The sequence below is a fragment of the Peromyscus californicus genome, unplaced genomic scaffold (assembly GCF_007827085.1).
Source record: "Peromyscus californicus insignis strain IS unplaced genomic scaffold, ASM782708v3 Scaffold_4__1_contigs__length_199733344, whole genome shotgun sequence".
Taxonomy (NCBI): Eukaryota; Metazoa; Chordata; class Mammalia; order Rodentia; family Cricetidae; genus Peromyscus; species Peromyscus californicus.
In genome coordinates, this window is record NW_026294562.1 from 155,035,312 (window position 1) to 155,171,737 (window position 136,426).

Here is a 136,426-nt window from a genome sequence, read left to right on the forward strand (position 1 = left end):
TCTGTACTAGTATTAAAGGAATGCACCACCATGCTGGGTATTTTTCACGGTGAAGCCTACACCTGTGTTGTTAGGTGTGGGTAACTTGTCTTTCCTTCTGAGAAAATGTCTCTTAACCCCAGTGCCTAATCCTATACTAAAATACATGAAGCCCCAACTTAGCTTCAAGAGAACTTTAAAAATAAAGTGAAGCAAGCCGAGTGTGGTGGTGTGCACTTGTAATCACAACACTTGGGAGGTGGAGGCAGTGGAATAAGGACTTCAAGGTCATCCTCAGCTACATACAATATTCCAGGCCAACCTGGGCTACAGGAGATCCAATATTAAACAAAATAATAAATAAAATTGAACTTTATAGTATATAAATTATAACCTAACAGCTGTTAGTTTTTAAGTCTGTAATGGAGCAAATCCAATTATAATAGGGTAATTGTCAAGACTACCTTGACCGATCTTGTTATTTTTACAGCAGAGGAGAAAAAACAAGCCCCAATTTCTTTCCCCTTAACTATCTCTCAGGATCAAACCCTAGCAGGAAAGCCTTGGAGGCAGAAATGGCAAGTTATTGCAGAAACCTTTCTCTAGTACAATTTCCAGGGCTGGTGTCTTAGCTTTCTACTGTTGTGATGAACACCATGACCAACTTGGGGAGGGACAGCTTTATTTGGCTCACACTTCCACATCATAGTCCACCATCCAGTCAATGACCACAGGAACTCAAAGCAGAAACCTGGAGGCGAGAACTGTAGCAAAGGCTTTGGGAAACCTGCTCACTGGCCTCTTCTCTATGACTTGCTCAGCCTGGTTCCTTATATAATCCAGGACCACCTGCCCAGCGATGTCACCACCCACAGTGAACTGGACCCTCCCACATCAATTACTAAGAAAAGTAATTAGTGGGCAGTGATGGTGGTACACACCTTTAATCCTAGTACCGGGAATCTGCCTGCCTCTGTGGTTTGAATAAGCATGGCCTCTGTAAACTCCTATTTGAATGCTCAGCGAGTGGCATTAGGAGTGGACTTCTAGGAAGTAGCTTGTCCCAGGTGGGGGGTGGGCTATGGGGTTTCAAATGCCAAAGCAGGGCCCAGTGGCTCTCTTCCTACTTACTGCTGCTGATCCTGCATGCTGCCATGCTCCCTGCTATGAAGATAATGGACTAAACCTTTGAACTGTTAAGCCAGCCCCAATTACATGCTTTCCTTTAGAAGAGTTGTTGTGGTCATGGTCTCTTCACAGCAATAAACACCTTAAGACACTCACTGAGCCCAGAGTTAGTAATTCACATTTCTGAGTAGGCTAACTCTACCTCCCCAGTGCTGAGATTGAAGGGGTGTTTTAAGACCTGGGGACCCAATGCTTTACCAACTGAGTGTCTCCCCAGCCCAACTGTATCCTGTTTGTTTTCTAGACATGGTCTCACTATGTAGCTCCAGCTGTCCTGGAACTATGCAAACCAGGCTGGCTGAAATGCAGATCCACCTGCCTCTGCTGGGATCAAAGGCAAGTAAGTGCCACCTTGACTGGCTGCCCAACTGTATCTTAAGAAATGAGCTGGAGCGGGATTGTGGTGGTGAACACCTTTAAACCCAGCACTTGGGAGGCAGAGCCAGGCGGATCTCTCTGAGTTTGAGGCCAGCCTAGGCTACAGAGTGAGTTCCAGGAAAGGTGCAAAGCTACACAAAGAAATCCTGTCTCGAAAAAAACAAAAAAAAAAAAAAAAAAATGAGCGGAGCAATCACTGTTCAAGGTTTATTTGGTGTTTTCATTGGCATGACACTTGGGTAGTTGGTTGCATCATCCATATGCACATCTTACTTTTTACGTAGTATTTCAATGTACACCACAGACACATAATACACAAAATATCCTTTAGAACAATTATGCACAAATATGCACGATGGATTTACCCACTGGAGCCACGTTATGACTAACTGGGAACTCACTGGCCTGGGCATTTGGTGAGGGTGCACAGCAGACAGCAGGCTCCCGAGATAACCAAAGCCTGCACACAATTGGCAGTGTGTCTCAGAGACAGTGGGACTGCCACACCAACCAGGTTTCCACTACACAAGTACACTTAGCATCAGGGTAGAGCTGTGGGAACTGCCACCTTAACACAACACCAAACACAGCTCAGATGAGGAGACGGTGTGTGGTCTCCATAGAAACCCTGCTGCAGCCTGGACAGTGAAGCTCTAGGACATCTGAGGACTTTAGAACTGCAGCTCTTTCTGGATGCCCCAGAGCGTATCTGCACTCTTCTTCAAGCGGGCCTCCTCTTCAGAAGTCAGAGTCACCTTCACAACATCTGAGATTCCGTTTTGTCCCAGGACACAAGGGACACTGAGGAAGACATCATCCTTGATTCCATAGAGACCCTGGACACAAAATGATCACATTTCAATTACACACCCTCAGGTTTCCCAGGGTTTAGATCTCATACAGTTATGAAGCCTTTTCCAAACAGCAAGTGTGCTGGTCTGTTCTAGTCCAGAGATGCCCAGGTATGAAATAGTAGTGGACAGTGTAATAGAAAGTCACTAAGACAGCAACAGCTAGGCTTGGCACATGCCTGTTATGCCAGCACGTGGGAGCTAGAGGAAGGAGAGTGTTCAAGGTTATCCTCAGCTACATAACAAGTTCAACATCAGCCAGCTGACCGTTGCCTCAAAAAAGCAAAGCAAACCCAAAACAAAAACCCCAAACTCTCACCAATGTACATAATACACTACACTTCTCAATACCTGTAAGACTGGTAACTGAGCAAGGTCTCCTACATGGCTCAGCATAAATCTTAGTCAGATATCTACAGTGCTAATGGGACATTAACTCCACAGGACAACTATTTCTTTCCAAAAGAAAAGCATGAATGGAGAAATTTATATCAGCTCAACCAGTAACTGGGGGCTTCCATGATTCTGCTCAAGACTTTGCAAAGTGCCGGGCAGTGGTGGCGCACGCCTTTAATCCCAGCACTCGGGAGGCAGAGGCAGGCGGATCTCTGTGAGTTCGAGGCCAGTCTGGGCTACCAAGTGAGTCCCAGGAAAGGCGCAAAGCTACAGAGAAACCCTGCCTCGAAAAACCAAAAAAAAAAAAAAAAAAAAAAAAAGACTTTGCAAAGCCAAGAAATAAATCTCTAAGAAGTAACTCTCTGCAGATCCATTACCTTAATCATGGTAGAAATGGGATGCACCCGCCTAAGATTCTTCATCATGCTCTCAGCCAGGTCGGCCACGGAGAGACCAATGGCCCAGGATGTATATCCTTTGAGTTTAATCACCTCATAGGCGCTGTGGAACAGGAAGGATGGCAAAGGGTGATGAAGGACGTGGAAAAACAAGGAAAATAAAGGTTTTATTCGACACTTTTACAATAAATACCACCAAGACATGTTATATAGTTAAGCAAGCCCTTTGCCAGTAAGGGCAAAAGTAAGGTAAAAAGACTGATCCCCAAGGGACTGAGAATCTTGTACACTGATCTCTGAAATGAAATGGGAGGGGCTGGTGAGATGGTGAAGACTAGGATTGATGTGGCAGAAAAACAGAGGTGAACGTGGGCCAGACTGGACATGTATTCTGTGGCAGAATGTGTTCCTACTATGAATGAGCCTCTAGGTTCTGTTCCCAACACCTCAAAGAAAATCTGTGGTGACATGAATGAGATGTCCTCCATTAAGCATAGGGCATTCAAACGTAAGGTACCCAATTGACAGCTGTTTGGTGAAGAATAGGCGCTAGGCTCTATCTGGAGGACACGTCATTGGGGGTGGGCTTTGGGATTTCAAAAACAAGCACCTTTTAGCTCTCTGCTTCCTATCTGAGGTTGAGATGAGCTCTCAGCTACTGCTGAAGCAGCCTGCCACCTTCTATCCATACCTCTGCTCCACCACCATGGACTAACCCTTGGGAACCCTAAGCCCAAAACAGACTTTCTCCTGGACTTTGGTTTGGTTGTGTGCTCTATCCCAGCAACAGAAAGTCACTAATACAAAATCTATGAAGCTTACACACAGCACAGTTGAATCAAGGTCATCTCAAGTGAAACAGGCTGACAAGCAAAGGTCACTTACAGCACTTGTACTATTTTCTTAAGAATCTAGAATTTGTTTAAGAATCAAAGTTGAGTGGTGGTGGCACATGCCTTTAATTCAGGCGCTTGGGAGGCAGAGGCACGCAAAGACATCTGAGTCTGAGGCCAGCATCGTGTACATGGTTTCAGGACAGCCAGGGCTACACAGAAACTATCTCAAAAAACAGAAACAAAATGAGCTGGGCCATGGTGGCACAGGCCAGGTACAGACAGGCAGATCTGAGTTTGAAGCCAGGCTGGTCTACAAAGCAGGTTCCAGGACAGCCAGGGCCACACAGTGAAACCCCATCTAGAAAAAGACAAACTAAAAGAATGTAGACCATACTTATACCTGTATTATCCAAATAAAGATTATCCATGCTTCTATTAGTATACGTAAAATAAAAACTTGTTACAAATGTCTCATTTCTGGGGGCTGCAGGGGTAGCTTAGTGGTTAAGAAGACTGGCAGCACTTTAGAGGACATAGGTCTGATCCACAACACTAACAAGTTGTCTGTAACTCCAGTTCCAAGGAATTCTGTGCCCTCTTCTGGACTACTTGGATACATGCAGGCAAAACGCATACAGATAAAAATGAATACATGTTATAAAAACATTTTAAAAGATCCTTCCGGGTGGTCCTTGCTGGCACACGTCTTTAATCCCAGCACTTGGGAGGCAGAGCCAGGTGGATCTGTGTGTTCAAGGCCAGCCTGGTCTATAGAGCAAGATCCAGGATAGGCACCAAAGCTACAGAGAAACCTTGTCTCAAAAAACCAAAAAAATAAGAAAAGATCTTTTTGTGTGTGGCAGATCTGTTTCCAGCTATAAAAGAACTGCCAAACCATTTTCCAATGAGATGGAACACCTTACATTCCCACCAATGTGTTAGCATATTACAAATGAGAGACTCCAAGAAACCAGTGTCAGCACCTCTTGCCTGTATTTGGTGCTGCTTTTATGTTAGCGTTTTGTTTGTAATATTATGATTAACAAAGCTTAAGAAAAATTGTAAATTTTTCTTTACTCACTCAAATGAAAATGCTGCTAAAATCTTAACCTCATAGATAAAAATGCACTTTTAGCCTCCCATGCACCAATCCCGATGCCTCACCTGTCAACCACCTGTTTGTGAACCTCCTTCCACTGCTCCTTGTCTGCATCGCTGCCCAGTTCTGGGTTCAGATTCTTCAGCGAGACACCAGCAACATTCACACCACTCCACACAGGCACTGGAAGAAAACAGTTACACCACTGTTTCCACACAACAGCACAGAACAGTTAACTGTGCCCCACCTTTCCACCCTCATCTGCAGAGTCAAGATTACCAAAGCCTGGACTTCAGAGTACATAAAACCAAGAACTGTACATCCTAAACTACTTACTTTCCTGTACTACTGAACCATGTAGAGTATGTACTTACTATCATTAAGACATCATTCACACTTCCAGGGGATTTCTCTGGAACAAGCATCTCTGAGAACCGAATAAACATAACCATCTCAAGTGCAACCTAACAATGTTTCTCTACACCTGATGTGGCTGATCTTGTCAGGGGCAGGCAATTCAAGTCAAGTCAACTGCTGAATGAAGTAAATGACTGAAGCTGTCCTAAGAAGCGTGGTTAACATGTCCAGGGGCTGAGTGAATAACTTAGTAGACTGTATGCTTAGCACATGTGAGGATCCTGGGTTCAATCGTTAGCACCAAGATGAATGAACAAATGAATGGATGAATAGGCAGGGCATGGTGGCTCAAGGCAGAAATTCCCACAGCAAAAAGACAAAGGCTGGACTTTTATGAGTCCCAAGGCAGCTTGGGCTCCAGTCTCAAAATAGTATTATCCCACACCCAACCTTATTTACTTCTATGGAAATAAAAATACAATTTCATGATTTTACCTGTCATAAATGTGATACCACATGGTTAAAATCTTTCATTAGCATATACTCAAACCACACCCAACCCTAATTCATGGATACTTGAGTTAAAGACTTTAAAAAAAAAAAGGATTTATTATTTATTATGTCTACAGTCTTATGCTTTCTGTCTGCACGTTTGCCTACACGCCAGAAGAGGGCATCAGATCTCATTATAGAGAGTTGGGAGCTGCCACGTTGCTGGGAATTGAACTCAGGTCCTCTGAAAGAGCAGCCTTAAAACCTGAGCCATCTCTCCAGCCCAAGTTAAAGACTCTTATTCAGTAAAGAAATGCTTAGAGACATCTTATACTATCTTTCTGTTTTAAAAAAGAGAAAATAAGCTGATATTAATGATTTACCACTGGAGTCTCCATGCTCCCCTAGGACCCATCCATGACAGCTTAGCGGGTGAATGCCCAGTCTTTCTCCCATCAGGTAACGAAACCGAGCTGAATCCAGATTGCAACCACTCCCAATAACTCGGTTTTTGGGGAAGCCACTTATCTTCCAGGCCACATAGGTCAAGATATCAACTGAAAAAAAAAAATTAAATAGCAGGTAACAAAAATTCAATGTATTATTAAAAAAACAGTACACCAATTAAAATAGAATTACTTATAGATTTACTTCTCTAAGATCATGAATAAGAAACTCTAAACTTTACAATTATATTCAGAGGCATTTAATGTTTTTAAATGAACTATTTTATAAAAACACAAATCAACAGAAAATTAATGAACACGTGTACACACAGTGTAACACATCATCAGGATAAGTACAGGGTGTCTGCTTATGCATTTTATAAGCCTCACCTGGGTTTGAAACAATAAGCAGCTTGCAGTTTGGACTGTACTTCACAACATTGGGAATGATGAACTTGAAGATGTTCACATTTCGCTGGACCAGGTTGAGTCGGCTCTCTCCCTCTTGTTGACGGGCCCCCGCTGTGATAATGACCAGCTGGGAGTTTGCAGTCACACTATAGTCTAGAGAAAAGATCAGGGATGAAGGTCCCTTCAGGGAACTCTTACCTACCCAGCTACAACTGGTTCTGTAAACCTTTGTACATGGCAGATGGAGACGGTCTGATTGATGTTCAGACCTTCCCTTGGGACGCACTGTTTCATAACTGGTCTCTTAAACTGGAGGAGTAATATTGACGCCTTTCTCATAGTCAGATTTTATCATAACAGGAAGGAATCCAGTTTATTTGGTCATGTCTGTTTCTACCCACCATAGTATATCCTCTTTCTCCCCTCCCCCACTTGAGACATGCACCATGTACCTCCATCTGGCCTGGCCCTAAATACATGCACCACCACACCTGGCGTTTTCTCTCACTTTTTACTGAGAGCCCAGCAATCTTCTCTCCCCCTTTCCTCTCTGATCTCATTCTCTCCTGTAGGCCCTGTGGCACAGAGCAGCTGACCCAGAGAGAAGCCCATCAGGTAAAATGTCAAAAGACTTTCAACCGTGGGTTCCTGGCTGGTGCCAGCTAAACGTCAAAAGGCCAAGTCAAGAACAGACCTCTAAGGTGAAGTTCTCAAGTCTGTGTTAGTACACGATACGAGCAGGGCGGGCACAACATTTAAACACGTGCAGCAAAACTGGGGATGGCGCTCGGCAGCCAGAGCTCTTGCCTGGCCTGTACAAGGCCCTGGGCTCCATCCTAGCAACACACACTTGAAACAGTGTAGATTCAGAACTTTTCCATATATGTACAAATTAGGTTTCCACTTAAAATCCTTTACTAGCAATTGAAGCCTTAATAGGTATTGAGAACCAGTGCAAAAGAACCCGTAAGGCCCTCCTGTTTTGAATGAAAGACTGGATTGAAGAGATGCGATTTTAGACCTGAGGAAGACTTAAAGTCTAATGTGGACTAAGGGAAGTTGGCCCCAACCAACCTTTGCCAGAGACAATTTTTGGTGTTCTGAGGAAAAGGCTGCCGTGCTGGAGATCCATCATCTCTCCTTTCAGCTTGTCTTCCATGACGTCAACAAGGGCAAGCTCATCGGCCAAGTCCTAGAAAATGAAAGTTTGAGTTAAATGGGAAACTTATTTTGAGGGTTTTCAGGACATGCAATCTTCTGAATTCCAGGCATAGGAGAGTCCTGCTATTTCAGTCTCTGTCAGGATGCATTCAAAGCAGAGGCAGGCCATTCAAACCCACTGCTTCCCAGATGGCCCCATGCAGAGCATAGTCTCTCTCCTGCTCCTGACTGGAGGAGCTTCTCTGCAGGGCTGTTAGTCACTGTTGGCCAGTACCAAGGCTTGAGACTAGGACCAGGCACAAAGCTCAGTGAGAGACTGTTGCCTAGCATCAGTAGAGGAGGGGTGACTCAGAATTAATGAAGCCACAGGCAAAGCCATGCACATCAATGCATGCCTTTAAAGACATGAGTGTGGCTCAATCTATGATTGTTCCACAGGAGGAAACTCTGCCCTTAAATATTTTCAATATTTGAGAGACAAACATGGTCGACAGAATGAGTTTCACGACAGCTAGGGCTACAAAGAGAAACCTGTCTCAATGCCCCCCCCAAATATAAATATCCATTTTAAGTTGTCAACTTTTTTATGTAAACCAGGTTTTAGTTAATGCTATAATAGTCTTCAAAGCCAGGTGTGATGTTACACACCTATAATCCCACACCCAGGAAGATTGCTTCAAGTTTGAGGCTAGGCTGAGCTACATGAGAACCAAGAACATTTACCCCGTCTCAAAAAGTGTTTTCTAATCCAACTACAAGTCGTCTGACTAAACTTTAGCTTTAATTGAGATGGCTCACAGGGTGAAAGCAGTTCCTACACAAGCCTGATGAGTTGCCTTTGACCCCCAGAACCCATAAGGTGGGAGGGAAGCCTTACCCTCCGACCTCCATACATGTTAACACGTGGGCGCTGATACACATTTTTCCCCCCAAAGGAAAACTGGTATAAATCAGGGAACAATCAGGTTTGGATATAAGTTCAAGATACCCCATTCATTAGGATTTTAATTTTTAGCATATGTACATATAAATTTCAATAAAAATATTTAACTTTAGAGCTGGGTAACTAGCTCAATGGTTACCTAGCATGTGGGAGACCCTAGGTTCATTCAACTCCTTGCATTGAAAGGTATAATTAAAGGACTCTTCTTGCTAACACACTGCAGCATTTCAAATAGGCTTCAGCCTTATAACCTTTGATACTGTTACTTTGGATAATCCTTTTTGTGCACCACTATGTTGCAAAATGTTTCATAGACGACTCTCTTGAATGAATGCCTGAACCTTAACAGTTTTTACATACCATGTGACAATGTATATGCGTCACCACCCCCACCCCCCGTGCATGGGCTTGTGATATCAAGGAGCCCCACTTACCTTCATTAGGATACTGATGGCACAAGCCATGCCAACAGCACCAACCCCAACAACCGTAATCTTGTTCTGGGGGGCTTGTTCTTCCTTAAGTAGATTCACAATCAGCTGGTCCTTGAGGGTTGCCATCTTGGTGGACTTTGAACCTCTTGGGACCTAAGGTGAGAATATTTCGTGTCACTGAGACCTCTCCAGGTATAATCACCAAGTCCCGGGCTTACTTTACATCCTTTGGCCTACTTTCAATTAAGTAACAAAACGTGACTAAAAGGGGCAGAAGTGGAAAACAAGAGTGGCTATAATGCCAGGTCTGGTCTGGCTCTTAAAGGTCAAGAAGGTCCTCACCTTGAAATGGAAAAATACTACTGAGGTCTCCGTGTAAGTGCATCCTCCTGAAGACTTACTCATTTTGACTGACCACAAAAGGCGATGCCTCTCTTCCGACACGATCAGAATTGCCCTCCCACTCTTTTCTTATCACCCAGAATCCTACAGTAAGTCGGTGCCAAGTTGCCCCAAGCAGTACCAAAAAACAAGAGCAGAGGGCGCCAATAACGGCCACAAGGTCTGACCCTAAGTAAGGTAAAGCAACGTGCTGAGGCCTGCGCACGCGCAGGCTTGCGGCCGCCGGTCCCCCCTCCCCCCGGAAGCCACAAGTTTTATGAGCAGTCCGGATGCCTGAGACCGACAGGCCTGGCATGCTGGTGCGCGTGCGCAATTTCAGAGCAGGGCAGAAAGATAGGTCTACTGGCTGCTGTCCATGGATGGGACTTCCAAGCAGGCAGTTCGGGGTCAGACTTCGGACCTTACTAGAGCCCAAAGCACATGCAAGCACCGTGAGGAGGGCCTGGTAGCCACCTGGCTTGGCGCCAGGGTCAGATTTCAAATGCCAATACCGGGAACCAGGGCCTTTAAACCACCCACCCGCCAGGGCGGGGCCTCGTTTGCCAGGATGAAGCTGTTACGGGGAAATTTCTTCAGTTCCGAAATGGGAATACTGTCACGAAGGGTCTAAGGCCCGGAGCCCCCAGAACCACGAGGTACACATTTCCCCCAGCAAGCACTACGATTATTTTTGAAATCGTTCCAAAAAAGCAAATGGACCCGTTAAGATCTCCGGGCAGGCAGCCCAGGGACACCAAGCCGGAATCCGGTCTCCTTACAACCGCTGCTATTTCTAGACCGCTTTGGAAGGTTTTTGCAGGGTGGGGGCAAGGAGGAGGGCTCTTCCTGCAGAGAATCGGCCTCAGCCAAACCTCAGTTCCGGGCTTCATTCGGGCAGGGTGCGTCTACTTCCACCTGCGACGCTATGGGTTGTCGCACCTCCCTCAGCTACAGGTTTCCTCCTTCCGTCTGGGGTGCAAAGGGCTGCGACCCTTCCCGCTTAATCTCCGCACACAACGCGCTTAGCGCGATCCCTAGACACACCAGGAGCCCCTTAACAAATTGCACTTGAGCCAAAAGCGCACTATAATCTGCAGGAAGCAACCAGTCCACCAAGCCCACGAAAGGGAAAATGCAAACCGCAAGGCTTCTCCCAAGTACCCTCCCCGGACGTGCTGAAGCTTTTTCGTCCCTCATGGGCTCGAGTAACCGGACCTCAAGTTTCGCATGGCTCTTTAGCACCCGTTCGGTCGCTCCCACCCTTTAGGCCAGCCACCCCCTAGACCTTCCTCAGCCACTTGGCTCTCCCCAGGCTGGGGGGGGGGTCATCTGCTCCGTTCCCCAGAACGCAGTAGCCCACGCGTGCCGACCACCGCCCAAGCCTGTAGACCCTGCACCTCCACCCCGCGTAGGGACCCCCGTGGGAGCAGCGTAGAGCTCGACCGTACCGCTAGTGCACGATGGACAGCAGCGTGGTCTGGGCTTGGCGACAGAGGCTCCAGCACTCTGAGCTGCGCGCGGGCGGGGCCTTAAATGGAAGCTCCGGGCTGACGTCAGGGTGGGAGCCCAGCGGACGTGCGGGAACCCACGTGTGCGCTGGGCCTGGGACTGGCGTCCAGCCGGGCGGGGCCCTGCTGAGACTCTGGAGGCGCGCGCAGCTCAGTGGCCACACGTGTCCCGCGACACCTCCAGGAACTGCCAAACCTGTGTGATCTGCAAGCTCAGAACCAGGAGCCCGAAATGCATCGATCCTCCGCTTCCTTTTCCGTAAAACTTGTGGAACTCAGGGAAACCCTGGTCACTTTCTCCATGGCTGTTCCCAGCCCTTTCTGGCATGCAGCAGGTCCTCAGTCAACACTGAGGGAAAGCACGCGCCAGCACCGCGATGGGCCTTTCTCCTGTAGCTACACTTCCAAGTCCCAAACCAAGAGGGGTCCCAGCTTCTGAGGTCCTGCGAGTGACTCCGGTCAGTTTAAGTCCATGTCTGCACCCTACCACCCCATCTCACAGGCATTTGTGTTTTAGCCTTACCAAAAAGTGCCAGTGCCCTGGTTTGTTTTCACATTCCTCTTTGTCTTTAAACTTATTTTCTGTAGGTCTTTACTTATTACCAGTTCCTGTTCCTCGCCCAGCTTCCCCTTCATCGTGTGTGGATCGTCAGGTACTCCACCACTGTGACAGGATGTAAAATATAAATTGCAATTTCTTTAATTTCCTTAGTGATAGGAAGGACCTAGCGAATTGTGGTTTTCAGCCCTGTTCACCAACCTCCCAGGAAGGGAGGTGTTCACTGAAGATTAAGGTCTATTAAAGTCTTGACCAAGATTTGAAGGGCTTCTGATCGCAGGGTGCTGGAGCTGCAGCGGGCACTAACTCCCAGAGAGTATGAGGCTCACAAGCCCCTACTTGCCCTCTGCATGTCTTTATCTGCATCTGTATCCACTGTGATATCTTTTATAATAAAGAGAGTAGGCGAGGAGTGTGGCCAGGGCCTGGACACTTGTCTTGCATGCACAAAGGCCCGGGTTTGATCCTCAGCAGACCGCAATGGAAATAAAAAATTAAACAACTGGGCCTGGAGAGATGACTCTGCCATTAAGACCACAAAAGCTTGCAACTACTGCAGATCTAGGGGATCCAACATCCTTTCCTGGCCTTCATGGAGTCTCCCCTCCCTTATATACAAATAATTAAAATTAACTTTTTTTAAAGTCAGAACAAGAGAAATGAAGTTCAGTTTTTAAAATACACAGTAAAGGTGTGCTATGAGTTTTAAGAACCATCCAAGCCAGTGGTCAGGCCGGGTTGGGGGTGGTGGTGTTGGGAACACTCCAGTTTAAAGTGACTGGGTAGAAGAAGAACAAGCCACAATCTAGTAACTACTTGTGATTATGGTCCCAGGTTGGGACCTCTTATGAGATTGAGCTGTTAACCTGTGGAGCACAATGCTCTAGGCAGAATGTAAGCTGAATTATAGGATGCCCAGCTCAGGTTCATCTGCTAGAAAATTGCTTTATGTGGAAAATACATGTGCATAAAACACACGTGCAAACATATGTGTCTGTCCCCAGTAGTAATCTGGGGAGGGATATTGTTTTTTTCCCTTACAGTCACCCGTACACCACAGAATGGAGCTTCTGTCTTCACACCTTCCCCATACACACTTCGACCTGTACACCCTTCAGCGACCCCATTGCAGTTAAGGGGGTCCTTAGGGTTCTGCTCCCCTTCTGGGACGCAGATGGGCCTACTTCCTCTCAGCACTGTTCATCAGTGTCTCAGGGCCAGCCTCCAGAAAGACCCATAGTTGTGGGGTTCTTGGCTGCAAAGGGAACATTGACCCCGGTTCCAGAAAATCAGGCGTCTGTTTAGCTTATTAACAATGTTCCAGATACTGTTGGATGCCCAGAGACCACAAATACAGTGGAGGGGTGGGGGCACAGGTTGTCCCAGGGTAACTAGGGACAGGGCATCTTTCAACAGTGCCTCACAAGTCTCTAGGCCTATGGGACAATGTCCTTATTCAGTCAAGGATGGGACCTGCCAGCTTGTTAAATATGTCCCAGTCGGAAGGAGGGGACTGACAGAAAGCCAAGAGTGACCCTCAGGAAAGGCCTGTGAAGGTACCTCAGGCACGTTCCGTTCCTCTACATCAGACACCTAGCAATAGCCACTCCACGCACAGCCTCCCTCCTCCAGGTACATCATCCACTTTCTGACTCTAGGATGAACAAGACAGATGGCGCTTGCAGAGGCTAACGGTAGGCGTCTCCTATGTTTGTCTTCACTCTGACTCTTTGGAGTAGACAAGATCATTCCCATTTTCCAGATGAGAAAACCAGGACTCAGAGAGAGTACTGGCTTTTCCAAGACTGTGCAGTTTCTAAATGATTTCAGCCAGGACTTTAACTTGGCATTCACTGGCTCAAAGCCTGTCTTTCTCTCTACAAGGTCCTGTGCTCATAAGACCCTGCACAGGGCAAGAAACTACCCACAGGGCTCAAGCCAGTCTTAGGTGCAGGGGCCACATAGGTGTCCATGGGTGTCTCTGCCTATCCTGCTTCAGCTATGATGCTGTCCTTTTCTGCTCTCACCCTGGGCTGATATTATCATGGTTCTGATTTTCAGATCTGGACAGAACCTTATGCCACCAGCTTTCCCGAGTCTCCAGCTTGGAGGTGGCAGATGGTAGAATTTCTCAACCTCCACAGTCACGTGACCAAGTCCTCACAATGAATCCATGCACTCTGCTGTTGCTTCTGCTTGCCTGGAGAAATGTGACTGATGTGGTCTATAGAGTAGATATTCTGTGCCACACACTGTGTGGAACCCATAAAATGGCTCAGGAAACCTGTCACAGAGCAGGGCACATTTCTGAGCCCTGCCAACTGTTCTTTGGGTACAGTCTCTCTCTCTCTCTCTCTCTCTCTCTCTCTCTCTCTCTCTCTCTCTCTCTCTCTCTCTCTCTCTCATGGTTTTTCAAGACAGGGTTTCTTTGCACCTTTCCTGGAACTCACTTTGTAGACCAGGCTGGCCTCGAACTCACAGAGATCCGCCTGCCTCTGCCTCCCGAGTGCTGGGATTAAAGGCGTGCACCACCAACGCCCGATTCTCTCTTTTTTTAAAAAACAGATTTATTTATTTATTATATATACAGTGTTCTACCTGCACGCCAGAAGAGGGCACCAGATCTCAGTACAGATGGTTGTGAGCCACCATGTGGGTGCTAGGAATTGAGCTCAGGACCTCTGGAAGAGCAGACAGTGCTCTTAACCACTGAGCCATCTCTCCAGCCCATGGGTATAGTCTCTTTAAAGGGAAAATCTACAAAGAAATCTTTTGACTCGAGTACAGTCTGGGCTCAAAGAATGGTTGGTACCTGGCATGTGCTATAAGGTTTTTCCTAAAATAAGCCTAGCCAAAGGATGGTGCCCACCCAAAACAGTACTGTGTCACCCTTCCATTGGTGTTCCAAGGGTGTCACTCATTCATTTGGACTCCAGTGAGCCCTTGAGAGCATTCAGTGGCTCCCCATAGCCTCTAGGATACAAGTCAAATTCTTGGGCTACACATCAGGTCCTCCATAGTGCAGTACCTATAGCCCTCTCTGACCTCATCTCCTATTTTCCTTCGTGCTTCCTGTAGACCAGTCTCAGGCCACTCCCCACACCCCTCAAGTGTATCATGCACTGTCCCATTCCCCTCAAATGTATATCATGCACGGTCCCGTTTCCAGGCTTCCATCCAGGCGTTTCCATCTGCCTGAATACCCTCTCCCTTAACACCAAACCTGACTTCCTGAGCCCACATAGTCAGAGACTAAGTGCTGTTCCTTGAATTTTGCATTAAATTGACCCTTGTGTTTCGGGATCTCTCTCTCACTACACTCTGTGAACTAGTGAAAAAGAGCTTTCCCATTCATCTCCATAGCCCTGGCACAGACATTTTCTGTTCAACAGATTTTATTTTGTGTTAAAGGTCTGCTATGTATGAGCAAGAGAGTCAGCCGTGGCACATATTCACGGTTCCAGCTACTCATGAGGAATAGAAGCTGGGAAGAGAGTTTAGGCTCAAGAGTTCGAGACCAACCTGTACAACATAGCAAACTCTGCCTTCAAAGACTGAGGTGGAGGGAACTGACAACATCCTTCTCAATAGTTAAAATCCAAGACAGAAGCCAGTCTTGGTGGCTTACATACCTGTGATCCCAGCACTTGGGAAGTAGAGGCAGGAGGATCAGAAGTTCAAGGCTAGCCTTGGCTCCATAGTGAGTTCAAGGCTGGCCTGTGCTGTAGGAGACTTGGTCTGTAAAATGCTATGGGCCACAGGAATTTATTGTAAGAACTCAGCTGGTTATGGCAAAGCCACTCCCCGAAGGGATCAAGGAATTCCTTCAGAGGAAGCCAAATTCCAAGGAGCTTTTGGTGTTATTTGACTTGTTATATATCCGCTGTCGTCTGTTATGAAAATCATGTGTGCTTTCATAGTTTTCCCAATTGATTTTTCCCTAAGAATTGCTAACAGTGTGGACTGATTGCTCTTTGGACATATACCTTCATGGTATTTGGAGAACAGACTCAGGAAAGACTTCCTCCCCCGCCCCCAGCCCATCTGTTTCTCCCCTTTCAGCACTGGAATTTCCCTTAGCCACTTTCAAGGACTAACAGAAATAACAGTCCAGACCACCACATGCAAGTCTCCTGATTTAAGGTAAATTCCACAAGGAGACACTGCCTAGGTCGGGTGGACCTTAAGTAATAGCTTGGCACAACTTAGCTCGGACCCTTCTTTTCTTACAGCCTTACTAACTTTATAGACCTCTAACTCCTTACCTAACCACTTCTAGGAATATTTTGATAACCTTGTGGGCTGACAGCTATGCACAGCCAGAACCCCAGTTCAAGCCTCCCTGTAATTATCGTCATTGGCAGCATCTGGCCAGGTCCATCCCCAGATGCAGGAAAGAACCTTATCAGAGATGCCTCTGTACTCTCTAAAAACAGACTTAAGTGTCCAGACTACCCTTTCGAGAAAGCCTGGCGCATGTGCCAATTAAGCTCAACTTCCTCCTTTCCCAAATTCCAGATCTCCCTTTAATTATCACCAGAGGCATCTACCTGTACACAGGTTGCCTAGAGACCAAGCACACTTTCCCCAACCCTGCAGAAAAACAGCAGATAGCTTGGACAGATAAGAGCCACAGGGGAAAAGGCAGTTTTATTTTCTCCCATTGACCTAGCAACTTAAAGATTCTTAACATTGTTTACCAATCACGTTTAAGATTATAGTTGAGCACATAAGATCCCTCTTCTTAGATATTACCTGAATTTAGTCTTTAGTTAATTCATTTCCCCATTAGTCACTTCCCTTTTGGGTTGCAAATGACAATTAACATTTACTGTCCCTCTATGTGATTCTTATTACCCCACCGTTTGACCCTGGAAGCCTGGCTTTGCACTGCCAAGGGATTACTGCTTGTTAGTGTATATATACCGGGACTCCCAGGGTACGGGGGACGAAGAAGAAGATTTGGAAGAATAAATGTGCTGAGATTCTATTTCCCGTCCTTGCCGTTCTTAGTTCTCTCCCCTGAGCCCCTGGGATGTATAATATTAAGGCTGGTCCTTCTAATATTATCCAAGAATAAAACAAGCAAACAAAGCAAAAATAAAGTAGTATCACACTGCCACAAAGAAGTTAAGAATGCTCTGCATTCAGAGGAGAAAGCACCAGCTAAAGTCATCTGACCAAAGAAACCAGAGAAGGCTTTCTGGAAGAGGCAGCATCAGAGCTTGGGTGAGAAATTGATTTCAACGGGTGGATTAGGCATTGAGAAAGCAGAGGAAAAGGGATGAAGCAAGGCAGAGACCACAAGATGAAAGGCGTGTCGGGACATCTATGGCCTTCAATGTCAGGCTAAGACTTTAGGTGTGTTTCTTCTACTCAGGTTTTGGTGGTCAGAAGTCACTGAAGTCACTGTGGGAAAGACATGGTGAAAGGAAGATGATTGAAAGGCTGTGGGAAAGAGGGTGCCTTGTTTGATGACCATACACAGCGTACATGGATAGGACACCTGAGGAGCACTAAGGTCTGTAGCCATATCTATCCAGGACAAATGTTTGTTTCCCCCACACAACCCTCCACACCCCACAGCCCCTTTGAACACTCACTGCCAGTCTGCCTGTTTTCACCTTGTCCATGACCACAAGGCCGATGGCTTTCCTGAGATGCAGGGCCCAAAATGCAGAGGACCTCATCTGCCTTTGTCCTTGACCTGCTGGGGAGTGCTGTGTACGTGCCAAAGTAGAGGTTCCTCTCCCTCTCTTTCTCTCTCTCTCTCTAGTGAGACAGTGGCACCTGCCTTGAGAAACTGCTTTGTGTCACACACCCCCTCCCCCAGTCCCCAGCCCATCCACCCCTCAGATGATGGGTGTGAAGTCTGAAGACTCCACCCCAGCTTCTCAGGTTTTCCTGGTGCCACCTCCTGGGGTCTGGACGACATCTCCTAGGATTTTAAAGCCTTCTCCTCCCCCTTTCCCCTCCCCTCTTCTAGGGCAGTGCTAAATGGTGCCTCTGTTTCCTATTGGGACTTGGACTTTTCACTATTCTCTGAGGTTCCCTCAGAGACTCCATCTCAGGAACTCCATGCCCCTCCAACCAGGTCTTACTCTGGGGAGAAGGGACAGCTGTGTTCTTTGCTCCCCACTCCTCCTGTCACAGGAACACAAGTGACTTTCAAGCTGAGGTCAGTGCCACCGAGGGAGTCAGTCCCAGTTTCCACCAGTCCCCAGTGTGGGCTCTCAAAAGATGGCAGGGAGGGTCGTGAACGCTACTGTGATGGTCTTTCTGATATTTTGGGTGACATGACTTAACTAAGATGAGTGCCGTGTGAAGCTTGAAGAGGAGACCCTGGCAGGGTGGGGGTGGGTGTTGAGAGATCTGTGTTCTTGAGCAGACATGGTGGTGAGTAGCCATAATCCCAGCACTTGGGAGATGGAGACAAGAGGATCAGGAGTTCAAAAGCAATCTGAGCTTTGCAGTGAATTTGAGGCCAGCTGGGCTGTCGGGATGGGGGTGGGGAGAGATTTCTGATAAGAACCTATCATCCTTTGAACTCTGTACAGATTGTTTTAACCTTCTCCTACAAAATGTGGAATTATATTCTGAGTCTTGGCTCAAAGAAACAAGGGTCAACTATTGAGAAATACTGGGTGGATCCAATCCAATTAAAAGTATGAATACAGTCCTAGAGGCCTAGTTGTCATTTCCTGGGGCCGAAAGGGGAAGGGACAAGGACTGAGCTGTGAGGCTGCTTTTCCTTTAAACTGTTTACACAACACTTATGTGGTCACAGCTCAGAAAGCAGGTTCTAGCTGGACATGAAGTTAGGCGAGGCTCAGTCCTGTTCCCTTGAGCATGCTCAGAGGTCTCCTGCCCTAGAAGGCAGTCTAACCTTTTTTTTTTTAGGGGTCTCTTGTTCTGCTTTTGAGGCCTAAAGGGAAGAAGCCCCTGGTGCCTACAGTAGAGACAGTAGAGCCCCCTGGCTGTGATGGGGCAGACAGGCTGTGGAGAAGGCCCTGCTTGTAGCCACATTTGGTTCCCTGTGTCCTTTATTTGTGTGATGGTTTTCCCATGCATTCTTATTTATTTAGGTTTTGTACTGAGACAGGGTCTCATTTATCCCAGGCTGGCCTTGAACTGATATGTAACCATGAATGACCTTGAACTTCTGATTCTTCTGCCTCCACATGGTGAGTGCTAGGACTGCTGGTGTGCATCACCAGACCTAGTTTATGTAGTACTAGCTATGAATCACTGGTCTTTGTGTATGTCTGGAGGCACTCTATCAACTGCCTCACACCCATAGGTGCCCCCATCTACTGTCAAAGCATTTTGACCCTACTCCAGAGACCTTCCAAAACCAGAATAGGAATTTGAACATTTTATTGCTAATATTACAAAGCACAAAGTATGTAATGGCTTCAGATCACACAACTGGGAAACACCACATGCATTTCAAACTTCTATACTAGCTTTCCTGGCCAACGTCACTGCCTGGACTCTCCTGCCTAGCAGCCTGGAAGGGTAGTAGGGAAACAGTCACCCTTTGCTCTCCAGATATCCAAAGGCAAAGGTGACCGGTCCTGCCCAGCAGAATCACCCAGGGCGGTGGCAGGAAGGTCTAGGCAGCTCACCAGGCCACAAGGGTCCTTTGAGGTCATCTAGTCAGCCTCCCTTTCCTGGCACCTCCTTAATCTTGCATGACCCACGTGTGTGCAGGGCCAAGCCCTGCCTTTGGTGAAAATGCTTGCAGCATAAGGCTAAGTCCAAGCACACCTAAAGGTCCCTCATCCCCCAGCTGCAGTCATGAGACAGAGGTCTTCATAGCCTGGACACGACTGTCCATATAGAATCAGAGGAACATGTGGCTCTGCTTCACTTGGCCCCCAGAGAGGACATTATCAATTCAGGGGGCCCAGAGAAGGGAAGTGAGGTGACTCAGAGGCCAGACTCTCAGACCCAGGCTTGGGCTTTCTCTTGTGACTCTGCAAGCCCAGGCTTCTCCCTAGCCTTGGGGTGTGGTTCTGCTGCCAGTCTCTGGCTTCTGGCTTTTTCCACTGTTTCAGGTCTCTTGAAGCAGCCCTTGCTTGGTGGTGGGGGTGGCAACTGGGCACTGAGGATTTGCTCTGCAGGAGGCCACACCCCAGCTGTTAGGCTGCAGGCCTAGAGCTTACCTCCCCAGTCCCTTAGCCCCAAGCTGAGCTGGCTCTCAAGCTCCCCTACCCCCTTTCTTAAAGAGGCTGCTTGTTTACTGCAGAGGGGCCCAAGCTGTGCCAGCATCTCCATGGCAACCAGTGCTCACAGCTTCTTGCTATCCTGCCTGGATCAAGTGCTTGCACATTCGGAGGTCTTCCTTATAGACCCCAAGATTGGCTGTGGCCCCAGGCCCCAGGCCCACACACCCTACCAACACATGGACCTGTGTTTAAGGAGGCTGCTCAACTGGATTGCCCTGAAGACCTCAGAGTTGTTTGAGGAAGGTTTGAAATGGGGAAGGTTAGGAACTGCCTTTGTTTTGGAGTTGGCCCAATTGATTTCTCTTGGTAGGCTATGGTAGGCTCCAGGGTTTAAACTTTTTCAGGGCAGTGGGTGAAAGTTAAAATTCCACTTTGTTAGTTGTCTTTAGACTTTGCTCCCTGGACGTGGAAATGGGGATGGTCTGCAATTCTTGGGCCACACTCTGGAATTTTCCCATTTCCACTCCATCAAAAGGGCCCTGGGCTGTAGAGTGTACCAGATTCTCAGCAGGCCTGCTTATCAGTGTGAAATTAAAGACTCCAGAGCGAGAAAGTGGTCAACAGGGGAGGAAGGAGGGGGAGGGAAGAGATAGAGAGAGAGGGAGGGAGGGAGGGACGGAGGGACGGAGGGAAGAAGGGAGAGAGAGTTAAGCCAAGCCAATTTGCACCCTGGTTGTCAAGCCAGCTCCTCGAAGGGGTGGGGGTGAGAGGGGAGAACAAAGCTGAATAGGAGCTAGAGAAGCCCAGGTTCCTCTTGGCCTTCGTGCCTGTCTCCTTGGCTTCCAGCCTTGGAGGAGGCAGAAGCCAGGTCTGAACCTTTTCCGTCCAGTCCCTGTGGAGCCAGCCAGTCACAGCTCCCTGTTCCAGGGAACGCCATCTTACCCTCTTCAACTTTCCCCCCATTCCCTCAAGGGGTGTTGTGTCTTTGTTTGACTTGCTCTTCGGGTGTCTTTGATGCGGAAATCGGGATCAGAGACTATGGAGAACAGCAGGGAGGGTATTTGGGTCTCTATGGGCTGTTAATTGACATAATAAAGGGGTGTGGGAATCATCTCAGAGGAGCTGGAGTCTCAGCGGAATGGGGCTTCTCCACTCTTGGTAGTGAAAACCACGGATTTGAGCTGTTTTGAATTTTTTAATTTTATTCACACATTTTTTTGAGACAGAGTGTTGCTATGTCCTTGAACTCCTGATCCTCCTGCCTCCACCTCCCAATGTAAGAACACAGTGTTAGAATCTAGCCATTGCTTTACCTTGGTCCTTCTGGTCTAAGTTATTGACAGGCACCTACTAGGACACTGCAGCTGGGATTTCTCACCTGGAAAGTGGGTTGACATCAAAGGGTATTGATGCTAAGATGTAGGCTCACACCGATCCTGCTTCCGGCCCCCTCCCTGCCTGGGTATCACAAAGCCTGATTACAGGCACAAGCTGTGAACCTCCTTGTTCTCAGAAAGGGTTAGAGGAGGCTCCTGCATCTGCCTCAGGATCTTTGATTCTCTTCAGAGACCCTGCCATGATGTCTATCACTGATGCTGGGACCTGAACACTCCTCAGAGCCCCCATGATGCTGTTGGCCCTCTGTCTGTCTATCCGTAGCATTAGTTAATCTTGTAATAAATTCCTTAGTCCCCAGGAGTCTGTTGGAGGATCCTCGTGCTAGGATTACAGGCATGCATCACCAAACACAGCTTGAAATTATTTTTGATTGTTCTTATTCTGTTGTTGATACAAAAACCACAGCTGTCATCTTAAAGGCAATCAATAAGAGAGAGTTTATTCTGGAGCCATCTTGAGTGGCCATGGCCTGGGAACACAGATTAAGGCAATCCCAAATTCCATGTTTCAACTTGGATGTAGTTTCATGAAGTATTTCATGTCTTACAGAAACTGAACAATTAAAATCATAAATCAAAGCAAGTTGAAAATTCATCGGTGGGTTCATCAGAGAGGCAGGTACAGAGAAATGGGGGCAGTTTTTCTCTAGGCTTGAGATGCTTTCTGAGCTTTTTAGTTTGTGGAAGCTATTTATTGGTCACAGATGTTAGGTTCTGACACAGAGAAATGGCTGTTGCAGAGGGCTAGAACTAGCTCAAGATAAGGCATCTAACCTCTGGACCAGCAATGGTCCAACCTCTCCAAGTACTGCAGTTCTATCTGTCAGTTTCTGCAGACACAGCTTCCTTCCGGGAGTTCATATCAACAGAGGAGAACAAAACTCAGGGGCCCATCCTTTGTAAGAATTGCAATAACAGGGCCAGCAAGATGGCTTAGTGGGTATAGCACTTTGCTCCAACACCTGAGGACCTGAGTTCGGTCCCTAGATCAGATCCCACAAGGTGGCAGGAGCAAGAGCTGCCAAGAGCACAGGCTGCTCTTCTAGAGGACCCAGGTTCGATTCCCAGCACCCACATGATGATGGCCCACAACTGTCTTAATTCGACTTCCAAGAGATCAAACGCCCTCTTTTTCTGATTGATAAGTAAAAATCCCCTAGTAGTGGGTAACTGTGCCAACACAATAAATCAGATCAGGCCAAATCAATACGAATTAAAGTTCAGGTTTTAATCTGAGCAAAGCATTCCATCCAGTGTGGTCCCAGAGGAAGAGGAGAAACCACTAAGTGGAAACCACCCGGACCGGCTATGGTCTGGACCTTGAATACCATGTAGGTGGTCTTGAGAAGCTCCAGGGGAGGAGCTGCCACTTGGTGCACTGAGGGCTGGGTTTGGAATGGGGCCGGGAGCTGGAGATCCCTAACACTGATCACTGTGGGCACTGCACACACATGGGGTACAGATATATATGCGGACAAAACACCCATACACATAGGAAAGCAAACATCTAAAAAAAAAAAACCAAACAAACAAAACTTGCCCTCTGACCTCTACACACTTGTGCCTGTGCTTGCACAACCATGAGCATGGACACACAATAGATTAAAAAAAAAATTAAGAAAAGACTTTTGCTGGGCATGGTGGCACACACCTTTAATCTCAGCACTTGGGAGGCAGAGGCAGGCAGATCTCTATGAGTTCTAGGCCAGCCTGGTCTACAAAGCAGTTCCAGGACAGCCAGGGCTCCGCAGAGAAATCCTGTCTCAAACAGAGAGAGGGAGAGAGAGAGAAAGAGAGAGAGAGAGAGAGAGAAAGAGAGAGAGAGAGAGAGTAATGCCTCATGATTACTGAACATTTCATATGCAATAACCTCTTTAAATGCACCATCTAATTTATTTCTTGCAGTTATTCTGTTGAGTAGGGAATGTTACCCTGTTTTACAGGATTAGAATTTTAGGTAAAGTGACAAAGTCAGATATGCTGGAGGCATGAAATCCATGTGATCTTGACATGTGTCCTCTGTGGAGACCAGGCCTCTAAGAAGAGCAGGCACAAGGAAGTAGATGTAGCTCAGACGGTAGAGTACCCACTTAGCAGGCACATAAACTGGGGCGGTGCACACCTCTAATTCCAGCCCTGGGGAGGTGGAGGCAGGAGGAGGTAGAGGAGGTCATTCTTAGCTACATAGTTTGAGGCCAGCCTAGGTTATGAGACTCTGTCTCAAAACAAAAAAAACAATGACAAGAAAAAAAGCCAAACCAAAACCCCAGGAAAGATAAACAAAACCCAGAGCAGAGATAATGCCTCCTAACAGCTCCCCAGAGAACTGCCAGGCCTCACTGAAGAGCCTCTCAGAAACCTAACGAAGCAGAAACATCAATGAGGCTGACTAGAGGTACAGCTGCATGGAGGCCTCTCACTGAGCTGGGCAGCAGGAATGTGCTGGCCCAAGTGACCATCAGGAACAGTTCCTGCCAGACATGCTGCTTCATCAAGCTCAAGGGGCAAGGTGCAGGATGCAGAGCCCAGGGTGGGGGAGATGCAGGGCAGGAGGGGGATGCAGGGCGGGGGGGGGGGGGGGGGGGGGGGGGGGATGCAGGGGGGGGGTGGAGGGAGAGGAGGTAGGTCCAGGGGGGAGATGGGAGGGGACATGCAGGACCCAGGGGGGAATGCAGGACCTGGAGGGGGGTTGATACAGCACAGGGGATGCAGGACCTAGGGGGGGATGTAGGGCCCAGGGGAGGAGGCAGAGCCCAGAACCTGGGGTGGGGTGGGGTGAATAAAGGGGTGGCCGGGGGATGCAGGGCCTAGGATGACACCGCTTGATGAGGCAATGAGGTTCTCTCTCTGTCTCTGACTCTCTCTCATTTATGCTTAGATTTTTTTAAAAAAAGATTTATTTATTTATTACAATATACAGTGTTCTGCCTGCGTATGTGCCTGCAGGCCAGAAGAAGTCACCAGATCTCATTACAGATGGTTGTGAGCCACCATGTGGTTGCTGGGAATTAACTCAGGACCTTTGGAAGAACAGCCAGTGCTCCTAACCTCTGAGCCATCTCTCCAGCCTCCATGCCTAGATTTCTAAGACTATGGACATGGCTCCTCTTCACCACACCAGGGAGAGAAACTCATCACTTTTCCAGGGGTCAAGGAGGTACAGGCAGTAGGGCCCCCAAATGCCCTGCACTGTCCCCACAGAGGCAGCCTTTAAAGGAGGAGCAGACAGATTTTCATCCACACTTTCTTGTGCTTCTAGCTAGGCAAGTCATTTAACACGGTAAATCTTTTATGTCTGTGAAACAAAAATAACAGCCCTACTTCATAGTTACATTATTATTGCTATTATTATTTGATTTATGTTTGTTTTGTTTTTTGAGACAAGATCTCACCATGTAGCTCTGGCTGGCCTAGAACTTGCAGTGTAAACCAGGCTTACTTTGACATCACAGAGATCCCAAGTGCTGGTGTGCACCCCCAAGTCTGACCTGTTACATTTAAGGGAAGCACAGACCTGGTGCAGGGTGTCCTGTAGGAAACGGGTTGGAGCGGAGTCTGAGGTCACTTTTCTAGGGTTTATCTACCTTGAACTACCAATGATGCTCTGAAGTTAAGTTATTCATTATTTACTTAAGAGGCAGAATCTTACTCTGTAGCCCAGGCTGGCTTAGAATTTACTACTATGTAGCTCAGGCTAGCCCCCAACTCCTGGCAATTTGCCACCTCCGCAAAGCTCAGCGTTCTTGATCCTGCACCAAGATCTGCTCTGACTGCTTGTTCAGGTGAGGACTGCCCCAGGGCCTGCCCTCCACATCTTTTTCTTCCCTTGAGGAGGAACAGATTTTAATTATAGCAGTACTAGAGTCCTATAGCATAGGTATGGGCTGGCGGAGGGAGGGGCTTCCTGTTTCCGGATTTTTTTTTTTATGGCACCCCTAATCTATGATGTAAATGTATGGGTGTTTATGGCTATTGCCACACACTGGCTGGTCTCTGCCCCTCACAAGGATTGAGAAAGGCATTTCTGCAGAAGAGGCTGTGGCTTCCCTCATGCTTGCTATCACCTCTGACTAGAATGATACAGTCATATACTGTCCCCACAGCAGGGAGAGGGAGGCACATGTCTCTGGCTCACTCCATACTCTGGCCTGAAGAAGCTCTTGGTTGGATTCCTGGCTCTGCCATCCCCTGGGAGAATTTGGCAAGTTACTTGATTTTGTAGGGTCAGTATTGAATAAGAATGGCATTTTCTAAGTTGTGAGGCTCAATGTAAAGCTCTATACACCTAGTAGGTGGTCAATTAATGTTAGTCCCTGTAGCTAGAGTTTTCCTGCCTGGCCCACAGTCAGGACAAATCTCTCTCACCTGCCAGTCCCACAGCCGCTCAAACCCGACCAAGTAAACACAGAGACTTATATTGGTTACAAACTGTATGGCCGTGGCAGGCTAATTTGCTAACTGTTCTTACAGCTTAAATTAATCCATTTCCATTAATCTATACCTTGCCACATGGCTCGTGGCTTACCGGCATCTTCACATGCTGTTTCTCATTGTGGCGGCTGGCAGTGTCTCTCTGACTCAGCCTTCCACTTCCCAGCTTTATTCTCCTCCTTGTCCCGCCTATACTTCCTGCCTAGCCAATGGCCAATCAGTGTTTTATTTATTGACCAATCAGCAACACATTTGTCATACAGAACATCCCACAGCAAGTCCCCTTGTCAAATCCTTTTTAGCTACATGGAATGTTGAATTAAACACACTTCTTCTGTGGCTCTCAGGAGTCTATGCTCTGAGAGCTAGGAGACCTTTGACACCATTGCCTAGCAACCTGTAGCTGCCTAGTCAGGGTGGCTTGACTTGGGTGTGTCGGCTGCTATCTGTGAGGCTGAGAAGGAAGCTTCCAGGTAATTGTCAATTACCAGCTCCTCCCACATCCTCAGCCTGTGGGTGCAGAGGGTGCAGAGTGCGTGGCTGCTGGGGAGGCTGACCTTGCAGTCTTTACAGATTTCCAGTGAAGGGACCAGGGAAACGCCAGTCCTGAGGCTGGAGATGTGCTTCTGACCACGTGGTCTGTTGCTACTGAAGAGCACCTACACACTTGTCCAACACTTTTCTTTAAAGTCGCTATTTTACTTGTGGTCCTCCTTAGCAAAATACACGTCGTATGATATGCTAGTTACTTTTCCCCCTCCTGAGACAGGGTTTTTCTGTATAACAGCTCCTGACTGTCCTGGAACTCACTTTGTAGACCAGGCTGGCCTTCAACTCACAGAGATCCATCTGCCTCCCAAGTGCTGGGATTAAAGGCGTGTGCCACCACACCCTGCTGCCTATTACTTTTTTTTTTTTTTTTTAAACTAGAGTTGAAAGCCGGTGTGATGGCTCATGTCTTTAATCCCAGCACAGTCAGGCTGCAGAGGCAGTTGGATCTGTGAGGCCAGCCTGGTCTACAGAGGAGTTCCAGGACAACCAGGGCTGTTACACAGAGAAACCCTGTCTCAAAAAAAAAAAAAAAAAAATTAAAGTAAAAACAAAACCTAGAGTTGAAATATGTAACTATGTTGTGCATATAAGAGATTGAGCCAGAGCTTGTGCATGCTAAGCACACCCTCCCACGCTAGTCAAGATACGCTTTTACATTTAAAAAAGCACATTCAGGATCAGCAAGATGGCTCAGTGGGTGAAGGAGCTTGCCACCAAGCCTGAGACCCTGACTGAATTTGATCTCTGGACCCTGCATGGTAGGAGGACAGATCAGCTCTCATAAGCTGCCCTCTGACTTCCACGTGTGTGCTATTACACATGCATGTTCCTTCCAAAATAAATAAAAAAGAATAATTTTTTTTTTCTTTTTTTTTTGGTTTTTCGAGACAGGGTTTCTCTGTGTAGCTTTGCGCCTTTCCTGGAACTCACTTGGTAGCCCAGGCTGGCCTCGAACTCACAGAGATCCGCCTGGCTCTGCCTCCCGAGTGCTGGGATTAAAGGCGTGCGCCACCACCGCCCGGCAATAAAAAAGAATAATTTTTAAAATGACTTTTTTTTTTGTTTTTTTCAAGACAGAGTTTCTCTGTGTAGCTTTGGAGCCTGTCCTGGAACTCACTCCGGAGACCAGGCTGGCCTCGAACTAACTCATAGAGGCCAGCTTCTGCCATCCCAGCCTCTGCCTATCCCAGCCTCTGCTGGGATAAAAGGCACTTGCCACCACCACCCGACTTAAAATGATTTAATTATTTTTATTTTACATGCATTGGTGTTTTGCCTGCACATATGTCTGTGTGAGGGTGTTGCATCTCCTGAAACTGGAGTTATAGACAGTTGTGAGTTGGCATGTGGGTGCTGGGAATTGAACCTGGGACTTTTCGAAGAGCAGTCAGTGCTCTTAACCACGGAGTCATCTCTCCAGCCCTAATTAAAAATAAATAAATAAATAAATAATAAAAGCACATTCATTTGCGTTTACTATTCTTTTTGTTGTTTTGTTTTTTCAAGACAGGGTTTCTCTCTGTAGCTTCGCCTGTCCTTGTTATGATATATCACGTGGGAGACCCCAGCTGGCCCGGCCAAGGTATCCCACACATGCAGGGAAATATGGCGGGAAGATTCAGCGGAGGGCAGCGGCACATGGAACAGTCATTCACACCCAGGTGCTGCATCCATGTGGAGAGATTTTATTATAATAGAGAGATGAAGATAGGAAAGAGGGAGACAGGAAGGAAGAGAAGGGAGGGAAAGCGGAGGTGTGCTCACCTCGTGGGAATGGAGAGAGGTCGCAGAAGAGAGAGAAGGGGAGGGGTTTTTATGTCAGGATGCAGGGCGGCCCCAAGGGGCGGGTTTCCAAGGGGTGGGTCAGAATACTAACAGTTCTGGAACTCACTCTGTAGACTAGGCTGGCCTCAAACTCAGAAATTCACCTGCTGGGATTAAAGGCGTGTGCTACCATGGCCCAGCTGCATTTATTATTCTTAATACTGAATTGTGCCTAACAAACTTTAGAAAACACTGGGCTAGTAAGGAGGTTAGAAGCATGCAGAGTTAGAGGGTTTGTTGTTTTTAATAGGTCCCAGGTGTCCCAGGCTAGCCTTGAACTTGCTATGTAGCTGAGGATGTCTTTGAACTCCTGACCCTCCTGCTTTTGCCTCCAGAGTGCTGTGATTACAGCTGTGCACCAGGGTGCCTGGTTTGTGTGGTGGTGGAGAGTGAACCCAGAGCTTCCTGCCTGCTAGGGAAGCACTCTACCACCTGAGCCTCTAAGAGCTTGGATGTCAAACAAACAAACAAAAAAGCTTGGGTATCATTAACTTAGGGCAACTAACTTCTGGAGATTTCGTAGTCACAGCCCTCTTCCCTAGGTGACTCCTTAGGAGCTAGCCTCTCCAACTTTCAGTTCTTTTTCACCGTTCCTTAATAAATCTGTCTTTCCTCTGGGAAAAAAGCTCATTCCAACCAGCTAGGACCAGCTAGGGACTGAGAAAGGGCCCTGACCAGCTGTGGTCCTAGCAGCTTCCCCTGCTTTTTCCAGCACTCTGGGGTGTGGGCGACTGACTGGAAGCAGGCACACAGAGACTCATCCCATGCCCTGGGAGTTGGGAGAGTGAGAGGTGTCCTCCCGGACAGAGCACAGCAGACTCTGCCCTTACCTCTTCTTGGCACCTTCTCCTGATAACACCTTCCAGTTGTCTTATGGGCCTGGGCTTGGGTTAAGGGGTTTCCATAGTTCCTCCACGTGCTGGCCACACCTCTGTGCAACAGTTCCCTTAGAGATCCCCATAAATCACCCACTTTAAAGGTGCCAGGATCCCTTTATTATTTTACATAATAAGCATGTTAGTAAACTGTTATTTGAAAAGGTCTGAAGTAACTTCTGAGGGACACGAAGGGAAAGGGAGTGAGGCTTAAGAACAGGACCAGTTTAGCTGCCATCATTGTCAGGAGATTAAAAAAAAAAAAAAAAAAATGAATGAAGCAGGCAAGGCAGCCTGACAGACTCAAGTGGCTGACTGTGAAGAGATAAGGGTGGGGGCAAGAGGTCAGCAGACACGACACTTGCACATGTGCCTTTGGCCCCTTTGACCTTTTAAATTATGCACATGTATAGCTTTGCTAAGAAAGTTAGCTCTCCACCAGAGTTACATCACAGCACGCAGAGCTCATAAGCATTGGCCGGCAGCCTGGAGATAGTAAGTAGTAACTAATGAACAACAGGATCCTTATGGACCTCTCATGGGGGCCATGCACTAATCTAATGACTCATGTTTGTCAGATGACTTAGTCTTCACTATAAATCTGAGTCATGCTATCATGCCCATTTTCCAAACGAAGAAATGAAAGCACCATCAAATTCAGGAATTGCTCTACCTGTGGGCGCCAGCATTGGGATTCAAACCCAGGCACTTCAACTCTACAGTTTGAGCACTGAATGTTAAACTATTCTTTTTATGTTAGACTTTTATTAATCTAATCTATTCATGGGAAAATGGAAAGCAGATTGCTTGTTTTGCAAGATGTTCCTTCTTGCCTATGTTACTGTTTTCAATGTGAAACCCCCATATTCAGATCTTAGGATATGTGAGCTGAAGCCTGTAGTGATGGTCTTGAAAATAAGCCCTGTGGACCCACTGAATGGTGTCCAGGTGGGTTTCCAGTTAACATCACAGTCTTTCCCCATCACTGCTGAGGAGTGAACTAAGGCCCCTAGTCATGCAGGCAAGTACTCTACCCAAACTATATCCCCAGGGCCAGCTGCCTCTGATGGCTCATCTCCAATGAGGCACCTTGAGTGAGCAGTGAGTTCACAGTGCTAAAGCCCTGTCCAGTAGAGACCAGCAGACTGTTTCTGGAGTTAAAACACGCACAGGCGCGGGCAGGCTGGGTAAACTGCTCAAGGTCACAAAGCCAGTGAGCTACAGTGGTTGGGATTGAATCCAAACAAGCTGAGTCCAGAGTTTGTGCCCTGTTGGATAGCTCTGTAACGCTGTGTCTCTCCTGCAGCCAAGGCATCGGTTACCCCCAGAGGCCTGCTGAACAGGCTTCTCTGCTCCCTACTCTGGGTTCAGATGCAGAATAGTAAGGATCTGTTGGTACAAGCAGAAGTTCAAGGATTTGTTTCAGTCTGAGAGTCAATAAGAACAGGTGCCAGAAATGGGATGTCAATGGGTAGGACAAACTTCACAAGAGTCTGGCCTGGAGAAGCATGGCTGCTAACAGATTCCTCCACGGAGTTGAGCCCCTTTGCCAAGAATTATCTAAGGGCTGTGTGCATAGGTGTCTGTGTCTGAAAATCTCAGGTTTCAGGTTAGACAACAGAATTCAAGTGCAGAGAACTGTCTATAAGGAAATATGGAGTGTTAGGGCCAGTGTGAGCCCTAGGTTGGAGTAAGATCTTTTCTACCTCACCTACTTCACAATTACTCACATCTTAAAAAATTAGTTATGCCTTTTTTTTTTTTTAGACAAGAGTCTCATGTAACCTAGGCTGCCCCAGACTTACTATGTAAGAGTGTCCTAAGAGTTTCTTTTGCTGAGAGAAAACATCATGAACAAAAGCAACTTTGCGAGGAAAGGGTTTATTTTGTCTTATGTTTCTGGATAATAGTCTATCAATGAGGGAGTCAGGCAGGAACTCAAGTAGAGAAGGAGTCTGGAAGTAGGAACTGAAGCAGAGGCCATAGAGGAGCGCTGCTTACTGGCTTGCTCAGTCTGCTTTCTTAGAGTAACTAGGACCATTCACAGTGAGTTGAGCCCTCCACCATCAATAAAGAAAATTCAACACATGTTGCTCACAGGCCAATATAGTAGGGGCATTTTCTCACTTGAGGTTCCCTTTTCCAAAGTGAATCTGGCTTGTGTCAAGTTGACATAAAAACACACAGAGGATGGCAACGAACTCCTGACCCTCCTGATCCTCTTGATAGGATTGCAGGCATGTACTACCACACCTACTGCTTTTAAAGATTTTTTTTTTTTTTTTTTTTTTGAGACAGGGTTTCTCTATGTAGCCCTGGCTATCCTGGAACTCACTCAGTAGACCACGTTGGGAGATCTGCCTGCCTGTCTGCCTCCTCAGTGCTGAGTATTTCATAGCTGTTCCTTACTCAGTTACTAGAGAGGAATACATTTTAGATTATGAAGGCCTTTGACATCTACTGACAAGCTGAACTGATAGCTGACAAGAAGGCAAATCCGTAGAAATTAAATATTTCTAGACTATCACCAGCATGTAGGTGAGCCTTGTTCGACTTGCTTCTGATTACTGTAATTGGTGTACTAGAAGTGAAGTTTGCAAGTCTGCCATTGATTTCTGTGACAACCGGGTAGTAATAACACAGAATTTATCTGTGCTTTCAACTTCACCCACCCCCAAGGAGTAGTGGCCAAGTGGCCAGAGAGGTAATTCACACTGTGCTGCATGAGAGGTGGGAGGATCCCCTAGTTTTAAAGACAAGGTATTGCCACATAGCCCTGGATAGCCCAGAACTCATGACAGAGATTAGGCTGGCCTGAAACTTGCAGTGGTCCTTCTTTCTGCCTCTGCCTCCCTAGTGCTAGAATTACAGGTGTGCCATCTTGCCTGGCAAGGGACTGGATCTTAACCTACAGTCTGTTGTGTGTATTAGGTGAAAGACTGTACTAAAAGTTCTGTGACTATGAAGTTTGAGAACCACTAGATGGCAAGGTTCCCAGTCTCTTCTGTGACTTTAATACACATCCAAACAGGGAGGTGGATTATACACAAGGCTAATCACTCCTTAATCAGGTTAAGGCAATGTCCCAGCTCTGGGCAGTTTAAGGGCTGAAAATAACTAAGACTGCCCTGGCCTCTAGAACTCCAACAGCTGAGTCTTGAACAAGCTAAACTGGGAAAGGGCAGAGGTAACCCTGAGGAATCCCAGGCAAGCCTGACACTGGAGACAGAGATCTAAGTTTAAAACAGGCAGCTTTCCATCTTGCTCTGGTGTATGCAGCACAGGAAGGTACCTCCCGGGTAACCAGCAACCCATTACTTTTTGAGCTTCCAATATTGTCTTGTTTCAGACCAAAGGAACTATCACAAGGTCACATAGTATGACTTCAAAGCAAACTAGCCCTACTAACCTTAGTTAACTCTATCAGCTTCTTTGCAGAAGGCAAGACATGTTTTCCAAACTATTGCAACTTGCAGCTCATGGGCTCTACTACCAGGTGACCCTGGAATGTACTTTGCAGAAAATGGAACCAGAGGCAAGGATACAGCAGGACAGTTAAATTAAAAGCCAGGGCACGACAGCCTGGGCTTGGGAATTACTGCTCTATCATAGACACTTCATTCCTAAGTGACTGGAGGAGGCTTTGCAGTTCAGGGTAAATCCCAACCATCACTTAAAGTCAGTTACTTAGTTTTAGTTAAAAGTATTCTTATATTATGTGTATTTATATTTTCCTCTCTTTTTATATATTTCTTACACATGTATATGTGTATGTATGTTTCTATATTATGAGTGTATTGCCTATGAGTGTGCTTGCTGGTGCCTAAGAGATCCCTTGAAATTGGAGTAATGAATAGTTTGAGCTGCCATGTGGCTTCTGGGAATTGAACTTGAGTCCTCTGCCAGAGCAGCAGCGTTCTTAACCACTGAGCCATCTCTCTAGCCCTCTAAACTCCAAATCACTTCTGATCTGTAGAATAATCTTTAGTATCCTTTGCTTCACTAGTTGCTTTGAAAAGAAGTGAGATAGGGCAGTTAACTGCTCTGAACCGGGCCAGCCCTGTCACTAGCTGCCATTACTGTCCAGAATTTTTGGGGGGTGTGATACCAGGCTTTGCAGTGGTTAAGGGTCATTTTTTTTTTTTTTTTTTTTTTGAGACAGGGTTTCTCTGTGTAGTGCTCGCTGTCCTGGAACTCGCTCTGAAGATTAGGCTGGTCATTTTTTTTTTCTTAAATTGCAACTAAAAAAATTTTTTTATTAGTGTGTGTTGCCCGCATGTATACGTGCACTACATGCAGTACTCAAAGAGATCAGAAGAGGGAGCTGGATCCCCAGGAACTGGAGTTACCAATGAACTGCCATGTGGGTGCTGGGAACTGAACCTAGGTCCTTTCTACAAGAGCAACAAATGCCCTTAACTGTTGAACCATCCCTCCAGTTCCTAAAGTTCACATTAAAAAAATTTTATGATTATTGAGATAGGGTCTATGTAGCCCTGGTTGTCCTGGAACTCACTATATAGACCAGGATGACCTCAAACTCACAGAGATCTGTCTCCCCAGTGTTGGGATTAAAGACATGTGCAACCACATCTGGCTAAACAATTATTATTTTTAGTCATGTGTATGCACATGAGTGCAGGTGCCCACAGAGGTCAAAGGTATCGGATACCCCTGGAGCTAGACTGATAGGTGCTGTGAGTTGCCTGATACCAGTGCTGGGAATTGAACTCAGGTCCTCTGGAAGAGCATTATGTGCTCCAACTGCTGGAGCTTATCTCCAGTTTACTTTAAAAGGATCCCAAAGTCAAACTATTTCATGTATAAGATAGACACAAGGGCTGGAGAGATGGCTCAGCGGTTAAGAGCACTGGCTGTTCTTCCAGTGGTACTGAGTTCCATTTCCAGCAACCACATGGTGGCTCACAACCATCTATAATGAGATCTGGTGCCCTCTTCTGGCCTGCAGAGATACATGCAGACAGAATACTGTATACATAAAAAAAAAAAAAAAAAAAAAGAAAGAAAAAAAAAGGTGGGAACTACCATGATAAACACAAAATAGAACTACTTCCCTTGAACTCCTGAGACATGGTTACAAATGTGTATTTTTTTGAAGACAGGGTTGAGTAGCCAGCCCCTGGACTTGCAATGTAGCTAAGGAAGACCTTGAACTTCTGATTCTCTTGCCTCCACTCTCTCAGGTGCTCACATTACAGGGCACACCACCATGCCTGGGATGGTACTTGGGGTTGAATCTAGGGTCTCTGGTATGTCAGCAGGGTGCTATACAACTAAGCTACACGCCCAGCTCCTGAACTCCACCTTTGTCATCTTTCCAGTTCCAATCACTCCAAAGCGTGATAGATTCTGGCTTCCCTGTCTGTCAGGCCTTTTATCTAAAGCACGACCAACCCACACAAACAACTTCATATTCAAACCTCTTCTTCCTGCTCTGCCATGCCTAACACATGGGGCCTGGATTTCTTTTTTTTTTTCTTTTCATTTTCTTTTTTTTTTTTTTTTTTTTTTTTGGTTTTTCGAGACAGGGTTTCTCTGTGTAGCTTTGCGCCTTTCCTGGAACTCACTTGGTAGTCCAGGCTGGCCTCGAACTCACAGAGATCCGCCTGGCTCTGCCTCCCGAGTGCTGGGATTAAAGGCGTGCGCCACCACCGCCCGGCTCTTTTCATTTTCTTAAAATTTATTTATTTATTTCTCTATTATCAGCTTGATACAGTATAAATTCTTATCCTAATAGTGAAATGTTTCATTGAGGCTTGCCCAGTAACTGAGTAAACCCAAAACTTATTATAAGTCACAATCATCCTAGGGTCCCCCCTGCTATGTATCCTCCCTGGTTCTGTGGGTTGCAGTCTGATTGTTCTTTGCTTTATATCTAGAATCTACTTATGAGTGAGTACATACCATGTTTGTCCTTCTGGGTTTGGGTTACCTCACTCAGGATGATATTTTCTAGTTCCATCCATTTGCCTGCAATTTTCATGATATCATTGTTTTTTACTGTGACTCTGCAGTAATTACCAACTCGTCAAGCAGCAGCAGTCAAGACACCAAGAAGAGCAGGTATGAGAAACTTCCTTTATTTCTTCTAAACAGGTGAAAATAAGCAATTCTTATATTTCTCACTTGTAAGATTTTTAAACTCTTAAAAATGCAATTTCTTCTTTTCAAAGCACATGCCATCTTTAAAAAATTTTCAGCAATATACATTTGCACCCAAGAAACACATGCAGCATCATTGTCGCCTGACAACACCCTGCACTAGCTCACTGACTCCTGCAGGTGTGCCTTTTACTTGGGGACTCCAGAGCACAGGCTTCAGTGCAACACTTATTTCCGTAGGAAACGCAGGACCAATGGTGCCCTCTGGACTGTTTCCTCATGGCTGCACAACAGCCTCCCTTATTCAAAGTACTCTCTTTAACGTGCTGATGTAAGGGACAACTAGAATTCAGTAACATTTGAGGATCCTGGTGGGGGATGAGGAGGGATACTTAGGGTTACCCTGTGCCATAAACTTAGGGAAAAAATTTACCCAGAAAACAAAAATGAAAAAACTCTCAGATTTTATCAATGCACCCTTTAAGTATTTTTTTAAATTATTTTTTCTTTTAATTTTGAAAGCAGCTTAACGTGAACCAAAAGCAGTTCCTGAGTAACTGCAGTAAACAGTCTTTAAAATACATATACATGTACACATACACATATATTTGCAACTTAGCTCATTTTGGTTCTGCCTTAGTTTACCTCCCCAGAGTTAAATGAATCTCGTCCCTGCCTTCTTTCGGTTCTTATGTGCAAGTACAATAGCATCAGCTCTGGGAGTTGGCATGCAGCAGATGTTTCCCCGGTGTGAGCATCTGCTTGTCCTCAGCCAGGTTTCCAGAGTCACTGCAGGTCAGTTTTTTTCAACCCACAAAACCTGTGAGCACCATGAATGAAATGCTTCACGTCTTCTTCATCAGACGCCGTGATTGCCATGAGTGGAGCTTGTTGTAGGCTGTCTGCAGCATCTCTTCTATGTGACTTACCAGCTGAAAGTCAGAGGGAGACACTGAAGTGAGCAGTCAGAGACGCTGATGCTTCACATCCAAACCTGGCACACACTTTCCAGTATATCTCTCAGTCAACAAGGTACTGCACAAGCCCTCAGCAAAGGTGCAACCACATACTGTGTATGCAGAAGACAGGTGATGGGGTGCAGTGCAGGGTCTGGACAGTCACCTGCTCTGTCTGGGTCACGATACTGCCTGGCCATTAACCATCACCAGGATGTGGAAGCTCTCACTGCACTCTAGGCTTGCTTCTTTTGTTCAATGAGAGCCAAACCAAGTTGGTCTCTAGATTAACAGACTGGTCAGCTAAAGAAAGAAGGCCAGGATGACAGTAGCAACACTTTTTCTCTTGAGACATGGTCTCACTGTGGGAAGCTCAGGCTGGCCTGTCTAAGTGCGGGATCACAGGCAGGCACCATCATACCGACTCAACACTCATCTTTATACCCCTTTAAAGAACTCTGTCTCCACGGGTCTAACAAGTCAAGTCAAAGATCACACTAACTCTTGAAGTTAGAAAGCCTTGTAATGTGTTTCTGTAAAGGTGTGAGTGTTCACATGGTTAAGTTTATCATTCTAGGAGGAGGGGTAGTTTTGAGGCTCTCAGTCCTTTTAGCAGTCAGTGACTGATCTAAAATCAAGATTTAAGTATGTCCCAACCCCAGTTCAAAGTGCAAGGCAGAGCAGAGAGCTTGCCTAGGATGTTTAAAGTACAGATTCCATCTTCAGCAAGCCCCTAATCTCTAGCCCTGTTTTAGAGGGGAAGAGGGTGTATCATTATCTCTGTCTGGAAAACGTAATAATTTCTCTTTCTGCTTGACAGGTAGCAGTGGCTTTACAGTTATCAGTGAGATGCACTCCATATCCTACTATATGGCTACACATGGCCTAAGAATCCTCAACATGGTACTGCAAACAGAATCAACTGAGGTGAAACAAGGCAGAGAACCTGCTTAGTGTTCTTGGCCTATTGAGAGAGACATTCAAGGCTTACTGGGAAAAATAGTAAGTGATGAAGATTTTTCAAAACCCCATTTCTGATCATCCCAGTTACTGAAATGCTGGCTGTTACATCTACATATAACATTTCTCACTAAGTCAGTATCTCTTGAAAGAACCTCTTCTACATTTGCTCTACCTTTGCTTGGAAACAATGCTAGAGACCTTGTGCAAAACAACCTGCCCAATTACTGGCCTTCACTGCTGTAAAGCACCATTCAGTGACCGCTCAGCTTCCTGCCATCAACAATTTGCCTGTCCTTCACTGGCAGGTTTGTGAATGCTACTCAGTTTTTCCAAATTAGTAACAGATTTTTAGGACTATACACTTAATAAATCTATCAAGAACAATAAGGAGGGCTTGGTGGGTAAAGGCAGTTGGATCAATCTGAGTTTGATCCCCACATCCCACTTAGTCTAGTGAGACTTGACTCTGCAAGTTGTTTTCTGAGGGTGGCATATATACACCTCTGTCCTGCCTCAACACACTATATAAAATAAAACAAAAAGAAAGAAAAACATTGGGATGATTCTTATAAATGCTGGTAGGAGGCACTGATGTACATACAACTGGATAGGGCACTCAGAATATTTTCACTAACTGGCAAGTATTTTTTTTTTTTTTTTTTTGAGACAGGGTCTTTCACTATGCAGTCCAGGCTAGTAAATATTATATATTCTTTTGAATGCATGGCACATTTTAAAATTAAAAAGTATACCAAGCAAAGAAAAGAACAATGTAGTCATTTATATGAAAGCAAAGTTAACTTCATCATTAAATACAAAGAGGCAGAAAATTGGGACTTACATTTGTGCTTAAATACTGCCTCCGAATCTTTTCTTGGAATGGGCAGAGCTTTGTAACTTGGAACCGTTCCAAATTACTCTTCATTTTCACTACCTAAAAAAGATGAGAAATAATGAATTATAGAGGAATAGCAAAGAACCTGGAGGAACCAAGAGAAAAACACTATCTTCTTTCTAAGAAGGTGATTTCTGTTAAAGAAAAACATGAGTATCACACTACTCAATCATCTTTAACAATTATGCTTACAACTCATATTCCACATATTTAGTGCAGAGAAGTACATACTATTTCAAAATTTCTCTTTATTTAATTTGAACATCTTTTATTCAGAAAATACCTTTCCCTGTGTAACAGCACTGACTGTCCTAGAACTGTTTGTAGACCAGGCTGGCCTCAAACTCACAGATCCGCCTGCCTCTGCCTTCTGAGTGCTGGGATTAAAAATGTACGCCATCATGCCCAGCTTCAGCTGTTTTAAATGGCTTCAAACAATGTTTGAATATATGAACAAACCACATGTTTTCTTAGTCAATTTTCTTCTGGTAGATATTTGAGGCACTTCTACTTTTTGGTGGCATTGGAACATTTCTCTAGCTGAATATTTATACACATTTTAATTTCCTTAATGTAAATTTTTATTATTTATCTCAAATGGTTTTTAAATTTTATTTTATGCATGAGTGTTTTGCCTGCCTGTATGACTGTGCACCATATGTGTGCCTGGTGCTGTTGGAGGAAGGCATCTACTGGAACTGGAGTTACAGACAGCTGTGAGACACCATGGGTGCTGGGAACCAAACTCAGATCCTCTGCGACTTCTCGAGAGCCTTCTCCAGTCTCATCTTTAAGGCAAATTTTTAAATGATGAATTCTAAGTCAAAGAATGTTTATAACTGTGGAAAACAGACTGTTCTCTTACCAGTTCAGTTCAGCACTAGTAATCACTTTGAGTGTTTTACTTATTTCATTAAAAAAAAAATGTGCTTTTACTGCAATGAGTGAGTCTGAGCTACCTGGGTCCTCTCCTCTTTGATAAGGGATCAAACCCAGGATCTTGCACATGTCTAGAAAAACTGCCACTGAGCTGAGCTGTCAGCCCTCTTCCTTCCCTACCCACTTAGGTGGTGCAGGGAATCAAATTCAGGGCTTCATACCTACTAAACAAGGGCTGGATGCTCAGCCTTTTTGTTTCTATTTAGTTTCAATATACAGTTCAGAATTTTTTTTTTTTTTTAATATAGGGTCTCATTATATACTCCTGGATGGCTTGAACTTCCCATGTAGACCAGGCTATCTTCAAATTCAGAGTTCTGGGATCAAAGACGCCATTCCCAGCTGGAGTCTAGATCTTGAACTCAAGATTTTATCTCCTCTGCCTGAATGCTGAGATTACAGGTATGTACCATGCCTGACTGTCACTTGGGTACTACCTGTTAGGTCCTCTGCTTATTGTTTTTATTAAGTAATTAATTTTTTGACAGGGTCTCACTGTGTAGCTCTGGCTGGCCTGGAATTTACTACCTGCCTCTGTCTCCCAAGTGCTGGGATTAATGGTATGCACCATGCCTGGCCCTTCTAATCCAATGTTTTAAATTTTTTTTTAAATGTATCTTTTCTCCTTTCTTTTGCTGTAGACCGAGCCCTGTGCCTCAAGCATATTTAGCACATGCTCTATCACTGAGCTTCACCACTTGTCCCGTCTTTTCCTTAATATTTCCTCAAAGAGCAGTTTATATAGGACAGTTAATATTACTACAATGCAACAAATATTTTTTGTTAATTGCCTTTTAATAGGCAACAAAGGTTTTTCGTTTTTCGAGACAGGGTTTCTCTGTGTAGCTTTGCGCCTTTCCCGGGACTCGCTTGGTAGCCCAGGCTGGCCTCGAACTCACAGAGATCCACCTGGCTCTGCCTCCCGAGTGCTGGGATTAAAGGCGTGCGCCACCACCGCCCGGCCGGCAACAAAGGTTTTTGTTTTAAACATTTCATGCTGGAGCTTGGAATGCAGCTTAGTGGTAAAGCACTTGTGTATGAGTCTCTGGGGTTAACCCTAGTAGTACAAAAAGAAGAAGAAAAAAAAAAACAAACAAAATAAAAACAAAACCCAGTGCTGTTTGCTGTCAGTCTTTATTTTTAATTTTGATCAATAACAAATGTACCAAATAAACAGTGACCTGTGCTGAGTCTATGTAACTGATATGGCTTAGTTTCCTAATCTATGAAATGGGTATTGAATCTAACGGTTACACTAATTTGGCACACGGTGATGCATGTTTACCTCTCAGTCATTACCACAGTAGCTGGCTGTATTTACAATCAGTTCTAACCTTTTCTTCTAGGAATGGTGTATTAACAGGAAAGCAGGACCAGAAATGCCGCAGAAGTTCTCCAACAGCCACGTACAAGTGTTTCAATTCAGACTGAATATCGTTTGGCACCATCTCTGCAAAAGGAAGAGGGCCCTAGGGCAACAGCTACTTCCACAGTCCTAAAAATGACCACGCTAGGTGCTGAGCATATAGCTCAGCAGTGTAGTGCACGCACAGCACGCAGGTCTGAGTTATCATCCCCCAAACCCACTCCCACACACCCACTTACTCTCAGCAAAATATCCCAACTCTTAGAGAAAAGCCAATACAGTGCTGGTGAGGTGGCTCAGTGGATAAAAACACTTACTGCCAAGCCTGGTGACCTGAGCTCAGGACTTACATGGTGGAGAGAACTGACTCTTGTAAGTTCTCTGACCTCCACATGGGCCATGGCACTCAGACAACCTCCCCACCCTCAATAAAGAACCTTAGTAGTAATAAAAACAAAACAAAAACAAGACAAGCCAGCACAACCTTGCACTTCCTTAGTAGTAAGTAAGCAAAGAAAAGAAAGGGGGAAGCGGGCCCAGCACGTACGGTTTACGGACTGCTGTGTCCCTCCCTGCATAAGTGCTCCTCCAGGTGACAGGGCTGTGATGGTGCTACTAGCAGCACTGCTCGAGAGAACCTGAAAGAAACGAATCAGGAACTGATTTAGCTCCCTTTTGGCATCTGTCTTTTTTTTTTTTTTTGAGATAGGGTTTCTCTGTAGCTTTGGTGCCTGTTCTGGACCAGGGTGACCTCGAACTCACAGAAATCTGTCTGTCTCTGCCTTCCAAGTGCTGTGACTAAAGGCATGTGCCACCACTGCCTGGCCCAGCATCTGTCTTTTTTTTTTTTTTAATATGTATTTGTTTATTTTTATGTACAAGTACTCCGTTTGCATATATGCCTGTATTACAGAAGTACAGAAGAGGGCACCGGATCCCATTACAGATGGTTGTGAGCCATCATGTGGTTGCTGGGAACTGAACTCAGGACCTCTGGAAGAAAAGCTAGCACTCTTAACCGCCATTTCTCCAGCCCTCCCACCGGTTTTACTAGCAGGTTTTATTCCTATGCAAATATGTTATGCATAGCAACTAGAATGAAAAACTTTTTTTGACACTAGCAATGGCATGTGTAGAAAATCTATCTGCCAGGAATACAGCAGATCCCTTAACAGAACCTTTGAAAAAATTGTTTTCACTACTACTTTATGTGTCTGTGTGAGTGAATGTGCATGTGTGCGTGTGCTGTTGGCATCCAGAAAAGGGTAGCAGATCTCTTGGATATAAGTGGCTGTGAGTTACCCACTGTGGGTTCTGGGAGCCAAATGTGAGTTCTTTGAAACAAGAGCAGCATACATTACAAGTCTCTGAACTACTTAACTATCTCTCTGGCCTCTCTCCATAATTTTGATTTTTGAGGTTTTAGTTTCCTATAGTCAAATACTGTCTGACAATATTAAATAGGTGACATCAAGATAGCTCAGTTTGTAAAGGTGCTTGCTTGCAAGCTTGACAATTTGAGTTTAATCCCCAGGTCTCACATGGTGGAGAGAACTGACTCCCGCAGGTTGTCCTGTATGCTTAGAGTTAGGCAACTGTTTGGCTCTCAGTTTCTTAATCTACGGGTCCTAGTTTTAAATAGACACACACAATTACTTATATGCGGCTCCTAGTACATTATAATGAATATGGCCTCAGGCAACCCAGCAGAAAAAATGAACAAATGTTCTGTTATGCAATTCACTCTGGCTGTGCTTATAACCTGAGGCAGCAGCTATAAGAATTCTGGCCTTTAAACAGTAAAAATCACCTACCTGAGTTAACTTGGGTGTATAAGCTTCCATTTCTTGTCTAATACTTTGAAAAGAATTAATAATGTCCTGACTTGTTGCATACTGTAGTGACTGAATTGGAGTAGGACCATGATAATACCTGGAGGTTAGCACAGGAGAAATAACCAATTATATATCATAAAGGTGTTCAGTTATCAGTCTTTCAAATATTTTAGCATCAACAAAACATTCTCTCTTGGCAAAAAAATCACACAACGCTTAAAGAAATTTAAAAAGTTATTAATTTCCTTTTTAAAAATTTTATTTTTGTTATTTTTAGTTATATGTATGCTATGTGGTGGTGGGCAGGTATGTGCATATGAGTGCAGGTGCCTATAGGGCCAGAAGTGTTGGACCCCCTGGAGACAGTTACATAGGTGGTTGTGAGCCACCTGATGTGGGTGTTGGAAACTGAACTGGGGTCCTCTGTAAGAACATGAGTTCTTCACTACTGAGCTATCTCTCCAGTCCTTATAATTTAATTTCTATAAAAAGGCAGTAAGAAAAAAAAACAGAATGAAGATCCAAAATTTGAGCCTGTGAAGTGGCTCACAGGCTAAAGGCACCTGCTGCTAACTAAGCCTGACAACCTGGGTCCCAAGTGGAAACAGGGAACAGATCCCAAGCTGTCGTGACTTCCACATATTTGCTGTGACATGCATACACACTGACCTCCACACTTCTGTGACATGCGCACATACACTAATAAGTATAATAAAAATTAGTTTTCTTGGCATTTAGGATACACTCCAGGTATGTATAAAGTTAAAATAACCCAGACTGGCCTTAATTTGCTGCACAGCTGAGGATATCCTTGAACCACTGCCCCTCCTACTCTTTCCTCCCTCCTGCTTAGGTCACGGTACATTTGATCATACCCAGGTCACAAAACAAACTTTTAAAGGAAATTGTATATTGTACTTTTATGGCAGCAAACTGACTGTAGACTTGCAGAGTACATTCTGTGCTGACTACTGATAAGTGTTTCACTTCCATCAGCCAAACTGACCTGTCTGACTTCTTGAGATTCAGTGCAATCGTTTTCACGGAATTGTTGTTTCCCAAGTCTTCATATTCAATGGACTCCTGTAACTTTGCCTACAATTATTGACATAGTATTTTTAATTTTATAAGAAACTGACTAAAAACTGAAACTTCACAGAGCATGAAAAAGGAAGTCTTCCCACCATGAGCTACAAATGGCTAAGCCAGTGTTCTCACCAATAATGAATAAAAGTACTGTTTCCTACATTCTGGTCATACCAGGTCCCCTGCACCCCACTGAGACAGGGTTTTTCTGTGTAGCCCTGGCTGTCCTGGAACTTGCTCTGTAGACCAGGCTGGTCTCAAACTTAACAAGATCCACCTGCCTTTGCCTCCTGAGTGCTGGTATCAAAGCTGTACACTACCATACCTGGCTTTTTAAAAAATGTGTATGAGTGATATGCAGTATACGATATATAGACCTCCCCCCACCCCACCCCCCAGACAGAGTTTTCTCTGTGTTGTTTTGGTGCCTGTCCTGAATCTTGCTCTGTAGACCAGGCTGGCCTCGAACTCAAGAGATCCACCTGGCTCTGCCTCCCGAGTGCTAGGATAAAGGCGTGTGCCACCACCACCTGGCAATATATAGACTTTTGATCCTCCTCTTACTCTACTAAAGTCTGGGATTATGGCTGTACACTACCATATCTGGTGCTATGAGCTCTTTTTGAAGCAATATAGACATTCTCTATTTTAAATTGGGCCATACATATCCTACTATTACAAGCTGAAAATATTAAGTTGAAAAATGTGTTCAAAACCCAATAATACTATCACAAGAATCAGTAATTGTAAGATGGGGCTCATCTGTATGTCCTTATTCCTTTTTAAAATTTTATTTTTTATTTTTGTGGTGCTTGAGAATCGAACCCAGCACCCTGTGAATCTTCAGTAAGCTCTTTACCACTAAGCTATGCCCCAGCTCCATCAATTCTAACCAAGTTATAATGGCTGAATAGACCTTATCTATATGGTTATACCATAGACATCAACATTTTGCTTTTGTGACTGCAGTCCTGTGGTAAGTATTTCTATCTAAATCTTTTCACACTGCTCCCATCTTTCCCACAAATGCGCAGAAGAGTATAAACCTTTAAACTTTTCGTATGTACTGCTTGACTGGCCTCTAAGTAAGTAAGTATCCTTTCTGTAAACGGGGAGAAGGGACTCAAAGAAATCAAATACTGAGCAAATAGCTACTTCGATCCACAATTCCTCTTTCTCTCAAATGACTTTTAAGTGAGATGTTTTAAACCAAGAGATACCAGTTTAATGGGAGGGCCAATTAACTTTCTTTGCAAACTAAACACATGAAACTTTCTATCTACTGTCTTTGTTGAAAACTTTTCCCTAGAAAACAGGATCACACACATGCAAAATTTATTGTGTATCCATAGGGAAGGAAGAACCGAATAAAAACTGATCAGAACTGAGTCAATGAAGAGTTAGCTGGTTAAGCCTATGTTGAGTTTCATAATGTTCTATAAGTGATGGTAATGCCTCTGACATCTTGGTTAAAATCAAAACCAGCCTTAGGAAATAAGCAATATAAATAATTTAGATACCTTATACCCAGAGAAATGCAATCCCCAAATGGCCTAACTTGATGCCCATACCCTTTTGACTGCTGGCTGAAAGCAGTCTGCATCTCCAGAATTTCCATCTATGCAGCTGGGCTCACCATTCTGTCCATTTTGTGCTTGTCTTAAAAACAAATGGAAAAACAAGCTCAGGTTAAAATTGCTGAACTGAACACCACCACTTCACCTGGTTACCCTGAAAAGGTCAGTAACAGTCTTGACATGTATACTTAACTGTTTCTTGAGACCAGCAGCCAGGACCATGGCACTGTGGTGGTTAAACCTTTTGATGATGGCAGCATTACTATTCTCCTTTATGGATTTGGAATTGGAAGTAGATGGCATGGAGGAAATGCCATAGCCCTGTGAGAGACAATTCAGTAGAATAAACATCAAAATAAAAATTTGATTTATTATGAAATACATGCTTGGGTAGCTAGATATGGAGCACACACTTAGAATCCCAGTATTGGGATCCAGAAACAGGCAAAATCTTGGGGCTTGCTTACCATTCAGCACATACCACCTAATGAGAGATCTGGCCTAAACTATCAGGTCAGTGATCTCAACAGCCTGGCACAATTACACTATTGGTGTAATAGTGGCACGAGTATTATAGAGGTAATTAACTGCTTTCTGATAGGATTCCAGGCCTGATCCACAGGCAGCAACTCATGCTTGATACAGAAAACCTGATCAAGAGCTAGTAACTAGAGAGATCACAGGCCCAAAGCAGGGAACTACTATTTAAACTGTTTACTGGATGTCTCATGTCCACATCCATATATTGGAGCTGCCAGATTCATCAAAGAAGCTTAAAAAAAAAAAAGCCAGGTTTGATAGAGCATGTCTTTAATACTAGCATTCAGGAGCCAGAGGCAGGTGAATCTTTTAAGTTCAAGGGCTGCCTGGCCTACAGAGAAATCCTATCTCTAAAAAACCCAAAAACTTAAAAAAGAAAAAAATTTTGTTTGAGATTACAATATAATTACATATCATTTCCCCTTCCCTTTTTACTCTCCAAAACCTCCCATATACCCCTTCTTGCTCTCTTCCAAATTCATCATCTCTTTCTTCATTATTGTTCTTACATACACTGATGTAGAAGCTTCTTACTGTAGTGGGTGGTGGTCATAAAGCTGAAGTGCTGAAAATAAGGGATGGTAGAGAGCTTGCTCTAGGTCATTTATTTCACACCCTCGAAGGCTCAGGGAACATTGTGGAAGGAGGGGCACAAAGAATGGAATAGTTGGAGGACGGAGAGGCATGCTGCAAAAAGGCATCTTCTGGATATGATGCCACCACTGCACTCATTTCAGCTATTGCACAAGACCTGCCTAAGATCAGGCATGACCATTTCATCATGGGAGGGGTACGAGCCCAGGACTATTGACAGTTAATTGCCTCTGGGGAAAAGAGTGTCATTTTTTTCAATAGTATAGTCACTGATAAGCTGCCCATGCTCCTGTAAATAAACTCCTACCATGTTCATGGAAGAAACCTTGACAAAACTCAGTGGGTCACACACATACAAAAGACATGAAAGTAGAAGGACTTCTTTTTTTTTTTTGTTTTTTTTTTTTGTTTTTTTTTTTTTGTTTTTCAAGACAGGGTTTCTCTGTGTAACTTTGCGCCTTTCCTGGGACTCACTTGGTAGCCCAGGCTGGCCTTGAACTCACAGAGATCCGCCTGGCTCTGCCTCCCGAGTGCTGGGATTAAAGGCGTGCGCCACCACCGCCCGGCCAGAAGGACTTCTTATTGGGAAGGGTTGGGAAGGGTTTCAGCAGGAGCGGGGGAACAGCAGGGGTTGCTGTGGGTGAACATGACTAAAATTCATCATACCCATGTACACAGCTGTCTAAAGAAACAGAAAATGAAAAAGGTGGACGGAAGCTGAGAAACAATAACTGAGGTTGTCCCTGTCCCTGTGCACACATGTACATACACGTACACACACACACACACACACACACACACACACACACACACACACACGCTCAAAATGAACAAACAAGAAGATACAGATTCAACTTCTGGTTTTATTACATTTTCCAATTGTTAGTCGAGGCACGTGATCAACTTTCTAAGGTATAACTAACTATAAGCACCCCCAGTTATCCATACCACCCTTTCTGTTTTCTTCAACATTTCACCTTCAAAAAAGATACTACTTTTTTCATTTGACAATTGCCAATCAATCTGCTCTCAGCAAAGTGTAGTTGCCATGAGTCTGCCTACTCTTGTTCAGTGGCCTTCCCTAGCACATCATATAAATTCTTTGTAATTATTTGATGAATTGCTAAAACCCTGTAAGCCAGTTCATTAAGGTTAGGAAATAAAGGAACTATGAGGGAAAATGATCAATATTACTGGAGGGGAGGTGGTTCAAAGTCACCTAAGCAAATGTTAATGCTTTTAAAATAAAATATGGAAGAGCCAAGAACAGGTTCATGAGGATCATCAAAGGTTTGTTTCATTCTGCACGTCAAATATCTAAGCAGATGGACTGCAGAGATTGCTCAGTGGTTAAGAGCACTTGCAAAGGGAACAGGCCTAGTTCCTAGCATCCATATGGCAACTCACAACTGTCTGTAACTTCAGTTCCAGGGTATATTTCTTTTGGCATTCATGGGCACTTGCATGTACATGGCACCCATTTAGACAAGCAGGCAGACAAACTAAAAAAAAATTTTTTTCATAAAAAGAAAAAGGAAATATCTAACTAGTAAATACCAATTTTACAGTTGGGTAAATGATTTGAGACCTTTGGAGTTAGATGAGGGCTATATAGGATTCATCATTACATAATTAGTATTCAAAGAAATGAACAGGAAGCCTGGAATCATAACTTGTTTAAGGGTTAATAATACAAGTAGAGGCTAGCAGATAAGCAAATAGATGTATGCTTGTTTACTGGAACAATGGGGTGAGTCCAGTTTCTGGAGAACTGCTCATGGGGAAGCTTAAAAATTATTTCTAAAAAGGTTAAGCAACTCACAGAGAACTCAGTTCTCTAAGGCAATTTTAACTTACTTATAGTATTTGTGTATGATGTATGTGAGCATGGGTGCTCATGTGGAGGTCACAGGACAACTTTTGGGAGTGGGTTCTGTGGCTCAAACTCAGGTGGTCAGGCTTGTGAAGCAAGTATGTTCCTCCATTGAGTCAACTCAATGGTATCCTAAGACAATTTTAATGGCAAACAGCAGTACAAAAAAAAAAAAAAAAAAAAAAAAAAAAAAAAAAAAAAAAAAAAAGGTTTTCTTTTTTTTTTTTCTAAATTATGGGACTCAAACCCAGTGCCTGTTGCATACTAAAAAGCACTTCTGACAAGTTAACAGTATTCTTTTTTTTTCTTCATTTTTCTTTATAAAAATAAGGAACGCTTCACGAATTTGTGTGTCATCCTTGTGCAGGGGCCATGCTAATCTTCTCTGTATTGTTCCAATTTTAGTGTATGTTTTGCCGAAGTGAGCACAAGTTAACAGATTCTTATTTTCGGGTATTACAAGTGGATCATCTAAGTTAGGGCATATTTAAAATATAAACAATACTGAAAACCAAGAAAAGACAATTTTGTCTCTTTATCACTTCTTACCTCATCTAATGGTTTATCTTCCAAAGCTGTCAAATCTAGCATTGGGTTTTTCACTCCTAATGAAACCATTGTTTTTAATCCTAGAAAATCAATGAAAAAACTGGTTCAAAGTTCATCTTTCTCAGATCTATTTTAAAAATGTTACTAATAGTTCTAACAGTCAAGAATGGCAAGGTGAGTGTCAGGGTGCCAGGGAGAGACACTTACCCTTTTCATCTATTTTGGCACATTCTGCAAAGAGATCCTTTGATCCTGTATTTAGTCGGTCCCTGTGAAAATAATGGGACTGGAAAAAACGTGTCCAGAACTCCTTTTCTGTCATGTTGTGTGGTACAGTTTCTGCATATTTCATTTTTACTGTGGGGAGAAAAAACCCACATAATATATCTTATATAATATAAATGAGTTCCCATTTCTTAAGAACCTTCCACCTTAGGAACTGGATGAAGACTAAAAGCTCTCATGACACTCATGTACTACAGGATTATAAATATGGAATAAAATATATGAATCTTTACAAACTATAGACATCATTTACACACTGGGAAGATTTTTTTCAATAGCAAACCTGGAAATTAGACCTGACTAATACAAGGCAGTATTAGTTGGTGGGAGAATAAAACTTTTAACACTCATAGCATTACCAGCTGAACTCTCCTGGAAGCTTCCAGTTTAGTGATCAGTGTTCAGAAGCACCAGGTCTGCCATTTATTGTTTAGGTGACCCTGGAGCAGACTTTTTTCTTTATATCTTAGTTCCTTATTAGAAAGATATTAACAGTACGTACTTCACAGGATATTTATGATGATTAAAGTATATGGAAAGGGCCTTAGAACAGGAAACACTACAGTCTGCGCTGATAGTCTAAAACAGTGGTTCCCAACTTGTGGGTTGTGACCCCTTTGGGGGCTGCATATCAGATATTTTACATTACAATTCATAACAGTAGCAAAATTACAATTATAAAGTAGCACCGAAATAATTTTATGGCTGGAGGTCACCACACGAGGAACTGTACTAAAGGGCTACAGCATTAAGAAGGCTGCGAAGCACTCCTCTAGAGGTGGTAAGCAGGCATCTCCAGGCAAGTGAGACAAGACAGTATCTGGCTCAAGGAGTACTGTTCAGTGAGTAGAGTAAGTGAGCAAGCAGTGGCTCTTACTCTTGGCTGCTATCAAAAACCATCAGGGCTGGGGTCAAGGCATAGGTTGGGAAGGTCATTCTGTATACACTATGAGGGATGAGCTAGGAGTGGGGCGGAACAGCTCACTTACTGATATCTGTAGCATTCATTTTATTCTGGCTGTGCTGAGGGCTAAAGAGCCACTGACAGGAAGAATGACAATCATTACATGCATGAACTAATGACTGCACTGAACTTGAATCATTTACTGAACCCTTAGCATCTACCATGTCAGGAACTGAGAAAAATATTTTTACATGCTACATTATATTTCATCAGGAATAAAAGAGGATTTTCATCGCTATAAATAGAATTTACCTAAACAATTCCTTTAATGATCTAAAGTTAAAAATCAGTAACTGACTCTTCTTACCTGCTGGATAGGTCCTAAATATAGATTCAATGATATCAGAAGTTAAATTATATCTCAAACCATTACATCCATCTGTTTGGGGCCGGACATCAGCCTAAAACAAAGATCACAAATACATGTACTTACATACCTTTGTTAGATATTTGCAGAGTATGTATGTCTAAGCTCCCAATGGATAATACAGAGGTGAAACAGACTTTCTGAGCAATCTGCAGACAGAGAAAGCCCCACACACCAACTCTATATATAGAGACAGGGCTCAAAGAAGCCTGGACTTGCTTATCAGATTCTGGGGAGACTTGTAAGTCTGCTTCTTTGGAAGTCTGAAATGACTAAACAGACATATTCAAGAGCAGCCAACATCAGAGATCTACTGCAGTTTTAAAACAGAAGTTGTATAGTTGCCAAAACTGCTGTGAACCTTAGCTAATAGTTTAAAGGACACTGGCTAACTGGTTTTCTTAAGAAAGGGTTTATGACCGGGCGGTGGTGGCGCACGCCTTTAATCCCAGCACTTGGGAGGCAGAGCCAGGCGGATCTCTGTGAGTTCGAGGCCAGCCTGGGCTACCAAGTGAGTTCCAGGAAAAGGCGCAAAACTACACAGAGAAACCCTGTCTCGAAAAACCAAAAAAAAAAAAAAAAAAAAAGAAAGGGTTTATGAATTTGACTCACTACTAATCACCCAGAAACATACTGAATATGTATAACAGCTACTCAGTTTTTTTACTTGTCTGTTGAGACAGGGATTCTATGGAACCAGCTTAGGCTAGAACTCCTTATGTAGTCCAGGCTGGCCTTGAACTCAAGATACTCCTGCATTTGCCTCCCATGTGCAGGAATTATAGATGCACACTACCATTCCTGGCCTCCTATTCAAATTTGTGTTAATGAGTAAATACTGTTCTTATTCTTTTCCTATAAAAAAATCCATTTCCTAATTGAAAAGATAAGATAGCCCTAATTTTCTATTAAATGTTTTATAGTCTTATTTTTTCTAAATGATTGCAGTCTCTGTACGTTTTACTCTGTATTATGAGTAAAACACAGCAATCATTTTACAAAAGTACCAGAGCTGGGTATGGTGGCACACATCTGCAATCTTACCTCTCTAGAAGAAAAGGCAGGAAGATCACTCCAAGTTTGAGGCCAGCCAGGGCTACACAGCAAGATCTTATCTTGATGTAAAAATAATATTTGCATTTAAAAGATTATTTTAGAAGGCTATCATTGACAACAAAATTTTCTTTCTTTTTGAGACCAGGTTTCACTATGTAGTTGTTCTGGAACTCACTATATAGAACAGGCTTCCTTGAACTTACAGAGATCTACCTGCCCCCTGCCTCTTGAGTGCTGGGATTAAAGGCATGTGCCATTACATCTGGAGACAACAAAATTTTTACTAATTTACTTCAAAGAAAATGTCAGAATTTTCAAGAGAAATGGCTTTTTTGGCTTGTGAAGACGACTCAGTGAGTAAAGCACAGGAAGATTGAGTATCAATGCCTAGAACCTACTTAGATAAGCTGGATGCTGTAGGGCATGTATGTGTCATCCATGTACTGCTACAGGAAAATAGGAGGTGGGAACAGGGGCAACTCTGAGTGAATGGGCCAGGATGCCTGGCATATGCAGCAGAAAACAAACAAAGCCCCAAACCCACAGGAGGCTTGGCTCAAACAAAGCAGAAGTCAAGGACCAACATCTAAAACTGTCCTCTGACCTACACACACACACACACACACACACACACACACACACACACGATGGCACACGTGTGCCTGTGTTTATACACACCCCCAATCCAGAGGACGTTCTTTTTTTTTTTTTGTTTGAGACATGTTCTCACATAGTTGGGTGGTGGTCTGAATGAGATGCTCCATAAGTCTCAGGCATCTGAACACTTGGTTCCCAGTTAGTGGCTGTTTAGAGAAGATTAGGAGGTATGGCCTTGCTAAACCAAGTATAGCACTGTGGTTGGGTTTTGAGGTTTCAAAAGTCTCACACCAATCCCAGAGATGTTAAGTTTTCTAGCAGCCTGCTGCCACACCTTTACTCACCCATCATAAACACTAACCCTCTGGAACTGAAAGCTCAATTAATTCTTTTATAAGCTGCCTTGGTCATAGTGTTTTATTACAGCTATAGAAAAATAATTATGATATTGAGACTGGCCTTGAACCACAACCTCCTAAGTGTTGGTATTACAGATATGCTCCTCCAACCCCTAAATGTCTCTATTATAAAAATACTAGAGTTTCCCTACTTTTCCCTTCAGAAATCTAAAAAGGTCACATACCAGAAATGCTGCAGAAATGCCAACATCCTGTTTGTGACTGGATGCAGAACTATCTGTTGCATTCACATTTAAACGATTGGCCCAGAATTCCTCAGCACTGATCACTTGGCTCATAACAAGGTCTTTATAGAGCTGGAATAAAACAGGATCTTCTTGGAGCATTCTGGTGATAGATACAGTAAATGTAATTAAACTTCTGTGATATTCACATGACTACTTTCATTTTGTGATGACTGAGCAGCAGAAGTCATTGGATTAAATAATTTTTAGAGTAATAAATGAAATACAAATAAAGGGAAGGAAGTTTTAAGAAGCAGATTAAATTTTCCAAGTCAAAGAATTGGTCTTATACATCTTTCCATTCTTGCAATACAAAGTCCACTTTGTATTTGAACAGTACTGTATTCTCCCACACATAAGGGTGAACAAGAGAAGGGACAGCCACAGAGTTCCCAGTACTTATTCATCATTCTGACAAGCACAAGGAACTGTAAGTACCAATAACTTGGACAGATATTGTTAATGAAATAATTTCTCTTATCAGGACATTTCAATGCTTTTCTATCTCAATCTTTCACAGTATGGATTTTTAAAAGATTATTTTTTAAATAATTTAATAAAGGCTTTTATTAGGGGGTAAGGAAACACAGAACAAGGCACATGGGGAGAAAGACCCTCTGCAGAGGTGGGACTCAGAAGTCTAAAACCCCACAGTATGGATTCTTGGTTTCTTATTCACAAACACACCTCTAATAGTTTAGTATTGTCTCTGTAATAAGAACTGGAGAAAGAGCAAGGAACCACAGTGTTTTGTAATGTCAGGAATCCTAATCAAATGGCAGGCTTCATGCAGTAACTTTGGGGCTGCATGGTCTTGTTTGCCGGAAGTCACACAGCTAACACATGGTAAAAGTGGAGAATTAGAGGCAATAACAGCATGGATCCTATTTTCCTACAGAAGGGAGACGTGCCAAGCCCCTAGGAAAGTGGGGAAGCAGAATCTCCACTTTCACCTGTTCTTTTCTTCCAGTTCTTTATTGGCTTTCCGCTTGAACTTAGGCAGCAACTGCTGAAGGAGGTCCTTCACTGCATCCCGCTCTTTCACCGCTGTGCTTTCGTTGGAAAAATGGAAGTTTGTTGTGTCCCCCGCATGCAGGACCAGCTGAAGCTGAATTTTAGCTTTTCCTTCTGGACTGATTTTCTGGCCTAAAAGAAGCATGAAGCTAATTAGACAAGGACACTCAGAATTTCAAGGACATCCTGGGCTATAATTTCAAGCCTGAGCCTAGCTTATGATACAGGAGACACTGCCACAAAAGTAAGTGAAAATGGAAGTGAAAATAACTCAAATACATTATATACATGTATGACATTGTCAAAAATGTTTTAATATGAAGAAAAAAAAAAGAAACTTAAAGTGAATGATTAAGGAACAACCTGGGAGGTAGTAGCAGTTAGTGGAACTCTTGCTCATCTCCTATGAGGACCCTACATTTGATTCTCAGCAATGCAAAAACTTACCTGTCTCTCAACAAACCCCAAGCACACAGGTACTGAGAATATTTGATATAAGCCTACTGTACTATATGCTAGAACAGGTCAGAGCCCACAATCAATGGGACTTTTTCTTCGGAGGCAGGGCCTCCAATATAGCCCAGGCTTTTCTCAAACTCTATTTGTAGCCAAAGATGACCTTGATCTTCTGATCTTCTTTCCTCTACCTACTATGTGCTAGGATATAGAATGTGCTGCCACCCTGGGTTTATGTAATGCCAGGGACCAAACTCAGAGCTTTGTATATGCTACATAAGTACCCTACCTACTGAGCTACATTCCTAGTCCCTGAAGATTTTCTTCCTCATTGTAACCACCACCATATGTAGATTGAAAGTGCTTAAATATATGCACATAGCAGAACTCGTGGTCTTTCTTTTTCTTACGTATTTTGCCTGCATGTATGTATGTGCACCATGTGTGTGGCCTGGTGCCCAAGGAAGCCAGAAGAGGGTGTTGGATCCACCCTAGAACTGGAGTTACAGATGGTTGGGAGCTGGCATGGGGTCTTTTGTAAGAACAGCAAGTACTCTTTTAACATTTGAGTCATCTCTCTATCCCTAGGATCTATGTTCTTAACAAATGGCTGTCATGGCAACAGTGCTTCTCCTTTCTCAAAGAGTAATCAGAGATGGAGGGCTCTGTCCCACTAAATAGGCAACTCATGGTACTGTACAGAGTTCTCACTAATAAACAGATTTCTAATATGTGTGTGTATGGGGCGAGGGGGAAGACAGACACACACACACAACGTCTCTCTCTTTGTAGTCCAAACTGGCCTGAAACATGGAACTTTTTACTTAAGTCTACACTGGCCTCAAATTTTTGATAACCCTATTGGCTCTGCTGTCTCCTGAGTGTTGGGATTATGAAATGTGCCACTTTACCCAGCTTGTCTAAACAGATTTTATAAACTTTAAACAGAAATTTTGGTCTCAAAGATGACGCTTCTAAACCAATAGTTTAGATGAAATATTTTAGCAAAAATGAACATATTTAACCATCAGCCTTCATGTTGCATTATTCTGTCCCTCCAAAACAATCAATTGTGTTCCCCCAGGCTTTTTGTTTTGTTTTGAGACCGGGTCTCACTATGTAGAACTTGTAATTCTTCTTCCTTAGCCCCTTAAGGGCTCAGATTAAAGGCATATACATTATTCAGAGAAGCTATACTTAGATGTTTAAAGACACCTGTAATTTTCTGAATTCTCACTATATATGTCTCCAGTGTACATAGCCACTGCTTCATCCTTGCTCTGGTTTGGGTTCCTGTTCTGAGAAGTCATGTTCCTCTTAAAAAAAGATTTCATTACTTTAATTACGTGCATGTATCTGTGTATGGCTATGTGCACATGAGTGCAGATATCTGAGGAACCTAGAAGCATCAGATCCCTCTGGAGCTAGAGCTTCAAGTGGTTATGAGCTGCCCGATGTGGGTGCTGGGAACTGAACTCAGTTCTTGAGAAGAGCAATACATGCTCTTAACTGTTGAGCCATCTCTCCAGCCCCATATCCTTTGGTTTAATTAGCCAACTTCTGTTATGATAGGTACATACTGCTCATTTTACTTGAATCATTTATTTTTTATAACTTTCAATGGCTTCTTTCAGAATAGGCATTTTCCTGATGCAAACTGTTCTGATACAGCTCTAGATTGGGGTATATACTCAACAGCTTATATTGTGGAAAAATGGGAGACTGGCATATTCTTTTTGTACACTGTGGGTATAAAAGTATATATATTGTAAAGACATGGAGCTTATTTCCTAGTCCCTTTTTTTTCCTTTCTTCCCTTTTTTTGGGGGTGGGTGGGTGGGTGGGCACGGGGCACAATAAGGTCTCACCACATAACCCTGACTGGCCTGGAATTTGCCATGTAGATCTACCTGTCTCTGCATCTTGAGTGCTGGATCGAAGGCTTGCACCACCTACCCAGTCTTTCATTTCCTATTTCTAAGTAATACTAACACAAACGGCTCCCAGTTATAAAAGGAATTGTTTTAAATATTATTTCTTTGGGAAATTTAGATTCTAAGTTATTTTAATGGAAAAAGGTAGGTATCTTAGTCATTTCCAACAGTTATAGGGAGTTGAATCTCTGGGAAAGAACTGTTACTTATACATAAAGGATGCCTACCTGCATGCTCAGAGCTTTCTGGCTTTGGAAGTACCATAGTGCTTGAAATCTACACAAGACTTTTACCTATGAAATGCCCCCCCCACCCCCCGACAAGGTTTCTCCATGTTGTTTTGGTGCCTGTCCTGGATCTCGCTCTGTAGACCAGGCTGGCCTCGAACTCACAGAGATCCACCTGGCTCTGCCTCCTGAGTGCTGGGATTGAAGGTGTGCACCACCACCACCCGGCGAAAAAACTCTTATATCCAGGGAAATAAGTGGATCTACACTAATGGTCACAGTTAAGGACTCTCCTGGGTTGCTCTTATTCAAGATCTTAGTTAAGGGCATGGCTGTGTCTAAGTGGTAGAGTGTTTGTCTAACATGTGGGAAACAATAGGTTTCTACCCAGCAGGTGTGTATATATATATATGATTGCAGAATTGTAGAAATTGCTTTCAAATTAAAGATTCCAAATTTCTAGTTCAACTCCAAAATACTATACATTCTGAATAAATCCCAAGATAACCTTGCAAATATGGAAAAAGGAGGTATGTTTATTTTAGCCTTTACAAGGTGAATGTTCTTGGGCAGAGGATTGTAACTCAGTGGCAGAGTGTGCACCCAGAATGCAAAGAGTCCTTGGGTCCGATCCCCAATAGTCCCTACTGTGACTTCAAAAGCTCTGTGTATCTCCCATCTACCTTCGTTATAAAGTTAAATCTATTTTTTCAGCAGATAATGGCCATAGAACAAAATTAGGTACCTTGCCTAAATGCAAATTTTTTTTTTTTTTTTTCCGAGACAGGGTTTCCCTGTGTAGCTTTGCGCCTTTCCTGGAACTTGCTTGGTAGCCCAGGCTGGCCTCGAACTCACAGAGATCCTCCTGGCTCTGCCTCCCGAGTGCTGGGATTAAAGGCGTGCGCCACCACCGCCCGGCACAAAATTTTTGTGAAGGGACAATCTGGCATCATCTACCAATCTACCCACAAAACCTCAATGATATTAGAACACAGGTTTTTTTTTTTTGAGACAGGGTTTCTCTGTGTAGCAGTCTTGCTGTCCTGGAACTCACTTTGTAGATCAGGTTGTCATCGAAATCACTGAGGTTCACATGCCTCTGCCTCCCAAGTGCTGGGATTAAAGGCATGTGCCACCACTGTCTGGCTAAAGATTTATTTATTATGTATACAGTGTTCTTCCCGCATGTATGCCTGAATATCAGAAGAGAGCACCAGATCTCATTACAGATGGTTGTGAGCCACCATGTACCTGATGGGAATTAAACTCAGGTCCTCTGGAAGAGCAGCCATGCTCTTAACCTCTAAGCCATCTCTCCAGCCAGCCCCTAGCACACAGTTTTATAATGTGAAACTATTTGCAGTAAAAAATTCTAAAATAATCTCTTAATTGTCCTTCAAGAGAGAACAGTTATATACCAGACTGTATATCTACTCCGTGAACTATTATGGAACTTTTTAAAGCACACATGGAAAAAAACCTTTTTTTAATGAAGGCAGGTTTACACTATGTAAATCTGCAATGCACAGTGTATATTTGATGATCCTATTTTATAATTACCACCGTATGTTCTTCTAATATAAAATACAAAACTGTCAGACTACACATCAGATGTTAGTACATGTGACTTACATTTAATATCTGCATACATATGGCTGATTGTAAATCTATCTTTGCCTTCAGGTGCCCAAGCAATTCTTTCTGCCATGAGGTACAGTGCTCCATCCTGCTTCTTCTGACGAACTTTCTTCACTATCAGCAACACTTCTTCAGATGAAGTTGCCATGATGGCTATAAAGTGCTAAGAGGGAGGCAAGAGAGAAAAAGAAATCAACCACATCAATGTAGGTTAAAAAATAAGTAAATAAAAATAGATGTATAGGGGCTGGAGACATGGCTCAGTGGTTAAGAGCACATGGTGCTCTTCCAGATGACCCAGGTTGGATATCCAGCACCCACGTACATCCATCTGTAACTCCAGTTTGATCCAACACCCTCTCTGGCTTCTGCAGGCATAATATGCCTCTGGTACACATACATACACGCAGGTAAAACACCCATACAAATTAAAAATAAACAGATGTACAACTAACAAACCAACAAAAGGCATTCTGACTGTTTTAAAAACTGTATATGCCTACAAACTACAACCCAAACCACATGGAACACTTTTAGAACATCCCCAAAGCTCCCCCAAGGCTTATTTCTAGTTAATTCTTTCTTTTCTCAAGCAGCTAGTTCCTGATTTGTATCACCTTAATTTCATTTAGTATAGGAATGCTGGTAATGGTATGCCTGCAATCCTTGTACCCAGGATTGTGAGGAAGAGGATCAGAGTTCAAAGTTAGTGGATGCTATAGTAAGATCCTATTTTCAAAGTGGGGAGGGGAGGTCTTGAGGAAGAAGCAATGGCAGATAATACAGGGTGCCATTATAGGCTTTATTTAATCTCATTTAGTCTCGACTTAATAATCTTATGAAGCAGGCTCTATTGTTAGTTAGGTTTTGTAGACAAGGAAACTGGATGTGAGATGTTAAGATGTTTTTCTGAAGCATCCAATAAATAGGACTAGGTTTCTGTGTTTGTCAGGCTGACCTCAGTTACACTACATACATGTCATGTATGTTCTATATGTACGACTAGAAGGATAGACAAATTGATTTTTTCCGCCTGATTATCTATTAAAAAATATGTATGTATTTCTCCACTGTGTGAGATTCAATTCAAGATGACTTGAATTTAATCCCTGCCAAAAGATGACAACAGAGAACTGATTCCTTTGTCAGTTGTCCTTTGACTTCACAGTTAAGTTGTGTTTTTTGAGTTTGTATGCACACATGCACCCATAGACTGAATAAAATCACCTGCACTTAGGAAGAGGCGGCAAAACGATGGCTGCAAGGTCCAGGTCCGTCTATTCTACACAGCAAGCTCTAGGACAGCCAAGGCTACATACAGGGAAACCCTGGCCCAAAATGATCTAAAAAAAAAAAAAAAAAGTCCCCTCACCACCTCAAAAAAAGTCTTCCCAACAGTTGATTCTCTATAAAACCAAATGTAGAGGGCTGGAGAGATGGCTCAGAGGTTAAGAGCACTGACTGCTCTTCCAGAGGTCCTGAGTTCAATTCCCAGCAACCACATGGTGGCTCACAACCACTTGTAATGAGATCTAGTGCCCTCTTCTGGCCTGCAGTCATACATGCTGTATACATAATAAATAAATAAATCTTTAAAAAAAAAAAAAAAAACAAAAAAAAAACCCAAATGTAGAATAACATGTGGGTAAGAACTCAAACAGTTTTAGTTACTTGTAATTCTGCAAGAATAAATATTTACATTTTAATTTATAAATTTTAACTTTGTAATGTTTATGGAGCTAGGAAATATACTCCCCCAACCTCCGTTTTTCTCTGTGTAGCCAGGCTATCCTGGAACTCACTCTGTAGACCAGGCTGGCATCAAACTCAGAGATCTGCCTGCCTCTGCCTCCCGAGTGCTAGGATTAAAGGCATTGCAACACCACAGCCCAGCATCTGTTAAATGCTTAATATTAACTTTGTATTGATATTATAACAAGTAACTAAAAACGCTCACCCTGACCACAGAATGTAAAATGATACTGTGTACTATATAAAACACATTTTAGGAAACATCAATCGAAACCTGTGAAAGATTGGAGAGAAGTTAGGAGGGCGTTCCCACATAATTACCCCAATAATGTTAATCAGTAGTTTGAATAAAAGCACCAGCACAAATTTCCAATGAACTGGGCTGGGCTTGGAAAATAACAGAAGCACCTGAGTGGAGCAGGTAAAGAAGCAAATGAGGTAAAGAGTTCAGCACATCAATAGAACTGAGTTTCAGTATTTAAACAATGGCCTTTCCTACATAACACAGAAACCATTTCCACTAAAATTTATTTAAGGCAGGGCTGAGATGTAGCTTAGAGGTTGAATGCTGTCTCAGCATTCTCTAGGCCCTGGGCTAATCCTCCCCATTTAAAAATTAAAAATTTCAGAGATAAGTTATTGAACACTGGGCACAACTGTCAATTGTCTGAGAAAATTTGCTTGCCAAGTTTCTCTGGTCATCTGTAGTATCTTTGTTAAGTGTAAAGAGGACACATTTGGGAGAGCTAATAGACTCACTGGGGTTACCCTACAATGGCTTCTGTGATTTTCAGATTCCTTGGAGGAGTTTCCTTGGGTTACTCCCAATAGAACTCTCTAAGAGCCATAGTGTTTCTTTTGTGAAAAATATTGCTGTAGGCTACTTTAAATCTAATATGATCAATGAAGAGATGTATTATTTTATGGAATTATCTGTTACAAAACTTTATAGTTAAAACCTTGCCCGAAGCTGCATGTGTATGTATTTGTTTTCTGATTTGATACATTTTTCTCTCTCCCCTCAACTAGTTTCATTTTTTCCCAGTGGAAAATCTCTGAAGTTGTTACTGTTTTCTAATACTCTGCATAGCACTTACTCTGGGGGGTGGGGGTGTTTTGAGACAGGTTTCTCTGTGTAACAACCCTGGCTGTCCTGGAACTTACTCTGTAGACCAGGCTGGCCTGGAACTCACAGAGATCCACCTGCCTCTGCCTCTTGAGTGCACCACCATGCCCTGCTAATAATATTTAAGTAATTCTCCCGAGGCAGCATGTACAGGCAGGCCTTCATGGGTCTGCACCAGGTCCTTTGACTATATTACAGCTTCCAGTTCAGGGTTTTTATGGGGTTCCTGAGTATGTAAACGTGTGGGTCTCTGTTTCTTTTGCCTTCTCTTGGGCTATGTTCCTTCTGTTTGTTTTGCCAAATTCTGATGTGTTAGTTTTTGTTTTATCTTACTATATTTTATTTTATTATTATCCTTTGCAAGGGGATCCGGATGGGAACTGGAAGGAGCAGAGGGAGGAGAAACTATACTCAGGATATATTATGTGATAGGGGGAAAATCTATTTTCAATAAAAAGAAAAAAATCATTTAATGAAAAAAAAAAAAGAAACAAAATAGTCTCCAAAATCAAGGTCTTGTAAGTAAATATACAAAATTAAGGATACACCGGTTTTCAGAAAAATGTGTTGAATATGTACATACTATATAACATATTTCCTTAATATTTTACAATGTAAAGGCATACTAAAAACTTTACAAAAAAATCTCTCTGTTTTAAACTATAAGCATTATACTTCAAAATTCCACCACAAACAAACCATCATTTGTTTTAAAGATCATACTGGTAAGTGGTTTGAGCTCTTTGTAGTAAACGCAGTTTGGGTTCATAGTACCATGTTTTTCTTACAGATGGAACCCGGGAGTGAAGTTCTTCTCAGCCCTAACATCCCTGAAGTAGGCATTGTTTAGCATGAAACATTTTTTTGCTTTTATGTTTTTCGAGACAGGCTTTCTCTGTGTAGTTTTGGTGCCTGTCCTGGATCTCACTCTGTAGACCAGGCTGGCCTTGAACTCATAGAGATCCACCTGGCTCTGCCTCCTGCGTGCTGGGATTAAAGGCGCGTGCCACTGCCGTCCGGCAGCATGAAACAATTGACACTTTTCTTGAACCAGCAGCCCAATTTGGGATTTAGGAAATATGCATACTTTAAATAGTTCTCTTGACTTCCAGAGTTTTCTGACACACTGGAAATCATAGCATGAAATCTGTAACAGCTACGGGATCATTGTATTTTACCTTCCAGTATTACATACATACATACATACATACATACATACATACATACATACACATACATATATACATATATACACATACATACATACATACATACATACATATATATATATATATATATATATATATATATATATATATATGAAAAAACATGTATGTCTCCCTTGGTAGACTGCAAGCTTCACAAAGATTACGATTCAATGTGTTCTATTCATTATAGTACAGCACCCAGGAGCACAGCGTAATCCTCAGAAGGGTCTAATATGTATTTGTGACATTGAAAGAAAATCTTTATTAAAGAATACAGTTTTGCCAAGACACAAGAAACCTTTGCACAAACATTCTCAACTCAACTACAGGATACTATAGCTTTCTATTCATAGACCAGTGTCTATGAATATTTCTCACAAAGATTCCCAAAATTGGATCCTGCCCTAGAAAGAAATGTTAGGAAAAATTTACAATGGTCAAACAGAAATCTTTAATTACTGTCTTTGAATTTCCATTATCTACCTCTTCTTCTTCCAAAGTATACAGAAAAATAAACTCCTTACCATTCTTGCCTCCTGGAAAGGAGGTTTACAAGAGTGTGCTATATCTACTAGCATAAGACATGGATATCTGCCCAGATATCAAAGGCAGAGTGAAGAACTGCCATATTCAAGGGCGGCCTGATATACATGTTAAGATCCTGTCTTAAAGAAAACAATGAGTGAAAAGAGCTCTAGAATGCTTGCTATTAAGCAATCCAAAAATGTTTTATCAGTACAGCACTACAGAAAATAAAACTTTGGAAGTATGTAAAAAGGAACTAAATGTGGCTGGACAGACAGATGATTTATCAGTTAAGAGCTGTTCTTGATGAGGACCTGGGTTTGATTGCTACCACCCACATAGCAGCTTACAAATGTTTGTAATTTTAGTTCCAGAGGATCTGATGCTCTCCTCTGGCTTCCTCAGGCACCAGGCACACAGTTGGTGGGTGCACAGGCATACATGTAGGCAACCCCTGCCCCCAAAAACAAAACCACAAAAATTAAAAGGAAACCAAAGAGGAGTGTTATTGTTATAAGGATGGTTTCACAAACGAAGTATTAGGGAAAATACTAAGTGCATGATAGAAGGAAAATACCCACTAATAAAAACTGCACGCTGGTAACAGTATATCACTAAACTTGAGAACGCCAGTGCTGGGATCAAAAGGTGTGTACCACCACACCCACACTTTTTTTTTTGAGTGTAATAATCTTCCAAGTATTTTTAAAGAACTCAGACCTCCTCTGCATTCACTTAATTACCTTTCTTTTCTGCTGTGGAACAATCCTTTCTGTACATTATGTGAATATATGCTATGATTGGTTTAATAAACAAGCTGACTGGCCAATAGCTGAACAGGAGGACAAAGTTAGGCAGGAAAGCCTAACTGATAATGATGGGATGAGGAAGGGGGAGTCAGAGGAGTTGCCCGCCAGATGGAAGAACAAGTCGGATACACAAAATGGGATAGAGGTAAAAGCCAGGAGTCTCAGGGCAGCACATAGATTAATAGAAATGGGTTAAGTTGTAAAAGCTAGTTAGTAACAAGCTTGAGCTATCGGCCTAGCATTTATAATTTATATTGTCTCCAAGTCAGGTATTTGGGAAGTGGCTGTCAGTTATTTGTGAGCAGGCAGTTGGAACAGAAAAACTCCACCTACAGTTTTCTTTTTCTGAGATAGGGTTTCACTGTGTAGCCCTGGCTAGCTTGGGACTTATCCTCAAACTCAAGAGAATCACCTGCCTCTGCCTCGCAAGTGCTGGGACTAAAGATGTGTGCCACCACCAAGCCTAGTTCTTTTTTTTTTTTTTTTTTTTTGGTTTTTCGAGACAGGGTTTCTCTGTGTAGCTTTGCGCCTGTCCTGGAACTCACTTGGTAGCCCAGGCTGGCCTCGAACTCACAGAGATCCGCCTGGCTCTGCCTCCCGAGTGCTGGGATTAAAGGCGTGCGCCACCACCGCCCAGCCAAGCCTAGTTCTTAAAATTGCTTTTTTATATCTGTACTTCTACAGATATAAGAAAGAAATTTATATAAGAGAAATTCAAATTCATTGAACTGTTGCACTGCTCAGCTGGCCAAGTAAATACAGCAGATAATCTCTCCCTTTAAGTGCAGATGATATAAATTGGGTGTGTTGTCTCACGCCTGTAATCCCCTGGCACTTGGGAGGCAGAAGAGGTGTTGCTGAGTTCAAGGCTAGTTTACACTACACTGTGGAGATCCTGCTTCGAAAAAGATTCAAGCCTACTAATAGGCACAAAATTCTTTCCAGAGTTGTCCTCATAAGCCATTAGGATGCCACTAGAGGTTATATTTATAGTCTCTTGTATTATGATCTCTTCATGCAACTATTCTGGTTTTGGCTTTTAAGAATCTTAAGGTTGACAAATTTGACTCAGTGTTTTTAGGAGATGTCCTTAGAGACGGAGACTGATCCACCTAAATTCAGCTTCATTGTAGCTTTTTTACGATTTTTAAAAATCACAAGTCTGGGACAGGGCATGGTGGTGTACACCTTTAATTCTAGCACTTGGGAGGCAGAGGCAGGTGGATCTCTGTGAGTTTGAGGCCAGCCCGGTCTACAAAACAAGTTCCAGGGCAGCCAGCGATACACAGAGAAACCTTTTCTTAAAAAACAAAACAAAAAAAAAAACAACAAACATAAAATGACAAGTCTGGATATTGAGAACATTCCCTGGAGCCAGACCTTGCTTGGTGTGTTTTTTCATACCATTCAGTTTTCTGTACCTAGGCCTGCATGCTTTCCAATCAGTCTACAATGAGTTGTACCCACAGACCTGCAATTTTTTTTTTTTTTTGCCAGTTCTGGTGATGTAATCTAGCACCTTACACATGTCCAGCAAGCACTCTTAGCTTTGGGCTGCATTCCTGACTCACAAACCTTTGTTTTACCTTAATTTAAACTGGAGTCTTTGAATGAACAACAGAACAAAACACAACAAAAACAATAAATTGTGTATATGCGAGGGTACAACTTCCGGTAATTGGTTCTCTCCTTCCAACACGTGGGAACCAGGGGTGGAACTCTGGCTTAGCAGCAAGCACCTTTACCAGCTGAACCATCTCACCGCCGCCCTGGGCAAAAGTTTTAACATCTCTCTCCCATCCTTGTTTTACAGACGGTAAAATGGGCATGTAAGTGTCAATTTCACCGTAATTTAGCCTTAGAGAACATTGGAGAATTTATAAAAATAATCACATATTTCCATGTATAGATGGTCCATTTTACATTACATGGCTGTCAAACTGGTTATAACTAAAACTGGGTGTGTGGCTCACGCTTTAGTAACAGTTTGAAGTGTACGGGATGACAGGTGGAACAAAAAGACACGCAGCCACCAAGGTGAGGACTTCTTACAAGAATCGAAAGATTCTCCCGGGCAGACTTTCTAACGGGAAGGGCCTCAGTGTCCCGGAGAGGCCTCACTTCCTTCATTCTCAGATGAGTATGACCCGGTAAACCTTCGAGTCCCTTCGGCGGAAGAACAGATGCCTTTAGGCAGTAGATTAAGGGTCAGGGCACCTCCTTCCCACTTCGGGGTAAGAAGGGCAAACCACACAGCCAGCTTGTGGGGTCGTGGAGACTACTACAGCGAGGGGCTGAATCCGCACCGCTCCGCGCCCCCGGGGCCTGTCAGACCCTCACCGCCCACCCACCCCCATTCTTCAGTCTCAACTTACCAGGTGGGAGCTACTGCCTCCGGCCTGGGCTCCGTGAACCACGTCCGGTCAGGTTTAGCTCCGCCGCGCTCCTCACAGCCGCTGCAGGGACGAGGCAGAAACCCAGCGGCCAGAGCCGTCGCCACCGCCTCTGTTGCCGGGGGGTCTCGCCTCCATCGCTGGCTGCGAGGGCGCTGAGGGCACGTGACCGGAAGTGACAGGGCGGGCCTCCGGGGCACGTGACCGCCGGTGCGGCCGCCATGACACCTTCCGCTAGCTCCTGCCCTTCCCCCACCGAGTCCCGCCTGTTTTGCTTCCCATCTCCGGTCTCGGGTGGCGAAGAGTTTCGGGGATTCAGTTTGGCTCGTCATTCTGCCTAGAGAGCATCCGGTCTGAATTGGCGGCGCGTCCTAGGCCCGCGGCGGCTGTCCCACTGCAGGCCGCAGGGAACGTAATCGCGACCGCGGCCGGAGGGGGAGGGACCACGCGCGGGGAGGGGCGTGCTCGTCACGTGACGAGGAAGTGCCGTTAACTGCGCTTTCCCCGGTCCCTGGCGCCCCTGGATGACGTTTCAAGGGCGGGGCGGGGCGACAGCGATTCTGAAGTTCGGGTTCTGCTGTCAGTGCGGGGTGTGTGCGGGGCCTGCTTAGGGAAGTGGCCGCCTGGCTTTGGGGGCGCCGCAGCTGGCTTGTCAGCCTGCGGTTCTGTGAGCCTAGCTTGGAAAACCTGCTTCCCAGACTCCTATCCTCCACAGCGACAGATGCAGTTTAAAGTCATGGCGGCTTAAAAGGTAGTTGTGATTTACTAGGAGCTTCTTGTGGTAAGGGACTGCTCTGTTCATCCTGCATCTCCAGCGGCGCCTCCAGGGCCTAGAACACGGTAGGCACTCACAATATTGAATGGATGAATGAATGCATGAGTGAGTCGTTAATTTTTCTGAGACAGATTTTCCTAATCATTATTTCTTGAATAAGAAGATTCTCTTCTGGAAATAAAGTCTATTAATTTCCCTTTGCATAAAATTTCTTCAATTTTTGTTACCTTTGTCGAGTCTTTCCTCCCATGCATCTAGTGGGACTAAGCACGTTGTGATTTGCATTGGCTGTGTGAGCAGCAACCATTGTCTGCCACTTTTGAATTATCATCAAAATAATCCCGGGAAGTGGAAAAAAACGTTTTGATGTTTTGTGTGTTCTACTTTCATTTATTATTGGGGGAAGAGGTGACATGACATGGCACACACTTTGTGTAGTTGTTCTGTCTTTGAATTTTCTGTGAGTTCTTGGGACCAAAGTCACCAGGCCTGCACAGCAATAAACCATCTCTTGGGCCCTCCCTTTTTTCCCCTTCTTTTCTCTCGTGTATTCTGCTTTCAAACCTACATTTTGTGAGCGTTGTGACCCTTGGGAAAGCCAATCTTTTAAAAGATGTTAGAAAAAAAAAAAAAACCAGGTGCTGTTGGCGCACGCCTTTAATCCCAGCACTTGGGGGGCAAAGCCAGGTGGATCTCTGTGAGTTCGAGGCCAACCTGGTCTACAGAGCAAGATCCAGGACAGGCACCAAAACTACACAGAGAAACGCTGTCTTGAATAACCCAAAAAAAAAAAAAAAAAAAGATGTCAGATGTTCACTGATTTTTGGCAAACATTTGCTGCCATCTTTTATGAGGTTAGCGTTTTTATAAGTTTTGTTTTGTTTTGTTTTTAAATCTGCCAGCACACAGAAGTAATGTTTAAACTCAGCTTTTTAGAAAAGTAGAGCTTATTGGTCTGAGAATATTCAATGAACAGCATAACTAAAACTACAGTAGTTCATATTTATGGAAGGAAAGCAGAACAGGATATTTGAATAATAGGAGAAAGTAAGATGGGAGATGAAACTAAAAAGGAAGTACAGATGAGATCACATTATATGGAAAAGGAAGCTATTCTTTGCTTTTAGATACTACTAGTTACAAATCAGTTTTAAGTCTTCTCTACTCAGAATGTCAAGAGAGAGGCTTTCTTTTTTCCTGTGGACTTTCTAGGTAATGGGAATGCTTCATCGTAACTTCTTTATAGCTCACTCCTTACTTTTAAATCCGTGTTTTCTAGCATCTGCCCATAGTACTTCATAGGAATTGTATAAACTCTCCACACTACATCCTTTGGTTACTTTCTGCAGCCTACCAAATTAAGTTTAAGTTCCTTGGCTTAAGGTTGGAAGTGTTTTGTACCTTGAGCCCTATATGGCTACAGCTTTATTATTCCATTATTTATATTTTATATTTAACTGAGGACAAAACTTGTATTCTCTGAATACCTTCAGCCCTTTTCCACCCCTACTGTTTCAGCTGTCTGTCCCCTTTTCTCATGAGAAAGGCTGACTTGGGAATAGTGTTACTCCTTTTAGGACATTTTCTTTGACTTACTGTGATCCCTTACGAGAGCTATGTGTGTATTTACATATGTATGGTATTTGTGATTTTTTTTATTTGACTAGAACTGATTTCTGGAATTCTTTTATTTATCATGTCCTCACAACTGTCCCTGTTATTTTACTAACTACTTAATAAGGTAAATGACTTGGGACTGGAGAAACGGCTTTGTGGTTAAGAGCTCTGTCTGCCCTTCCAGAGGATGCTCTTCCAGACGACTCAGGTTCTATTCCCAGCACCCACATGGCAGCTCACAACTGTCTATAGCTCTACTTCCAGGGGATCTGACAAAACACCAATGCATATAAAATAAAAACAAATTAATTAAAAAAAGATAAATGACTGAAAATTTTTTCTTGGGTAGGGAATTGTCAAATATTTTGAGTATAGTCATGCTACATTTTATTTGCTTGTTTTAGAATACAATTCTTATAGAGGTCAAGTTACACTAAGAACATATTACTACTAGCAGAGACTAAAGCTGTATTACATGTATATAATTTAAAAAAATATCACAAGGGAGGGCAGTGATAGAACACATGTCATGTATTAAAGATTTTGGGTTTGATTGCTTCACTCCACAAAAATAAGAGAAACCAGCCTCTATATATTTTTGTATGTTTTACCACTGGAAGGTATGCTCTGAGAAAGTTAGGACTTTTTTTTTTCCTTTTTTGTTATTTCCTAAAACAATGTCCAACATATGAGTGATGCTCAGTATGTACTTGCTGATGGAATGAATGGGCTTCTAAAATAGTGTCAAAAATATAAAGCATAGACAAAAATACAAATAGATGCTTCTGAATTTTTTCATGGTATCTGTTTGCTTTAGGATTTTTAATTTTTTTTTGTGTATGTTGTTGTTGGTGTGTGTGTGTGTGTGTGTGTGTGTGTGTGTGTGTGTGTGTGTTCAAGCCCATTTGCATGTGGAGGCCAAAGGTAAAAATATCATCATGTGTCTTCCTTGATGTGCTACCATGTCAGGTTTTATGTGGGTGCTGGAGATCCAAACTGAGGTCCTCATGTCTATGCAGCAAACCCCTTACCTGTAGCACAAATCCTAATTGGTCTTAATAATAAAAACCTGTAGCCAGATATTGGGGGTAAATGCTGAAAGTTCAGTAGAGGAGCCAGCCACTACAGAGACTTTTTTTTTTAAACTTTTTCCAGACAGGGTTTCTCTGTGTAGCTTTGGAGCCTGTCCTGGAACTCACTCTGTAGACCAGGCTGGCCTTGAATGTATAGAGATCCACCTGCCTCTGCCTCCCAAGTGCTGGGATCAAAGGCGTGCGCCACCACCGCCCGGCTGGAGAGACTTCTTACCTCTATCAAATCCTCAGCCTGAAAGGGCTTGAGTTCCTGTCTCCTCCCGCCTTATATTCCTCTCTCAGCCCAGCCATATCACTTCCTGTCTCCACCTCCTTAATGCTGGGATTAAAGGTATGTGCCACCATGGCCTGGCCTCTGTGGCTAACTAGTGACTTGGCTCCATACTCTCTGATTTTCAGGCAAGCTTTATTTGTTACATCACAGACAAAATATTACCCCATTTACCTACTGTGCCATATTCTCAGCTGCTGCTGCTGTTCATCCTTCTTCACTAACCTGGTAATGAAGATTGAGAAGTTAAAATGAATGAGTAGCAGGTTTTGAAGCTACTGATGTGCCTTGTAGCTGCTTGACATCTGCCATGGTCAATTCCACTGTATTCTTTGACATTGCCACTGATTGGCAGGACCTTGAGCCCATCTCTTTCAAGCTGTTTACAGATAAAGTTCAAAAGACAGCAGAAAACTTTTGCACTCTGATCACTGAAGTGATTTGGTTATAAGGGCTCCTGCTTTCACAGAGTTGTACCAGGACTCAAGTGCACAAGTGATGACCTCATGTACCATCATGGCACTGGTGACAAGTCCATCTGTGGAGTAAAACCTCCTGAGGATGGTAAGAACCTCAGCTTGAAGCCTGCAGGTCCTGGCATCATGTCCGTGGTGAATGCTGCACTGAACACAAGTGCTTTTTTGTCTGTCATGTGTACTGTCCAGACTGACTGGATGGCAAGCATACGGTTTTTGATCATATGAATGATGAGAATTTTTAAGTCCAACAAAGACCAACAAGATCACCAACTTCTTTTCTTTTTTCCCACGTAAATTGGTGACATTTGATAACAACCCCCCCAAAAATGTACTTGAGAGTAGTTAAATAGATAAAATGTTTCATTTGGCCTTTACTGCCTTATATTCTTACCTTACTCATTCCTCTATGGTTTCTTTTATTAAAGCCTTTGTTCTTTATTGTTTTTTGAGACAGCTTTGGAGCCTGTCCTGGAACTCGCTCTGTAGACCAGGCTGGACTTGAACTCATGGAGCGATCTGCCTCCCAAGTGCTGGAATTAAAGGTGTGCGCCATCACTCCCAGCTCGAGGTAGCTTCTTGATCCTCCTGCCTCCGCCTCCTTCAGCAAATCCTACCGGCGTGCGCCACCACAACCGGCCCGAGGTAGCTTCTTAATGAAAGCTTCCTATAGACAGGTGATTCATGACACAAAGAAACACAGTGGGATTGCTACCTTACCTTTGAGGAGCTTGGCCAGTTTTCAAGTCCTACTTTTTTTCCTTCCTTAAATTGCTCCATAGTATAGTGGGATAGGACTACGGAGGGACTTGCAAATCCTGACCTAAAACTCTGAGAGTCGGGGAATGACACAGTGTGAATAAACTTTTGCGTATAATTGGGACCTAGGTGTGGCCCCGCCCCCCGCCCCCCCAACACCCGACTTCCAGGGATGGGCCGCCTTTTTCTCTGTTGATTGTTATTATATGTTGAATGGGTGGTAATTAATATTTTGCAGGTTTTTTTTGTTTGTTTTTTTCAGTGAGAAATCCTGTGTCAATTACAGAACAACCTTCGTCTTTTTGTCTAAATGACTTTTGTGCCAGTGATACCAGAAACCTACAGCCATGTTCTTGCAGAGTTTGAGTCCTTGGATCCGTTACTCACAGCTTTGCGGCTGGATTCCAGTCGTCTAAAGGTGAACTTCTGCTTTGAGACAGTCTCATGTAGCACATTACTTTCACTTCATATCCATGTGCTTGTGTGCTCTGCTATTCTTGCCCCTGCTCTGTTCTTGCTCCTGCTCTTTGTTTTGTGGACTCCTGGGGTTTTTGCCTGTTTTACCTTACGTGAAAGTAGTTCATTCTTTATTTTTTGAGCTATCACTTGAATTTTTTTCACTTCTGGAATACACTACTGTTGATTTTTTCCTCCTTCCTGGTGATCTTGCTGTCTTCTCTCAGGAAGTAATGTAGGTTATTGGCATTAAAATAGTATAAATGAGCATACCCCATTACATTTTGAACAACATGAGCCACAGCAGTTACGTCAAGAGGAGGACTTTGATACAACCCTGTATAGGGAATAAAGCAAAAGCCAGTTAGCTCTGTGGAAAGGACATGGCTCCCTGAAACCTTAGATTCTTGATTAAACGCAGGGAATTCACAGTGAAGAATAAAGTTTTAATCACATATGATTTTATTCTTTTTTTTTTTTTTTGGTTTTTCGAGACAGGGTTTCTCTGTGTAGTTTTGTGCCTTTCCTGGAACTCACTCTGTAGCCCAGGCTGGCCTCGAACCACAGAGATCCGCCTGGCTCTGCCTCCCGAGTGCTGGGATTAAAGGCGTGTGCCACCACCGCCCGGCATGATTTTATTCTTAAACTTTTGCTGTTGCCTTGAATTACCCCCTTCTCCCCTCCCCTTCCCTCCTTCCCTTTCTCTTCCCTGCTCTCCTCTCCTTTCCCTTTCTCTTCCCTCCCCTCCCCTCCCCCCATCCTCCCCATACTCTTCCTCTTCTTTCTCTTTTTGGAGACAGAATCTCACTCTATAGCCCAGACTTGTTGGAAACTCACTGTGCACCCCAGGCTGACCCCACATTCCTGGTGAAATGCCTGCCTCAGCTTCCTCAGTGCTGGGATTGCAGACCTAAGCCTGATGTGCCAGTGCAGATTTCTGTCTTCTGAGAAAAGGGAGAAGAGGAAACAGCACTCAGGCTAGTGCAGTCAACAGTGGTGAAGATCAGTATCAGAAATGTTTTCAGCTGCAAGTTATACCATACCTTACTGTTGGACACGGTCTAAGAGTGGAGTTGTGTGAGAATTCTGAGTGTTTGTGAGAATACACCAAGAAAACATGACAGTTTTTTCAAAGCACAGAATAGTTCTTGGAATGTATTTTTGTGCTCCTCCCAGGTGTAGCAGATAGAAATGAGTTTCCTTCAGCTGTTATTATTCCTGTGCCTCTACATGTTTTTACATGTGTGGCTTGTCCTTGTGATTGAACACCTTACTCATATTATTCTTTTTAACCCTCAGAGTAAAAATTGTCTGATGCTCTGAATAAAGTTGGCTAATGCATGAGACTTTAAGTCCTCCTCATTTGTAGGTCCAGCTCTTCCAGGTTCGTGCTGCCAACTAGAGTAGTAAACACTTTACAAATAGAAGTTAATGCAGGGAGGCAGAGGCAGGAGGATCTCTGTGAGTTCGAGGCTACTCTGGCCTACAGAGTGAATTCCAGGACAGGCTCCAAGGCTACACAGAGAAACCCTGTCTCAAAAAACCAAAACAAACAAACAAACAACAACAAAAAAAAAAACCCCTATTGGACCTCAGCATTACTAGGTTTAGGGTAGTGGCCCATTGAGGGTACTGAGGACACAGCATTCTTCATCTTCCTTCTCCCATCATACATGTTGGCTTAATTACAGTAGTAGTAGTATAATATCCTGCCTGATCTTATCAGCTTGTCTACATTAGTAACTGCAGCAGGAATGAGGGGCCAAGAACAAAGTTTTGGACATTTTCTTGTCTCTACTTTTCATTAGAGAAGACAAAGCTTCCAAGAAGTTCCTAGCAGCTGAATCTGCTGGCTGGGACTGAGTCCCTTGGCCACCCAAGGCAGCAAAGGAACCTACAAAAGTGAATATTTGGACTCATCAACTTCTGTGTTGGAAAGACACAAAGTTGAAGAGGATTAGGAATGGTTTTTAGTCAACCTACTGACACATTTGGACACAGGAATTCTGTACAGCATGGCCACAGCTTTCTGGTGGCTCAGGCAAGAAATGAGCAGGCTGAGGTTTTGAAGAGACATGGTGATGTGGGACCTGCATCTGAGTCCTCCCAGTCTCGTTTGCTATAAGGGCTTTGGATGTATGTGATGGTTCTGCAGATAGAAATGATTTGAGTAGCTGTTTTGTCCCTCATAATTATTCAGTTTTACCTCTATTGTGGTCATCACTGGAATGACCTGGCCAAATTATACAAACTATGAACCGTTTAATAACTGGCTTGTAGCAAAGAAATTACTCATTTATTCAAATGAGCCTATTCACCTTTTGTCAAAAACAATAGAGGTCCAGCCCCTATTTGTTTTCTGTCAGGGTCCCTGGAAGACTCTAACAACCAGCTGGGAATCTAATTTGAGGGGTATCAAATGAATCTAAGCACACTGAGTTCTTTAGTCCATACACTTTATTCTTCTAAATCAATTCTCTCTACACAGCTTCTTTTCTGTTCTCATACTTAGCTCCTCTCAGTCCCTCCTGCTGTTCTCTCATTTCTATCTAGTTCTTTCCATCTTCATTCTCATCTTTGTTCCTCTAAATCAATTGCTCCAGTGCTGTGGGGGCACCAGTTTATAAACACAAGCAGTAATTCTTTGGCAGTGCAGTGCGAGGCTTGAAGTTTTCAGGGTTGCAGAGAGAGTTGATAAGATCCCCACATAGAGCAATAGTTGTCAGCTTCGATTAACACCCCAAAGAGGGAGTGGCAAAATGGTAGTTATCTGGTAGGTTCAACTAAAGGCTAAGATCAATTAGGGAATCCTAAAAAGGAATTTGTGTGCTCAAACTATAATCTAGAAGTGGTTAGGTAAAATATTAGGAGTCTATATATGTCAGCATAAGCCACTAGTAAAACTATTTTATTCTTAGGTGCTGCCCCCACCCCCACCCCCGCCCCCACCCCCATCCCCAAGCTGCTTTCTAGTAGGGCAGGGGATATATGCTCGGTTGCTAGGCATATGTCATGGCATGTAGCATTTGGTTAGTAAAAGCACTTTCGCTCTGAGTAATTGCTAAGGAGGAAATCTAGGAATAGCATCTGGCTGAGATAAAGGACATAGGACAAAGCTTGGCACCTATCATCTTCCTGGCCTAGCCAGAAATCTCCTTGGGTCAGTCAGTGGGAAATAACTACTTTAACTCAGTAACTAGAGGCTGGCTAAAACACCATCCCAGAAATGTGAGCAATACATCTCTTAAATTAGGGTCTTGTGTAAATAAACCAGGATGAAGGTAAGGAGTTGAGGACTTAATTATTAGTGGTTATTTTCTCTATTTGTGGGTGAGATGAGCTAATGTTTATCTATGTGCAGCTTGTCCTTAGATAAAAAAATATCTTTGAACCAGGCAGTGGTGGCACATGCCTTTAAACCCTGCACTCGGGAGGCAGAGCCAGACGGATCTCTGTGAGTTCGAGACCAGCCTGGTCTACAGAGCAAGATCCAGGACAGGCACCAAAACAACACAGAGAAACCCTGACTCGAAAAGCCAAAAAAAAAAAAAAAAAGTATCTTTGTTGAAATACTTTTGTCCAGAGAATGGCCCTGGCCAGATGTAAGCTAATGAAGAATAAATACAGCTGGGGAAAGTTATTCAGTTACCCCAAAAGTATAGGGGAAGTTGTGCCAATTAATGATCAACCACACTGTTATAAGTTCTTTGTTTGTTTGTTTTTTTTTTTTTTGGTTTTGGTTTTTTGAGACAGGGTTTCTCTGTGTAGTTTTGGTGCCTGTCCTGGATCTCGCTCTGTAGACCAGGCTGGACTCGAACTCACAGAGATCCGCCTGGCTCTGCCTCCTGAGTGCTGAGATTAAAGGTGTGCACTGCCCAGCTCTGTTATAAGTTCTTGAGGGAAGAGTCGAATGGGGAAACTACAATAGCACATAAGAAATTCATTGCAGGATACAGCTAGTACATTTAAAAGCCAATATCACCAAGACTCCTTACGTCTTGGTTTTCTTCTGGAAAAGTCCATAACTTTTTCCTTACCAATATCAGCTGAATTCCTACTTCATATCTTTGTGGCTCATAGCAAGCTTTTTGAGATTCCACTAAAAGTTTAAAAGCCAAATGTTCTTTGGTATAGTTCAGTATTCTAGAATTATAAATGAGTGCTGTTATATTGTGCCCTTCTAGGCAGGGTAAAGAAGGAAGGCAGGCAGTGAACACAGACTTGCAGTACTTATTCCAGTGGCTAGGTTATTTTTAACAGTGTTGGGAATGCAGCCTAGGTTCTTGACCATGCCAGGCAGGTGTCCTGCAACCAAGCTGCATCCCCAGTGCATAGTGGGTGTGGCACAATCATCTCAGACTTGTCTCTTCATGCTCTTAGTGTACCAGCATAGCTGTGTCTCGGAAATGGTTGGCATTAGGCAGCACAGGAGGAGGACTCAATCTTATTCAGAAAGATGGCTGGAAGCAAAGGCTGTTTCTCTCTCACCGGGTAAGAACAAGGACATTCACACGTTGGTTGGAGTATGCTTCATGAATGTGAATTTTTCCAATGTCATCAATCATGTAGAGTAAAAAAAAGAATGGAAACAAACTGTTCTTTGTCTGATGTCCTAGGAAGGTGCAATCTCTCAGATTGCCTGCTGTTCTCATGATGATGATTATGTCGCTGTAGCTACCAGGTAAAACACTCTTAGAATGATGATCTTTTCTAAATGCATGTTAAACTGACAAGTGTGCTTGTTAGGATGACTAACCGTTTCATTTCACCTAGCACTGTACTGGTTTAGTACTGAAAGTTGTATCCTGGGGAACCAAATCTGCTCAGTGCCCAAACCGTCTGGGAGGGTTAGTTGGTCACCTTAGTATTGGTGTAAAATGCTGATTCAAGGCAACAACATCTAAAAGGCCTTAAAAGAGAATGGGAACAGGCACCTCTCCTTGAGGAGCCCCTACTCACACCTGGGTATGTCTTACTTTTCTCTCAGAGCCTCCTTTTCCTAATCTTCATGCATAAGCCTATATTAAAAGATTTTTAACAGTATCTCCAATCTTGCACACACACACACACACACACACACACACACACACACACACACAGACAGAGAGAGGGAAAACAGAAAGAAAATTTAGAACATTTAGATTCTCCTAATTTATTGATTTGATGGCTAAAACAAGGAAGTGAATGCTTTGATTTGTACCTTTTCCCCCTTACGAACAAGAGTTTACATTGTATTTAATATGGTTAACATTATGTTGTAATTCAGTTGTATCTTTTTTGTCATTGCCATAACTTTTTTTTGTGGTAATTTGATTTGCCTGAAACTTATCTGCAGTCAAGGTGTTGTAGTTGTTTGGGAGTTAAATCAAGAGCGTCGTGGGAAACCAGAGCGAATTCATGTGTCTTCAGAACACAAAGGCCGAAAAGTTACTGCCCTCTGTTGGGACACAGCTGTTCTGAGAGTCTTTGTAGGTGACCATGTGGGCAAAGTATCTGCCATCAAACTCAACAGTTTGAAACAAGCAAAGGTAAGGAACCACTCCAGCTCCTTGTGCATGTGCTGTGATGTAAGGTGTTAGCTTGTAGAACTTTGAATGGAAGGACACAGTTTTATTTGCTGTATTTCCTAAGCCTTGGAGAATTTCTCTCTTACTGACTGCTTCAGTGTAGAGTCCTGGCAGAAGAAATATAACTTCTATTGTCTAAATGGACATACCAGAATATTCTGGCTTGTCCCTCATAATCCATCAAAGTTATTATTTGTTTCCTGATACATATTTGATTCAAAATACAACTGAGCCAGGCAGTAGTGGGGCACGCCTTTAATGCTAGCACTCAGGAGTCAGAGGCAGACAGATCTCTGAGTTCAAGGCCAGCTTGGTCTACTGAGCAAGATCCAGGACAGCTAGGGCTACACAGAGAAATCCTGTCTTAAAAAACCAAAAAGAAAAATACAATTGAAGCCCTACATATAGCATCGACTTAATTTGCTTTTTATTCAAAAGGAGAAATACTGTCAATGGGTGAAAAATTCTCTTACATATTTCAAAATTAATACTTTTTTCCATTCCAAGTTCACAAATAATTACGAACAGAACATTGAGAAATTTCTGTAGTTAGGTATCAAATTATTTCACGGATTTTTATTTATTTATTTTGTTCTTTTGAGACAGGGTTTCTCTGTGTAGTCTTGGCTGTTTTGGAACTTAATAGGTAGACCAGACTGGCCTTGAACTCATAGAGATCCCCTGCCTCTGCCTCCTGAGTGCTGGGATCAAAGGTGTGCGCCACCACATCCAGCCTCACAAATTTTAAGTGAGGGAAACTTTAATGTCATTGTAGACAAATTAAATTCTGGTTTATTTTATTTATTTTTAAATTTTTAAGATTTATTTATTTTATTGCACGTGTATGAGTATTTTACTCAAATGTCTATGTGTTGTGCATTCTGGGATTGGAGTTATGGACAGTTGTGAAGAACCATGTGGGTTCTGGGAATGAAAACTAGTCCTCCACAAGAACAACAAGTACTCTTAACTGCTGTCTGTCTGTATGTCTGTCTATCTATCTATCTATCTATCTATCTATCTATCAATCTATCAATCAATCATCTATCTATCTACTTATTTGAGACAGGGTCTCTCTACGTAGCCTGACTGTCCTGGAACTCATTTGTAGACCAGGCTGGCCTAAACTCACAGAGATCTGTCTGCCTCTGCCTCCAAAATTCTGGGATTAAAGGTGTAAGTCACCATGCCAGCTTCATTTTTAAGTTTTTTGAACTTTTTTTTTTCTCTTTTCTTGGTTTATCAAGACAGGGTCTTACTTTACAGCATGGGCTGACATTGATCTCACAGTGGTCCTCCTGTTTTGGTTTCCTGAGTACTGAGTATTTGAACAGGTCAGGCAGAAGAGATTGTGTGCATCATTGTGAATGTATTTCCTTCTCACACCCCTTTTAGGCAGCTGCTGCCTTTGTGATGTTTCCTGTTCAGACAATCACAACAGTCGACTCCTGTGTTGTCCAGTTAGATTATTTGGATGGAAGATTACTTGTGTCTTCACTGACTCGATGCTTTTTGTGTGACACTGAGAGGTATACTAACTGACCGCAACATCAGCTATCTAGAATTTCAGAATTTTCAGGTCAAGTACTGCTAGTCATGGAGTCAGAACCCTTCGAGTAATTTTGTAGATGTTAATAAGAAACCAGTTAAATACAAGCTGACGTTAGAAATAGGAGAAAGAGGAGACAAAGACAGTCTAGTGGGTGACTACGACAAGCAATCAGTGAACCCTACCCTGTGGCATCACCTAAATGCCATGAGATTGCCAAGCACTTGCTTCAGTGTGTGGAGTCAGAAAGGCTGCCCTGATTTTCTCTATTGCTCTTTTTAAAATTTGTTGTGTATTTAATGGCATTTTACTAGTGGGCAAAATTGGTTAAGGAATTACTAGAGGCTTTATGAAGCTGACAAAATCCCATTGAAGTCTAAAGGTGGAGACACAGGTGCAGTAAATGACAAAGGAATGTTTCAGAGGTGAAATATCAGAGCAGATTAGGAAACAGCTTAAACGAGTATTACCTTTCACTGCCAAAGTTCCTTAGCTGTTTTCCATGCTCAGAAGTCTTCAGTGGCCATTCTTTTCATCCTGGCCCTGGTTGGTTTGCTGGCTACCCTATTTCTTAGGATCATTCTTCTTTAAAAATTTGTTATGCATCCATCTTGATGAGGTCAACAATCAAGCTGTTGGCCAACCACAGTTACTGAAAATTTTTGAACTTTGACCCAGCTGCCTCCCACAAACACACATGCATGCACATATGCATAACACCACATAGCCATGCATAGGCACAGGTGTACACAGAGGCACACACAGAGACACACAAATACAATTTGAAATTAAAGTAAATGTACAATAAAGTAATAGAAAAAGAAATTAAGGGCTGGAGAGGTGAGGTGGCTCAGGGGTTAAGAGCACTGCCTGCTCTTCCAGATGGTACTGAGTTCAATTCCCAGAAACCACCTGTGGCTCACAACCATCTGTAATGAGATCTGGTGCCCTCTTCTGGCCTCCAGGCATACATGCATGCAGAACACTGTATACATAATAAATCTTAAAAAAAAAAGAAAAGAAAAGAAAAGAAAAATTAAAAACTGACAGTCAGAAAAACCTTCCTGGAGTTAAAGAAATAAAAGGAAACTGGGTGTGGTCATACATGCCTTTAATCCTATCACTTAGGCAGAGGCAGGTGAATTGGAGGCAGGTCTTAATGAATAAATGAATGAATAGAAATAAGTAAATGAATAGAGAAAATTGTTATGGAAAACTTCAAGCATGCATAAAAAAGTGAGAATTATGCAATAAACAAGGCCTGAAATACTCATTTCATGGGGTACAGCTAGAGTTGAGTTGCAGTAATGTAGAACCTGATGCAGAAATAGTATGTTGAATTGCCTCCTTTTATTAGCTGGGATTCAGTTTGGAGAATCATGGATAGTATAATAATAATTTAAAAGTTCACATAATTTTTTTTTTTTTTAGTTTTAACCCACATTCTGTCCAACAAATGTCATTCTCTAAAAATTGGGACTCCGATGGGCAGTGATGGCACACACCTTTAATCCCAGTACTCAGGAGGCAGAGGCAGACGGATCTCTGTGAGTTCGAGGCCAGCCTGGGCTACAGAGTGAGTTCCAGGACAGGCTCCAAAGCTATACAGAGAAACCTTGTCTTGAAACTGCACCCCCCAAAAAAAAAGAAAAGAAAAAAATTGGGACTCCTAAGCTGGGCATGGTGGTACATACTGTAACTCTAGCACTTAAGTAATGGAGGTAGGAGAATTAGGAATTCAAGGCAACATAGCAAATAAGCAGCATAATAAATACAATTATAACTTCTTATAGTGCTCTGTATATTTCAAAGCATTTTTACATCCATGTTCTTACAGTAAAACAGTTTATTCACAAAGCAAATAAGTGGAAAAATATTTATTGATTCATTGAAGGTCTCAGAGTCGACTTCTGCTAAAGAGCATATTAAATCACTTTCCAAGAACAGACTGCCATCATGAGCTGAGTGAGCTGGAGCATGCCTGTAATCCTAGTACTTGAGGACAGAAGTGGGGACTAATGGACTGAGTTTGAAGCTATCCTGGACTGCATAGTGAGACCTTGCCTTAAACAAAACAAAACTACTGAGTGCTTTCTGTGGGCCAGACACTGTATTCATAATTCATAACCTACCATTCAAGTAGATACAAGTGTCATGTGTAATGTAGTACTTGCTGTGAAAGCAGCATATAAGAAGCAGGTAATTGAGCAAACAGAGACCTAGGGCATTTCTCAAAGGAAGAATGATGCAGCCAAGTCATGAAGAAGACTTATCAGGAAACAAATAGACAAGGGTAGAATCTAGACTTGAATAAAAATGTGTATGCACACATGCCTATATATGAATGACCTGAAGCAGAAGGGGGACTGTTAGAGGGGAGGAAAGGGACAAACACTGCAGTTTTCACTCATGTAGATTCTAGAATTATATAGAGATGTGTATTAAAGAAACATATGTATTTGTTTAACTGCATCTGCATCATTTGACCTGATCGGTAGGTAGATGTCAAAGCAGCTGGGGAAGGGAACTAGTAGAAGAGGAAATCAGAGGCTGATGGGGAGATAATTGCAAGCAAAGTACATGACAGACGTGTGTGAAATGTCAGAGTGAAACCCATTATTTTTTTGCCAGCTAAAAACAATTGTAAAAAGAAAGTCATGCTTGTAATCTCAGCATTTGGGAGGCTGGGGCAAGAGAATTGCTGAGAGTTCAAGTCTAACCTGGCCACATAATAAGTTCTAGGTCAGCCTGGGCTACAGAGGGAGGTCCTGTTTCAACAAAGAAAACCAGAACCCAAACAGACAAGAAACAAAAAGAGAATAAGTAACAGGAGTTTTTAGGAAGAAGCAAGCTGGTCATTATCCCTCTGTATCCCATGCAGCTCAGCTCTCATATCTAACTCGTGGACTGCTAAGGGAGCAGAATGTTCCAAGACACAGAATTTCAAAAGAACCTGGATTTTAAGAAAATGAAGAAGAGTTCATTGGAAGTTTGTAGGGTAGTAGGGTCTTGGAGACAGTTGGAAAGGTAGAGTAAGAGCTTACATGGAATGTCCAAAGAATTGTGTTAAACATAGTGACTTGGAAAGCCAGTTGGTAAGGTTCACAGGTGAACGGAGTGGTTTTTAGCAGTAATGCCTTTTGGATCTGAAACAGGCCCTCCTTTTCTGTTGATAATACACAGTACTGATGTGAAGACCTTGGCTTCCTGTCACAGAGTGGTTATGGTAACCGGCCCTATTTGGACCAGTCCGTGCCATTGTTTCCTGGTACAGTACCGACAGACCAGAAAGAGGAAAGGGCGTTTGTCAGTAGGGGTGGAGGGGGGTGTTATATGGCTGTGCTGATTTGTAGTGACACTTTCAGTTCTTTAATACAATTGTTTTTAACATTTTGTTTTTGTAAATAAACCTATTTTGTCTTTGTTTCTGGAAATTAGGGAAAAGTTTTGGAAAATTGGAAATAAGGAAAGAGAAGGAGAATATGGAGCTTGTTTCTTCCCCGGAAAATTTGCTGGGGGCCAGCAGCCTTTGATCTACTGTGCACGCCCGGGCTCCAGAATGTGGGAAGTGAACTTTGATGGAGAAGTGCTGAGTACACACCAGTTCAAGAAGCTCTTGGCATTGCCACCCCTTCCTGTGATCACTGCAAGGTAGCCACTCTCCGCATGGAACTTCCTGGAGGCATTGGGTTAAAATCTATAGTATTGTGGAATGTCCGAGATTTGATTAGATCTTTTAAGCATGAGGTGTAATTTTTATCAAAAGATTTAGAGATGTCAGAACAGTCCTTAAGCAGTTGTCTTTCTTGTGATTAAAATGATTGAATAAGGGGAATGCAATTTAGGCTCTTGAAGTTGTTTTCATGTTGAAATTTTCTCTATATTGCAAAAAGTACACTTGTAAGTTGTGATTAAATCGTCAGCAAGTGTGTTTACCTTCTAGCTCAGAGCCTCGGTACGATCATACAGTTGGATCCTCCCAGTCTTTGTCATTCCCCAGACTCTTGCATCTTAGGTAAGTTTTTCCTTTGCCCTTTTCTCTTTATTCAGAAGCATTTGCTTTTATATTTATTTTTCAGTTTTTGTTGTTTTGTTCTTTTCAAGATGGTCTCACTGTGTAGCCTTGGCTGTTCTGGAACTCACTCTGTAGTTCAGGCTGGCCTCGAACTCAGAGATCTGCCTGCCTTTGCCTCCCAAATGCTGCAATTAAAGGGATGTACCACCACTGCCTGGCCTATTTTTCAGTTTTTAAAAATGATATTAGAGTTTGAACACAGGGCCTTTTACAGCTGAGTGATTCTTCTACCCATAAGCTAGACACCAACCTGTCAGCTTAAAATTTTTTTTTGGTGTTGCTGATAATCAAACTCGGGCTTATGCATGCTAGGCAAGCAGTCTACCACTGAGCTGAACCCCAGGATAGAATTTGTTATATTGTTCAGGCTGACCTCAAATTCTCGGGCCCAAGTAATCCTCCTTTCTCAATCTCCCAAGTAACTGGACCTATTGGTGCATGTTACTTCAGCCAGGCCTTTCAACTTTAAAGTGTGTGTGTGTTCTTTAAAATTATTATTTTGTCTTATTTTACACATATGAGTGTTTTGCCTGCATATATGTCTGTACACCATTTGTGCCAGATCTCCTGGAACTGGAGTTACAGACAGTTATGAGCCACTATGTAGGTGCCAAGAATTGAACCTAGGTCCTCTAGAAGAGCAGCCAATACTTTTAACCACTGAGCTGTATCTCTAGCCCCACTTGCAGCTTTTAATGTTTTTATGTTAATTTATTTTGGGAAGTTTGGAGATGACTATGTTGAATACAGTATTCAGTAATAAGAGAAATGAAGAGATCCTTTTCATTTTATAATTGTTAGGGAGATTTCTGGCAGGTTAGTACTCACTGGTGAAGGTACTCATTCTCTTATAAATTCCCTACTTGGTGGGGTACTGTAATGATCTAGTGTGTCTGTGTTAGTATACAGGACATAAACAGTTGTGGAGCCTGCTTTTGAAAGCTCAGTGAAACTTCAGCTTTCTGCCTTTAGGACTTCCAACAAGTAACTTGTATGAAAGATCTGCTCCATGCCTACTCAGTCCATTCTCACTTAGGATTAGCTCACCTAGTTGCATTAGGTCCAGAGTCAAATACTAAGCAGCACGGAATGCTATTGTGGAGTTTGTCAGCAGCTTATCCTGCATGGGCAGAGGTGCAGTGTGGGATCTGTGCTTGTGCTCTGCTTACTTTACAGTGAGAAGTTATTCCTAATATCCCTTCTGCCAGTTAATATAACCGAATGAAAACTCAGAGAATGATAGTGATTTTTATAGGCACCCTGCAGTGTGGTCTACTAATGGGCTTTTCAAAGGGTAACTAACTGCTTTTTTAAAATACAGTGAAAATGTTAACTTATTTTCCCCGAAGGTTAAATTAACTCATGTCACAACATCTACACCAAGGTATTTAAAGTGAATTATAGCTACTTTAACACTTCAGTTTGCAATTTATTCTGAAAGTTGCTGGAGAACGGCAGCCACTTACTTGCTGATGCTTACATATAGCTTATTAAAAACTCCCTCTATTAGTGGTCTCCTTGCACAGCATTTATCACTGTTTATAATTTTATGTTCATAAAATATTTATATCTTCCTTACCCATAAACAGTAAGCTCCATGTGGACTTTGTGGCTACTTTATCACTGCTCTGTTTGTAGTGCTTGACATAGTATCTGGTAGATGGTCGTCATTTCATAAGTATTTTTTGAATATGTGATATGTGACACCATGGCCTAGTTACATTAGAGATTGTATTCTTTCTCAGGTTGGGGGTTTAGCTCAATGGTAGAGCATTTGCTAGACAAGCAGAAGGTCTTGGGTTTGGTCCTCAGCTCTGGGCGGGTGGTGGAGAGGGTGGGGGGAAGAATGTATCCTTTCTTAGGAACATGCTTGGTTCTCCAGGTCATGCTCTGCTTCCTCAGCTTATGCAGTAATTAATGCCGCTTTGCCTTCGTGACTGCTCTGGCATCGATTAGATACTTGTTTCTGCGTCCTTTCTTCAGACTACATCTATCCCTCACTCATTGCCACTGTCAGTACCGTTGGAGCTTCACAGTGCTAGGTACACATTAGACTGTCAGACAGTGGTTCATTCAATGAAGACTGCTTTTGAAAAACAAGAGCAGGCAAGCTGCTTCTGTTCTGTTTGTTTATTCCTGCCCCCACATTTGTGTCCGACGGTGTTTTTACAGGTACAGCCTCCAAATCTCACAAGGAGACATTCTTTAAAAAAAATATTTTTGGATATATTTACTTTATGTATATGAGTGGTTTTTTGTTTTGTTTTGTTTTGTTTTTCGAGACAGGGTTTCTCTGTGTAGCTTTGTGCCTTTCCTGCAACTCACTCTGTAGCCCAGGCTGGCCTTGAACTCACAGAGATCCTCCTGCCTCTGCCTCCAGAGTGTTGGGATTAAAGGTGTGCACCACCATCGGCCGGATGACTGTTCTTTCTATATGGATGTATATGACCCACATGTGTGTCTGGGGCCTGCAGATATCCTGGAACTGGCGTTATGGATGTTTGCCAGCTTCTTATGTGTGATATTTTCTGAAGGTACATTGGTGTCACTTTCTTTTCACTGACTTTGTAGTTGTTAATGTTTAAGATTGTTACATAGCCCTGCTTTGTCTGGTACTTGGTTTATAGCACAGTCTGGCTTTGAACTTGTGGCAATCCTCTTGCCTTAGTTTCCTTACTGCTGTAATCACAGGCATGTGTTATCATGCCTAGCTTCTTTGACTTTATTTATTTATCTGTTTTTGAGACAGGCTTTCTTTATGTAGTCCTGGCTGGACTTTATTTATTTATTATATATATTTTTTGACTTCTTTTTTTTTTTTTTAAAAGATTTATTTATTATGTACACAGAAGAGGGTGCCAGATCTCATTAGAGATGGTTGTGAGCCACCACGTGGGTGCTGGGAATTGAACTCAGGACCTCTGGAAGAGCAGTTGGTGCTCTTAACCTCTGAGCCATCTCTCCAGCCCTATTTTTTGACTTCTTAAACAATTCTTTTAGCTTTAGTGTCCTGGTTCATTATCAGTGAAGGAATAACAGGATAAAGAGTGTTATGAATTATAAGTATGGGCTCTTAGGTCCCCTTTATATCCTTCATTTAATCCAGGCTACTATTTCTTTTATGTTCATTTCTCTTAGTGGTGTGTGTGTATATGTATATGTGTGTGTGTGTTTACTTATCTGCCCTGTGTGTGGGGAGGTGGAGGAGGTCTGAAGACAGTGTGTTGGATCCCCTGTTGCTAGAGTTGCAGCACTTGAAGCTGCTGGGCATGGGTCCTGGGAACTGAATTTGGGTCCTCTGGAAGAACAGAATGCTTTTAACCACTGAGCCATCTTTCCAGCCTCTGGGTTATTATTTTTTTTTCTTTCTTCCTTCGTTTTTTGTCTTATTTATTTATTTTTAGTTTATGTGCGTTGTTGTTTTGCCTACATGTATATCTGTGTGAAGGTACCAGATCCCCTGGAATTGGAGTTACAGATAGTTGTGAGCTGCCATGTGGGTGCTGGGAATTGCCCCAGGTCCTCTGGAAGAGCAGCCAATGTTCTTAGCTGCGGAGCCATCTCTCAGCCCCAGGATTTTGCAGGTTGGGTGTCTGAAATGGCTTAATGGATAAAGGTGCTTGCTGCCAAGCCAGACTACCTGAGTTTGATCCCTGGGATCCACATGGTCAAAGGAGAGAACAGATATTTGCACGTTGTTCCCTGACCTTCACAAGTGTTTTATGTCACATGCATTCCCATACACATACACACACAAAATAAATAAAAATAGCATTTTTAGCCTGGTGTGGTGGCACACTCCTTTAGTCCCAGTACTCAGGAGGTGGAAGCAGGCAGATCTCTGAGTTCCCGAACAGCCAGGGCTATGCAGAGAAACCCCATCTTGAGAAAAAAAAAAAAAAAAAAAAACAACCAAACAAAAAAATGTAATTAAAAAAATAAATTTTACAAGTTGAATATCAAACTCATTCAGATATCTCTTTATCCAGTGATTGTCTTGTCATTCCCCTCTGGCTCTTAAAGGTATTTTTCCAGTTTTACTGATTTTGAATTAGGACTTTTACCATATCCTTCATCTTTGTCACATAGATTACTTTCTTGTAGGGATAGAGATCTCAACTTCCACCTTGACAAAATGTTTAATGTTTAATACAAGCACACAAATGCCATTCAATATTGCTGTTGCTTTCATAGCCACATGAATCATTTTTAGTACTGTTGTGTATATATGGAAAAAAGCTCTAAGTTCTCAGGACTATAAACTTCTTGGAGAGATGTTTGTTTCTGCAAAAAAGATTGCAGTGTACCATGAAGCAGTGAGTGGGTGGATAAGAAACAGCCAAGTGCGGGCGGAGGTGCTAGACTGTGGGGCAGTGGCAGAGGAAAGTAGACCTGCTAATCCTTTGAGAGTGGCTAGAGTGGGAGATTGCAGCTGGGCAGTGCTCTGACCAAGAGAAAGAGGGGATGATGTGTGCTGTGTAAAAACTTGGCAGTCATGAGAAAGCAAGTGACATACATAGATATACTCACACTTGAGGGTAAAGTGGAATAGAAAAAGACAAGTAGAAAAAGAGAGGCAGGTGGAGAGCCAGGGATGTGAAGGGAAGTCTGAAAAAGGATCAGTTATTTGCCTGGGAATCATGAAAATGGGGGATGATGACAGGATTGTTGGTGATGATAGTCAGGGAATATGTTCGTTTTTGAGAATTCTGTAAAGTCGCCAATCAGGACCCAGGAAGGAGGGAATGAGTTTCTGTTGGTAAATGAAGGAGAAAGTTCTGTGAGGTTCAGAGGGAAGCTCCAGCTCTGGAGGCTGCACTCCGCAGTCTAAATACGAGGCCTTCTACCTTCATGCTGAATGATCTTGATATGCGATTTCAGCTCTCTGACAAAATAACACTTGTAGCTGATGGGCCTCATTAGATAATCTAGCCGGAACCCTTCATAATGCCTCTGACATGGAGTTGGCCAGGTGTTCTCAGCCTTTTGTCACCTACATATACTAATGAAGTCAGAATTTGCCTTTCCTGGTAGGGGCTCCTGAGGTGATTGACTATAACTTGCTGATCTGTTTAAATGAGTGTCTGTCTATTTTATCTGAGAAGTTGAATAAGGGTCACGTAAGTCCTTCTTAATAGGCTTTTCTTTTTCCAAGTATCAGCTTTTTCTTTTTCTGGAAGCTACTTGTGTTTGTGTCTAATTTTCCAATTTGACACTATCTGATGCTATGCTATTATTGGGCTCAGAAAGGAGATGGTAAAGTTTGATCAGCTGGGCCACTGCTATATTTTCTTTGCACAGTCTGATTTTACTTCAATAGCCAATGAGAGATTGAGTCCAGAGAGTTGTAAAGTTCTATGCTCTAGTAAACATGAGGGGTTTTTGTTTTGTTTTTTTACCTCTTATTTTCTCTTCCAGTGAACACTGTGTGCTGACTTGGACAGAAAAAGGAATTTATGTTTTTATTCCTCAGAATGTTCAAGTTCTTCTTTGGAGTGAAGTCAAGGGTAATTATATTTTTCTTTCTTAGGTAACTTAGTCTCTTAATTGTGTGTGAAAATTAATTGTAGTATGATTATTTTATAATGTGAGAAGTTGAAAATGCAGGGAATAGTCATTGTATGTGACTAACAGAAAATCAGCCCCTGTACTCATGGTTAAAACCAGAAATATGGGGAAGGTTAGCATTCCTGGTAAGACAATGCTTTGGCTTTGCCTTTTGGAGTCTTTTCTTCAGAGAGGAGGGGGTCATTATTGATCCACATTGATTTTTTTTTTTATAGATTTTTTTCCCCCAATTGAGTATGTCCCTCGAAAACTAGTATGCTAAATTCTTTCAAGATGTTCAGCTGAGACAGATACCTCATGTATAACTCATTCATTTATATACTTGTTAAAAATCTGTTCATGTGAACACCAGGTTGTAATTTTCTCGAATGTTATAGTCCGACTCAAAGCATATTCCCTACTTTTGCACTCCCAATTCCTTTTCACAGGAAAGGAATTTTAAGCTTAGGATTTTAGATCAGAAAGCTGTGGTTCTTTGTTTTCTAATCTTAGGAAAGTGTCTAAATATGATTTCTTCATCAAAGTACATGTATAAAAAGAAATAAAATTCCACTGAGCCAAATCTTTTTTTCCAAAACAGAGTTTGTCTGTGTAGCCTTGGCTGTCCTGGAACTCACTCTGTAGACCAGGCTGGCCTTGAACTCACAGAGATCCACCTGCCACTGCTTCCTGAGTGCTGGGACTAAAGGCATGTGCCACCACCACCTGGCAAGGCAAATCTTGTTTAAGATTTTATAAGCATGATTGTAGCCCATGTAAAGATGGTAGGATTTCCCTTCCACTGCTAGGGATCAAGAGAAGGGGTCTTGTGCGTTCTAGGCAAGAGCCTATCACCAAACTGCTCCCCCAGTCCAGGCCTTACAAAAAGAACAAAAGGTGTTTGATTAATGTCTTGTCTGTTCACCCTTGTGGTTTTTTGTAGATATTCAGGATGTAGCTGTCTACAAGAATGAGTTGTTCTGTTTACACTTTAATGGGAAAATCTCACATCTTTCCCTGTTGTCTGTGGAACGCTGTGTGGAACGTCTGTTGAGGAGAGGCCTGTGGGACCTGGCTGCTCGCACATGCTGTCTCTTCCAAAATTCTATCGTCACCAACAGAGTGAGTTTGAGTTTACCTGAGAATGTTAATTCTGGATTGGTCAAACCATCCTAGCTTTCAGGATTGTTATAAAGTTGCTTATATTTATTAACTTTTCTGTATGACTTATGCATGTAGAGTTAAAGTCTCCAAAGAAAGCATGGCAATTGTATCTGAGGGTGGGTGAGGGGTAATAAATAGGTGTATTTTTTTGGTTTTAAGAAAATATCAGAGCTGGGTATGGTGGTACATGCCTTTAGTCCCAGCACTTGAGAGTCAGAGGCAGGCAGGTTGGAGGCCAGCCTGGTCAACAAAGTGAGTTCAAGGACAGTAAGGGCTACACAGAATCTCTAAATGCTGTTTTGAAAAACAAACAAACAAAAAAGTCAGATTAACTTATAAATATATTTTAATTTCAGAACTTAAATTTTAGGAGGATGGTTGTGCATATGGTAATTCTTAACTCTTAATATATGATATGTTCTGATTAAGTCTCGCTAGGTTACCTAACCTTAAAATACCTGTGAAGGCTTATTCTTGTGCGAGCACCTTTAGCACTTTGACTGTTTGGATATAGATGCAGTTGCAAACAGTAAGCTGTTCTGTTGGGGTTTTCTTATCCTTTTATTAGGCAAGAAAAACATTGACCACAGATAAATTAGAGCATTTGAAATCTCAGCTGGACCTTACAACCTACAGTGAACTAATTTCTCAACTGGATGAATTGATCTTAAAATTTGAGCCTTTGGATTCAGCTTGCAGCAGTAGAAGAAGCTCCATTTCATCACATGTGAGGGCTTTTCTTTTGAACTTCATTGTTTAGTGTGTGTGTGTTGCGGGGAGGGGACATGCACATGCCACAAATGGAGGTCAGAGGACAGCTTTCAGGAATCACTTCTTTCCTTCCTCCACGTGAGTCCTGAGGATTGAACTCAAGGCATCATACATGGCATCAGGTACCTTTTGCCAGCCCAGTAACTCCTTTAAGAGTTTTTGGATCTTGTAGGGAAATGAGTAAGTCCAAAGATCTGTTTTGCTTCCCATGTACTTTTTTGGGCATAGTAGCATGGAGATGTCAGCTTTTTTGTTACTTTGTCAGACTACATGAGCTAAACAGTTGGTAAGAAGGGAAAGCTTATTTTGGCATGTGGTTTGAGAAAGTTTAGTAGATGGTTGGTTGGTATTGTCTGTTAGGCCTTGGGCTAGGAGAGCACGGTAGAAGAAAGCTGCTCACCTAATGGCCTCCAGGAGGCCGAGAGAGGAACCAGGAGGGGATGGGTCCCAGTATCCCATTCCAGAGCATACCTCCAGTAATCTAACTTTCCACTGAGCCCTACCTCTGAAGGTTTACCACCTCCCAGTAGCACCATAGATTGGGCATCAATATATGGACAATTCAGAATCCAAAATGTAGCAGGAGAGCTTTCTTCCATGATGAACAGTTAAGGAAAGTCAGGTGTGTTTTGAAGCTGCATTTGTTCATGTCACTGTTTACTGCCTGCTGTTCCCAAATGGTTCTTCACATAGCTTCCTGTCTAGGTGAGGTGGCTTTCAGTCTGAGATTTGAGATGTTTTATGTCACCTGCGGTCTCAGTGCTGCGCAGGGCTGTCTCATTTCAACTCCCTTCCTCACTGCCTGCTTTCCAAAGACAAGCTGAGAACATGGTGGATAACACCCCATGCTAGGTGCCCACACTCTTCACTAGTGTGTGCTGGTGAACTGTAGTTGTTGCTGTTGACCTTCGACCCTAGTGCTAGTATTAGTCTAAAAAAGATGTGTTGTGTTACACAGGAGAACTTGGATTTTGAGGGGAATTGTTATCATTTTTAGGAAAGTTTTAGCATCTTGGACTCTGGTATTTATCGGATCATCAGTAGTAGAAGAGGCAGTCAGTCCGATGAAGACTCTTCCTCCCTTCACAGTCAGACCTTCTCGGAAGATGAAAGACTTAAAGAATTTGCCTCACACCAGGAAGAAGAGCAGCCAGAGCAGGGCTGTGGTGCAAGCAGAAATGAAGGTGATGAGTATGTCTCTTGTTGATCACTGATGAGGAACAGTTGCTTTCTGTGAATTGACAGGATAATCTTATGCAGAGAGTTTCTGTCAGGTATGAGTTAATTTTAGTACGTTAGAGACTAGTCACCTATAGATATGCTGGTCACTAGAAACAGTGATCTGTAGGTTGTTTTTAATCTCTTGTTTTGACTAACATGGGTAAAGTGCCTAATTTGGATCATACATCAAAATGCTGGACAGGTTAAAACAGATCATTAGCCAAAATAATTAAGAATTTTTTAACCCTCTCTAACCACATTATTTTCCACCAGGAATGAAAGATAGCTCCAGTTTGGGAGCCATTGCCTTCCCTTTTCAATGTTCCAGCATTCCTGTGACTGAACTGTTGAGAAGACATTAGTAGAAACTCTAAACTACCTTTGTGGCTTGTGGGGATGCAGGGTTAGTAAGTTGGATAAAAGTACCTGGCTCAGTGTTTCATGTGGACCATCCATGCATCCCATAAACCTGTCTTCTGTGCTCATTTGTATCTGAGTCAGTTATAATTTTGGTATTGAATCCTTCATCTCCTTTGGTTTATTCATTTCTGAATTGGTTTAGCTTTCTAAAAACGTCCATGTGATTAGATGTTTGTTTCTCCCTGATTCTGTTTATTAGACAATGTTCCCCATGGTCTAGTGACGTCTGAGACAGAGAAGAGTGAAGCTTTTCTGCCCTTCAGCATCCCACTGCCGTTTCGTTCTCCGTCTCCTCTGGTGTCTCTCCAGGCTGTTAAAGACAGGTGAATGAACCAGTCGTGTCATTAATTCCATTTCTATTTTGCTTCAGTTGTCACATGACACACTGAGGACGGAAAGATATTTTACGTGTTAGAAAGGTCTCGAGTTATTTCTCTAATAACCTGTTAATATAAACTGCTAGTTTCTCCTTTTAACCTTGGGGGTACTGAGTGTTCCTCTTATTTGCATAGCTGAGTATTTGTAGATGAGCCCCTACTCCTACCCCAGACATTGCAAAATTAAATATTTGCGCCTCACCCTGGTGCATGCTATAGTGTGTCCATGTGGAGGTAGAGGACAACTTTATTTCATCAGTTCTTCCCTTCTCCTGTGTGGATTCTAGGGATTTAACTCATCTTGTCAGGCTTGGTGGCAGTACCTTTAACTGCTCAGCCTCTCTCTGGCTTATTAGTCTTTTTTTGTGTATGTGAAGATTTATCTACTTGTATTGATGTATGTGAAGTTGTGTGAGTTTATGTACACTGTGTATACAGATGCCTGTGGAGGCTAGACCATGTCAGATCCACTGGAACTTGCAAATGGTTGTGAGCCTTCATGTGGGTCCTGGGAACTGAACCAGGTTCTCTAAAAGAGCATAAAGCACCTATACCTGCTGAGGTGTCTTGCTGGCCTACTAGTGATTCCTGATCCTTTCTCACTTAATGGGTTAATTTGGAGGATTTTTTTCCCCCTTCTTGAGACATGTCCCCACTATGTTGCTCTAGCTGGCATGAAACTCTATTTGTAGACTGGGCTGGCCTCAAACTCGCAGAGATTCACCTGCCTCTGCCTCCTGAATGAGGTTAAAAGCATGCCATCACACCTGGGAGAATTGGAGATTTTTTAAAAAAATATTTATTTATGTTTTATGTCTGAGTGCTCTGCATATATACCTGCAGGCCAGAAGAGGGCATCAGATATCAGATCCCATTATAGATGGTTGTGAGCCACCATGTGGTTGCTGGGAATCAAACTCAGGACCTCTGGAAGAGCACTCAGTGCTCTTAAGCATTGAGCCATCTCTCCAGTTCCCAAATTGGAGGTTTTTGAGAATTATTTCTAGTTTGTGTATGGAACCAGTCTTGGCACCGAGAATGAGAGAGATGTATCTTCTGCCCAGCTAGTTGCCCTAGTCCTGCTGGGTACACATTCTTTTTGTAGAAGTTACTACAAGCCGCAGGAAAATGTAATGGAACTCAGCTACTATCACAAAAGCTACTACTTGGAAAAGTCAAGGACTAGGACTTTTCTGAAGGTCAAGCCATGGCTTAAATGGTCTTGGTGATAGTTTAGCTTTTGTATATATATTTAGCTGGTTCCTACAATGACTTTCTTGTATGCTTCCAAGAACTTCTAACAGTGTATTTATCTAAAATACCTATTAAGCATCCAAGGCCAAACAATCTCCTGAAGTAAGTAAGGTAACACCCTTGTGGAAATGACACCTGTTCCCTAGGTCAGGTGGATAGCTTTATTTCTTGTGCAATCTGAGATCCTCCTTTTCTATTACTAACTTTATAGACCCCTAACTTCTTACCTAACCACTTCTAGGAATGTAGACTGAGCACATAGATCCCCTTCTTGATATACTAACGAATCATTAGCTCTCAATTGACCTCCTCCTTTACCACTTCCATTTTTGGGTTGTAAAAGAAAGCCTGATGTCACTGCCTGAGGAAAATTCTTACCTGCCTTTATGACCCCATAAGAATTCAAGCCTGGTGACCTGGCTCTGCAAGAGGATCGCTATTGCTTGGATTTATAACTGGATACCTCAGGGACAGGAGAACTTAGAGTTATAAGGAAACATAAAGGACGAGATGGAAGATGAGGAAGAGCCAGATGGGAAAGTACTAGATGGGTAAGAATGAGATGAGAAAGACCTAGATGAGGCAGAATTAAGATGAGAGAATTAGAGAAGACAGCAGATAAGTGTAGAGAGAAATCAGGCAAGAAAGGAGCTAGGCATGAGAACAGAACTGTAGCTGTGTAGATAGGATTTTATCCTAGAGGAATAAAGTAGATGAACAAAGAGCTTGGTGTGCTTAGATTCTTTTCCCAAAAATAATTCTCGCCATTTGTAGTTTCTCTTCTGAGCGCCTGGGAAGTATATTATTGAGGCTGGTCCTGTAATAATATACAAGAAGAAGGGTCTGTTCCTTGTTATTCTCTGACCAGGAAGTGGCTGATAATCACATGCTTAATTTACCTGAGTTGAAGGAGACATTGCATTGAAGAGACAGCTGGATGAGAGACCTTCCCTTTAGCATTGACTCACTAGCCTCAGGACAGTTTTATAAACACAATGAATCACCTTATTGTAAGTTTTTATGAACCTCATGAGAAATGTGGTTGATTAGAGAAATTGTTATGAGCAGTCTGTCTTGTTGTTAAGCTCGGGCTGGTTTTGTAGTACTAATGGAAACAGAAACATCAGGAACCAGAGTTTTCACTCTTGACAGTGTTGATATATTTTCATGTTAGGTTTTTGTTATCTGACTTCCAGTGTTTCTAGCTTTGTGCGTAAAACTACTGAGAAGATTGGCACCTTTCACACAAGCCCAGAGCTGAAAGAGACATTTGAATCTAAGGATGTTGACCAAGTACATGAAGAGGAAGTGAGTGCAGTTACCTGCCCTCTGGAGGAAGACACTGAGTAAGCCTTGTGTCTGAGTCTGGAATCCTAGGGGAACTACCAGTGTGAAGAAGTCATAGACTGTACTGTGGGAGACCCTGTATGTATGATACTGCCTACTGAAGATTATTGCGTAGCTCAGAAACTGCAAATTCCATAGTTTACAAAGAATTAACTCTGTTGAGACAGATTTTGAGTTTCATATCTCGTTCACCTTTCTCCCTCTCTGTTATCTTGTCACATTCCTGGACTGTCAGAGGAGTGTTAGATTAAGAGGAGATGACTGAGATCCAGGTCCTACTAGCTCTTCTCACTAGCTTGTAACTTTATGTCATTAATGCTGTATGGTCTGTCAGTTCTAGGATGTGCCATTGTGTAATGAATAAGAGTGGAACATTTGATGAAGATAATGAAATGAAAGACTCTTTAAGGCAATGTAACGTATGGCACACTTGCCATTTAACAAGCAGTAGAAGTCTTGGTCCAAGAAAGCTTTGGTTGACCCTAACACGTGTGAATAGGATTATTTCTTTTTCATGCTTTTCTAGGGAGAAAGAAATTAGTCAACTTCTTGAAGAAGACAGCCTTCAAGAACTCACAGCAGTGACAGCAGAAGCAATGTGAGTGGGGTGGCCTTTGAACAGCATCAGTAGTGGTCTTGACTGTCTAGGTCAGAAGTAGCCTCATTTGCAATGGATGTTCAATAATCAGTAATGTACTACAGAGTCAGTGTTGTCTGTCTTGTTGGCTTGTTGGGATAATTGTCATTTGAAGAACTCAAAAGCAACATTTATTCTAGATGAGTATGCTTTATCAGTTAGGTTTGTTTAAACTGAAATAATCTATTTTTTAAGAACGAATGAGACTGTTTTCACATTCATCTGTTTTGTATAGGACCAAGTTACTGGACCCTCTGGTTTTATTTGAACCCAAGTCACTAAGAACAGTTTTACGTGAGTGGCTTTCACAGTTAGAAAAAACATTTGCCTTGAAGGACTTCGCTGGCGTTTCCAGTACCAGCAGTCTACCCATGAAATTGAACCTGGATGTGCACGTCCTTACTGAGTCAGAAGAGAGAGTATTAGGTAAAGATAGTGAAGAAGAAAAAGGGAATTCTTTAGGCATTGAAGAAACTGGTGGTCATATAGCCTGTGAATCTGTAAGCAGCTTTAGTGAGCCCTTGGGCGACCACTTTCGAGTATGTTCTCCGTACACCATAGCAAACAGTCTTCAGAAGGACCTGGTGGAGTTGACAACGCTGTGCTTGGAACTGAATGTGTTGACCTCTGTAGTGGAAAGCATAGGTGGACATGTGGACTGTGCTCTACAGCAACTCTCTCCTGAGATCCTGGCTTGTCATTTCCTAAAGAAGTACTTTTTCCTCCTGGACTTGAAGAGAGCAAGGGAGAGTATCAAGCTAAGTTACACCAACAACCCTTGTGTTTGGGACACTTTTGTTGAAGGACTGAAAGGTAATTATCAGGTACCAGTACCAAATGTGAGGTGTTTTATAATGTGGGGGCTTAACAAAAGATTTGAGTAGAAAACTTGACTCTGTTTTGGCCAGGCTTTCTATTTTCTATTCATTCCTTTTTTTTTCTTTCCTTTCCTTTCCTTTTCTTTTCTTCTTTTCCTTTTCCTCTCTCTCTCTCTCTCTCTCTCTCTCTCTCTCTCTCTCTCTCTCTCTCTCTCTCTCTTTCTCTCTCTTTCTTTTTTTTTTTTTTTATAATTTATTTTGCAATACAATTCAGTTCTACATATCAGCCACGAATTCCCTTGTTCTCCCCCCTCCCGTCCCCCTCACCTTCCCCCCCCCCCATTCCCATCTCCTCCAGGGCAAAGCCTTCCCCACAGACTGAGGTCAACCTGGTAGACTCAGTCCAGGTAGGTCTAGTCCCCTCCTCCCAGGCCGAGCCAAACAATCCTGCATAGGCCCCAGGTTTCAAACAGCCAACTCATGCAATGAGCACAAGATCTGGTCCCACTGCCTGGATGCCTCCCAAACAGATCAAGCCAATCAACTGTCTCACCCATTCAGAGGGCTCTCTTTCTTTTTTGAGACAGGGTTTCTTTGTGCAACATCCTTGGCTGCTCTGGAACTTGCTTTGTAGATCAGGCTGGCTTGAACTCACAGAGATCTGCCTGTTTCTGCCTCCCAAGTGATGGGATTAAAGGTGTGCACCACCATGCCCAGCTATTCACTCTTTTTTTTTTTTTGGTTTTTCAAGACAGGGTTTCTCTGTGTAGCTTTGCGCCTTTCCTGGAACTCACTTGGTAGCACAGGCTGGCCTCGAACTCATAGAGATCCGCCTGGCTCTGCCTCCCGAGTGCTGGGATTAAAGGCGTGCGCCACCACCGCCCGGCTATTCACTCTTTTTAAAAAATATTTATTTGTTCTAGGACAGCCAGGGCTACACAGAGAAACCCTGTCTTGAAAAAAAACAAACAAAAACCCCAAAACAATAAAATTATTCGTATTTTTGTGTATATATGTGTGCCTCTTTGTCTGTGTGTATACCATATGCATGCAGTGCGTGAAGAAGCCAGAAGAGAGCATCAGATCCCCTGGAGCAGGAGTCATAGGTGGTGGTGTACCTCCTCTTGTAGGTGGATGGAAACCAAACCCATGTCCTCCTCAAGAGCAGCAAGTGCTTTTAACTACTGAGCCGTCTCTCCAGCCCCTCCAGTCTTTTTAATTTTTTTTATTTGTGTGTGTGTGTGTGTGTGTGCGCGCGCCTGCATACATGTTTGAGTGTATCATGGCACATTTTAGAGATCATAGGATAACTTTGGGGTTATCAGTTCTCTCCTTCCGCCATGCGGGTCCCCAGGTGTGAACTCAGGTGTTAGACTTGGTGGCATGCCATCTTTTTTTTTCTTTCTTTTTTCTTTATTAAGAAATTTTCTACTCCACATACTATCCACAGATCCCCCCTCCTCCCTCCTCCCACCCCTCAGCCCTCTTTCCCAAGCCACCCCTTATCCCAACATCCCCCAAATCGAGGTCTCCCATGGGGAGTCAGCAGAGCCCAGCACACTGAGCCTAGGTAGGTCCAAGCCCCTTCCCACTGCACTAAGGCTGTGCAAGGTGTCACACCACAGGCACCGGGTTCCAGAAGCCTGCCCATGCACCAGGGACAGATCCTGATCCCCCTGCCTGGGTGCCCCTCAAACAGTTCAAGCCAAACAACTGTCTTCCACATCCAGAGGGCCTAGTCCAGTCCCATGGGGGCTCCCCAGCCACCAGTCCACAGTTCATGGGCTTCCACTAGTGTGGCCGGTCATCTCTGCACATCCTCCCATCATGGTCTCAACGTCCCTTGCCTGCAGTATCACTCCTCTCATCAACTGGATTCCCAGAGCTCAGCCTGGTGCCTGGCCATGGATCTCTGTATCTGCCTCCATCAGTCACTGGACAAAGGCTCTATGATGACAGCTAGGTTATTTGCTAAGCTGATCACTAGAGTAGACCAGTCCAGGAACCCTCTGGACCACTGCCAGCAGACCAAGGTGGGGTCAACCTTGTGGATTCCTGAGAGCCTCCCCAGCACCCTGCCTCTTCCTATTCCCATGATGTCCTCATCTATCATGGTATCTTCCTCCCTGCCCTCCCACTCTGTCCCTGTTCCAGCTTGACCCTCCCATTTCCCTATGTTCTCATCCCCCACTCCTCACCCTCTGCCAACCCCCCACACCCAGTTCACTCATATGGATCTCATCCACTTCTCCTTCACAGGGTCATCCATGTGTCCCTCCTAGGGTCTTTCCCTGTTAGCTAGCCTCTCTGGAGTTGTGGGTTGCAGTCTGGCCATCCCTTCCCTCACATTTAGTATCTACTTATGAGTGAGTACATACTATGTTTGTCCTTCTGAGTCTGGGTTACCTCACTCAAGATGATATTTTCTAGTTCCATCCATTTGCCTGCAAATTTCATGATATCATTGTTTTTTACTGCTGAGTAGTACTCCATTGTGTATATGTGCCATATTTTCTTTATCCATTCTTCAGTTGAGGGGCATCTAGGTTGTTTCCAGGTTCTGGCTATTACGAATAATGCTGGTGTGAACATAGTTGAGCTTGTGTCCTTGTGGTAAGATTGAGCATTCCTTGGGTATATGCCCAAGAGTGTTATAACTGGGTCTTGAGGAAGACTTATTCCCAATTTTCTGAGAAACCGCCATACTGATTTCCAGAGTGGTTGTACAAGTTTGCATTCCCACCAACAGTGGAGGAGTGTTCCCCTTGTGGCATGCCATCTTTTTCCACTGAGCCATCTCAGTGGTCCTGTATTCTACTCATTTAAGCTTTAATTGTTTTCAAATATTGACTTATTGTGTTACTCTATTATAAGGAATTAGTTTTATCTCTCTTCCTCCCTCCCTCCCTTTCTCTTTCTCTCGTTTGTTTGTTTTGTTTTTTTTGAGACAGGGTTTCTCTGTGTAGCCTTGGCTGTCCCAGAGCATGCTCTGTAGACCAGGCTGGCCTCAAACTCTGCCTGCCTCTGCCTCCCAAGTGCTCAGGCTTGGTTGCAGCTCATGCTAGCTGCTGTCCATCTTTATAGACTTATATTCACATGTGTTGTTCTTTTCTCTGCTATATTACCCTGTTTTCCAAGTTTTTTTTTTTTCCTTCAGAATTCTGCTTGTGTAACAGATGCCACATTGTCTCCAGCAACTGAGACATTCAATACAACTTTTCTTCATTGCCCAGTCAGTTGCTATAGTTAGTGACATTCTTGCATATTATCTAACTTGAGGGTTTTTTGGCTTCCTAGAAAATGCATCTATAGTTATAATTCTGCTGCAGTTCACATATAAAGCTTAAAAGCACAGGTTGTGTTTTATGTGACATAAGCAAGATACTTCTTTTCAAATGGTTAGAATGTCTGACAGTGTTCCTAGCTTAAATTGTATCTTTTTCTTTGTTGTGTGATCATACTCAAACTTCATCCCTAGAAATTGGCAGAAAAGTCTGTGAGTGCTCTGGTGCTTACTCTACCAGTGCAGGCTAGAGCATGCAGGGTGCAGCTGAATTCAGGGGGACCCAGCATGAAGCTTTCCTTGCTTCTCCAGCTCTATAAGTTCTTGTCTGACACGGACAAATGGGAAGCAGTGTGGGGGCAAGTGCTTTCTTTTAAAGTAGAAGCTGAACATTGACTTTTAGACAGGTGCCACCTGTCTGATAATATTCCAGTTATGGAGGGTGTTTTTGTTGTTTTGTTTTTAATTAATTTTGGGGATCAGAGAGCTGTTTCTGAGGGAAAAACACTTGCTGTACAAGGCTGGAAGTGTGACTTCCATCTCCAGAACTCACATTAAGATGGAAGGAGAGAAAACTGTCCACATGGTTGTCTTCTTACCTCCACATGCACGCGGTGGCATGCATTCCCACCCCATGCATGCAAACACATCATACATACACACATTGATAATAAAGTTATTTTCTAGGTCGACATAGAAATAAGGGGTTTCATCATGGCATTGTCATGTGTCATCATACTTTTTCTCACTCATTTTCGACTTTCTTTTCCTCTTTCCAGCTGATGCCTGTTCCCTCTAGTTCTCCTCGTCTGTTCATCCATGTAAGAGAATACATGGCATTTGTCTTTCTGAGTCTGGCTTATTTTGCTTAACATGATTTCCAGTTGCATCCATTTTCCCACAGATGTCACGATTTCATTTTCCTTTATGACCACATGAATTCCATCTTTATAGTACACCACATTTTTTTATCCATTCATCTGCTGATGGACATACAGGCTCGTTTGGTTTCTTAGCTGTTGTGAACACTGAAGCTGCAACTTGGATGCATGTGGCTTGTGATACACACACATACACACACACACACACACACATAAGATACACAGCCCTATAAACTTATTTTTCAAGGATAATAGTGACTTTTATAGTCACTCTTCTTTTGTCCTCTGAGAATGTCAGTACATGAGTCTGAAGAGGAGGCTTAGAAGCTAAGTGCTAGTGCTTGCTGCTCTTGCAGAGGACCTGAATTTGATCCTGGCATCGACATCAGATAGCTTACAACTCCAGATCCAGGGGATCCAATGCTCCATTCTGACCTCTAGGTACCCCAGCACACACAAACCCAAAAATAAAAATTCTAGTAAGTTTTGTTTCCCAATTTGACTTAATGGCCTTGAAAAGTTGAGATTATATCCTGGTAGGTTTTGTTTTGTTTTCTGCAATGCTTAACAAATATTGGGGCCTTGCCCTAGCTAGTGACAGTTGAATCAACGTATCCAAGAATATTTGCAGCAAAGAGGTGAAGGGAAAGACTGTTTTCTGTTTTTTTTTTCCTTTCAGAAATGGCAAGTTCTAATCCTGCATACTCGGAGATGGAGGAAGGAGACCTGCCCACAGGGTTACAGTTACTGGATGGCTCGGTCCCTTCAGATAGTCCCTTGTTGATTGCATTTGCCACCCGGTAGGTTGTCCTGTTTGTTGTTTGTGGGACCCTAAACATCTGCAGTGTTTTTATGGCTTAGTATCTAAAGTTTGACTCACTTTGCATATTGTGCAGCTTCTTATTAGAATATTTACTTTTATTTCTAGTGAGTCCATAGTATAACAAATCTTACTATGGCATTGAAGTTGGAGACTGATGTGCTCTGTTTTCAAATGCAGATTGTATGATAGATTTGGGGAGTCTGCCCTTCGAGCCTTCATCAAGTTTTATCCATCCATCTCACCTTCAGACATCGCACATCTTTGCCGTCATCATCCTGCTCAGTTTTTGGCCTATCTAGACAGTCTGGTGAAGTCAAGGCCTGAAGATCAGTGGTGAGAAGGCCTGTGTAGTCTCTGTTTTAGGTGGAGCATTGTTTCTATTGTATCCCATTCAGTTGTCACATTTTCACTGCCAGCTATCAGGAGGTTCAGGCACCTACTGTGGAAGATGAGGATTTGGGCAGTTTTATACCGCCCCAGCACACACTTTACCCCCCTTCTCCTGCACAGCGTACACCACAGATGCACACATACCACACTTCACCTCCTGTCTGAGAGAGTCTCAGGTTCTCCGTGTAAAATTAAATCCTCCATGCTGGAGAGATGGCTAAGCAGATAGGAGCACTTGCTGCTCTTGCAGGGGTCCCAGGTTCCATTCCCAGCATTTACATGACAACTCACAACAGTCTGTAACTGTAGTTATGGAGATCTGAGTGGCCTGAGGTACTACATACATATGGTGCATTTACATGCAGGCAACACACACACATAAAATAAAAATAAATAATCTTCAAAAAGCAAATAAATTCTTGACTCAGCAGGGGTTCAGCCAAAGCTGATTCTCCTTCCCATGCCAGTGATGCTTTTCCTTGCAGTAGCCCGGCTTTCGGGAGTGGATCTCTGTTCCTGCTTTTCTTTCAGGCCGGGCCATCATTTGTCCTCTCCATGACACTAAACTCCCGATTAATGATAAGTCTGGAAGCTCTTCCTTTTCCATGTTTGCCACTCGGGCCCCTCCTTCCCCACTCTCGTGCTCACACCCTCTTTCCCACCTCCCTGTCGCTTTTTCCTCATTGCCTTACAGCTTGCTCACTCATTTAGTGGACTGATAGTCTCACTAGCATCTAGCCGTTTGTGGTAGAGGAGCTTCCAAGTTATCCTTTATCATTTTCTTTACATCCACACACTTTGTTTTCCCTCATGAAGATCGATGTTATTTCTCCCCAACTTGTTCTCAGGCCATCCTTCCTTGAGTTCCTTCTACAACCAGAATCTTTAAGACTTGACTGGCTGCTTTTGGCAGTGTCCCATGATGCTCCGCCAAGCACAAGTACAGTAGATGATGAAGGACATCCCAGGTAAGCAGTCCTCCTCTGTGAACCTTCCCTCAAAGTGGAACTGATATTTTCCTTTGTAGCGTCCAGGCTCACTTTAGGAACAGCAGTAGAAAAACTTAACCAAATACTGGGAGTAACAAAATTGTGTATCCATGTACATTCTCGTAGTTCTGAATACTGAGAGGTTACAGACCCTGTAAAGATCTCACAGTTTCTTTCAGAAAAATGCACATTCGTGTAAAAATTTGCACATAACTTCAAAGAATTAAACTAGCCTCCCTGCAGTTCTTTTGGAGACCCACAGTGAACCCTGGATTAGCCCATTTTAAAGGACAAAAAAACCCTGTGTGTGTGTGTGTGTGTGTGTGTGTGTGTGTATTTTCTTTCAAAAATGTGTCAATTAATTTGTAAATGTGCCCTGAGGATTTGAAAAATAGAGTCTGTGAAAAAATGAACACCAGTACATGACTCGGAAACAGTCCTGTATTCTCCTCTAAGGGAAGCCTTTTGAAAGCACTGCCTCTTGTCAAATGCCTATTTTATTTGATTTACTCCTCAGCAAAACCCTAGGAAGACAGCAGTGGCTGTGGGTGATGGAATCAAGGTATTAGGATTAAATTGAATTAAATCGGTACAGTAGTAGCATTAAATTCAGTACCTGCATGCTAGGCAGTCACTGAGTTACACCCCAGTCCCTATTTTTGTTTTGTTATTATTGTTGTTGTTTGTAACAAGAATTTCTAAATGGTCTTAATAAATAAATAACACGGAGCCAGAAATTTGGATTAAAGTCTGAGAGAAAGATCTGAGGAATAGGGCAAACTGTGAGCTAACCTCACCTTGCCAAGTCGGCAGCTTTCAAAGAAAGCTTCTTCCTGTATACTTACGTTTATATGTTTCTGTTCTGTTCTCTTATTGGCTCTTTTAGGCCAGCTACATCACTTCCTCTTCCTACACAGCTCTGTCACTTTCTGTCTGTCTGTACAGACCTCCAGACCTCTGTGGTTAGTACTGGGATTAAAGGCATGTTTAGTACTGGGATTAAAGGCGTGTGTCACCACACCTGCCTCCATTCCCTAATGTGGCCTTGAACACACCTGTGCTACAGCTCCCTGACTTCTTTGTTTACTTATAATGGCTGGCCTTTTTCCTCTGATCTCTAGGCAAGCTTTATTTATTAAAGCACAAATAAAATATCACCACATTTCAGCACAAATAAAATATCACCACAGTTGTTGTTTTTTCATTTTGAAATGAGCAAGTTATAAGAAAAGGAGCTATTTTTAATTTTTTAAAAAGCAAGATAGAAATATTTGGAAATTATAATAATGGTATACGCTTCAACTGTAGTCTCCCCATTAGATGACTACAAAGTACTTTCTAGAGTTTATTTCCTATCTAATTATCTTTACTTTTTCATTTCATAGGCCACATTCACACTTGCTTTCCTGGGGTTATAGTCAGTTGATCCTCCTTCTGATTAAACTTCCTGCAGACTTTACAACCAAAGAGAAAATGACTGACATCTGTAAGACCTATGGGTAAGTGAGGATGTTTACATATGCTGGTCTGGAGGTTGAGATCCACAAATAAGCTTCTAGTCAAGGTCTAGCATTGGTGTGCTTTATTATGCAAGGATTCAATATGATACTTAAACATCAATGCACTTTTTTTAACACTATAGTTTTTACTTTCTGTGTATGGCCATTTTGCATACATGAATGTCTGCACTACAGAGGTCAGAAGAGGACATCAAGACTTGCTGGGACTGGAGTTATAGACAGTTGTGAGTCACCATGTGGGTGCTAAGTGGAACCCAGGTCGTCAGCAAGAGCAGCCAACGATCTTTTTTTGTTTTGTTTTGTTTTTTTGAGACAGAGTTTCTCTGTGTAACTTTGCACCTTTCCTGGAACTCGCTTTATAGACCAGGCTGGCCTCGAACTCACAGAGATCCACCTGCCTCTGCCTCCCTAGTGCTGGGATTAAAGGTGTGCGCCACCACTGCCTGGCTCAGCCAGTGATCTTAACTCCTGAGCCATCTCTCCAGCCCTATGTTTTAAGTGATAGTAACCATTATCTTTCTTTGAAATTTTATTCCTGTATTGTAAGGAGAGAATGGCCCATGTGAGTTCTTTGTATTCCTTCTGCCCAGTTGCTAGAGCCAGTTCTCAGGCCATTACATATTGTTTCCACACCAGTTAGAATAGATAAAAGATTTGCAAGAAGGGGGAGATCAGAGTAGGTTTTCTGGTGAAGGGCTCCAGAGGAAGGGAGATTGGGAGTCAGCCCTGAAGGCTGTGGAGTGGGGAGGGTCTGCTGAGGGAGGCAGCAGGAGGATGAAAAACTGACACCACTGATGAGAGGGTCAGTCACTGTCTGGTAGTCTTGACTTCTGCTCCACCTGAAACAGTGTCTTTTAGAGGGACCTTTGTCTTTCTTTTCCCTTAGAGGGAATTCATGCAATGGCAACTATGTGGTACTTATTTATTCATTGATAATGAAGGATGAGACTGGTGGCAGGTGGTGAGATCATGAGATACTCTTTGGACTTAAATAATAAATAGTAGTTTGTTTGATTTTTAATTTAATGTTGAGGAGGGGGCAGGTGCATGCATGTCGTCTTTGTGGAGGTCAGAGAACAGTCTTCTAGAGTTTGTTCTCTTCTCTGCCCTACGGGTCCCGGGGATAGGACTTGGATTGTCAAGGTTGGCAGCAATGCCGTAACCTGCTGAACTATCTCTGGCCCTCTTTTAGACTCTCCTGAGATGATTCCTAGTGTCATCCACGAGAAAGGAAATCCTACAGGAAGAGATTGTGTGAATTATTACAGGATGAGGGGTTGGTGATTAGGGAGCCCACCAAGGAGAAAGTCCATGGAATGAGATTTGGAGACAAGCATTCTGTTTTTGTATTGAATGGTAAAACTTAAAAAGGAGGGGCTAACAATATGGTTCAGGGGTTAAGAGCACTGGCTTTTCTTACAGAGGATCCAGGTTTAATTCTCAGCACAACCATCTGTAGCTCCAATTCCAATGGATCTGACATCCTCTTCCAGCCTCCCGAGGCACCAGACTCACATGTGGTACATATATGTATACATGCAGGCAAAGCAGCCATAGACATAAAGCAAATAAAATTAAAAAACGAAACTACTTGCAAAGTACATAAAGCTTTATTTATTAAGTGCACTAGATCAAGGCTCTGGAGTAGAAGTTTGTGTGATAATGGAAATATTCTACTGCACGCCCCCTAGCCACCAGCCACATGCAATCACCAATTTTTAACTACAAAACTGATTTTTAGGGACTAGAGAGGTGGCTCAGTGATTAAGAACACTTGTTGCTCTTGCTAAGGATCTAGGTTCAATTCCTAGCATCTACATGAAGATTCACAACTGATGTAATTCTAGTTCCAGGGGATCTGATGCTCTCTTCTGGCCTTTGGGGACACCAGGCTTGTACATTATGCACATATATGTAGACAAACACACATACAAAATATAAAAATAAATCTTGGGCTGGGCTGGAGTGGTGCACACCTTTAATCCCAGTACTTGGGAGGCAGAGGAAGGTGGATCTTTGTGAGTTTGAGACCAGGTCTACACAGTGAGTTCTAGACACTCAGGGCTACACAGAGAAACCCTATCTCAAAACAAAACAAAAAAACCAACAAAGCAATAAATAAATGAATAAATACATACTTAAGTAAATCTTGGGATTGGGAAGATGGCTGAGGGGTGAAGAGTACTTTCTAGAGGACCCAGGTTCAATTCCCAGCACTCACATGGCAGTTCACAACTCTCTATAACTCCAGTTCCATTACCTATTTCTGGGCTTGTTGGACAACAGGCATACATTTGATACACAGACATTCGTGTAGGCAAAATACCCATATCCATAAAAAATTTAAAGTTCCTTTAAATAAATAAATCTTTTAAAAAAGACTTAACACTAGCTGGTGGTAGTGCATGCCTTTAATCCCAGCACTTAGGAAGCAGAGGCAGGCAGAATTTGAGTTCAAGGCCAAACTGGTCTACAGAGGGAGTTCCAGGATAGCCAGGACTACACAGTGAAACTGTTTTGAAAAAATCCAAAAAAAAAAAAAAAAAAAAAAAAAAAAGAAAAGGATTGTCTTAACAGCAACAAATTACCTCTGAGTTTTAATTTTTATTTACTTTGACCTTAAGCTTTAATGACCACATGTGGCTAATATGGTCAGTGCAGTTCATGCACATCCACTGCACTTACTCCTTTTTATCAACTTTGTTCCCTTTAAGTTTCTGGCCTGGATATCTGACACTCTGTCTGGAGCTGGAGAGGAGGAGGGAGGGCTTCACCAACATTGTGTATCTGAATGACATAAGCCTGATGGAAGGGGACAATGGTATGTAAATTCCAAATGTAACTCCTCATTGTGGTGTTCTGGAAGTCTCTCCTCACTTTTCAGTAAGCAAATTTGAACATTTTAGAGGTTGTCTACATAGTTTAGATAACTGTTAAAATTGTGGGGGCCTTGCCTTGTCTTTGGTATATTATGGCTTTGTTTCTATTTAACAACTGCTTGCTGTTTTAAGCACTATACTCCATGTTTTTACATGTTGTTGTAAGTGAGATAACTCTTGGGATAGGTAGTCTCAGAACTGCACATCTGCCTTTCATTCTTGCCCACTTTAAAGCTCTTTCTGTTCAGCAGCTAGAATGAGTCTTTAAAAAAAAAAGAAAAAGAAAAAGAGGGCTGGCAAGATGGCTGAGCAGGGAAGAACACTTGGTGTTCTTGCAGAAGGCCAGAGTGGTTTCCATCACCTCATGTTGGGTGGATCATACTTGCCTATAATCCTAGTTCCATGGACTTTAACACCCTTTTCTGGCTTCTGTGGACACCTGCACACATGCTCTCATATACACATGCACGTGCGCGCACGCGCGCGCACACGCGCGCGCGCACACACCAAACAGTAAATTAAATCTTAGAAACAGCTGAGCGATGTAGCTTCCTCCCTGAAAGCCCTTGTATGAACTCATATACAGTTTATACTGTTAAGTATTCCCGTGGACCTGACCTATCGTCTTATCCTCACTGCACACTCTTACCTTTATGCACTGTAGCTTTTCAGATATCCCCTGAACTCAGCAGGTTCTTTGCTGTGTCCCATCATCTTCCATGTCTCCTGGGTCAGAAATGCAGCCCTCTCCCCTCCCCGCTTGCCCCTGCTCCAAGTTTAGATGCCATGCAGGCTGCATGCATGTGCCCTCCTGCCTGTCTCATTCTTTAGCTTTTGTTTGGATGTTGCTTCCACGTTAGAACCTCTCTTAGATCCTCTGAACCACGCCTGCAGTTCTATAGTTCCTTATTATTTTCCTTCATATACTTAACATGATTCATAAGTAGTGATTTGTTCATCTGTGTAAGCCTTTATAACCTGATTGCTGCAGGAGTGTGGAGGTTGATTCTGTTTTGTTCCTTGTTGCATATCCAGGAAGCTTGAGGGTGATTTTAATTCTGTGTGTTTGGAAGGTTTGTGCTGAAGTGAAGAGACCCTGTTCTTGAATGTCTTTGTTTGGTCTTAAGTGTTCTTACAGTTCTCACGTTTCATGTATGGAGCCTGTATGCGCTGTGTTTCTGCGTGCAGGGTGGATCCCTGAGACCTTGGAGGAATGGAAGCTTCTCCTACATCTACTACAGAACAAGAGCACGAGGCCAACTCCTCAGGAGTCACTGAATGGGAGCCTCAGTGATGGGCCTGCCCCCATCAATGTGGAGAATGTGGCACTCTTGTTAGCTAAGGCCATGGGCCCAGATCGGGCTTGGTCACTGCTACAGGAATGTGGTCTAGCCCTTGAGTTGTCGGCAAAGTTTACCAGAACCTGTGACATCCTGAGGATCGCTGAGAGAAGACAGAGGTAATGCCAGGCTGCCGTACACTGTCTGTGATGCACATGTAGACTTGCACAGACTTTCAGCAGTAGGTAGATGGGAGTGCAGAGATCATGTAGTCTCAACCCCTCACTAGCACACGAGGAGACTGAGACACATCTGCTGATTATGGTGTAAATGAAGAGGCCAAAGTAAAATTTTACTCATCAGCATGATCAAGGTACTCTTCAGCTTAGTGTGAGTGTCCCACTACCATGCATCCTCAGTTCTCTAAGAATGGTATTGATACAGGTCTGTGAGCTTGCTGCCTAGTAGGCCAAGGCAGGAGAACCATGAGTTCAAAGACACAGGGGATTTAGTGAAATCCCGTCTCAAAAGTGAAAAGAGGCGGGGCATGTGGCTCAGTGGCAGAGCATTTATTTATCATGCATGAAGCCCTGAATTCAATATCCAGTTTAAAACACAAAGCAAAACTATTTACTTAAATATTACACACACACACACACACACACACACACACACACACACACAAACACACACACACACACACACACTTATTTTACTCAAGTTTTTCTTTTTCTATTTGTGTTAAAATAGATGTTGTAGAAAAAAAACAAAACAACAACAACAAACCATAGGCAAGTGTGATGGCACACACCTGTAATCTCAGCTCTGGGGTGGCTGAGACAGGAGGATCAGCAGTTCAAGGCCAGCCTGGTCTGTATAGCATTAACTACCTGTCTTTTTTTTTTTTTTTTTTCCCGAAACAAGGTTTCTCTGTGTAGCTTTGCGCCTTTCCTGGGACTCATTTGGTAGCCCAGGCTGGCCTCGAACTCAGAGATCCGCCTGCCTCTGCCTCTCGAGTGCTGGGATTAAAGGCATGCGCCACCACCGCCTGGCAACTACCTGTCTTAAAAAAAAGGAAAAGAAAAAAAAAGAAAGCAAATCCATGTGAAATTTGCTGTCTAGAGCATTTAGTGATTCAGTGTGTGCAGGTTGCTGTGCAGCCAGTTTCTAGTCTATTTTCCTCTGAATTGATGGGCCAGAGCTATTAAACAGGCCTTCATTCCCATACCCCTGACAACCATCGTTCCACTTTCTGTTGAGTTGGAGCATCCCAGATGCCTCATCAAAGTAGAATGATAACAATATAGGTTGAGTATCCCATAGCTAATAGACCTGGGAACGGAAGTATTCCAGGTTTCAGAGGTTTTAGATTTGAGAAGAGCTTCTCAACTGGTAGTGATGCTGAATGAATATTTGTGCTTACCAGCTTTGAAATCATCCTTGGAGAAATAGCTAAGTCTATTGCCATTTTAGAGTCAGGTTGCTAATTTAGCTGTGGAATTCCACCATATTCTAAATATCTAGATGCCTCTTACCAGGTAGGATTTGCATGTACTTTCTCTCATTCCAGATTGCTTGTTCATTTTGTTGATCGCTTCCTTTTTTCCCAACACTGGGCATTGAACCCGAGACCTCTTCTATGCCTGGCAACATTCCAGTTCCCGAATGATGATGTTCCCAGCTCTCTGCTGGTTTCAGCCTTTGTCTTTTATCACAGTGTTTTGAGTCCTCTTTAGTCTTTAGAGTTTTTGCTTTGCTATTAAGAATGAACTAGGACGACTGAATTTGCTTGTTTCCTTCTGTGGAATTTCAGAGCGCTGATACAAGCCATGCTTGAGAAGTGTGACCGGTTCCTCTGGTCACAGCAGGCCTAATGGGAGATCTGTCAGGACATGGTATCATTTTGACCAAGTGGAATCCTGCTCCGGAAACTTCAGAGGACTTTGCCACAGAAGGAAAAGGGATACCTCAAACCATGCCAGGAACAGAACCTGCCATGCTGCTGCAGTTACTCTTGCCACCATCTCCACCTTGGCACTTGACTCTTGTGGCTCTATGACCTCAGTTTGTCAACCAAAGTTGTCTCTTGGGAGAAGTTGGTCATGGTTCAGTGGCCCGAGCATGGGACTGCTCACTGCCATGTGGTGTTCAGTGCGTACACAGTAGTGATTGCGATGTTAGTGCATCAGGGAATCGTTTTCTACTGTGGCAGATCTGTTGGGGGCAGACGCTTTGCTCCATGAGGACAGATAATATTGTGAACTGGAGTTCAGTACTATTTACACTTGTCTGAGGCCATCTAGAAATTACCGAGTTAAGACTTAGAACAATGACATTGTTTAAAGAGTATTACCCAAAAGAGTCATGCACTTTTTTTTCCCTTTCTTTTTTGGAAACAGGGTCTTACTTTGTAACTCTAGCTAGCCTGGAACATGCTAGAACAGGTCGACCAGGCTGGCCTAGACCAGGTCGACCAGGCTGGCCTAGACCTTCGAGATCTGCCTGCCTTTCTCTGCCTTCTAAGTGTTGGGATTAAAGGTGTGTGCCCCCCCCCACTTTTAAAAATTATTTTTAAAGAGCTATGGTAAGAGAAAATCAAGCACTAATGTAAGTTATAACAAATGATGGTGTTATTTAAGCCATGTTACTAGATTGTCATTTGTGAGCCTTTACTTTATGTTGTATTGGTAATAAATGATGAAGGTTTTGTTTGAGCAGAACGTGGACATGAGATTGATTTCTGAGAAGTTTGCAGGAACATCTTGGGTAAATCCAGTGTGGAATGGTGTTAGACATACTGAATAAGTGACCTCTTTCTTTCCCCCCATTTACACCAAGCCAGAGAAGCACACATTCTGTCGTACCTACCCATGACGTGGATATGACCTGCCCTGGTAGACTGAAGTGGTTGTCAGGGAAACAAGGCAGCACCTGGGTTTGGGGTGTGTTGGCTGACGCTGAATGTGAGACTGCATTGAGGTAATGGGAGAGAGCTCTCCCTTCACTTTCTGCCTTGGTCACTACACAGTGGCTGAAATAGAGCCCAGAGCATGTCTCAAGGCAAGCAGATGCCAAGAACTGGCATGGCTGCCATCATGTCCTCATCTCCCTGTCTAGGGCAAGTTACCACAATCGTTATTTCCCAACAAGTATTCCTGGCCCACGTCACGTGAATTTATTTTCCAAGGCAAAGAAAATAAAATCCTCTTCAGCCAAACATTGACATTAGAACAGTCTGAGCGTGAGGCCATGTTTTCACATCTGTTGTTGCTGAAAAGTTCGAGACACACGCGATTTGTGGTTGTCTCGCTTTCAATTTTGTGTCTGTATCTGACAACTGACCACTACAGAGTGACAGTGCAGACAAGAGCTTGTCCTGTGAGGGTGGCCGCTCAGCCTGGGTGTATCTCCCCACTAATGATCTTGGTGAGGTACTTTGTCTCTTTTAAGTTTTGATTGTGTGGATTAAACGATAGAGAGCTTTACCATGGGATCTGGCACCTAGGAACTGAGTGTAGAGCCACCTGCCCAGGAGTAAGAACTGACACTCCATGTAGAACAGGTAAATGGGTCACTGAGATCTGCCTGCCTCTGCCTCCCAAGTGCTGGGATTAAAGGCGTGCGCCACCACTGCCCAGCTATGTCATAGTATTTTCAACCCTCCCATTGAGTAACATTTCATAGTAAACTGTACTATTTCATGGGTATGTGTGACCTTGTGGATATGCTTTGGGAATGCCTTGGGACTCAATTGGCCTTTATACCCCCAGGAAGCCCCATGTGCACTCACAGTAACAGAATCTGCTGCTTGGGAGAGCTCCTGCTCTTGACTTAGTGCTCTGTTTCCTCAATCTTGAAATTCTAAATGGTTTCTGTAGTAGGGCACCCGCATTTCTGGTTTTCATGGTACTCACAAATGAGGTGATCCTAAATGTCACAACAGAACTGGTGGGGATCCTGAGGTTTTGTACTTCTGACAAGATTGAAGGTGACTGATGTTTCTGGCCTTCAGATCATAATTTGAGGTGCAAGACTGCAGTGTGGTAAAACAGCTTGGAAGGAATGTGTAGTGCAGAGCTGAAGCCCGTGGTGGCTGAGATATGGGCCCTAAACTGCTAAGTGTGAGGTGCATCTGTAGGTTCCATAAGCTTCAGTATTTGGAGTTATTGTTGTCACAGCAATTTAGCCTTACCTCAGTGAAAGATGTGAGCTAGAGGAAGCCGCCTGTGAGGTGTGCAGTGGAAACAGCTCCAGGCAGAGTCAGCTTCCCTTCTCCTGCAATGCCAGAGGGTACTCATGGAATAGTGTTTCAGTTCTATGGTTTTAGAGACTGAGTTTGAACCATAGGAAAAAGGTCCCTTAGACCTCACAGTGCAAGGGTTGTACTTTGAGTCAGGAATAAGGGTGGAGAGACCAGTGTATCAATTGCCAGGACTCCAGGGGTTCCTCTTCCCAAAGACAAAATGAGGTGGTAGCTAAAGGGTATAAGGCCTGGGAGCCGAGAAGAGGGATGACAGCACTGTCTTAATTAGAGTTTCTACTGCTGTGAACAGACACCAATAACTTGACAACTATTATAAAGGAAAACATTTAATTGGTGCTAACTTACAGTTTCAGAGGTTCAGTTTATTATCATCATGGTGGAGAGCATGGCAGTGCACAGGCAGACATGGTGCTGGAGAAGGAGCTGAGAGTTCTACATCTTGATCTGCAGGTAGCAGGAAAAGCACTGTGTGTAAGTAAATTGTTTGCAACTCTGTGGGTTTGGTCCTGGGTTTCAGCACCAACAATTAAGTAAATTGGTTGCAACAAGTCTGGGTTTGGTCCCGGATTTTGGCACCAAAACATGAGTTTTGCAACTCTGGGAAAGGTGTCCTGACTACCTGGGAGTCAGGCAACACCTTGAGATGCTTAGGATAGCTCTGATGGCTGAACTACAAGAAGACAGTTCAGCCCTGGAGGGCGAGGTATCCTGGACACCTCGAGTTGCTCAGAACAACAGCTCTGCCCTGAAGGTGTCCTGTTTAGCACAGCTGTGACAGCTGGAACTGCTTCAGCAGAGAAGGGTATCCTGACTGTTGGGGAAAGTCAGACTGTACCTGGTGTGATGGGGATGGTCTCCTCGCAGGATATAGCAATCCTGCTCCTCTCCTGGAGAGCTGCTACAGCTGAGCTTTGCTCAGCACCCACTTAAGGGGGCTTCCCAGCAGAGCTCTGCTTCTCTGGCCTAAGAAATTGCAGAAATGTAACAATCCCCTCAGGCTCAGGAGAAAAGTCTGCTCTGTCCACTGAGGGATGTCTCAGCAAAGATCTTCTGTTCAGCTCCCCCTTGCTCAATCCACTATGGGATGTCCCAGCAAGGTTCTTCTGTGCATCAGTGAATGAAGATTTTGAGAAAGAGATTTATTTGGAAAGGACGAATCCAGGAGAGTAGCTGTTTTTTTCTAACTGACCAGGCAGTTAGCTGGGGTTTTAACAGCCTTCCTGGGAAGTTGCCCCCAACAGGGCACTGCCAGGGAGGGGCAGGGAGAACCAGCCATGGAAAGAAAGGTAAGATACGTACTTCTGAATCCCTTGGCAATCTAGCTGGGCTGCCACTGAACCTGTGGGAAGCAGACTTGGATTTTGTTAGTCTAAAACTCTCTGGGGTGAGGGGTACCGGGGGTCCCAGAAACACCAGCTGGAAAGAAGCCAAGTGTACAGAAGCAGGGGTCTTATTTCGGGCTTGCCTTGGCAGCGCCCTCTTCTGGCAGAGAAGACAAATCACAGGAGGGCACGGGGGCTCAAAGTGGAATTGAGTACTCTTCAGGGGAGGAGATGAGTGAAGTTATATTTTCAGAGGAAAGACAACTGAAAAGAATAAATGAGCTGGGCATAGTGGCACAAGCCTTTAGTCTCAGCACTTGAGAGGCAGAAGCGGCAGATCTCTGTAAATTTGAGGACAGCCTGGTTTACATAGTGAGTTCCAGGACAGTCAGGACTGCATAGTGAGACCCTGTTAGAGAAAAACCAAACACTGAAAGAATAAAGGAAATGTGAACATAGAGTAGAGTAGTTCCCAACAGAACATCTCCAGTTCCTGTGAGGAGGTTCCAACAGAGGTGAGGGAGAGGGGATAAGCGCTGTCTCAGAGTTAGGACAAAAGGAGTTGGGGGCAGAATAAATGAGATTGGGGAGACAGTGGTGGCAGGGTGGCTCTGTGACCATGCTCAAAGCACTGGCCTTGAGGGTAGTGTGGCCGTGGACTTGACTCCCGGAGAGTGTAGTACTGAGGAGGCAAGTCCGTGGTCAGATTCCTACAGCAGAGAGGCCCCAAGTCGGGTTCTAGATTTTCATGAAATGCAAGAAAAGAGAACAAAAGATCAGAGAAAGGACGAGCTGTGAGGCTGAATAAAGCAAGCCTTCCAAGGCTTTATAAATATGAGAGACATTCAAGTCTGCACCGTGTGGGAGAGGGTGGTTCAGTGGGTAGCACTTGTCTGAGAAGCATGAGGACTAGAGTTTGCATTCCCAGGGCCCACATAAAAGCTGGGCAGGTGTGGTAGCTGCCTCTAACCCCAGTGCCCAGGGAGCAAGGACAGAGAGCCAGCAGGAGAAGGCAAGCTGCAGCTTCAGAGAGAACTGCCTCAGTAAACAGAAGTGCAAGCGACTGAGGAAGATACCCATGCCGGTTAGTTGTTGTCAACTGTACACAAACTAGAGCCAGGAAACAGTGCTCCACTGTGGTCTCTGTTTCAGTGACGGCCTCTAGGTTCTTGCCTCGGTTTCCTTTGGTGACAGACTGTAACCTATAAGCCTGGTAAACCCTTTCCCCCACAACTGGTTAAAGTATTAATCACAGCAACAGAGAAACAAAGTAGGACAACAGCCAACATCAACCAAGAGTCTTCTGTACCTCCACACACTTGCAAGCATGAACATACACATGTCATAGGGTCACCATTGCTGTGATGAAACATCATGACCAAAAGCAAGTTGGGGAGAAAAGGGTTTATTTGACTTACACTTATAATCATAGTCCATCATTGAAGGAAGTCAGGACAGGAACTCAAACAAGACAGGGACCTGGATGCAGGAGATGATGCAGAGGCCATGGAGGGGTGCTGCTTACCGGCTTGCTCATCATGGCTTGCTCAACCTGCTTCCTTATAGAACCCAGCACCACCAGCTGATGGATGGCATCATCTGCATGGGCTGGGCCCTCTCCTATAAACCACTAATTAAGAAAATACCCTACAGCTAGATATTTTTAATTTGTGTGGGTTTTTTTTTGTCTGTGTATATATAAATTTGTTTTTACAATCAAATCAAAGTTTCCCCTCTCTCCCCTCTTCCCAGTTCCTACACGCCCCCGCCCCGCATCCACTCCCCCACTGTTTCTCATCAGATGCAGGCAGGCATCCCTAGATATCAGTAAGCCATGATATATCAAGTTGCAGCGAGATTAGGCACCTCCTCTTCTGTTATGGCTGGATTCCAAAGCAGGCAACACAGTCAGAGACAGCCCCTGCTCTCACTGTTAGGAGTCTCATATGAAGACCAAGTTACACAGCCTCCAGCAGGACCTTTTGGAGACATTTTCTCCATTGAGATTTCCTTCTCTCTGATGACTCTAGCTTGTGTCAAATTGACATCAGACCAGCCAGCACAGTACACTCCCACACACCATACTCATATAAAACATTTTTAAACAGTCTGGTGTGCTGGCACATGCCTGTAATCCCAGAACTTGGGAGCCTGAGGCAGGAGGATCTCTTGTGTTCAAGACTAGCTTGAGTAACACTGTGAGACCCTGTCTCAACAACCACCACCTCTCAGCATGTGACAAGTAGAACATGTGGACAGAGAAGTCTGTTCACTAGTTTGGAAAGGCCAGGTCATCTATTTCTTAGAGGTGCAATACGAGAAAAGCATTCAGAATTCCTATCTAAGAAGGAAAGTGCCCAGACTCCTGAGGAGTGTGTAGGTTGTACAGCCAGAATATGCTTAGAAGGACAGTGGCTTTTCCCCAGAACAAGGATGTCAAAGGCCACACAAACGGGCTGCATCTTGGTGTTGATGCTGTGTCTGTATCTCCAGACACAGTTTTCCCTGTGATATTTCTCTGGACTCAATGTAAGCCAAGCAGAGGTGTGCTGGCTGGGTTTGTGTCAACTGGACACAAGAGGGTCATTGGAGAAGAGGGAGCCTCAATTAAAAATGTGTCTATAAGATCTGGCTGTAGGCATTTTCTTAGTGATTGATGGGGGAGGGCCCAGCCATTGTGGGTGGTGCCATCCCTGGGATGGTGGTCCTGGGTTCTATGAGGAAGCCAGCTGAACAAGCCATGAGGTGCAAACCAGTAAGCAGCACCTCTCCATGACCTCTGCATCAGCTCCTGACACAAGGTTCTGGCTCTGTTTGAGTTCCTGCCCTGACTTCCTTCAGTGATGTGGAAGTGTAAGCCAAACAAACTGTTCCTTCTCTAAGTTGCTTTGGCCATAGTATTTTCTCACAGAAATAGTGACCTAAGACGAGAGGAAACTACTTGGGAATATTTCTTAGGATGGAGAAGTTGTGCGATACTGGATTTGTCTAGGTGCTGCTGAGGAGTGAGCAAGATCAGGTGATAGCTGCAGGGCAAGTCCTCCTATGGTTGTGTACCTGGTCCCCAGAGACAGGGAGCACAAGGCTGTGGTATGAGAACAGGTGACTGGACATGGTTGACAGGGAGTAAGGGCCTGGACATGGGAAGGCCTGAAAATAACAACATACCCATAGCACAGGAGCCCAGAGAAGGGATCATGCCAGATTCTGTGAGAGTGGTGTCTGCCCTGTGTGAACCCAGAAATGTCCTTCAATGACAGATACTCAGGCTCAGCTCCACTTCCATGTTAGTGTTTATTACCCTCTTTTCAAGCAAGTAGTTACTACTCCAAGAATAACAGTTTTGAAACTCTTGGTCCATATTCATGTGAGATAACTATTGTGTGTTCCCAAGCAACTCCAGTGTTCATGAGAAAGAAGAACCCCAGACCCTGTCCTCAGGGCCCACATCACAGCCTCCTGGAGCAATAAAGAGGATGCTCAGTATTTGTCAGGCAGTCCTTTAGGTCTGTAGTGATTGGGGTCCTTGCCACTGCGGCCCCATCTGTTTGCTTCCTGGTCAGCCATAGAGTCCTCGTGTCCACGGCCTATGAGACTCTGAAAGCCCTCTCTTGCATCACTAGGAGAAGCAGAGATGGGAGAGATCCATCACCAAGATGCATGGCCACAGTCCACGGTCTGAGTTTTCCCCCTTTGCATGGGATGGCTTTAGGAGGAACCCAGGAAGGGCCAGGCAGGAGGTCAGCCCAGACTGGTCACCCCACACTAGCTGAACACCAGAAACACTGGTGATGATGAGAGTCATTCCCTGTCTACATTTGGGAGCAGGCTCACATAGCATGGCTGTGTGCTGACTGCCCAAACCCAGGGTCTACACTGGGTGTAGATGGAGCCAGTACCTGGATAAGCCAGAGTAGGAGGGATCTGAGATTAGCATGACCCTCTCCAGAGCAATTCTTCTACTACTTCCCCCAGAAGTGTCAAGCCTTGCTACCCAGGTCCAGTCTTCCAATCAATCTATGTTTACCTGATGACTTCAGCAGCCCAGGCTCCTCCTGGTCCCCTTTGGGCTGCATCATAGTTCCCTCTAGCATGGAAATATTTGTCTGAGTTTTTCCAGTTGGCCTCCTTCATGTCAGAGTAGGCTCGCCACATATCCCCAGCCCCTAGATGGGAAAGACAGCAAGATCATGAACCTAAAAGCTCTGCCCATGCCTTAGAGAGGAAGAAAGGGATGAAAAGAGCTCGTGGCTTGAGCCTGTGGTCAGAGCAGCTGAGAGCGTGAATGGAAGATCATCTCCTGATCCTCACTGTCGTCTCCTAGTAACTCAGGAGGGCCATTGGGGGGCCCAGCTGCCCTGTGTTCGCCTTTCTTCCACAGTGCTGCTGTGAGCTGCCCCTCACCTGGGTGGGAAGCAACCAATGAGGCAGCACAGTGTCATTACACATAGCAGGGTGTGTCAGCTTCAGTATCGTGGAAGTGTTTGCTACAGAGTCGTCAGCTTCTGCCACCAGACCTCAAAGCACATTTCCTTACTAGTGCAACCTAGTGTCTCTACAGCCATTGAAAATGCCCTGCGAGCACACCACCTCCAAGCAAGGGCCAGTGTTTCTGGAGGCAGCTACCCTCAGCTAGGAAGTCCCATCCTGAGGTGACTTAGTACACAGAAGGCAGAGAGGGGCTGCACACAGGAAGCATTGACTCTTATCCCTAAGAATTCTGTCCTGACAGAGAGCATGTGCACCACAGTGACACTGTCATCTCTGCCCTTGGACTAGACTGCACAGGTTCTGTGCTGTCTTGAGGGAGCTTTGAAGCAATGATCTCAGCTGTAGCTGCAGGTTCTGATCCTCTGAGGAGACACTGAGAGTCACCATGCCAGGCTACACCCAAGGCCAATCTTGAGTCTCTAGGTGCAGGGGGATGACTGGTCCAGACCTGGGTGGTATTACAACTCTCTAGGTGATGCCATTGGTACCTTATATTGGTCACAAATGAATTTAGAAAGTGTCCGGCAGACTGACAGACAGGATTGTCCTCAAGCACAGCTAGGTTGTGATTTCTGCTCTGCCCCTGCTATATGCAGTGCATTTTAGGAAGTCTTGCCAGAGTCCCTGGTCCATCCTGACAAGCAGGACAGTGAGTCCAGCTCTTCTGAATGCTCGGGTGTTGTATAACAGGTGGTGTTAATGAGGGTCCATGGAATGAAGACACAGAGGCACCTCAAAGATGAATCTTAGCCTTTTCCAACTGCAAGGTGGATTCATCTCTCTGGACTGAACCACTGTAGCTTAGCAAAGGGCCCTTTTATTGTTATACAATTTACACCTTAGTAAGTCAATTCCATTTACCAAAACCTCTTATCTAAGCCCCCTAAAGGGACAATGCCAAATGCAAATTCTCAGTAAAGGAATACCACAGTGTTTTGGGTTGGTCCTAAACCAAGTTTGCATAGGCTTTAAACCCCTTAGGAAACTCTCAGATAAGACTTCAAACAGAGGGTACCAGAGACAGGAGCTAGCAATCACAAAAGGCAGATCAAAGCTAGGTGCTAACACTCCAGAATCTGCAGGAATTCTCCCAACACTCAGGAGACCCCTAGAGGCTGTGCCTCTCTGCCCCCACAGCCTTACCATGGTAAGCCTCGCTAAGGAATGAAAACCAGCTTTGACTGCTGACTCCCAGGACCAAGGAGCAGAAAATGAGTCCAGTGAGAAGCTTCATCCTGCTGAAATGAAAGGACAGGCTGAAGGAGACGCCCACAGTCTGGCGCCTCCCTCTCGGGTGTCTCATCCACAGACGCCCTGGTTGTTCTGTCTTACTGATGTTCAGTAGTGTCCTAGCAGTGGCCCCTGGAGACCTCACAGCAGGACCCCGCTCAGAGCCACAAGGTCTCAGTTCTGACCCCATCCTGCCTGCTGAACTGTTTATGAAGGCAGCAGGCAGCTCCGATGCAGCTGCAGGAGCAGAGATCACCACTCCCTCCAGGAGCCTCTGATTCAGCAAGAAGCATTGTGCCCCCTCAGCCGGCACAAATCCCACACCAGGTGAATGGAAGTGAAGTGAGGAATTCCCTTGGGAGGAAAGCACACTTGCTGAAACCCAGCACACACTAAGTATCTGTGCATAGGTTTGTCCCTCACCTGATGTCTGATGGGCAGAGATGGGTGGCTGTGGCTGTCAGTGAGAGGAGGCTGGTATTTATGCTGAGCCTCCCTGCTGGGGTCAGGGGCAGAGAGAGACTGGCATGGTGCTTGGGGAAACTCCCAGCAGGTCATTTCTTCTAAAAGGCTGCAACAGAAGTCTTGCTCCATCCACAGGTCATTTCCTGTAATTGTGCAATGTGAACACACTATACACCTTTGTCTTTTCAGTCTTCTGGGTCAGAGTACATACTTTTTAATACTGATGGAACTGAGGATGCTGAGAGTCAAGGAGTGGCCATCTCAGTAGAGGATCAGGGCTCCTAAGGATAGGAGAATAATTCCTGTAGCCAACACTTGTTTTCCCAGGCATTGCCTCAGGTTGGGTTTTATTTTTTTAACCTGGAACTGACACTTTACCTTCAGTCAGTCAGTCAGTCAGTCAGTCTGTCAGTCTGTCTCTCCCCCTCTCTAGTTTTTGAGACAGGGGTTCACTGTGTAGCCTTGGCTCTCTTGGAACTTACTCTGTCAACCAAGCTGGCCTAGAACTCACAGATTCACCTGCCTCAGCTTCCCGAGTGCTGGGATTAAAGGCCTGTGCCACCACCGCCCAGCTGGCCATAAGTCTCTTTTTCATGTCTAAACTAAAATTGCAAAACTGACCAGCCAGCCCCACCAGACATTGTGTGTTTCCAAGGCACTTGTAGCATTTTCACTAGCATACTCCGCTCTCAGCTCTTAGGGAGGCACCTCTGTCTCTACGTTCTTTGTGATGTGACAAAAATATTAACTGAACTGTCTCACAAGGACAAGATACTAGAGGGGCCCTACTCCTTCCTTAACTCAGTCCTAGGAAGGAGCATAAGGTCAGGGCTAAGGCTTTGGGGAGTAAGGAACTAGGAAACCCATAGAAGGGAGGAAGGAAGTACCATTTCTCACAGAGAAGAGCAGCCAGCAGAGGTGGTGGTGGTGGGGTGAGGGAAAGCTAGGTCAGGCACTGAAAGATGAACCCAGCTCTCAGGGCTGTATTTCCCAGAGGATCACTCTTAGCCCTCTCATCAGTGTGAGTTGGAAATCTCGGTCAGCAGGGGTAGGAGATGAGGGCTGGCATCACACCAGCCTGTCCTTGTAGGAACACAGCCTGCTGCCATCCAGAAAATAAGCTCTCTTGCTCTTCTTAAGCAGAAATATTCTAGGGAGAGGGTTCTGGACACCACAGGCAGCCTAGACAAGGTGACATCATTACAAACTGAAGATGGATGGAGGAGACGGACTGATTCTCTGCCTGAAACTAGTTTCTCGTTCCTCCTCCTTTTGCTGGGCTCGGTTCATCCCAGCAGAAAAGCTCATTTAGTCTCTTCTTTCTGATGTTCACTCTCCTGTCATCCTGCTCTTCTTCCTTGGTATGAGTTTGAAACAGACTTTCAAACTCCCCAGGGTATGTAGCATGTGGGAGGCGAAGAGGGGGCATCAAGATTCTATCTGACTTTACAGATGTCTTATGTGCACACATGCCATTAGCGAATAAAAGAGGTCAGTTACGGCTCCTGTGGCCTGGCCAGCAAGTTAGGAATCTGACCAATCTACCTTCTTTGTTTGAGGTTAAAGATTCAGAAAGTAGTAACAAAACAAAAAGTCAAACCCAACTGTAGCCTTATGACAGATGATGTTTTGTTTACATAATGATTCCAAGGACTCCCACATTGTAACTTCAGAGTGACAGCAGAAGTTGGGTCTGTACTGTCCCTGCATGTATGTGGTGTTTGTCACACCACCTGGAGGGTGGTCAGCAGCCACTCCTCACCACGTTTGTCCTGGTGGGACTTGCAGAACTGGTACACTGGGCTAACACAGTCCCTGTACTGAAAGGTCCGGCCTCGTGGTGTTTACATTGCAGAGACCAATAAATAAGCACACGACACAAAGCAGGCCACCCTCAGTGTCTGGATTTAAATTATCCCTGGTGATTGTTGGGAAGAAATGGTTTTATGATCAGCCATAGCAACTTTCTGAATACCAATCATTTTCACTCTTTCACAAGATAAAATAATAATCTCAGGTTTCAACGATGGCCCAACAGTTAAGAGCATTTGCTGCCCTTTTAGAGGACCTGAGTTTGGTTCCCAGCATCCATGTTAGGGATCTCACAACTGACCATAACTCAGTTTCAGGGTATCAACACTCTCCTGTCTCAGCAGGCTCCTGCATGTGTATGATGTACATAAACTCATAGAGACATACATATGTACATATTAAATAATAGACAAATAAATCTTTAAAAATAATCTCTAGTAAATTTTTACAAATATTATCAGAATTGCTTGGAAATACATTCAACAATCCACTAAGGATTTTTATATAATAAAATGACTAACTACCCTAATTTTCATCAGAGAGCTTTTATCCAGTAATTGATGGAAGCAGATGAAGAGGTCCACAGCCAAGTACTGGGCTGAGCTCCTGGAGTCCTGCTGAAGAAAGGGAGGAGGGATTGTATGAGGCAGGGGAGTCAAGGTCATGAGGGGGGAACCCACAGAGACAGCTAACCATAGCTTGTGGGAGCTCATGGACTCTGGACCAACAGTTAGGGAGCCTGCATGGGACCAACCTAGGTCCTCTGCATGTGTGTGACAGTTGTGTGGCTTGGTCTGTTTGTGAGGAGGCTCCTAGCAACGAGATCATGACCTGTCCCTGGTGCTTAGCTGGCTTTTGGGAAACTGTTCCTCGTGCTGGGATTACTTCATCCAGCCTTGATGCTTTGAGAGGAGCTCGGTCCTTCCTCAACTTGATGTGCCATGTTTATTCATGCCCAAGGGAGGCCTGCCCCTTTCTGAATGGAGATAGAGGAGGGGTGGATGGGGAGGGGGGTAGATGGGAGGCTGGGGGTTTAGAATGGGAGGAGAGGAGGGAGGGGAAACTGTGGTTGGTATGTAAAATAAATAAATAAATAATAATAAAAATAAAATGACTAAAATAGCAACTACCTAATTACTGACCAATGAACTCACTGATGAATGTTTTGTGTACAATCCACCATAACACAGAGAGGGAGGGGCTAATTCCATCTTCTCTCAATGATACAACAACTATGCATGATAAATTCCAAAAGTAAAAACATGCCTCATTCATCTATGTGTGCCACATGAATGCCTAGTGCTTCTGGGCCAGAAGAGGATGTCAGATGCCCTGGAACTGGAGGGAGAGATGGTTGTGACCCACCATCTGAGTGCTGCTAACTGAACCCAAATCCTCGGAACAGCAGCCAGTGCTCTTCACTGCTGAGCCATTTCTCCAGCCTAGGTGGGTGCCTGGCTCCAGGTACAGAACGTTTAGTTCGGATGCATAGGATGGAGTTATTCTTGATCCTTTGACTTTTAACAAAGCTTCAAAAATGACTTGATAAATTGTATCTGTAGCCTGGCACTGGTGGTGTTCTACAGTGCAAGTTCCAGGACAGCCAAGGCTACACAGAGAAACTCTGTCTTGAAAGAACCCCAAAAAAATATGTCTAGAAGTGAGTTTTTATTTGAACCAATTTTTATGGTTTCATAGAACAATTTGGTTTGAGCACTCTGTAACGCACTATCCCTTTCACAAATGTTTTCAGAGGAGAGTACCAGCAATTTGTTTATAGGACGCAGTTATCTGCTGGCCCACACTGCAGGTGGACTCCAGATTCCAGTCACTGTTGCAGACAGTAGGGTGGAGACTGAATCTTCCCTCTCTCTGTGGTGTCCTTTGCCCTGATTCTTTCCATCACATAAAGCTCAGCAGGCCGCAGAAGGCAGGAAGACTGTGGAGAAGAGAGAAGTGCAGAGTTGTGCACACAGGGCCTGCTGGTTCCTTCTGATGCTCCTGGGTACTTCTCACTCACCAGGTCAAAGGATTTACCCTTCACTGTGGGTGCCAGCTTTGGAAGGGACACATCTCAACAGAGCTAGGAGTCTATTCCCTTCACCACGTCCTTTAGAACAGCACACGTGTGACTGACTTGTGAGAAGAGGCTCAAGAGGGACACCCTTCCCTCTGTCCCTCATGGCTGTAATGGGCTGCCTGCTGCCAAGAAGGGGGAAGGAAATGGACAGTGGACTTGACTGCTAAGCCCCTGCTCTGAATTATTTTATTTCTTGTTTTTTCTTCATGTGAGATAGCAATCTTAGGCTGTATGTATCCTCTGCTTTAATAGTTCCTTAACTGAACTTTTATATATACACTCCTTCATATATTTTTCTATTTATTACCCATTTTGTTATTAAATACCTAGGAGAGTTGTCTTAAGCAAACATCACCATCCCCTCATTATAAGTCTCACATTCATGAAATCATAGCCTGGACTTGGCCTCCACTGTCTGTCCAACATCTACTTCAGTGACTGTTAAATAAAAGACCAGTGAATACTTGTCCTGTGATTAAACAGCCATGGGATAAAACCCAACACCTTAGTCACTGACACCCATGAAAGTATAATGGAGCAGAAGAACTCCTGTTGCTGACACCATAGCCTTGGGATCGCCATATACCAGGGTACTGCTCACATGTGGATGGCACTGCTGTATGGAAAACTACTGTGCTGCCATTCACATGAAACCGCAGCACACAGAATTCTATACAGGCTTTGATGGTGGTAAAGAATCTCTCCATTCCTGGTTTGTACTTACTCCAACGCACTTCTTTTGGTTAACCACGTTAGTGTACAAGAGTGTTCCCTGTTGTGCAGCAACAGCCTCATGCACCTGATACTCACTCTTTCTTTGTCATATTGGAGACAACATGGGTGAATTAGCCTGTATTGTCTAGCTGTGTGCAGGTGCATGTTCACACGATGACCTGGGTGCCTTCTGCCATATTGTGATATTGAGGAGCTATGCCCTCCATAAGTAACCAAGATGGTAGAGCTGTTAAGACAATTGTGGGTCCTTTGAGAGTTGGAGCCTTACTATAGAAAGTGTGTCACTGGGGGTGGGTTTTGAGTTTTTATATCTCATTTGCTGTTTACTCTCTGCTTCCTGCCTGCCTTTGAACTTCCTGCCATGTCTCCCCGCCATGATGGATTCTTATTCCTCTGAAACCATAAGTACAAAACCATTCTTTTGTAAGTTTCTAAGTTATGGTATTTTTGTCTTGGCAATAGAAGAGTAAGATTCTGCATCTCTCAGAGCACATCCGGGTCTTTAAGCAGTGCATGCATGTAGCAGTGCATGCACTGGTGCAAATTCAGAAGGCCCAGGAGTACAGAGGCGTGGACCCCTGGATGCACACTTTCTTGGCTGTGAAAACAGCAGAAATGCTACTGAACATCACTGGGGCCACTCCATCCTACACTTTTTCTTAGACACTATCCCCTCTACACCAGGACTTTGAGGGTCTCGCAGTTTCACTATGGGGCATAGCTGAAGTCACTCTAGGTCCTGGAACCCAAGGTAACTCTTCTCCTCCGGACCATGTTGTTTCCAAGCCCAAAGTGCTGGATTTTAAGATCTATGATGGGAACTCAGGTTCAAGGCCTCTCCTGGACAGATCCTCTGGTGTTTTGTAACAGGGCTTTCACATACGGAGAAGCATGGCAGGGTACCAAAGGGACAATGTCCAGGTTTTTGTTGCCTGAAGCTGGATTGCTGTGACCCATGGCCCTTTTCCAAACTAAGCCACCCACCCTAGAATTCCTGTAAGCCACCATTCATTTTTATAATGGATGGGCCAATTTCCAGAAAGTCTTCTTAGGGAGTTCTGAGGTAGAGCTGGAGTAGGCAGAGTGCTGGCTGAGGGCTGCTATGTTCTGGGTGCTGGTCCTTGAATGACTCTTACAGACTCTTAGGCTCTCTGTAGACTCTCTGCAGGCTCTTTCAGAGAAATGGATTTGGACATAGATGGTTTCTTCTTCCTGTGTAACAGCATTCTTCCCAGAAGGGGTCCTGCTCATGACAGAAGGAATGGGCTGACTGTGGCTCTCTGATACATGGATCCCATTCCTTCGAGTGAAACTCGAACCCTCTGTCCTGTATTTAAGGTTTTCCAAGTTCAGAATTAGTCTGCAATTCCTAATGTGTGTGCTTTCGTTTTGTTTATATTGCATTGTTTCAAACTACTCAGGACTTCACACATGCGAGCAAGTACTATACCAATGAGCCACATTCCTAGCCCCACATTCACTTTTGCGTGCTGTATGTTATCTCTAAAAAGAAAATCTTGTTTATAAGCACTTTTTATGAGAATGTCTCAAAAATATATTATAGACATATCTATCCCTACTAGTCAGACTTTTTAGTTTTTTTTCACTCTTGACCCTCCATTCCCTCCCCCTCTCTCTCTGTCTCTCCCTCTGTCTCTCCCTTTCTCTCTCCTTCTCTGTCTCCCTCCCTTTCTATCTCTCTCTTCCTCTCCCTCTCTCCCTCTTCCTCCCTCTCTCTCATCTCTCTTCTTCCTCTTTTCTCAATAGATTGAAGCCTGTTGGGAAAACCCAGCAAGACATCCCCATGATTCACCTTACAGTCTACTTGGTCTTTAGGAGAGAGTGTCATCCTGGCTTCTGGGTATCAGCCACTCCACAGAGCCCCCAACTAGCGAAGAGGGGAGGCTGCTGCCTCTGTCTAGAGTTCTGAATATTCCATTCCTAGGCTCCCTCACTTGGATTGGCTTTCAGTGCACAGCCTTCATTCAGTGACCAGAACCAGCCTCCCAGGATCTTCCCTCTGCTAACAAGATCTCACTAGTCCACCTTACCATGCTAACCCTGCCAGCATCACTGACAGTCCTTGGTGCTCTTCAGGCAGGTTTCCCAGTGTTCTGCCAGAGCATGATTTATGGTCCATCCAAAGCTCTCTGTGCTGGACCAACAGCATTGACTGCTGCTGTAGACTGGTTCTATCAAAACCTCTCCCTGCAGTTCTGAATCAGCACCCTCACCCATTCAAATGTACTCATAGGAATCTTGACATCTTGAATCAAACATTAGAAAAATTGTCCCCACCCCATCACAGACAGGAACATTGTTAGGGAGCAGAGATTCAAGACATCTGACTCTACCTACCAAAGTTCCCCATAGGCCAACAGCAAGGAAAGCTAGATCCTGGATAGATGACACCTGTCTCTGCACACCTTAAGGAACCTCCTTACCCCAGCGAACCCTTCCCAACCCAACAGCCAATCAAAAAAATCAAAACTGTCCTGTCTCCTCTGGTTAAGCTGACCTGTGAATAAAGAGTATCCTGGAGTCCAGGGAGATTCCTTTGTAGTCTTTCATGGGAAATGACATGGTGGGACTTTCTCCAGGAACCCAGCCAGGCACACATGCCATTGGCCTCAATGGGGAGTCTCAACATAAATACCAGCATCCTCTCCCTGACAGACACAGACTATCACCTACTCTCCAGGACTCAGGTGAGAGATGACTCCATGGACTGACCTACACAAACACTTCTGCTCCTCTATCCCAGAGTGTGATTTCCTTTTAAACTAACCTTTGTGTTCTAAGTATATACGGTGTGAAGTCTGTGCTATGCTGCAGGGGCATGTGGGAAATGCCTCTCAGTGAATTGTGGGTTCCTGTAGAGGGAGACAATCTGCTCTCGATATCTCTCTTCCTCCATCAGTGCTGTTTTGCTGTCCTCCCAGACAGACTTGGTTCAGGGCTGATGGGATCATAACTGAAGGTTTGTGATTTTGAAGAAGGTCCTGTTGCAAGGTCACTTAGGCGTCCCACTGGGATTCTAGTGAGTTGCAGTGGGAATGGACAACTAGACTCTTCCTGGATTACAGATGTTTAAGTGGGAGGTACAAATTTGCATGTGACTCCTAGATTCTCTTTTGATTTCCACAGGATGAAGCTTCTCACTGGCCTAATTTTCTGCTCCCTGACCCTGGGAGTCAGCAGTTAGTTTTCATTTACTGGTGAGGCTTACCGAGGTAAGGCTGATGCATGAAGTGTGGCTTGTGGGGTTCAGCCAACCATTTCGGAACTTTTGCCCACTGCATCAGGATGTAACTTCCTAGTTTTTTTGGGGTGCCATACAAATACAAATCTCAGATTGGTGGTCTGAACACAGTAGGTGGCAGAGCTGTGTTTGAACTTGGCTGAGCCTGAGACCAGTTTAGCCTGGTTGATGTGTCTGCTTGCTGTCTCCCATGTGAACTTGTTAGGTGCCTGTGAAATCCCCCATAGGCTTCAATACTACCTAAGCCTGTGTCCTCTTAATCCCAGAGTCTCAGGAATTGATCTTGGGTGTGGCTGTCATGGCAGGTTTCAGCAAATCCCTATGCGATTGAACCTACAGCCACCACTGAGGACTGTGTCTCTAGTGCCTCCTCAAGCATCCACCCCACTGCACGGTCTGTTTAGAAGGACTAGAAATGCCTGTTTACAGTGATGTGCTGCACACTGTCGAGATGGATTGCTTAGAAATCAGTACAGAAGTGCTCCCCATGTTCAGCCTTTCTCCCTCTTTCCTGTGTCTTCCGCATTTGGAAGTCCCTCAGAAACTCAAATTCATTCTTGAACACTCATTGTGGATTAAGGTTAATGTGACAGTGGCTTGGGACATTTTCAATTTCGGGAGATACGTTAGACGACTACTAGGGGATTGTGCTGTTGGTAGGAGGGACGGATGCTGGAAACATATTCAGTGCTCAGATCAGCCCTGGAAACGAGGGGCCCAACACAGCAATAGGGCCAAGGCTGAGAAATTCTGTTCTGTGATGATAGCTCCCGTCTTTCTGTTCCACATTCCCATTGTGTAAAAAGAGGCAGCTCACACGTGCACAGTGTTTCTCACACTAACACATCACAGGTGGACCATCTTGTTTTTAAGGATTTTTAATTCATTAGTTTTTAAAAACATTTCTTTATCGATTCTTTGGAAATTTCACATCGTGCCCCCCAATCTCTCTCACCTCCCAGTCCCTCCATACCCACCATTACCCCTGCAGTATGCTCCCCCAAAATTAATTCAAAACAAAGCAAAACAAAAAAAACTCACCTCACTCCTCCGTCTTTCAACACGTCCTCCTTCATCCTAGTGGTATCAGGAGCTGCAGTGTGTCACGAAGTATGCCCCTTTTGTCCAGTCAGCCCCACCCACCAAATATTCATTGTAATGAGTCATTGGTCTGGTTCAAGGCTTCTGATCTGGTACACCATCAACCCTGGGCCCCCACTGAAACTCCTCTTGGTCATCCTGTTGTTGCCCCGAGTCATGGAGATCCTGCAGTCATTGTTCTGAAGGTCCAGTGCCCTTGTGCTCTCTAGCAGGTCATAGATGGGGCAGCTACTAGGGTGGGCCAACCCAAGGCCCGGCAGGTGGGTCTGGATGGTAGATGAGCTGGTCAGTCTGGGCCACTGGGACCACACCCTCAGGGGACGGACAGAGCCAGTCTGCCTAAGCCATACCATCTGAGCCAGCTCTCCCTGGCCTGTGGTGAGAGGTGGGGCCATCTCTCCCATGGCGGGTGGGTGCGGCACCAGCTCTCACAGGAGCACCTTCTAAGAACTCTCAATAGTAACCTGGAGAGACCAACTAGGGTTAGAAAATGTTCTTCTCCACCATGTCTCAGGCTGCTCTGACCACAGGCTCAAGCCATGAGTTTTTCCATCTCTGTCTTCCTCTCATGTTGTCTTTCCCACCCAGGGGCTGGGGACATGTGACAAGCCTACTCTGACATGAAGGAGGCCAACTGGAAAGATTCAGACAAATACTTCCATGCTAGAGGGAACTATGATGCAGCCCAAAGGGGTCCTGGGAGAGACTGGGTTGCTGAAGTCATCAGGTAAACATAGACCGTTGGGACACTGGGCCTGGTTAAAAGGTATTGACTGTGCTAGGAGACCAGGGGCAGATGAGCCCCAGAGAAGGTCATGCCAATCTGTGGCCCCTCCCCCTCCTGCTCATGCAGTTACTTCCTCCATTCATGCTCAGTGTGGATCCTGGGCTGTGGGCAGAGCCAGCACTCAGCTCATGCTGGGTAGGCCTGTTTCCAAATGCAGACAGGGAGTGATTCATCCCTGCCTGTCTGGTGATGGTCATTCAGTGTAGGGTGGCCAGACTGGCCTAAGCATTGCTGGGCTTGGCAGGGTCACTGTTTCAGGCCCTCTTTCCTGGCCCTTCCTAGTTTCCTCCTAAAGCCATTCCATGCAAATGAGAGAACTGGGGGTGTCGACTGTGGCCATGAAACTTGGTGATAGATCTCCTCCATGTCTGCTTCTCCTAGTGATGCAAGAGAGGGCTTTCAGAGTCTCATGGGCCGTGGACATGAGATACCATGGCTGACCAGGAAGCCAACAGATGGGGCCTCAGTGGCAAGGACCCCAATCACTACAGACCTGCAAGACTGCCTGACGAATACTGAGCATCCTCCTTACTGCCTCAGGAGGCTGTGCTGCGGGCTCCGGGGTCAGGACATGGGGTTCTTCACTTTAGTGTCCACTGTGGGTGTGGAGGGCATACAGTGCACAAATAATAAATTCGTAAGAGATGAAGTTTCCTGTCATTGTGTTTTAGTGGGTGGAGCTGTTTGGTATAAAGGGTCAATACTAAACATAGTCCGGAATAGAATATTTAGGCTTAGGACTGATGTTCTCAGAAGTTACATAGAGAGATAGCTCTTGATGACGGCCCCATTCCCCATTTAGGCTCATGTGACTATTCAAGTCCCTGAAGTTACAGAGATACTGTTTTCAGACCTTTCCATATCGTGACCTCCACCCTCTGTGCCTACTGTTCCAGAAATTTCTCTTCTCTCGCTGCATTAGTCTGATATTTCTCTGCCTCTGTGGACAGCGACACAACTGTGGGAAAATTGCCGTGGTGAATTCTGCCTCAGCCACTGCCATTTTGATTCTCTGTCTCAAATATACATTTCTCTCCCTTCTTCCCTCCCTCCCTCTTTCTCTCCCTCCTTCTCTTTTTCTTTCTTTCTTTCTTTCTTTCTTTCTTTCTTTCTTTCTTTCTTTCTTTCTTTCTTTCTTTCCTTCCTTCCTTCCTTCCTTCCTTCTTTCTTTCTTTCTTTCTTTCTTTCTTTCTTTCTTTCTCCCTTATTTCCTTCCTTCCTTCCTTTCTTTCTTTTGTTTGTTTCTTTCTAGATTTATTTATTTATTATATATACAGTGTTTTGTCTGCATATATGCCTGCATGCCAGAAGAGGGCACCAGATCTCATTACAGATGGTTGTGAGCCACCATGTGGTTGCTGGAAATTGAACTCAGGACTTCTGGAAGAGCAGCCAGTGCTTTTAACCTCTGAGCCATCTCTCCAGCCCCCCAGGCTTTTCTGTATAGGTATGCCACTCTGCTTTATCCATCATGTCATGGTCTGACTCAAGGCTTTTTCATTATGACCCCTTTTCATAGAGAGAAGAACATCACTTTGAGAAAGCCTTATCTTAACCTTAGGAATCCTAACCTAGACACTGCACTGGGGACCAGGGATATAGCTCAGTTGACAGAGTGTTTGCTTAGCATTCATGAACCCTTAGGGGATCCTTAGAACTGTGTAAACCTGGTGATGGAGCACATTTATATTCCTTGCACTGGGGAAGTAGGGGCTGTCAGACCAGGTTCAAGACCAGTGCTGGCTATATAGTGAGAGTTGAGGCTAGCCTGGGATAAATGAGACCCTGTGTACAATAAAACACACACACACACACACACACACACACACACACACACACACACACATGCACAGATATGGATACATATGGATATATATCCCTCACATTAAAATAATAGTAGCATTGTAATTTCTAAAGTATTGGGGGTATAGATCAGTTGGTAGAGTGCTTACCAATATGAATGAAACCCTGGGTTCTATTCCAAGCACTGCATAAATTGGGTTTAGTGTCTCTTACAAAGTGCAGGCAGGTGGATCAGAAGTTCAAAGTCCTTCGTGGATACATAGGGAGTTGTAGATCAGCCTTTGATAGTTGAGACAATGCCTCAAAAACAAAAACATTTCAGGTAAATGGATGGAGCTGTAAACAATCATCCCAAGTGAGCTAACCTGGTCTCAGAAAGGCAAACATCACATGCTTTATCTCTTTTGTGGATGTTATCTCTGAATTTCTGTTTCAGTTAGAATTCCCACAGAGGGGAGGGATAGGAAGGCACAACAGGTGGGGGTAACTTTCAAGGGGGAGGGGGCAGTCAGCTTTCTCTGAGGGTGTGAACCATGGTAGGTGGAAGAACACACATCCGAGATTTGGAGGACACAAATGGGACTTGGTGACTTTAAAAAGAGAGAGAGCGTGGAGATGGGTGCACAGGGAGGTGGGAGGTGGATCTGGGAGAAGCTGGGGGGGGATATGATCAAACAAATTCTGTGAAATTCTCAAAGATTTCATAAAAATATTACTTTAAAAAGAAGAAGAGCAGGTTGGATGGATGAGCAGATGAAGATTCCTGGCACACAAGTCTCACAGCCTGAGTTCGATCCCCAGAGCCCATGCACAGGTGGAAGAGGAGAACTGACCCCACTAGATACCCTTGGATCTCCACAGCTGTGTGGTGGTGTGTGCCACACATACACTGGCCACCAATAAAAAATGCTGGGGTCTGGAGAGATGGCTCAGTGCTTAAGAATGTAGTGTGTTGCTCTTCCAGAAGACCTGAGTTTGGTTGCCAGCACCACATTGGGAGGCTCAGAACCACCTGTGATTCTAGCTCCAGAGGATCTGGCTTCCCCTCTGACCTCAGTGGGAAGCTGCATTCATGTGTTCTCCCACATCCATGTAATTAAAAATAAAGTAATAACAAAGGAGAAAATGAACCTGTTTCAGGCTTTAGTGAGGCACAGTTTTAAATGTGTCTCTAAGGAAGTTTCCAGAGAAGAAGAGGGAAAGTTTCTCCCTAAATGTGGGTGACACCATAGCATGATCTCAGATGGGCACACATAAAAATAAACAATGAAATAAATCTAGTTTAGGTAAGTAAATCTTAGTGTGCTTCTGTTGTTGTATATAATATTACCCTCTGGAAACTTTATAAAATGTAGAAATGTATTTACCTCATGATGCTACAGGCTGGGAAGTCCAAGGATGGAATCTGGTCCCTGGTGAGAGTCTTGTATCTCAGTCCCTCTGAGAACATCATATTGAGAGACAGATCAGGTCTGGTAGTTCAGGTCCCTTCCTCTTCTCACAAAGACATTAAAGCCACCATGGGGTCCCATCTTTATGAACTTTTCTGATCCCTACTTACCTCTAAACCTCCAAAACCCACTGCTGGCTGAAGCTGGGGATGAAATTTCTAACCTGTGGACTTGTAGGGGAGACATCCACATCACAGAGGCTTCTGTCTCTGTTGGGATTCTGTCAGGAAAGAACCCAGTGAGACAAGGTGGCAACAGCAGCGTTCCCCAAGGGGTGACAAGGTGCAGAGACACTGGGACACCCCTGGACACAAAACACTGAATCCTATCAAAGGCTCTCTCATTTTCTGCACATTAGCAATAGAGCAAGGCTAGAGGAAGGACAGAGAAATATGTCCCTGGGACTGGGCGTTGAGTGTTTAAGGTCTCATTCCACTTCTTGTTCTCTCTGTTTCCTGCTTGGGTTTGAGCTGTCTCCTCCCGCTGCCATGCCTTCCACTAGCTGCCATGTCTCCCCAGAACGATGGAATTTTTTTAAACTTTCTTTATTCTTCACGTCTTTCACATCATGCCTCCAAACCCCCCCCCCCCATCTCCCTCTCCCACCAAAACAAAATAAAATAAAATTTTAGAGAAAAAAGGGGGAAATGGAATAAAGTGAAAATCCAGTCATGGAAGCTGCATTGTGACACAGTGAGTCATGAAGCAAACCCTTTATCCATACATTTTTACATGCGGGTGTTCATCATAAAGAATTGTTGGTCTGGTTCAAGGTCCCTGGTCTCTGCTACATCATTGACACTGGGCCATCACTGGGATTCTTCCTGGATATCCGTTTCTACCCTGTCTCCTGGAGATCCTGCAGCTCTGCATCTGCCAGATTGTCGACCCCCGTCCCCGTTGGGGTGGTTGTTGGGCTTGATGTTGGGCTTGGCCAACCCTGGTTCTGGGCCTGGGTAGTTCCAGGGTTGGTCAGCCTGCCAGCTCTCCCCTGTCTTTCCCACCTGGGGGAGCTCTTCAGCACTGTCCTGACTAGTTCACCCCTTGCAACAAGGAACAATGGCCAAGGCCAGTTCACCAGCTTTCAAGTCCTCAGGGTCAGTTCTCCCACACCTACATCTTCAGGCCCAGCTCTACTGTGTTGCCCAGGTGAGGTATAGGGGCCACTCTCCTGAGTGCTGCAGCTGATGAGGGGACAGGGACAGCTCTCCTACTATTATGACCTCAGGGCAATCTGTTCCACGAACCTCAGGTGTTGATGGGTGTGAAGTGGGGGCATCTTTCCTCAACCCCTGCCAGTATATGACAGATGAGTAATGGGGACAGCTCTCCCATGCACACAACATTAGGACTGGCTCACCCACACCTCTGCCAGAAGGAATGATGGATTCTTATTCCTCTGGAATTATAACTAAAAATAATTTTTCTTCAAGAAGTTTCTTTGTTTAAAATATTTGTTATAGCAATAGAAAGTAACTAAGAATCTGCATCTCTCAGAACACATTCCTGTCTTGTAACAGGCTCCCAGACCAAGCTTGGCACAACTATCTCCATGATGGAAGCACCATTCAGGCCATAAAAACTTAGCACATTGACAGCATCACCTACCAAATCGAAAACAAAGACCTAATTCATCAAAGTTCTGGGAAAGTCTCTAAATGTACTAACCTTGCCTTTTGGTTTCTGCAGTTCTGCCTCTAGTTAACTACTGTTCTTGTTAAATAACTGAAGTGTGTTGACCCAGAACATGGTATTTGTGATGACCCTGAGAAAGGTTTGGAGCTTCAATGGGATTCCAAAACACCAAATGTGGTCACCATCTAGCTACTAAAGACTTATTTTCTTGGCTTTTGGTTTTTCATGAGACAGGTTCTTACTATCAAGAAAGGGTCTCACTATATAGCTCTGGAACTCACTATGAAGAGTAGGTTGTCCACAACCTTACTGAGATCCACCTGGTCTGCCTTCCAAGTGCTGATATTAAAAGTGTGCACCAACACTCCTTCTTTAATAAAGACTTTCTACTTAGACCTGTCTCTGGTAGTCTTCTCTGGTGGACACCCACAACATTCTTTAGTCAATGTATGAGTGCAGGTGAACCCTCCAGTGGAGGAAATTGTGAGGTGGCAGGTGAACAGAAGCATGGATCTATTGAGGCACAATTTCCTAGGTTGTTTCCTAGGATTTCACAAATCCGTAGTTTCACAATGGAGCTGTGAGTGAACATAAATAGGCCTGTTGCATCCCATCCTTTCCTTTATTCATTATCTCTCCTTTTCCAGGAAACTGAATGTCTTCCACAGTATCAATTCAGCGCATAGCTGAAGTCACTGTAGGTTTAGGACCCAAGGAACTAAGTGACCCGTCACCTCAGGACCATGCTCTTTGCAAATCCACTTTGCAAATGATCTATGATGGGAACTCAGGGTCAAGGCCTCTCCTGGACAGGTTCTCTGGTGTTTTGTAATAGGGATTTCTCTTGGAGATAAGCATGGCAGGGTACCATAGGGACAATGTTCAGGTTTTTGTTGCCTGGAGCTGGATTGCTGTGACCCATGGCCTTCTTCCAAACTAAGCCACCCATCCTAGAATTCCCATAAGCCACCCTTCATCTTTTCTAGAGGTGGACCAATTTCCAGAAAGTACACTGATGGAGTTCTGAAATAGAGAGCTGGAGTAATCATAGCACTGGCTGAGGGCTGCTATGTTCTGGGTGTTTGTCCTTGAATGACTCCTACAGACTCTCTTAGGCTCTCTGTAGACAGACGCTCCACATCTCTTTCAGAGAAATGGACTTTGACATAGACTGTTCCTTCTTCCTGGGCAACAGCATCCTTCCTTGGGTGGGTAATGATCATGACAGAAGGAATGGGTTGACTGTGGCTCTCTGACACATGGCTCTCATTCCTGAGGGTGAAACTTGAACCAACTGTCCTGTATTTAAGGATCTCTGAGGGCAGAGTTGCCTGAAGGGACTTACGTACAGTCTTTTGTTTTGTTTGTTTTGTATAGTTTTAAATCACTCAGACCTCACATGTGCGAAGCAAGCAATACACCACTGAGCCATGTCCCTAGCACAACACCCACATTTGCATGGTGGGTGTCATCTCTGAAAACAAATTCTTGCTTATAAGCACTTTTTATTAGAGCTATTTCAAAAAACATGTTATATCCATATCTATCCACGCTAACCAACATTTCTCTTTTCTTCACATCTTGACACCTTCACACTTCTCTCCTAACAGCTTTGAAGAGTAGACTGAGCCCTGTTGGAGAAAACCAGCAAGGCATCCCCATGATTCACCTTACAGTCTACTTGATCTTTGGGGAGGGTGTCATGCTGGCTTGTGAGTATCAACCACTCTAAGGAGCCCCCAAACTGTGAAGAAGGGAGGCTGTTGCCTCGGTCCAGAGGTCTGAATATTTATTCCCTTAGCTCCCTCTCTCGGATTGGCTTTCAGTGCACAGTCTTCATTCAGTGACCAGAACCAGCCTCCCTGGATCCTCTCCCTGGTAACATGATCTCACTAGTCCCCCTTCCCTTGCTAACCCTGCCAGCATCACTGACAGTCCTTGGTGCTCTACAGGCTGCTTTCCCAGTGTTCTGTCCAGAGCACAGTTCAGAACTCCATCCAAAGCTCTCTGTGTTGGTCTAATAGCACTGGCTGCTGCTGTGGACTGGTTCCATGAAAAGATTTCACCATAGTTCTGAAACCAGCACCCTCACCCATGTCTTAGGCATCATGACATCTTAAAAAATAATTCATCTTATATCAAACACAGCTGTCCTGTGTGTCATTTATTTTCCCCACTAATCTGTCCTAGGGGTGTCTGCTTCCAAGACAAATGCTGTAAAAGTTTCCTAGCATGAGCTTAGCTTCTGCATTGGAATTTGCAGGTGAAAAAAAAAATCCCAGCAATTAGCACATTGTGCCTTGGCTATATGCATCTTCTGGCCATTCCTAATGCACCATCTCCTTACCTTTCCAATTTGGTCTTTATTCCAGCAATTTCAGAGCTTGTTCC

The 136,426-nt window shown here is 43.9% G+C and overlaps 4 protein-coding genes, 1 long non-coding RNA gene, 1 other non-coding gene and 1 pseudogene across 12 annotated transcripts; 3 read left to right on the top strand and 4 right to left on the bottom strand.

Annotated features, from left to right (window-relative positions):
• Positions 1–1,738: 1,738 nt before the first annotated feature.
• LOC128094207 (L-lactate dehydrogenase A chain) lies at positions 1,739–11,351 on the bottom strand. 2 transcript variants are annotated; one of them, XM_052712399.1, is made up of 8 exons: positions 11,199–11,351; positions 9,370–9,522; positions 7,906–8,023; positions 6,811–6,984; positions 6,358–6,531; positions 5,191–5,308; positions 3,170–3,293; positions 1,739–2,381 (listed from the first exon to the last, which is right to left on the bottom strand). In XM_052712399.1, exons 2-8 carry the CDS (start codon positions 9,493–9,495, stop codon positions 2,217–2,219), a joined length of 999 nt encoding a protein of 332 aa, XP_052568359.1. In that variant the 5' UTR covers positions 9,496–9,522; positions 11,199–11,351; the 3' UTR covers positions 1,739–2,216. The 2 variants fall into 2 exon arrangements, with proteins under 2 accessions (XP_052568359.1, XP_052568358.1); XM_052712398.1 differs by lacking the exon at positions 11,199–11,351 and adding an exon at positions 9,712–9,809.
• A 23,801-nt stretch (positions 11,352–35,152) lies between these two features.
• On the bottom strand, positions 35,153–65,740 carry Gtf2h1 (general transcription factor IIH subunit 1). Its single transcript, XM_052714308.1, has 15 exons — positions 65,340–65,740; positions 57,539–57,707; positions 53,229–53,421; positions 52,216–52,378; positions 49,920–50,013; positions 48,571–48,720; positions 48,364–48,443; positions 45,001–45,128; positions 44,802–44,889; positions 43,151–43,239; positions 42,124–42,241; positions 40,857–40,947; positions 40,278–40,393; positions 37,951–38,043; positions 35,153–36,122 (listed from the first exon to the last, which is right to left on the bottom strand). Exons 2-15 carry the CDS (start codon positions 57,690–57,692, stop codon positions 36,036–36,038), a joined length of 1,644 nt encoding a protein of 547 aa, XP_052570268.1. The 5' UTR covers positions 57,693–57,707; positions 65,340–65,740; the 3' UTR covers positions 35,153–36,035.
• Positions 36,111–40,271, top strand: LOC128095409 (uncharacterized). Its single transcript, XR_008213238.1, has 3 exons — positions 36,111–36,222; positions 36,967–37,148; positions 39,192–40,271. It is a non-coding gene; the product is annotated as an uncharacterized LOC128095409 (long non-coding RNA).
• LOC128095716 (U6 spliceosomal RNA) lies at positions 48,137–48,241 on the bottom strand. The gene has a single exon (XR_008213328.1). It is a non-coding gene; the product is annotated as a U6 spliceosomal RNA (small nuclear RNA).
• A 185-nt stretch (positions 65,741–65,925) lies between the features above and the next one.
• Positions 65,926–110,311, top strand: Hps5 (HPS5 biogenesis of lysosomal organelles complex 2 subunit 2). Of its 6 annotated transcripts, none has more exons than XM_052714302.1 (23): positions 65,926–66,197; positions 70,588–70,767; positions 75,186–75,296; positions 75,422–75,486; positions 76,141–76,333; positions 77,768–77,901; positions 81,360–81,572; positions 81,865–81,936; positions 87,415–87,503; positions 88,487–88,665; positions 89,276–89,434; positions 90,476–90,662; positions 91,319–91,442; positions 93,947–94,096; positions 94,624–94,695; positions 94,970–95,547; positions 100,396–100,516; positions 100,717–100,872; positions 101,778–101,897; positions 103,304–103,417; positions 106,153–106,259; positions 107,506–107,776; positions 109,411–110,311. In XM_052714302.1, the coding sequence occupies exons 2-23, from the start codon at positions 70,660–70,662 to the stop codon at positions 109,469–109,471; spliced, it is 3,384 nt and encodes a 1,127-aa protein (XP_052570262.1). In that variant the 5' UTR covers positions 65,926–66,197; positions 70,588–70,659; the 3' UTR covers positions 109,472–110,311. The 6 variants fall into 6 exon arrangements, with proteins under 6 accessions (XP_052570262.1, XP_052570261.1, XP_052570264.1 ...); XM_052714301.1 differs by having other exon boundaries at positions 70,612–70,767; XM_052714304.1 differs by having other exon boundaries at positions 65,926–66,108; positions 70,612–70,767.
• Positions 110,312–111,093: 782 nt separating this feature from the next.
• Positions 111,094–119,536, bottom strand: LOC128095162 (serum amyloid A-5 protein-like). Its single transcript, XM_052713928.1, has 3 exons — positions 118,818–119,536; positions 117,211–117,349; positions 111,094–116,802 (listed from the first exon to the last, which is right to left on the bottom strand). Exons 1-3 carry the CDS (start codon positions 119,092–119,094, stop codon positions 116,664–116,666), a joined length of 555 nt encoding a protein of 184 aa, XP_052569888.1. The 5' UTR covers positions 119,095–119,536; the 3' UTR covers positions 111,094–116,663.
• A 7,608-nt stretch (positions 119,537–127,144) lies between these two features.
• On the top strand, positions 127,145–129,795 carry LOC128094858 (serum amyloid A-5 protein-like; annotated as a pseudogene).
• The last annotated feature ends 6,631 nt before the right edge of the window (positions 129,796–136,426 follow it).

Bases quoted from the DNA above. Each gene is read 5' to 3' on its own strand.
- Hps5 (XM_052714302.1), top strand. From the start codon at position 70,660: ATGACTTTTGTGCCAGTGATACCAGAAACCTACAGCCATGTTCTTGCA. The intron at 77,902-81,359 runs GTATACTAACTG...TCTGGAAATTAG, and splicing joins TTTTTGTGTGACACTGAGAG to GGAAAAGTTTTGGAAAATTG. The intron at 107,777-109,410 runs GTAATGCCAGGC...GTGGAATTTCAG, and splicing joins ATCGCTGAGAGAAGACAGAG to AGCGCTGATACAAGCCATGC.
- Gtf2h1 (XM_052714308.1), bottom strand. From the start codon at position 57,692: ATGGCAACTTCATCTGAAGAAGTGTTGCTGATAGTGAAGAAAGTTCGT. The intron at 53,422-57,538 runs GTAAGTCACATG...TGCTTCTTTTAG, and splicing joins TATGTATGCAGATATTAAAT to GCCAGAAAATCAGTCCAGAA. The intron at 38,044-40,277 runs GTTAGAACTGAT...CATCTTTTTTAG, and splicing joins CACCATTCCTAGAAGAAAAG to GTAGTGAAAATGAAGAGTAA.
- LOC128095162 (XM_052713928.1), bottom strand. From the start codon at position 119,094: ATGGGGTCAGAACTGAGACCTTGTGGCTCTGAGCGGGGTCCTGCTGTG. The intron at 117,350-118,817 runs GTAAGGCTGTGG...TTTCCCATCTAG, and splicing joins CCTTAGCGAGGCTTACCATG to GGGCTGGGGATATGTGGCGA. The intron at 116,803-117,210 runs GTAAACATAGAT...TGCTTCTCCTAG, and splicing joins TGGGCTGCTGAAGTCATCAG to TGATGCAAGAGAGGGCTTTC.
- LOC128094207 (XM_052712398.1), bottom strand. From the start codon at position 9,774: ATGAGTAAGTCTTCAGGAGGATGCACTTACACGGAGACCTCAGTAGTA. The intron at 9,523-9,711 runs GTGAGGACCTTC...TTCTCACCTTAG, and splicing joins TAGTATTTTTCCATTTCAAG to GTCCCAAGAGGTTCAAAGTC. The intron at 3,294-5,190 runs GTGAGGCATCGG...CCTGTTCCACAG, and splicing joins CACAAACAGGTGGTTGACAG to CGCCTATGAGGTGATTAAAC.